The 117653-nt window shown below is 34.0% G+C and overlaps 17 protein-coding genes, 1 long non-coding RNA gene and 1 other non-coding gene across 33 annotated transcripts; 9 read left to right on the top strand and 10 right to left on the bottom strand.

The window, feature by feature from the left end:
• The first annotated feature begins 738 nt into the window (after positions 1-738).
• LOC101219790 (transcription factor PRE3-like) lies at positions 739-1642 on the top strand. The gene is made up of 2 exons (XM_004138110.3): positions 739-1182; positions 1275-1642. Exons 1-2 carry the CDS (start codon positions 1054-1056, stop codon positions 1422-1424), a joined length of 279 nt encoding a protein of 92 aa, XP_004138158.1. The 5' UTR covers positions 739-1053; the 3' UTR covers positions 1425-1642.
• Positions 1643-3408: 1766 nt separating this feature from the next.
• Positions 3409-6371, top strand: LOC101219548 (vacuolar protein sorting-associated protein 29). The gene is made up of 4 exons (XM_004138109.3): positions 3409-3700; positions 3861-4018; positions 5246-5383; positions 5806-6371. Exons 2-4 carry the CDS (start codon positions 3887-3889, stop codon positions 6100-6102), a joined length of 567 nt encoding a protein of 188 aa, XP_004138157.1. The 5' UTR covers positions 3409-3700; positions 3861-3886; the 3' UTR covers positions 6103-6371.
• Positions 6372-6623: 252 nt separating this feature from the next.
• On the bottom strand, positions 6624-8487 carry LOC101213425 (aldose 1-epimerase). The gene is made up of 5 exons (XM_004138251.3): positions 8297-8487; positions 8168-8217; positions 7959-8082; positions 7655-7753; positions 6624-7556 (listed from the first exon to the last, which is right to left on the bottom strand). The coding sequence occupies exons 1-5, from the start codon at positions 8460-8462 to the stop codon at positions 6931-6933; spliced, it is 1065 nt and encodes a 354-aa protein (XP_004138299.1). The 5' UTR covers positions 8463-8487; the 3' UTR covers positions 6624-6930.
• Positions 8488-11287: 2800 nt separating this feature from the next.
• LOC101219309 (ABC transporter A family member 7) lies at positions 11288-16909 on the bottom strand. Its single transcript, XM_004138108.3, has 18 exons — positions 16621-16909; positions 16037-16418; positions 15857-15936; positions 15603-15747; positions 15191-15310; positions 14984-15108; positions 14599-14757; positions 14268-14430; positions 14058-14183; positions 13868-13951; positions 13387-13748; positions 13002-13202; positions 12811-12920; positions 12641-12725; positions 12408-12536; positions 12211-12316; positions 11990-12078; positions 11288-11827 (listed from the first exon to the last, which is right to left on the bottom strand). Exons 1-18 carry the CDS (start codon positions 16696-16698, stop codon positions 11528-11530), a joined length of 2844 nt encoding a protein of 947 aa, XP_004138156.1. The 5' UTR covers positions 16699-16909; the 3' UTR covers positions 11288-11527.
• A 2928-nt stretch (positions 16910-19837) lies between these two features.
• Positions 19838-25336, top strand: LOC101219071 (ABC transporter A family member 2). Its single transcript, XM_004138107.3, has 16 exons — positions 19838-20308; positions 20938-21169; positions 21278-21447; positions 21539-21724; positions 21851-21946; positions 22030-22230; positions 22337-22496; positions 22585-22820; positions 23075-23192; positions 23282-23358; positions 23450-23539; positions 23659-23802; positions 23887-24195; positions 24288-24368; positions 24499-24678; positions 24846-25336. Exons 1-16 carry the CDS (start codon positions 19940-19942, stop codon positions 25125-25127), a joined length of 2931 nt encoding a protein of 976 aa, XP_004138155.1. The 5' UTR covers positions 19838-19939; the 3' UTR covers positions 25128-25336.
• A 1199-nt stretch (positions 25337-26535) lies between these two features.
• Positions 26536-29316, top strand: LOC101218840 (hypothetical protein). Its single transcript, XM_004138106.3, has 6 exons — positions 26536-26700; positions 26798-26915; positions 27776-28121; positions 28248-28707; positions 28788-28843; positions 28965-29316. Exons 1-6 carry the CDS (start codon positions 26658-26660, stop codon positions 29010-29012), a joined length of 1071 nt encoding a protein of 356 aa, XP_004138154.1. The 5' UTR covers positions 26536-26657; the 3' UTR covers positions 29013-29316.
• A 1658-nt stretch (positions 29317-30974) lies between these two features.
• Positions 30975-34973, bottom strand: LOC101213180 (WRKY transcription factor 72A). 2 transcript variants are annotated; one of them, XM_011661693.2, is made up of 5 exons: positions 34715-34973; positions 33819-33905; positions 32743-33342; positions 32352-32465; positions 30975-32027 (listed from the first exon to the last, which is right to left on the bottom strand). In XM_011661693.2, exons 1-5 carry the CDS (start codon positions 34823-34825, stop codon positions 31167-31169), a joined length of 1773 nt encoding a protein of 590 aa, XP_011659995.1. In that variant the 5' UTR covers positions 34826-34973; the 3' UTR covers positions 30975-31166. The 2 variants fall into 2 exon arrangements, with proteins under 2 accessions (XP_011659995.1, XP_011660002.1); XM_011661700.2 differs by lacking the exon at positions 33819-33905 and having other exon boundaries at positions 34715-34972.
• A 4970-nt stretch (positions 34974-39943) lies between these two features.
• LOC101218602 (isochorismate synthase 2, chloroplastic) lies at positions 39944-46343 on the top strand. Of its 11 annotated transcripts, none has more exons than XR_004216345.1 (16): positions 39945-40362; positions 41861-42099; positions 42191-42308; positions 42421-42537; positions 42829-42975; positions 43088-43162; positions 43252-43320; positions 43603-43721; positions 43834-43891; positions 44177-44287; positions 44376-44460; positions 44757-44854; positions 44993-45085; positions 45166-45256; positions 45981-46036; positions 46141-46343. XR_004216345.1 is itself a non-coding variant. In XM_011661668.2 (15 exons), exons 1-14 carry the CDS (start codon positions 40045-40047, stop codon positions 45208-45210), a joined length of 1692 nt encoding a protein of 563 aa, XP_011659970.2. In that variant the 5' UTR covers positions 39945-40044; the 3' UTR covers positions 45211-45256; positions 45981-46095. The 11 variants fall into 11 exon arrangements, 4 of the variants coding, with proteins under 4 accessions (XP_011659970.2, XP_031740682.1, XP_031740681.1 ...); XR_004216343.1 differs by lacking the exon at positions 46141-46343 and adding an exon at positions 45555-45689 and having other exon boundaries at positions 45981-46095; XR_004216349.1 differs by lacking the exons at positions 45981-46036; positions 46141-46343 and adding an exon at positions 45555-45906 and having other exon boundaries at positions 39944-40362; positions 44431-44460; positions 44784-44854.
• LOC101218205 (hypersensitive-induced response protein-like protein 1) lies at positions 46010-48916 on the bottom strand. Of its 2 annotated transcripts, none has more exons than XM_004138103.2 (6): positions 48578-48916; positions 47775-47972; positions 47168-47288; positions 46933-47024; positions 46756-46852; positions 46010-46509 (listed from the first exon to the last, which is right to left on the bottom strand). In XM_004138103.2, exons 2-6 carry the CDS (start codon positions 47961-47963, stop codon positions 46148-46150), a joined length of 861 nt encoding a protein of 286 aa, XP_004138151.1. In that variant the 5' UTR covers positions 47964-47972; positions 48578-48916; the 3' UTR covers positions 46010-46147. The 2 variants fall into 2 exon arrangements, with proteins under 2 accessions (XP_004138151.1, XP_031740690.1); XM_031884830.1 differs by having other exon boundaries at positions 47775-47965; positions 48578-48858.
• Positions 48917-50122: 1206 nt separating this feature from the next.
• TRNAA-AGC lies at positions 50123-50195 on the bottom strand. Its single transcript has one exon. It is a non-coding gene; the product is annotated as a tRNA-Ala (tRNA).
• Positions 50196-51444: 1249 nt separating this feature from the next.
• LOC101217968 (nitrate transporter 1.2-like) lies at positions 51445-56937 on the bottom strand. Of its 3 annotated transcripts, XM_031880460.1 has the most exons (6): positions 56593-56937; positions 56108-56291; positions 55296-55401; positions 54920-55137; positions 53481-53927; positions 51445-52678 (listed from the first exon to the last, which is right to left on the bottom strand). In XM_031880460.1, the coding sequence occupies exons 3-6, from the start codon at positions 55318-55320 to the stop codon at positions 51638-51640; spliced, it is 1731 nt and encodes a 576-aa protein (XP_031736320.1). In that variant the 5' UTR covers positions 55321-55401; positions 56108-56291; positions 56593-56937; the 3' UTR covers positions 51445-51637. The 3 variants fall into 3 exon arrangements, with proteins under 3 accessions (XP_031736320.1, XP_031736344.1, NP_001267691.1); XM_031880484.1 differs by lacking the exons at positions 56108-56291; positions 56593-56937 and adding an exon at positions 55505-55741 and having other exon boundaries at positions 55296-55397; NM_001280762.1 differs by lacking the exons at positions 56108-56291; positions 56593-56937 and adding an exon at positions 55505-55549 and having other exon boundaries at positions 51638-52678.
• Positions 56938-58543: 1606 nt separating this feature from the next.
• Positions 58544-62441, bottom strand: LOC101217728 (LRR receptor-like serine/threonine-protein kinase FEI 2). Its single transcript, XM_004138101.3, has 13 exons — positions 62146-62441; positions 61933-62068; positions 61778-61849; positions 61615-61686; positions 61438-61509; positions 61145-61216; positions 60963-61034; positions 60451-60557; positions 60142-60315; positions 59704-60036; positions 59296-59547; positions 59066-59199; positions 58544-58977 (listed from the first exon to the last, which is right to left on the bottom strand). Exons 1-13 carry the CDS (start codon positions 62225-62227, stop codon positions 58753-58755), a joined length of 1803 nt encoding a protein of 600 aa, XP_004138149.1. The 5' UTR covers positions 62228-62441; the 3' UTR covers positions 58544-58752.
• A 3655-nt stretch (positions 62442-66096) lies between these two features.
• Positions 66097-69029, bottom strand: LOC116402078. The gene is made up of 3 exons (XR_004214442.1): positions 68888-69029; positions 68554-68795; positions 66097-66479 (listed from the first exon to the last, which is right to left on the bottom strand). It is a non-coding gene; the product is annotated as an uncharacterized LOC116402078 (long non-coding RNA).
• On the top strand, positions 67090-69485 carry LOC101212941 (protein NRT1/ PTR FAMILY 2.10). The gene is made up of 4 exons (XM_004138249.3): positions 67090-67206; positions 67312-67529; positions 67785-68347; positions 68426-69485. Exons 1-4 carry the CDS (start codon positions 67122-67124, stop codon positions 69327-69329), a joined length of 1770 nt encoding a protein of 589 aa, XP_004138297.1. The 5' UTR covers positions 67090-67121; the 3' UTR covers positions 69330-69485.
• Positions 69486-72250: 2765 nt separating this feature from the next.
• LOC101217494 (protein NRT1/ PTR FAMILY 2.11) lies at positions 72251-75237 on the top strand. The gene is made up of 4 exons (XM_004138100.3): positions 72251-72417; positions 72495-72712; positions 72802-73352; positions 73915-75237. Exons 1-4 carry the CDS (start codon positions 72324-72326, stop codon positions 74807-74809), a joined length of 1758 nt encoding a protein of 585 aa, XP_004138148.1. The 5' UTR covers positions 72251-72323; the 3' UTR covers positions 74810-75237.
• A 1453-nt stretch (positions 75238-76690) lies between these two features.
• LOC101217264 (plasma membrane ATPase 3) lies at positions 76691-85077 on the bottom strand. The gene is made up of 22 exons (XM_031881344.1): positions 84717-85077; positions 83096-83209; positions 82887-83006; positions 82694-82792; positions 82456-82593; positions 82172-82306; positions 81892-82071; positions 81100-81306; positions 80895-81014; positions 80672-80791; positions 80448-80570; positions 80234-80338; positions 79999-80143; positions 79451-79615; positions 79089-79327; positions 78758-78790; positions 78542-78623; positions 78085-78245; positions 77749-77934; positions 77482-77664; positions 77221-77399; positions 76691-77063 (listed from the first exon to the last, which is right to left on the bottom strand). Exons 2-22 carry the CDS (start codon positions 83156-83158, stop codon positions 76967-76969), a joined length of 2880 nt encoding a protein of 959 aa, XP_031737204.1. The 5' UTR covers positions 83159-83209; positions 84717-85077; the 3' UTR covers positions 76691-76966.
• Positions 85078-92277: 7200 nt separating this feature from the next.
• LOC101217022 (pentatricopeptide repeat-containing protein At1g18900) lies at positions 92278-95984 on the top strand. The gene is made up of 2 exons (XM_004138098.3): positions 92278-92432; positions 93037-95984. Exon 2 carries the CDS (start codon positions 93040-93042, stop codon positions 95662-95664), a length of 2625 nt encoding a protein of 874 aa, XP_004138146.1. The 5' UTR covers positions 92278-92432; positions 93037-93039; the 3' UTR covers positions 95665-95984.
• An 827-nt stretch (positions 95985-96811) lies between these two features.
• Positions 96812-108303, top strand: LOC101212702 (hypothetical protein). Its single transcript, XM_011661636.2, has 16 exons — positions 96812-97013; positions 97103-99739; positions 99819-99947; positions 100037-100228; positions 100331-100383; positions 100525-100843; positions 100973-101033; positions 101136-101333; positions 102052-102162; positions 102694-102881; positions 102985-103200; positions 103328-103603; positions 103700-103847; positions 103941-104074; positions 107382-107468; positions 107575-108303. Exons 2-16 carry the CDS (start codon positions 97112-97114, stop codon positions 107659-107661), a joined length of 4827 nt encoding a protein of 1608 aa, XP_011659938.1. The 5' UTR covers positions 96812-97013; positions 97103-97111; the 3' UTR covers positions 107662-108303.
• A 188-nt stretch (positions 108304-108491) lies between these two features.
• LOC101212459 (zinc finger protein BRUTUS-like At1g74770) lies at positions 108492-116043 on the bottom strand. The gene is made up of 12 exons (XM_004138247.3): positions 115506-116043; positions 113306-113524; positions 112865-113059; positions 112523-112782; positions 112202-112433; positions 110366-112086; positions 110033-110248; positions 109798-109935; positions 109361-109595; positions 109217-109276; positions 109059-109130; positions 108492-108978 (listed from the first exon to the last, which is right to left on the bottom strand). Exons 1-12 carry the CDS (start codon positions 115812-115814, stop codon positions 108877-108879), a joined length of 3759 nt encoding a protein of 1252 aa, XP_004138295.1. The 5' UTR covers positions 115815-116043; the 3' UTR covers positions 108492-108876.
• Between the last annotated feature and the right edge of the window lie 1610 nt (positions 116044-117653).

The raw sequence follows: 117653 nt of genomic DNA, 5'->3' as shown, positions 1-117653 counted from the left end.
TTTAATATTACATTAAATTTATATCAGTTATATCCCATTGGAAAAATCATGGAGAGGAAGGTTGTGTGTAAAGATGAAAGATGACACTGTTTTGTAAAATATTAACTGTGAGATATTTAATGTGATAAGATCTAGATGCTAATGATTTATTAAACATGAATAGGGTTAGGCTCTAGGTCTTGTATATCTCTTTCAATTGAATATAATATGATTGTATATCACATATTTACATTTATAAAGTACACTATATTACTTTATATTTAGTTGACTGGTCAACTAATTAATAATCAATTCACTCATATACATAATAGATATAATAGAGAAGAGAGAGAGTAGCCACTATGAACTCAATCAACTTTCAATTTTCATTATTTTGAAAAATTCATATCCACTCATATGCATTCGATTTTTCCCTATCAAACAATCTAATTTTCTTACTTTGTTGTTGAAGAAAATGCATGCATGAACATGAATGCAACAAAAGTTGCATCCAAAACGCTTCAATGAAGAGTTGAACTCAAACAAATAAAGAAATATTTGTATATCTTTTTTTGTGTATCTCATTTAAGTGATTATTTTTTAATATAACTTTAATTTTTTATATAAAGATGAGTATACCATGAATTGCACTTAAATATGGCTCATGAAAATTAAATTTGGTTGAGAGTTGGACGACTCTATACGATCATATCTAATATAATATATATTCTTAAAGGAAAAGAGAAAAAAGAAAAGTGAGTTTGATTCTCTTGTCTCTCTCTCTCTCACTGTGGAGAAGCCTATTTAAAAAGAGGTGAAGGGGAAGTGTTTCTTCCCATGCAATTTGTTTTTTGCAGTCTTCAAAAAGAAAAACCCCATTATCATTCTACTTCAGTAATTTACACACTTTTGTCTCATCCCTTTCCTTCTCCATCTTCAAAATCTAAAAAACCCCATTATCATTCATATATATACTAATTATACTTCTCATTATTTCAGTAACACATTACATATATTTATCAAATCTTCCACTTACTTATATACATACCTTTACAACGACGACAAGAAGAAGATATGTCAAGCAGAAGATCTAGATCTAGACAGTCAGGTAGTTCAAGATCAATCACTGATGACCAAATTAATGATCTTGTTTCTAAGCTGCAACAACTTCTTCCCGAGATTCGTCACAGGCAATCCGATAAGGTGAGACACAACAACAACAACACACAGAATGATCATCATTTAATACTACTTTTCTAAATCATTATCGAATAATATGTTTTGTAATTCTATAGGTTTCAGCATCAAAAGTGTTGCAGGAGACGTGTAACTACATACGAAACCTACACAGAGAAGTGGATGATTTGAGTGAGAGACTTTCGGAGTTGTTGGCAACATCTGATACTGCTCAAGCTGCCATTATTAGGAGTTTACTGATGCAATAGAGAGAGATCAAAATTAAAAGTAGCTAATTAATTTTGAGTTTTTCTTTCTTTCTTTCTTTCTCTCTTTTCCTTTTTTTTGCTATGTTTGGTTTCTGACATAGTTGCTGTTTTCAATGCCCTTTCAGAGACACTTCCATCATAATGTTGTTTTGTAAAAGATCTTCTCAATCCAAGTCCTTATTATTATCATTCATCAATAAATTTTCTTCTTCCTTTTCTTCCTTTTCCCAACTCTTTTATTTGCAAACTTAAATGTGAATCTCTCTCCATTGTTTTTGGAGAAGTTATAAGAGATTAGATGACACATTTTCAAATATACCAAAAAAAAAAAAAAAAACAGTTTAAAACTATTTTACAAAATCTATGGTAAAAACTTAGGTTATCTATAAGAATTTTTCATTTTTGGTTCCAAAAAGTCATGAGTATTTATTTATTTTCTTATTTGGAAGTTGAAACCTACCAATCCCTACATACTCATTTGATGGGTGTAATAATTGAACATTTAGTTTCTTTTATATTTGGAAGCAATGGTAATAATATCTTATATAATAATTTGGAGTGAGGAAATTCGAACATTTGACCACTTAGTCAAAAATAAGTCTAAGAATGTATATTTTATGTTAATTGAGTTATGGTCTAGTTTTTATTATTAATTTTATTAATTGAGTTGGGTTAATTTGAATTTACTTTCCTAATATGCATTTTCAAGGGGACGTATAATAATTTTCTTCAAATAAGTTGAAAAGAGATGGAAAATTTTTAGTATCAAAGGACGTCTAACTTTTTTGTCGGTGACATATGTTTAACCTATTGAATTATTTTAGGTTCAAGTCGCGGAAATGTAGGACTTTATAGAGAGACTAGTTATGTGAAAAATCCTATTAAAAACCACAATAATGGACTATTACCTTCATACTGATTTAAACCAGGATCAATTTAATCTAGTTGGTTTATTGTTTTTTAAGAAACAAAATTTAGTTGATTTATAAATCAATCAATCATACTATTGATTAGACTATTCTTCAATTCTAAGGTATAGATTGATTAAAGATGCAATCTTTTCATTAAAGAAAAAAAACCATGAAATTGAAAAGGAAAATAAGAATGAAAAGGGCCAAGCCTATCTATTTCAGCCCAATCTATAGCCCATTAGTCTATTTCAAACTTCTCAAAATTAGCCCTTTGTTTTCCAAGGATAAAAGGGGAATTTAGGTAAAATGATAGTTGAAAGCTTAGTGCTAAATAGTAACCAACTCTCAAAATTGGATTCAAAACTTTAGGTTTAAAGTTCAATCTCTATATTTATGTGTCTCTCGTTTTTTATCACTATAAACAACATAGTTCAACGATTAAAGTGAGCTTAGTTCAACGGTAATTGACAGAATCTTTCATTCTAGAGATGAGAGATGAGAGATGAGAAGTTCAATCTCTCATATCTATAATTGTTGTACTAAAAAACAAACGTATGGAATTGTGTTTAGACGTCGACAATGATACTTTATATCATCTCATCTACTTAATAAAACAACTTCAAACTCTCGTTCATGTAATATAATGTCATTAGGTTAAAGTGTAGAGGATGTGAATTAACTAAAAGAAAAGTTGGGCATTTAAGACATTTTTTTTCAAAGATAAACAACCCAAAAGGCAAAAGCTCAAATACTATATACGATTGCATCTTGAAGTATAACTGAGACAAATCGCACTTAGGATAATAAGTCAAAAGTACTTTAGATTTCAGATCATTCAAAGCTCTACCACGAACCAACTGACCTCCAAACGATTAGAATCAACCAAAATATTTATTTATATATAAAGATTAAAAAAAAAAAGGAGTATATTCCATTTGTAAAAAGATGATATCAAATGAGTCTCTTTTAGCAATTACCTATAAAAGAAAGTCTAATATTGAGAATAATATACTTTCCAGGGTAATATTCAAAACAACACTATCTTAGTGTTAGTAAGATTATGAAGGTCACTTTCCAAAATTTCTTTAACCATTTGCCCAAAATCCTAAATTTGACCTTCTTGATGCCCTCTCCGATTCCGATTTTCACCCCCCGATTCAACCTTTTCCTACCCAGTTCCCTTCTTCGTTTTCGTCTCCACATCGTTCCGATTGCTGACTGAAACTCTTGTCCACCCACCAGAAGGGAAGAATCAGCTACAAAAAGGAGAAGGGTCATACCTTCGAAGCCAATCGAGAAACGACATTCAAGAGTTACGGAAACGTATTTTCATGCCAGCTTCCGCCAATTAATCAAACCCCTCTGGTATTAACGATCCTCAAGTTCTTTATGATTCCGATGCACAAATTTCCTTATAGTTTCGCACATTCAGTTCTATTCAATTTCGTTGTCAATTACTTTGGTGATCAGCTTCTGGGTATGTCTCCTTTCGCTGAAATTTTTGTTTTTGTTTTTTTTTTGGCAGAATTGTAAAGTGGGTTTGGAGTGAGGATGGTGTTGGTGTTGGCTTTGGGGGACTTACATATACCACATAGAGCTCCTGACCTTCCCGAGAAGTTCAAGTCTATGCTTGTTCCTGGCAAGATCCAGCATATCATTTGCACCGGAAATCTTTGTATCAAAGTATGTTCAAATCATTTTTCCAGCTACTTCTGTTGTCGTACTTGGTGTCATAAATTGTTATGCTTTTTGATATCTATGGTTGTGCATCTTGAAGAGAATTTAGAGTCTGAATTAGTAATCTCTACTACAGCTGCCAAAGTTCAAAATATTAGAATGGAAATGGTATCAAATGTCCATGGAAGTCTCCAGTCCTCCTTCCCTGTCATCTAATTGTAGTTGAGATTGATTGATATATTTAGATCATCTTCTTTCACTATAAACTTATGAGTAAGATATAAAAGTACTCCAATCTAAAAGAACAATACCAAGTACATAGTAAGACATAAATGTTCTTGCAGTCTTGTCTTTTAGCCATTTTGATTGATGATCTTCGTATCCAACTTTCAAACACTTGTAATCAATGGAAACATCATTAGGCTATGTCCTGAATTAGTAAATATACTATTGATTTGCATGAGTTGTTGAGTTACATTGTGAATTATGAACCTGGGAAACATGCATGCTTCTTATAGGGTAACATGTTCGATCCGTGGTTGTTGAACTCAAACTTCGTATGTCATCTGTCATATCCTAACATTGAATTTTCCTCATAGCATTAGTCTTACTGATCTTTTTCTTAGCTTGTGCTGTATATTTTTCTTAGATTGATATATAATTCATCCAAGAGATTCTGCTGGTAACATCTTTGTACCATTGAATTTTTTCAAGAAGTGAGATGCAGTGAACTGCGCAAGTATCTTAGTATTCTGTTGTGCCAAATGTAACAACATTTTGAACTTGAACGGCAATAAACTAAATATCTCCATTGTGTGACTGGACCTTTGGTTATTTTCGTTTTAAATGGAAATTTTATAACATTCAACAATGTACTTTGTTAATACTTCCTTGTGCTTCAACTTCAAATGTTAAGCTTAGTGATAACTGACGGAAGAACTTAGATGTTATTAAAAAGAAAACTATAGATTCAAAATTCTTTTCAAGGAAAACTTGCTTGCATATGATATATCAGGACTTAATCAATCACGTTGGACTGTGCATTCACTTCTATTTGGATCTCTGTTCATCATATATGCTTTTGGGGCTTTGAACATTATGTTAAGCACCAACTTGCATGTAATGTTGTCTAATTGGTCGTACAAGTGGTTGAGTTTTTTTGTTCAATTGGTTCATATCTCCTTGGTATAAATATTGGTGTGATGGTTCAAAGTTTACTGGTAATGTTTCCAGGAAGTTCATGACTACTTGAAAACTATTTGTCCGGATTTGCACATTACACGAGGTGAATATGATGAAGAGACTCGCTATCCCGAGACAAAAACTCTGACTATTGGACAATTTAAATTGGGACTGTGCCATGGGCATCAGGTATTGTTTGTTGCACTTTTTTCATCTTGATCACATTTGTTTTTCAAGTTGTCCAATTCTCCCAGATTATTCCTTATCAAGTGTACAACGTGTCATAGTTTTCATCATTGTGAGGGATCATTAGAAATGGTTTCAGATACACAATGCTCTACTATTAAGGGGTTGACTAAAGTTTCCTGTTTTTTTCCTTCCGTATCTTGAATCATGAACTTAAGTTCCTGAATGTCATACCTTCTGATTTTTCGTCTGTAGTAACCATGAACAGAAAATTGTACTTCAAGTTTTCAACTAAGCTAACAAAACTTCTGTGCTACCAAAAGTTAACATTAGCAAATAAGTTGTGTAAACATTGTATAATTTTGCCAACTTTCTGTGGGAGCAAACTTCGTGTCCATGAATTTTGTTTGTTGTTGTCTGGCTAGGTTATTCCTTGGGGAGACCTAGACTCACTCGCCATGATGCAGAGGCAGCTAGATGTAGACATCCTTGTCACTGGTCACACCCATCAATTTACAGCTTACAAACACGAGGGAGGTGTGGTGATTAACCCCGGATCTGCAACAGGTGCATATAGCAGCATCACCTATGATGTCAACCCAAGCTTTGTCCTTATGGACATCGATGGCCTTCGTGTTGTGGTCTACGTTTACGAACTCATTGATGGAGAGGTTAAGGTAGACAAGATTGATTTCAAGAAAACAACCACAACTGCTCATTGACTCGAACAAATTGGCCTTTTTACGAACATAATGAAGTTAATTTCTTTTATGGAGTTGTTGTTGTGATGCATGTTAAACAATGCTTAATCTTGCTGAAAAAGATGCTGTTGTTTCTGTGGTGATTGATCCCAGAGAAGAGTTCTTGTGACTTTGTTTATTCGATATTTGATGAGGTTGTGCACAGAAACCCTTGGTTGTTCTTGTTGGCACCTTGCCTCAATTTCTTTAGTATCCAAATACCCATCTATCGAAATTGAAGATTATGACAAGTACTAGAGTTATAACACGTTCCAAAAATCCCCATTAATGGATAAATGTTAATAATGGTCATTTAGATGATGCTCTTGTCATTCCCCTCCCCTGAATGTACCGTGGATTAACCATATTTGAATCTGTGGTTGCATTTCTAGCAATGTAATTACCCACCAAGACACTAATATACTAATATTTTCAAATGTAAGTTCCATTTATTTAATTCTATAGAATTATTTTATCTCCCAACAAGAGGTGGAGGAGAAAAGTTGACATTAATAACATCCAAATTCCAACCATGAAAACATAATTCCCATCACCTTACAAGAGCTTCTGAATTGACTGCTACATAGTGAACTGCCATGGTAGCAATAAGAGGAGACATTTTCCAATCTTCGAACTAAAATACTGTATGGAAACCATTCCATTCATATTTTGAGTAAAATTAAAAAAGATAAAATGTTTACATTAGTTCAACCCTAACATAAACAAAAGAAAGAAAGAAAACTAAAATATAAGAACATCAACCCAATCCCAAATTCCCATATTCATTCCAAATCAAAGCATATAGACAATTCAATCAGAATGATGAGCAGTGAACCTATAAACCATGACATGTTCATAACTCTCCCCAGGATTCACAATCTGCGATGGAAAATTTGGATGATTCACCGAATCTGGAAATCCTTGAGTTTCCAAGCACAGTCCTGCATATTGCTTATACACAGCTCCATCTTTTCCCTTCACTTCCTTCAACTGATTCCCCGTGTAAAATTGAACTCCCGGTTGATTACTCCACAACTCCATCTTCCTCCCCGATTTCTTCCCTGTAACCTCCGCCACTTTCTTCAAATGCCCGCTCCCGGTATCGTCCACCACGTAATTGATGTCGTATCCGCCGGCACTCTTGATCTGTGACCCGATCTCTCGTGGGGTTGTGAAATCAAAAGGGGTTCTGGCCACTGGGGTGATTTTGCCGGTGGGGATGAGCTCGCTGTCGACGGGGGTTATGCTTGAGGCGAAGAGTTTGATTTTGTGAGATAAAATGTTGCCACTTGAATGTCCATCAAGATTCCAGTAAGAGTGTTGCGCGAGGTTTACTGGGGTTGGTTTGTTTAGGGATTCTGCTTGCATTTTTACTCCTAATTTGTTTGTCTCTAGGAACATGTAGGTTACTGAAACTTGAAGATCGCCGGGAAAGCCTGTTTACACAATCAAAACAAAACCCACCATTTGTTTTGTTCGTTGTAATCCTTAATTTAGAGTTTAGTATTTAGGGGTTTAGGGTCTAATGACGAACCTTGTTCGCCATCGAAACTGTCGTAGGTGAATATAATGTGGTTGCCCTTCACATAACTCTCCACCTTCCATATCACATCTCCAAATCCTTTCTTCCCACCTTCACAGTTAAATAACAGAAAAAACTACTTTAAATCACTTCGCTTAGCATTTTGATTACTTTCAAATGTTCATTCATTCAACAGGTGACAGTAAATGTTTAACTATGTTTATTATGATCATATAAATCAAAATTTAGCTTCATCAGCTATGAAAAAGATGAATCCATTTCTGGAGAATAAGATTATAATTTGGATCAAACATACCATGGAGGAGGTTCCTTCCATCATTAGGAATGAGTTTATAGAAAACACCATTAATACCAAACTTAGCTCCTCCAATTCTATTTGCTACACGTCCAACAATGTTACCAAAGTAAGTGGTATCATTCTGCCAAAACAAACAAACAAAATCATACGCTTCATTCATTTTAGTTTCGACTGTTGTACAAACAAAATCACAACAATTATCTCACTCGAAAGTCATCAATTGATGGAAAAGAAAGAACAACATCGTCCAACTTCCCTAAAACACAAACGGATCAGAAGAATTATTAGAACTATATCATCATGTGTTTACTGCAAAAAACAAAAACAGAACGAACCATTTTTATCAGGGAGGATAACAGAGAGAATGGTAGCACCATAATTGGTTAACTTAATAGAAACATTTCCTCTTCTCAATTCGTAAATCCCCACATCATTTCCATTACTAAATCCAATGGCTGCAACAACTAAGAGAAAGATCAATGGAAGAAGAACTTTGGCCATTTTGAAGAACTGAATAGATCAATGTGTTGATTGATGAGTTAAGTTAAACGTTCGAGGATATTTATAAAAGCTAGTTAGAGATGTGCATCCAATTTTGAGAGAAGGATAAGAGATGAAGTTTGTTGATTTTCTTAGCTATTTTGTAGATTTGGAATTAGAAACTAAATCAAGTTTGAGTTTTTTTCTTCTCAAATGGTTTTTCTTTTTGAAATTTTGAAATTTGAATTTTGACCAATTCTTTCTCTCTTTTTTTTTTTTGTTCAATATGGATTTGCCATTTTATGTTTTAAGGGAATGTCATATAAGATAATAATATTGCCATATATGTCGATTTTGGATTAATATCCTTAGTTTATTTAAACTTTATTTACGTGTGTATATGTGTATGTATATTTTGAGAAATAGTAATTTTACGTGTGTATATGTGTATGTATATTTTGAGAAATAGTAATAGAAGAAAGAACTAAGCAAATTTCAACACTAAACCGAAGAACGTTATCAAAAGTACACTTTAACTCATTCTAGTAATTATAAATTTATGAGCATTTTTGACAACATTATAGGTTGCCATGATAAAACCAAAATTTCACTTTGACGCTTGTTTAAACGAACATGCTTTTAACAATATTCAACAACAAATTTCTCCTAAGAGTTTCTAGAAATCTAATACCCAAGCATCAACTTAATCAAATCCAGTAAAACTTGTTAAAACTAAATATCAAACTTAGCAATGTAAATCACTACTATTTATGTAGAGTATCGAAGAGGACTCCTTATGCCTAACAACATTAAGTATGACAATGTGCAATGAACTTTACGACCATATCAGAGGTATTGCTAGCTTAGTCAAAGTCTATGACAGCCTCTAAAACAAATCCAACTTAAAACTAACTTGAATCTAAAATAAAATTACAATTTCAACTTTTATCTAAATTCGTCTAAGGATTCAAGCTTCCTTCTTAGCATCACCAAAGTCACAAAATTGATCAACACATACAATACTAAGTGGCTCACGCCTAAAGAGCCATCAAACAATATACAAGACTAGAATCATCCCATTCACATCATATACACAAGTTTTTTTGTTTAAGAAAAGAGTGTTCATAAACCATATCAACATTAGTACATTTAAACCTAATCGTTAGGATCTCAAACCTTTGACCACTTTTATTTAAGACAATAACAATTCCCTTAACTATGCGTAGTGATCGTCTCTTACTATATTCAATTCATCACGTTAACCTTTGTTCATTTTTTCCAAGATATCGTGAGGTATTGTCCTCAATCTTTTTGTATTCAAAGTGATGATATCTACCAAAGCTAATCATGTTTAAGCACATCAAGTTAGTTTAACTCCTCACACAATCATTCTATAAATAGTCTATCAAGTCAATAGGTGCCAAATAATCAAATGTAATCCATGCATACTATAGAAGTTAATTGAGTCTATGAACAAGCACACATGAAAATTAAGATCCACACCAAACCATTAAAAAAATCTTTGAAAGCATAAAGCATGACATACTACACCTGAATGCTTTGAAAATATTTCAACTATTCATCAATCAATTATAATACAACTATTCATTGCACAATAATGGTACCCATAACTCAAATCCAAACACAAACGAGATACAATTGGATTAATGTTCAACGTCGAGCCACTTTGAGATAAACATGAGCTAAGAGACACAATTGGATTAATCTTCAACGTCGAGCCACTTTGAGATAAACATGAGCTCCTCGAGTTTGTGGAAAACACCATTGATACCAAATTGAGCTCCTCCAATTCTATTTGCTACACGTCCAACAATGTTACCAAAATAGGTAGTATATCATTCTGCCAAAACAAATATATACAAACAAACAAACAAAAATCATAAAGATCATCTCACTCGAAAGTCGTCAACTGAAGGGAAAGAAAGAATAACATCATCCAATTTCCCTAAAACAAACAACTAAGAGAATTGTTAGAACACTGGATCATAATGTTTTGTTTAACGCAAAAACAAAAACAGAAACGAACCATTTTTATCCGAGAGGATCAGAGAGAGAATGGTAGCACCATAATTAGTTAGCTGAATAGAAAAATCCCCTCTTTTCAATTCGTAAATCCCCACTTCATGTCCATTACTAAACCCAATGGTTGCAACAACTAAGAGAAAGATCAATGGAAGAATTTTGGCCATTTTGAAGAACAGATAATTAACACTTTTGAGGATATACATACATAAACACATATTCAAATTTTGTGAGAAGAAGGAGAGGTAAAGTTTGTTGATTTTCTTAACTATTTTGTAGATTTGGGATAAAAACTTGATTTTTCAAATGGGTTTTTTTTTTTTTTTTGTTGAAATTTGAATATTTCTTGACCTATTCTTTCTCGTATTTTTGTTCAAAAATTGTATTATTTGTCATTTTATTTATTAACTGAAAGCCAGAAAAGATAATTAACACTTACTATACACGTTGATTTTGCCATTAATGAAAATGTAGTGTATATGATTTTGGATTAATATCTTTATTTTAAGTTATTTATATACATAAATTGTTGTTATAAGAACTTGAGATATGATTTTTTTTTAAAGTGGCTTCAATGTTCCAATATGATATTTAAGAATTGAATATAATATCTAAGATTCTATTGAAGTTTTGTTTAATTGATTAAAATGCAGGAGGAGAATCAAAATTTTGGAATCTTTTGAAAAATAATCAAAATATTGAAAATGATAAAGAGTTGAACTACCTTTTCTCCAATACTTTTCTATGAAGAAAAACATCTAATTAGGTCAATGAAATCTTTGATTAAAAGAAAAGATAAATGATACATCAATAGAACTAAACTGATATTTTATTGCATCCATGATGTAACCAACAATATTTCTACAAACAATCGAAGTTTACAAAAATGTAAATAATTATGAATGTGTATCATAATCATATGAAATATATATCTATATATATATACATGTAAATGATCAGAGAAAGTGACATTAGATTCAAACATATAGAGATCAAATGGCAAGAAAAGTAACAGTGGAATGAAAACTTGTAAGAACTAAGGATCATGAAAGAGTATTGAATGATTGGGCTCCTCGAGCAACCTTAATAAACACATCCTCCAATGTTGTGTCAGCAAGCCCCCAAGCAAAGACTGTGAACCTACTCTTTGCATTCTCCACTGCTTGAAACACGTCGCCTATTCGGACCTCCTGTTTTGGAAGTTCAAACTTTTGTGTTCCCGAGATGTGGTAGATCTTGCTAGCATTGGGAGACAGATTCTTCACCATGTTCTCGACGTCGACTTCGTGATTTGCTGATGTAGTCATTGTGAATACATAAGATCCTCCATATCTACCTTTGAGCTGTACAAGAACAATTCAAGTTATTATTGTCAAGAAAGTGACTATGTAAACCGTGAAGATGACACATAGTTACATAGCTCAGTAACAATGTTGTATTGGTTGGTTATCAAGAGAAATGTGAAGAGTTGTGTTCAGATGATGAAAAGCTAATAATTCAAGTACCTCTTTGGGATTTCCTATGCACTGTAAGCCACCATCAACAAAGATTCCTAATCGGTCGCATAGGACTTCGGCTTCCTCCATGGAATGTGCTGATAATAGAGGAAAATGAGCTTTAGTCAATATCATCGTTTAAAGGAAGATTGACAAGAAAAATCTCATTCTTTAAACAATATCTACTGATGATAGATTGAGTTTCATTGATGGAGAGAGAAGAAAGGTACTGGTAAGAATTATAGCTCGATCTTGCTTAGCATGCTTCACAACGTTCCATAAACTGTTTCTTGAAGCTGGATCAAGTCCAGTGCTCGGCTCATCCATGTAAACGACCTTAATAAAACAGCAATATTAGGACTAACAAATGAACAAAAAAAAGTTTTCAGAAGATTAGACAGCTCAAATTACAAGAACATGAACTTACTTTGGGGTCTCCGATTAGTGAAATAGCAACACTAAGCCTTCTTTTCATACCCCCGCTGTACTTCCCAGCTTGTTTATCTGCAATTCCTCCATGATATAGATTTACACCCTTTAAAGACTCTTCCACTGCCTGGAGCAATACAATAAAGTTAAGAACAATCATCAACAAGCTATTCAAGATCCTCTTGATCTTTTAACTGAGGATCACTGTGAAATAAGAGTGTAGTCTCTTACTTCAGTTAGTGCGGAACCCCGTAGTTTCTTCAGTCTTCCATAGAAGAGTAGATGCTCTCTTCCTGTGAGTTGTTCCCATAGCAGGCTGCATAATTGAACAAAAAAGAATGAGAACTTTTAAGGTTGAATCTTAAGATGAAAATGCAGACCACAAGAGACTTCGTTCTTACTCGTGCTGTGGACATACTCCCATGCTGGTATATATCCTATCCATATCGCGCCGGATATCCATACCTTGGACGTAAGCTGCGCCAGCACTTGGCTTTGTGAGGCCAATCATCTACATTAAACCAAGCTATAATGAGTACAGAGAAATCTGTGATATGAAGTGTTTTGTGATCACTTGAAGATTTAATCTTACCATACTGATAAATGAGGTCTTTCCTGCACCATTTGGACCAAGCATGCCGAAGCATTCCCCTCGAGGAACAGCAAGAGATAACCCTTTTACAGCAAACTTCTCAGGATTTCCATCTCTTCCTGGATAGACCTTTTTGAGGTTGTCACACACAATGGCATGACTCGCATCTGGATCAAGTAGTAACTGCTCGACCTTCTCCCTCTATGGAAACAAAACAGATTTTTTGTTAATGCTATCAACCAACTACTATTCTTCAAAACCAAAATCACGTACAATATAAGATTTAAGCAATTGATCAATAAGAGCAACTAGAACAATAGTTAGTTCTTGACTAATTTGAATCTGAATTAGTTTATCAATTCATGACCAAGGATTCTTGTTTTACCTCTTGAATGACATCAGACTGTTCCATCTGAACAAAAACTTTAGATCCTTGCTTCCTCAAACTTGGCAACCGAAAAGATGCGGCAGCCTTTTTTCGAAACCTTCTCAAGAAAAACAGAGGACTTTTCCCACCACCAGAGGATGAAATTTGATCTAAATAATATGCAACCAAAATTACCAACAACCACTCCACAACCATGATAATGAAGACATCTCGCATCCCGTTAGATTTGTCACTCAAGTTCCCCCAACGCATTCCATCAGTCCCCATAAAGTTCCCAGTGAAGGAATACTGTGCAAACTCGTATAATCCACGATACAAAGCAAAACCAGGGAATAACTCCAATACAATAATCCAGGCATCTACATAGCAGAAAATGAGTTTATGGATAAGTTTATCAAACTGGCAGACAGAAAGCAAGCGTTTTAACAAGATATTCAATCAAAATAGTGATCATAAACCATGACAAAAATCAGCTTACTTGGAAATGATGGGTCTTCAAGGAAAAACTGAAAAAGGAAGCCGCCTAAAAGCCCCGTTCCGAATACGAGTATGTAAGCAATAACTATGATATTTAACACAGAAAAGAAAATAGAGGTAAGTATAGCTTCCTTGTAAATTATACGGATAAAGTAAATATGTATTAACCATTATAGGATTGAAGTGTATACCTGCAGCAGTCTTGACATTTGAAAACCATGCTGCAGTTAGAAAAGCCAAAGAAATTTGCAAATTTATGTAGAGGAAATAAAACACGAATTGAATGCTGTAGTCGTTCAATCTGAAAAATTTCAACCCTGCAACAATATCAAGATACTGAGCAGATAGAAAATCAGCAACAAAATAATACTCAAAGAGTAGAAAAAGAACAAAGATGTTACCAATAACTGAGCCAAATATCACAAAACATAGGATGTAGATGGCGGATATTGTAAGGAAATATGCATAAGAAATCAACCAATAAGGCCCATCACCAAGGCCATGCATTTTCATCATGATTCTCAGCTTCTGTTGTTTCTCATAAACCAGTGATTGCAATACAACCTAAATCAAACAAGCATAGTCATCTTGAAGAATTGAAAGAGAGAACATAACATAAAGAAACATATTTCACACATTTATAAAATCTTAAGATTAAAGGGTGATGGTTAAAGCAAATCTATTAAGGATATGCATCATAAGTCATCTCAACCAGAATACAAATGATCTTACAGGGAAAAGCTGCAGAACGACCCAAGTAAAGAAAAGAGTGCCCAGCAAAGAAGATAGATCAAGCCTGAGCTTTGATGCCGCCTTTGGCATTTCTTTGACGAACTCAAAAGGAATTTCTGTACTTGGTCCTTGCAAAAGTTTGAGGTAGGCATTGGTTGCCTGTGAAACAATCACAAGAATTTGTTTTAGGAAACAGAAATTGACAAGTATATCTGGAAGACATGGATGAAATGACAAGAAATATCGATTAATGTCAGCTGAACAATCATGGTAAAAACCCCAAATTTAGTAACTCAAAATTCTAGGCTCTAATCTCTAAGACAAAACCAAAAGAATGTCTATAAACAAGATACACACAAGTAAAAGCAATTATAGACTAGCCTACCAAATTCACCGAGCGTGGAATACGCAATAATGCCGGAGGACGACTTCCAGAGTCATTTTTAAAACTTGAATTGTACCAAACGGTCACATTAAAGTTATTTGCATTTGAGTTCAAGAAATTAAAACCTGTAAAATGAACAAAACTGTGATTTCCAACATAACACCCAAGCTAGTATATCAAATGTTCCAATAGGTAACAGTAAACAACCTGCAAGGATTTCGTTAACCTTCCCCTCTGAATTTCCTTTATGAAATCCCTTGTACAACTCATCATTGACCTCAGAAGCAGTGTTGCGCCACAAATGTAACCCTTGAACACATCTAATCTCTACGCTCAAAAAAGAAAAAAAGACAAAGAATATTGAATACATAGGATCATATCAATAGCACTTCCTTTTCTTCTTAATTTATTTTTTGTATGTCTGCAAATGTCTGTTTGAATTTCTCCATTATTAAAAGTGATTGTATGGAGCGATAAGGGTGTCAAGTTAAGTGGTTATGAGTATTATCCACCGGCTTTGAATTCAGTTTTCTTTAAGTTCAGTTTTTTCCTACAACCTGACCAAACCATGCAAGGATAATTGAGAAATAATTCTAAAATAATGAGAAAAAGCTCTTACCTTGAGCCTTTTCAACTGATAATACAGGAAAAGGAACAGTCAGAGAAGAGTTTCTTGTGCACTGAAGTTGCACATTGTACAACGGAAGGTTTGAAGCAAAAGCAGGCTCCAGAAAATTGTTATTTTCAGTCATCGAGCTCGAGCCCTGGGAATTTGAAATACCTAAATGGTTGAGCTTGACCAGTTCAAGATATAAAATACAGACTACACAAACTACTATCCTACGAAGAGAAGGAAAATAATTAACTACTTACCACCGCATTAAAAGCTATACCATCAGAAACATTATTGGAATTCAGATTGAATGAATTTGTGAACAAGCTTCCAGCCAGAGCTAGCCAAATAAAGAGACTAAATTTGAGCATCCACGAAGAAATGAATAAAATCAACAACGAAATCAATTGTATACACAAAAGAGAGATACATGAACATACTTTCTCCAAGAGTTCTATTAGTTCCAGTGAATAGTACAGTTGCAGGACATGTCCCAGTCTGCCTACACGATTCGTCTGGTAAGTCGTTAAATGGATTGAAATTATTTCTTACAGCACGAAACTCAGGAGCTGGCATTTGCAACAAAGGAGGCCATTCAGGCGGGTTTTCAATTGGACAACTTGAAGCTTGATCCAAAGTTGAAAATTGAACTCCACAAACTTCCTCGCACCGACCATCTCCATTAGTATCAATACAAGCACAACCACATCTGAATTTGGGCTTGTCCAATTCATTGTCAACCAATGATTGGATGAGTACAAGCAACAAACACAAGAGGAATGGGAACAAAATGAGCCGAACATTCGCATTCATGTTGCGTTTCTAAAGAGCACGAGTAAAAAAAAAAAAAAGAGTTACTTTGCTGAACACCCATCATATAAAAAATGAAGCTTGAGAATCATCAAACAGATTCAAACTGGGATTAAAGCGCATAAAAACGGAACCCCACATCACAGAATCTTAGCTCAATGGATTTCATAAAGAAATCAAGAACATAAATGAAATAAAGAGATTTAAAAAAGACCTGATAAGTCAAATTCTTTCTGAGTAGAGCATTAGCTTGAGTCCAGAAACTGGCTGGACCAACAGAATGATCCGCCATTATTAACCAAAAAAGCAAGGAACTCAGCAACCAAAATACAAAAAGCTCTTTGTCTTCCTAACAATTTAACCCAATTTCAAATTTCCCAAATGAACAAAACTGAAAACCAAAAACCACAGCTTTTACTGTTTCTTTTTTCTTTATACGTCAGACACCATTCTTCTTGAAATTCGTTTTTCTAGTTCTCTCTTTCAGACAACGATTAAACGATCTTCATTTATATATTTCCTTTATAGTCAAAGTCAGATACATCTCAAATTACTATACCATCCCCACTCTTCCTAAGATTCTCCAAAATGGTATCATTCCGACGGCCTACCTTTTGTACGCTCTACCGAAACTACCCTTTAGCGGGTTTACCAAAATATCCCCCACGCGTCTTTGAAAACCTTCGTCCTTTCCCCATAGGGAAGAAATGGATTTTTAAAAAACCACTTTTCCTATTTTCAATTATAACAATTTAGCTTTTATACTTTAAAACTTATAACAATTTGATTTTTGTATAAATAAACAATATAAAGTCGGTCTTGATGAATCTTTTCACCTTGGAAACTAAATTATACAAATCTAAAACTTTTTACGACAAGAGTTTACCCAAGACATTAGAAACTACACTTATTTTTTAAGTTTTCATTTTTCTTCTTTTATTTGAGAAGAAAATGATAGTTAATCGATTATATTTTATTTTTGTCAAATGTATACGTATGTATAAACTTTTCTCCGTAGACTATTCTAAAAAGTTTGTTCGAAAAAGTAAATACGTGGACTGTAGGGATTATTTTACTTATTTTAAAATAATTAGTTTATTAAAATTCTTTGGTCATATGCAAAATATTAAATTGAAAATGGAGGACTATGATGGTTTATATAATGCGAATAAGAAGAAGCTAAATTTTCAAATCTCATTCTAATATCAAACTAATGAACGTAATCATCTTCACATATACTACTTCATAATGTTTGAATTAAATGCATATTAGTGATAAAATAATATTAAAATATATTTTAGAGTCGATGTTATTTAGAAATCGTAAGAATGATTCAAACTGTACGATGAAATAGTGAAATAAATTAAATTAAATTAACGGTGCGAGCGCATGAGGTTGAAAAGCATGACTTATTAGCTAATAATAAGTTAATAATCAAAGGAATTAATTAGTAGATGAAAGAAATGGTTGGATTTAGTCATAATATAACACGATGGCCCAATTACTTCATTATATAGTTTAATTTAATCATTGAAACAATAACAAATATATCATTGTAAGTCATGGCTACTTAATTAATTAATTATGGTCAATGTCTTTTACAAAGTCCAATTGTTATTTATTATATTCAATATAAAGTTTCATCATTTTTATTTGTCTTTTTTGAAGAATTTTATAAATAAAAAGGATTTACTAAATCAATTAGTAGTAAGTAAATAATAAAACATTAAACAATATTGGATCCACCAACTTTGTTATTTTATATTAAACAATATTAGAAAATAGATTTTATGTACTTATTTCATAAACTATATTGATAAAGATAAAAAGGATTCGAGCATTATGTATTGTTTAATTGCTTCATTAATACCTCCATCATATATTACTTAGATGTAATTAATTTGTTTAGTTGACTTTTGTTATTGTAATTAACTATATTGTTTACTTTAATTAGCCATGGTTATTGTTGGTTAGCACTTTAAGAACTCTAGGTGGATGGTCTTTTCATGAAAATTAATATTTTACTCTATCGTAAAATGTATTACAATTTTCACCAACATTAATATAGTATAAGTTAATGAAGAACACTGTTAACGTTTGCATATTTATTGAAGAAAAAACTCTATATTGATAAAACTTTGCATTCTAAACATAATCAACTTTTTAACTCAAAACTTTAATAACCGATCTCAACTCGGATTATTCAATCACAGGTTCATAAGTAATACACACATAAACTAAAATGTTAAATTAAGTTCATAATTATAACACATAAACTAAAACGTTAAAAACTATTCCCTATATTTTCGATCTAATTTTTTGCATTTGGTCATTAGGTTTCAAATTGTTGTCTATTAGTGTCCTTAGGTTCTAAAATTGGTTTTAACTTTCAAAATGTTATCATCTTAAGGTCAAGATTTGAGTTTTGCTTCAATTTGGTTCACAGATTTTACGATCTTACCCTTTTAACTTTTTTTTTGAATAAATCAATAAAAATAACCTCGTGAAGTAAATTTTTAATTCAATTTTAATAGTGAAAAAGAACGACAAAAATTTTATTTTAAATTAATTATCAAATGTAAATAGAAATCAAACTCAAACCTCGTAAGCTAGAGCTGATAGTCTAATGGGAAATATTTTAAAACTTTAGGACCAAATACCGTTAAATTCAACATTTAACAGCTTCATTCCATCATATGATATATGATATATATTATATATATATATATTTCTTGTTTCACAAGCAACTGTATTACCCGCCGGAGCTTCGTTGATTGACATTTAATTTAATGTAAATGCGAAAGCCAAAGAGAAAGTAGGACGCGCGAAATCTTAAGTACCCAATCGCAAAACGGAATTACGAAATTACTTAACTGCCCTTCCCCATTTCCCCACCTCACCATTTCTTTTCCCATCTTAACCCCTACCAACAATTTCAATTTTGAGTTAACCTTTCACGTTGTTTATAATTTAAATAAAATTCCATCCATACATCCCTTTTCATCCTTTTATTTAGGTTCAATCTCTCTTTCCTACGACCTTTTAAATCAAAAAAGAGAATAGAAAAGTTTGATACTATCTTTAGACAATAAAAAAATTTCTTTGAAATTAGATATCACTAATACAATCATACGAAAAATGTAATCAATTCAATCTTACATTATTTAAATACGTCATTGTCTAATGCAAATATTAATTTAGACACGTAAGGGTCAAAACAAATAGAAGTTTCGTCGTAATTTTGCTATTTATTTCTTTCGAGGAAGATTCCTTCTTTGGTCAAATTTTGAAGTATCCACAAATGTGTGAAACCACAAAGGGAAGAACCCAATGGCAAATTTCGTAAATGTAATGAATTCCAGCCCCATTTTTGAAACCTGATTCATCTTCTTCGTCAACCTCTTTTATATATGATTTAAAACGAGAATGGATTTCAATTTATAACTGAATTTCATCAACTTCCTTGATTCCATACTTGGTAAATTTTACAAATCCAAAAGCAAAAGCTTAAACAAAACTATTCAAGAACAACCATGGAATTAAGAAGCGGATTTCCGCTTCTTCTTCAACAATACCGAGCATTATTAAAGAAGAATCTCTTACTTTCATTGCGGAACAAGAGAGCTACATTTCTTCATCTATTTTCCTCTCTCTTTTTCATTTTCCTCATTTTCTGTATTCAGAAAGCCACAGAATCTCGCTTTGGCTCCTCCAGTTCTATGAATGATGTTCGCAATCCTGAACTTCACTCTAACCCTTCCATTCCACCTTGTGAGGACAAGTATTACATAAAGCTTCCTTGTTATGATTTTGTGTATAGTGGTGACTCCAGCCCCAAGGTCCGCAGCATTGTCAGCGCTATTATGGCTAAAAATCCCGGCCGGTCCATTCCTGCGAATAAGGTTTGTGTTTGAAATTTCGAGTTCTTTTGACTGTTATCGTTGATCGATTGGATTTTTTTTTTCATTGCTTTGGGATCTTCGCTTGATTGCTTTACGTAGTTTGGACGCAAGGGATCAATGAAAATTGAAGGTTTCGGGAATATCCTGAATATAATCCTTATAAAATGCGAAGGAGACGTACAGTTTATCTCGTGATGGCCCGCTTCCTTCTTGGGAGTAGAATTGTCTTAATACAATAATCATACAAATAAACTCTCATGATGATTCGATTATAACTGAAATTGGCGCTGGGATTATGAATGAGAGACGATCTTTTAACTTATTTTCGAAAATAATTTTTTTAATTTATAGTACAGAATCAACGAGAAATGAACTGCCTAACTCAGTGTCTTATGGTTTTTTCCGGCATCTGAAAATAGTTATACCATCTGCAGTAAATGGGAATTCCAACCAAATGAATAAGTGCATGTTTGGGAGTGATTTTGAACTTTGCCATGTTACTTGGAAACATGCCTTTAATGACTTGAAAAGGCATTAATGTTTAATTTTACAATTTTAAATGCAATTTTTGTGGCGAAGTGATAGGTTCTACCTTTTGATTGACTTTTTTCTACATGGCCAAATGATAGGTTCTATCTTTTGGTACACCTGCTGAAGTTGATAAATGGCTTTTTAACAACCCTATGACTTGTCCTGGGGCCTTGCATTTCACTGAAAGAAATGGGACTGTGATTAGTTATGGTTTACAAACTAATTCTACTGCTGTGGCAAGGAGAGGACAGTACGAAGACCCCATATTTAAATTTCAAATTCCACTTCAGATAGCCGCAGAGCGCGAAATAGCTCGATTTTTTATTGGGGGTAATAAACTTAAGTTACGAAATCTATGTATTTCTGTACTTTTGACACTTCTTACAATAATAGTCTGAGAGAGAGACTAACATTTCTCTATATTTTCTTTCTATTCAGATCCCAACTTTAGCTGGGTTGTGAACTTCATGGAATTTGCACACCCTGCAGTGAACAAATTCTCTGCAGTGAATACTATTGGGCCAACATTCTTCCTAGCCATTGCTATGTTTGGCTTTGTGCTTCAAATTAGTTCCTTGATCACAGAAAAAGAGCTTAAACTTCGCCAGGTCTGTGTTTTGGAATGTTTATCATTATTTAACATAGCCTTCATTTTCTCTTAGAATCTAACAGCACCTTTCCCTCTCAACTTATGTTCAGGCAATGACGATGATGGGTTTGTATGATACTGCATATTGGCTATCATGGCTCACATGGGAAGGAATTACGACACTCATTGCATCAATTTTCACAGTTCTATTTGGAATGATGTTTCAGTTTGATTTTTTCTCTAAAAACAATTTTGCGGTCGTGTTTCTTGTCTTCTTTCTCTTCCAACTCAATATGGTATGTTTTTGAAGTGGCTCCTTGTCCTTGAATTCATTCTTGTTCTTTCTAATCTTACATCTTCTTGCAACACCAATTACCACAAAATTAATGATTTATGATCTCTCCCATTAATTTTTATGTTAGGTTGGATTTGCTTTTATGTTATCAGCCTTTATAAGCAAGTCGTCTTCATCTACTACTGTGGGCTTCTCCATATTTATTGTTGGATTTCTCACTCAGGTAATGATGCGTTTGCACAAATTCTACATAAATACTAAATGGCTTCAGTATTTCACGACGGCTGATTATATTTTTCTATACAGCTTGTTACTGGATTTGGATTTCCTTATGCAGATGGCATCTCAAAAGCTTACCAAATCATCTGGTCCTTGTTCCCGCCTAATCTTCTTGCAAAAGCTCTTTCTCTCCTCTCTGATGCCACTGCCACCCCAAGTGATCCAGGAATCAGCTGGAGTAGTCGCACAGAGTGTATTCCAAAGGGTTCTGAATGTGTCATAACTATAGTATGTTATCAATTTAATGCTAAATCAATTGACTAGGCCGTGCACTAATACTAGACGAAACAAGACATCGATGACACTTTTTTTTTTGGATTTCTGATTCTGGCAGAATGAAATTTATTCATGGCTTGTGGGAACATTCTTCTTATGGTTTTTCTTGGCCATCTACTTCGACAACATCATTCCAAATGCCGCTGGTGTGAGAAAGTCAGCCTTTTACTTTTTGAGGCCAGGATATTGGACAGGGAAAGGAGGAAGTAAAGTTGAAGGTAGGGAAATTTAGCAACCACTAGTTTTCTACTCATGGCTTTCTCCTTGAGTTCAAATATGTTTAAACTAGAAAATTTGTTTCCATAGAGGGTGGAATCTTCAGTTGCTTGGGTTCACTTCCAGTATTGGAGCCTATTACTCCAGATGATGAAGATGTTCTTGAAGAGGAAAGCACAGTAAAACAACAACTTTCAAATGGAATAGTGGATCCAAATGTTGCGGTTCAAATACGTGGCCTAGCAAAAACATATCCTGGAGCTTGGAAGGTCAAGTTAGGTTGCTGCTGTAAATGCACTAAAACCTCTCCTTATCACGCTGTCAGGGTAAATAACTTACAACTTTTTGGTTGAGGGTGGGAAGACTAAACATATGAAAGAATCATCTTATAATCTGCTGCAAGATGTATATGTATTCTTTTGCTTCTGGTTCAAAGTTTTGGCTACGAATTAACCTATATGACGTGGTTACAACAACACATATAAATTTCTATTACCATATGCACCAGCATATTAACATGAAACTTATGACTGCCCCATTGGAATGTCACAAAAATATAATAACTGAAAATAAATTTCAGGGCTTGTGGGTGAACTTTGCAAAGGATCAACTATTTTGTCTTCTTGGACCAAATGGTGCTGGGAAAACCACATCAATCAGTTGTTTGACAGGGATTACACCAGTGACTGGTGGAGATGGTAATGTGATCTCAACTAAATTCTATTTTTTGGACATAATGTCTCTGGATTAAAGCGAACTATTTATTGAGCCATATATTACTTAACAGCATTAATATATGGAAATTCTGTTCGTGACTCTGTTGGCATGGCAAACATTCGGAAAATTATTGGTGTCTGTCCCCAGGTGCTTTTATCTTGCAAAATTTCTCAACTTTTTCCTACAAATTCTCTCTATGAAAAAATTTATGTTTGTTTGAATTCTGTGCATGCCACAGTTTGATATACTATGGGAAGTCTTGTCTGGGCAAGAACACCTCCATCTTTTTGCAACAATAAAAGGTCTACCACCATCTTCAATAAAGTCGGTATGTAATTATCAATAAGTACTGTATATCAGACCAGTAATATTTTACAGCTGAATACGTAAATTTAAAGATGATTTCAATATTCTCCTCTAAGGATGGTTGTGTATTTAATCAAATAGATTGCGGAGAAGTCACTGGAAGAAGTAAAACTCACTCAGTCTGCAAAGACAAGAGCAGGGAGTTACAGTGGGGGAATGAAACGTCGGTTAAGTGTTGCCATAGCTCTTATTGGTGATCCAAAGTTGGTTATCTTAGATGAACCGGTACACATATTTGAATATCGTTACCCATGGCAATAACTGTGATGATGTTTGCAGACACTGAAAGCTTTCTAAACTTAAATGCAGACAACTGGAATGGATCCGATAACAAGGAGGCACGTTTGGGATATCATAGAGGGTGCAAAGAAAGGACGTGCCATTCTTTTAACAACACATTCAATGGAAGAAGCTGACATCTTAAGTGACCGCATTGGAATCATGGCAAAGGGAAGGCTCCGTTGCATTGGAACCTCAATCAGGTTGAAGTCAAGATTTGGTGCTGGCTTTGTTGCAAATGTTAGTTTTGACAATCACAACGGCGGACAGACCCCATCTCTTAATGGGGTACCGAATACCTCTGCCGGCTATGAAGAAATTAAGCAGTTTTTCAAATCTGTATGTGCAGTAAACTAAAATGGTCTTAAATCTCTCTATAGTATATATATGTTTAATTTTTAACTGAAATCCTCCCATTTCCATGATGATAGCGCTTGGATATTCTACCCAAGGAAGAGCATAAATCTTTTCTAACTTACATCATCCCTCATGACAGAGAAAAGCTTCTGACGGTAATCACTTTGACTTCTACTCTGAAAATATTGTTTAATTTGTTATGAGAATTTTGTGAGTTAGCCTATTGGTTGTTGACTTGTTGCAATCGCATTTGCTTAGTACTTACAAGTTATGATGGTGGATCAGAAATTCTTTGATGAACTTGAGGAGAGAAAGGGAGAGCTTGGAATATCGGATGTCCAACTCAGTCTTACTACCCTTGAAGAAGTTTTCTTGAACATTGCAAAACAGGCAGAGTTGGAAAGTGCTGCAGCTGATGGAACCATGATGTCACTGACTCTAATGGCATCCGGTGATACTCTTGAGGTAAAACTAAAGTCTACCAGGGAAAAAAAAAATTGGCTTGTTTTGGTTGGTTTTGTCAATGTCTTTGCCTTTTAAGAACATTATTTTGAGCTGTCTTCCCAAATAAATGGTTCTATGAAAGCTGCCTGTTTTGTCCCCTGATGGCATTCAAAACTATGACACTACAGATACCAGTAGGAGCAAGATTTGTGGGAATTCCAGGAACAGAGACCGCTGAGAATCCAAGCGGAGTAATGGTAGAAGTTTACTGGGAACAAGATGATTCAGGTTCTCTATGCATATCTGGTCACTCCGACGAAATGCCGGTGCCGCCTAACGTGCACCCACTGCCTTCTCTGAGAACCCTCTCTTTGAGATCAGCTTCACAAAGAAGCCGTTTTGGACAGACAGGTCCAGTTTATGGTATTGTGTATGAACCTGGACAAGTTACTGCTTACAATTCTGGTTGAATCCACTGCTCTCTCCTACTTCCTCCTTTTGCATTGTATATTTTCAAAATCTAGGTATCATCATTATTGATGCAGAAATTTTTTAGCTTGATTCTTTAGAGCTGTACCATCCCCGTCTATTTTCACTAGAATTTACTATATGAATAAATATTATTCACTGGATCATTTCATAGAGATCCATAATATATTGTTTTGTTCCAATACTCTTTTATCAACTGTGCTTTTGAGCTTTGTTTCACCTATTTTGTTAAACACTCCATAAATATCAATTTTTTAGAATAATTATCATGTATTTACCATTATTTTAAAAAAATTACAAATATAACAAAGTCTATCCGTGATAAACCTCTATTGTTAATAGATTTGTAGGTTTCAATATTTGCGACATCGCCTATCCGTGATAGACTCTTATTATTAATAGCTTTTGACAAATTTGATTATATTGGTAATATTTTTAAAATGTTGCTACATACTTAATTATTTTGAATCTAATTACTACAATGGCAAGTATCCCCTAGTACAAATTCAATAGGATAATTGTAATAGATGACCATTTGAGGAATAATAATTAAGGATATAGCAATATTTTTAAAAAATTGCAAATATAGCAAAATTATCGCTGATAAACTTGTATGACTGATAGACTCGAATGATGTATCGGTGATAAATCAATTTTTATAACATGGTCTATCAATGATAGACTCTATCATTGATAGAATTTGACAAATTTTGCTATTTTTAAAAATGTTGCACTATATACCTAATTATTTTGAATTTAATTGCTAAATTTGCAACTATACCAATTCAATAAAACGATTGAGAGGAAAAGTACACTATTTATAGAAAGATGGTGTCGAATGAGTTGGAGGTGTCATGGTCCAATAGAAGCTAAAACCTGGGCCACCAACTGAGGACCAATCGGCCCATGATGTCAGTCCAGCCCAGAGAAGGAGGCCCATTAGACAAACGGAATCTTCTTCACATCAACTGCAAAAGCACGGTTGTTCCTTTCCTAATCTCAACGGCTTACAAATTTAAATTTGAAATTCGAAATTGTGAGCGTATTTCTTTTGGACCTTTTTCTCTTTAAGCCATCACGACAAGTCATGGTGGGGCAGGCATCAGGTAGCCGTTCAAAAACTTTCCCTTCTTTCATCACCACCGTCCATTCTCTTTTAGTTAGAAATTTTAAATCCCTCGAAATCCTCCACGTGTCATCATTAACGTTTGATAAACCAGCGCTTATTCACACCAAATCAGATAATTTACACCTTTCTTTATCCACGTGTCGTTCATACAGCGCGAGTAAATGATTTTGACAGTTTCCATACTTTCCCGCCTAATTCCTTTTTCTTCTTTTTTTAATATTTCTTCCATTTTCTTCCATTTTGAGTATAAAATCCCGCCATTGGAAGAGCTCCACTGAGCGCAACAAATTTGTGTATTAAAAATTCTTTTGTCGTTTTCAATCGGAGCGGGGGAGAGAGATTGGAGATTTCTACTTTTGAGGAATTCTAGAGAACAAGAGCTATGGAAGAATCCATCAAGGACCAGCAATCTACTCCATTTCCTGGTTTGATTTCTTTGTTCAGTTCCCTTTCTAAATATTTCTAGTTTTCATTTTTGTTGCCTGATTTTTGGTGGTTTGGTTTGGATTTTGGATGAGTAAGGTAACGCAGCCAGACCCAAGCTTCAGCGCTATGCTTTGCGTTCGGGGAATAATAAATCTAAAGATGACAAGCTTCCTGCTCCTGAATTGTCGAATCCTCCTTCTTCTGCCTCAAAGAGGTACTGGCTCCTTGTCTTGATGCTATTTATCTTTTATATGATATTTTATTGGGGGGGTTTTGGTGGATATCAGTTTTTAAATGAATTTACTTTGTTTACTCTAATTTTGGTCGGTCGTGTTTGGTTAATATTATCATTAGCAATGGAGGAAGTTTAGGGTTCCTAATAGTAATACTTAATCGTTTTTTTAGAGGGAAACGATGGAAGAGATTGAGAGAGAGAGAAGTGTAAGGTTCTAATGAGTTGAAACAACGTGTAACTTTTTCGAAGATTTAGGAATGTAACTTTACGGTAATCTGCTAAACCTGAATTAAGATATGATCTGATTGACGAAACATGATTTTTCTAGCAAACTATCATTATTATTGTCTTGTTTTCTTTCCTTGTGTGATTAATGGTTAAGTCATAATTTCCATCCCCTCTTGGTTGGATTAATAGAAAAAAATTGTTCTTGCTCATATTCCTTAGTGTTGATGATGTTAGGAACAACCAAGTATCAATCTCCTAGATACTCCACTTATCTCCATAATAGTATGATGTTGTCCATAGGCATAAACCTCTTGGTTTTGTTTTTGATAAATGTCTTATACCATTGTTCATAGCTGTCCTCTTCTTGTAAACCCTTGATCACGCAGTCATTTAGTCAATGTGAGACTATTCTAAATAATTCTATTTGCTTTACCTTTTGAATAATTGTTGCTGTGGTATGTTCACTAGTATGAGATTGCTTCAATTTGAATGCTCGTTTTCCCAGTACTGGTTTCATTTCTTCTTGGATCTACCCAAGTTATTTTATCGGAGATGTACATTGGAAATTGCATAGAACTTGAAATTGATTGACATCTGGTTGAAAAATTCAGGGGAAGATCTGTGTCCAGTGTGAGCAAAAGTGTTGGAGTCCTTGAACTATCTGCCAAGGACAAGTCCGCTAAACCACCAAGAAGGCTCTCTATACCAACTAAAAATCTAAGCCCGACTCGAAAATTAGTTGGCAACATTACACCAATATCAGAGGTCCGGAGAACTGCTAGGAGCCAGGGGAAAAGTGACACACCTGTTTCTGACTTTTCGCGGTCAAGCAAGAAAACATTCCACCTTTTATCTTCTACATCATATTGGCTATCGCAGATCAAGCTCTCTGAAGCTGCTTCTAAGCATTCAGTGTCGCTTGGATTCTTTAAGCTTGCATTGGAGGCAGGGTGCAAGGTAATAATACTCTTTTCTTAAATTTTTCTTGGTCTGTTTGTGTCTTACAATTTTTCAGATTAATGCAGTTGGATAGTGTTTAATTATGAAAAGTGTTTCTGACGTTAATCCTTTTACTAAAACCAGCCTCTTCATCGGATGCGTGATGAACTCAAATCCTATATTAATCGTTGCAACCTTGATGAAAGTGAACAAACGGTGAAAGATTTGCTAGAAAACTACAATTCCGCACAAGAAACAGAGCAACTACAGGTCTCTGAATCCATTTCCCAGGGACCTGAAGTGGGAACAAGGTCTTCAGATGATGAAGTTCATAGCTCTTCATCCTCAGTAGAGCCTCGGAAGCTTAAACCAAAATCCTTAAACGCCGATGTCTCCAAAACTACCCCAGTCACTGAGGTCAATCAGAGAAATCTTACTACAACACCAAGAAACAGAGGAACTTGGAATAAAAATGTTGCCCCAAATTCAACTTCAGAGACAACGAAAAAATCTTTGAAGAAACCCCATAAGTCAAACAAGCAAGAACCCATTCAAGGAAAGGAAAAGACCAAGAAGCAAGGAAAGAAACAGCCCAGCGAGAAGGGTGAGTAAAAGAAAATGATTTCAATTACCAAAAAAGTTTGCAACAATTAAACATAACTGCAATTCTATATTTATCTGCAGCTCCAGCTACCACAAGTCCTGAAGAAGATTCTGTGCAATCAAACAAAGAAAATTTGGTATAGCGATTCGTTTTCTTTTAACCTTAAAAGACCTCAGCATCTCCAATTTGTTTCTACATCATTTTAAATTATGATGATGTGAACTCTTGCCTTTTCTTTCTCTCTCATGTTCTTACAGGAGGCTCCCCAAATTGAAGTGATTTCAACAGAACAATTAGTGATGTGAAGATAATAATAATATAACTGATGGGGAATTTTATTGTTTCGTTCCTATTTTGGTTATTGTAATATTTGTGTGGGGTTTTGAAGTGGGTGATCTCTTTCGAGTACAGGAGTGAGTTTAAGTAATGAATTGAAAGTGTGTCAACCTGTCTTGTGGTGTGTGCTTTCTTCTTTGTCATAAAACATAATAGTTTGTAAGTCAATTCCTCCTCTGTTGCTAAATACATTATACAGGGGGAGGAGATATTACTATATCTCAAATTGTATTGAAATTTATGATAGTTGATTCAGATTCATTGTTTTTAAAAGTGTTTCAGCTTGGAATTTATAAATCAACGTCCTCTTACAACATAAACATACTTGTGCTTTTTTTATCATTTCAGTAACTTATCCTAGGAAAATGTGACATTGAACTTATTCTTATATCTAACTTATAAACCCTTCCATTATATTTCACTGACAACTTTATTAAATTTGATATTTGTTGTGAAATTGGAAATCTAACATACATATTTAACGTGTTCTACTAGTATGCACCTCCTAAACACGGTAAATATGTATGGATTACAAAGTAGGATTTAGGGTCAAGGGACATTTCTAATAATTCAACTCATATCTCTGGGTTGGTTGGGTTGGCAACCTGCATAACTCAATGGTATTTCTAACCCAACATGTGGTGCGAGAGGTAGATTGAGAGAACACCAATGAAGACGGTGAAAAGAGAAGTCGACGACGACGGACATTGAGAAGGAGAGATGTGAGATGAGAAGCTGAGACGAGAGGAAGGTAACGCAAAGGGATGTGAGGCATGACGTGAAGTGGTGTTAATGAAATGAAGTTGTATGACCTAAATTTACTTTTACTAAATTAATAATGAAATATAGTACCAAGTATATAAATATATATATATATCATTAATTCAAGTTGGATTGGGTTTTTTCAACCCTCACCTCAAAAAAACAAAAAAAAATTAACCCAACCTAACCTAAATTTTAAACTAACACAACCCTTCTTACAAGGTTATTTGGGTTGGGATGATTCTTACACCCATAGCTCTTGGACTTTGACTTGTCGAGTGATAATCATGAACTTGGTGCTTGGTTATTCAAAGCATTAGATAATATATATAGAAGTGAATCTATATCTATTTTTGATGTCACAAATTATCTTGAAATCTAACAAAACATCAAATACAGTACAGTTGTTAATGAAGGAAAATTCAATACAATCTCTAACAGACCATCAAATAAATGTTGTTGAAATTAGAAAATAAAGATGAAGTTGATGTCAATGCTAAGTGTGAATTGGGTGAAAATAATGATTGTTATAATTACACCGAAATTGAAGTGGTGGACATCATCCAATTTATTTTTCAACTAATATTTTCATGTTTTTTTCTTCTCATTCTTATGTTTAAAATTTATTTTTTATTTGTTAAAATACAGTTTTTTATTTAATGAATTTTCGAATACAGTCTAAATTTTGGTTACCAATATTTGCTATAAAGGATTGATTTGTGAATTTTTCTTTTGAAAAAGTTGATTTATTACAGGAAAAGGGGCTGGAAATGCTTAAAGATAATTGGATTTTTAAAAAATTCCAACCTTTTTTTGTTTGTTTAAATGAAATTTCTCGTTTGAAGTTGAATGCTTGTGTTCTGAACTCTTGGAACCTATAGTATAAGGAGTCAATATGGTATCAAAGTAATATATCGTTCAGTCTTGAGACCGATCATGAATTCTTACGCCAAACAAGGAGCAGGAAATTCAGAACTTAAGCACTTTTTCTAAGAACGATTCATCCGTATAATGGAAAGTAGAAGATGCAGCCAGTCCAAACAACAAACTTAAGCACTTTTTCAACGAATATGTCAGTAAGATCATATGTGAAGCCTGAAATTAAAAAGTTGAACAAGTACGAAAAAGATTATAGAAAAACTAGTCTTTAAAAGAAAAGAAACAACAAATTCTTACCAATTTTCCTAAGAAGAATGAAAATCAATTGATCAATTCACATGACAAAATTTGTTCTATATATGAACATTTCTTGACAAGATCAATAATGGTCGAAAGATCAAAGAACCCTTAATTTTTTGATGGGTTATTTACAAAAATCTCAAGTTGTTCTAAATATAAAATTCATCATCCACACAAACTCTTCACTTCCCATTATCTCTACTATCCCCAGGAGATGAAGAAGGAGTACTCTTAGAAGTAGAGCATGTTAACGACTTAGCTGCCTCAAACCCCATACTTCCTTGTCCTCCTCCTCCTCCTCCTCCAACAACTAAGCTAGAAACACTCGGACCCGTCTCCCCGCCTCCGATAATCGAACTCAACGCAGCCGCCAATGCCGATTGGAAACTCGGGTCTGATGTAATTGCCTTAGTTGCCGCTGCTATCGTATCTGGTAGAGCTGGTGGCTGGGGAGTCGTTGAAGGTTTAGAAAGTTGTTGAAGACAAGCTTGGTAGATGTTAGTATGAAGAGGAAGTTGTTTAGCAAAATCCGATCCCATTCCTATTATTGCATTGTTTTTGGTAATATTACTATAAGCATTATTGTTATTATTCCAAGACATGAAATTGGGCTGTGAAGAGGCAAAGTCAAGATTTGTGAAGGGATATTTTGGGGGATAATTATTGTTATTAATTAAAGGGATTTTATGGAAAGGAGAAGAGGAGGAAGTTGAAGGAGGATTTGAAGTGAGATCTAGAGTGATTGTGGGATGGTTTAGAGAGGAAGATAGCATTGAAGAGTTTGGCAAATAGAATTGCTTTGAATTGGTGTTGTTAGAGAGATACATGTTCATTCCATGAAGATTCGCAGCAGTCGCAGGAGCGGTAAATGAATGGTTTAGGCCAGGTTGGGAGGAGGTGGAGGAGGAAGGGCCCGAGAGTAGCATGGAAGCGGCAGCGGAGGTGGTGGAAGCCATGGCCATGGCTGAAACAGGTAGAGGATGGTTGTGAGTTCCTTCATAGGTTGTTATTAGTATGGAAATATCATCAACACTCCTTTGTACCTGCAGAATGTATGTATACATGATGTATGAAATAATATCAATTAATAAACAGTTTAACTTGATTTGAACTTTATTGATTTTTCAAATACTTTGGGTTTCAACTTTCAAGTTACTATGAATAGTTTGTTCTGTTTCAATGAACTATTATGTATATGTACACACATGTGGTCAAAACATTAGGTAACGTTTCAAAGCAAGTTAATATATTAATGTGCATGCAAAACATGATCAAATTAAATTAAGATGACTAATATTCCACAAAACCCAATTAGCTGGGGTAAAAGAAAATTAAAAATTAACAATGATAATTAAAAAAATACGTACTTGTTTTCTAACGGGACAAGTGGGTGCACCCGTGCATCGATAATAAGCTCTAGGGCATGGATTTCCTTTTGCTATCTTTTGTCCATATTTTCTCCATTGACATCCATCGTTCATCTGTCATCATTTTATATTATCAATTGCCGTTGTTCGATCTAAAACTATCATTGAATTTTATATCATCATATCATCATTTCGTTCTCATTTGTTTCATTTCATTTTATTTTTTTGAAGTATTTTGTTCAATTTTTTTAAAAAAAAATCTTCAAACTCATTCTTATCATCCAACGGTAGCATTGTTTTTTTTTCTTGATCAACATTAGCAAATAAAGTTATATACATACAGTAACTCGAAGCAAATTAAAATTTATATGAATACATATAGTAAACTAACCGTTGGAGTATCACATCGAGCTCTAACACAAACCCTAGCTTTCTTAGGAGGATTCTGTTGAGAAACTTCATCTTCTCCGGTAGCAGGTGAGGGCAAACCGCCAGGCTTCGGCATTTTACTCGGCGGCCAAGTCGTCTGTCCGGCTTCTTCCTGATCTTTAGGTTCGCTGTGGGTTGGACTATGAATACTGTGATCAATAGTTGATGGGGTTTGAATAACATAATCTTGTTTGAGATCTAAGATCTTATTAGTTAGAGATAAGGAAGAAGAAGAAGTGTTCTTGTTTTGATGATGGGTTGAGAATCTTGATCCTAATCTGAGTGAAACCATGTCATCAACTTCAGCTTCAACTTGATGATCGTCATCATTATCATTATTATTATTATTTATTGTACTTCCACTTGTTTGTGTTGATTTTTTGCCTTCTTCTCTAATTTGATCATCATGATTATTCTTAATCTCATGGAATTTCCTTTTCAATGTCTCATAATCTTTCATTATTTCATCCAAATATTTCTTTAACCTCTCGTTTTCTTCCTTTACTTCCCTCATTTCAACTTTCGTCCTTTTCATTCTTTCTTCATGACGTTGCTCATCATCCTGTATACACATTTACATCATCAAAATCATTTTTACTCCAAATGTGTCATATCATTTTAACACAGTTTAATTTCTATGCAATCCCTTTAAGGTATTAACCCAAATCCATGACCATCCAAACAAAAATTTAATTCTTTGAAAGTAATTGAGAGAAAACTGCACGTTTATGAAATCAATTCCCTATTTGATAACCATTTGATTTCTTCGAAATATTTACTTAACCGATCCTTTTTCTTCGAGGTTGGAAATATAATTCACATTTCGTGTAATATGCTTAAAAAAATCAAATCAACAAATTAAAGCTTCAACTATACTATATTAGTATTAACTTAATTATACAAAATAAACTACAAATAATACAACCCCCATGATTTATATACTTTAATTTTCCACATTGGTACAATTATGACATGCATGAGATTAGTTTATAGTTAGCCAAAAAGCTAAAAATTAATTAACTTAGTTTTTAATTATACCTCTTCCTTCCAAGTTATTGAATTAGAAGCTGATGGGACTGAAAGATTTTCCATGGAAGGCTTTTCCAAGTCACCCATAGAAGGGACCTATATATATATATATATCCAATTCATTAACCCCAATTTCCCATTAACTAAGTACACAAAAGATGAAAATTCAAATAATATGACAATACACACAGTATAATTAAAGGAGAAAGACAAATCCAGCTAGCTAGGGTTTATCGTGCTCTCAGTCAACCCGAAAGTCTTTAATCGAGATGTAAACTCGAACTTACCTCAACTTAGTCAAGACAGTAAATTTATGATAGAATTGTATATATACTTGATACATCTTGTTCAACTAAACTAAGTTTCAATAACTATAATTAAAGAGCTAGGACAATTTGGTATTGAAATTAAATATAAGTGTTTAATTTTATGGAATAATATCACTTGAAAGTTGAGGTTAATTAACAACAAAATTGAACCCAATTATTGTAATACAGACAAATTGATCATCTATATGAATACATTTTTAATAGGTCCACATATTTATTTATTTATTTTGTTGTCAGAATATTGGTTCGATTTTAACGTTTGGAAAAAAAAAAGTGAGAACAGCTAAACTACATGTAAATTGATCTTCACAAAGTAGAATATGTCATTTCATAACACAAAAAAATTCCTAATTAACATGAAGAGACTTTGATTGGAAAAGAGAAAATTGGTAAAATCATCACCAAGAAAGTTCAGAAAACAGCAGCAGAACCACACAAAGTTTCTTGAATTTTTTTCTTCAATTCCAAAAACAAAGACTAATAATTCAACCGTAATTAACATCATTAAGAAAGTGAGAGGTTGGATCTGATCGTACTCATATACACGAAAAGAAACCCTAGCAAATATAAATTTACCTTAAGATGAATATGTTGTTTAGGATTAGGAGAAGCTTGTTTATCATCTCCTTCTCCAGTTGATTGAACTCTGTCATCATCAATGGTTGCCAAAGCTTGTTGAGCCTCCATGAAAACTACCCTCTTTCTTCCTCTCTCTCTCTCTCTCTCTTCAAAAACTTCTCTTCAATAATTATAATCAAATTTATAGATCAAAAGAGATAGAGATATAGAATTAAGCAGCAGCGTTTGACCACTCTTTCCCCTCTCTCTCTCCTTTGTTTCTAAGAAAAGTATTAAATATATTTATATATATATATAACATTTATTTAAAATAAAATTTTAAAAAAAAAGACTATCAGATTCAACTCTTAAATTAAAATTAATTTTCTCTCTTATAACCAAAAACACAAATCCAAACTCTCACAAACTTCTGCATAACTTAACATTATGAATTCTTTCTCAATTTTCACTTCATTTATTTTCATTACAGAGTGGGTTATGGCGCAATGGCCGGAGGAAGAGAGATATATCTATATCTATATATATATATATATAGATATATATATATATATATGATATATATATGTGATATATATATATATATATATGATATATATATGTGATATATATATATATATATATAGAAGGTGTTGGTAATTAATTAAAGGGTTTTTTGATGTTAATTTAATAAATGTCACATGGGGATTGGTTGAAAGGTCAAAGTTTAAGGCACTGCCGTGTGCTACCATGGGTCACATTAAATTAATTTTATTACTTTGGGTTATTTTTTAAAGGTCAAAACATTTGATTCTTTGCAAAAAAAAGAACTTCTCATCGTTGGTCTATGATTTTGACCTTATTCTAATAAAAAACCTTCGTATATTCCAATTGTATTCATCACTTTAGTTAACTTACAATTCAAATCATAATCCATTGTGAGAAATTAAAGTCTACACCACTCACAATCATATATAAATATCTCAATCAACTTTCTTCTTCTACTTAGCTACCTTTATATATCTCTCCTCTTTTCATTATAATTTCTTTTTGGTATTATATATATACATGAAAGATTTTTTTCAAGTGTAGTCTTTAAAAAAAAATGATAAAAGAGTAGTAGTTCGTGCTTAACTCCAAACACTATGAAAATATTTGGATGTGTTTGAAAAGTTGGAATGTAGTTAGGGTTTTTGAAAATTAAGGAGCGTTGAAAAACGTGAGTAATAAAAAGCAAAATAAAAATTAGATCGTAAAATATGAAAACCTTCAAAAATTAGAGTTAGATGTAAAACCATTCTATCAAAACACTTGATCCAAATATAGATTATTTTAGATAATTACATTACCATATAAATACATTTCATTACAAACTCACATCAAATAGTTTATATGTATTAATTCTAACTTTCTTCTAATGTAATGTAATTGAAATTGAAAACTCTACACGAATTATGATTATAATAGTTAATTTTTCTACATAAATCTTGTATTTTTCCCTTAATTTAATTTTCTCATTTGTTTGTGTTTTTTCTAATGGAAAGATGTACAGTACAGGGGAGCTTCTAAGAAAATTCAGAAAGTTAAAAGATAATAAGAATAAGAAAAGGTGATGGTTGAAATTGAATAACAATATATATATATATATATATATAGTAATTATATTTATATAGATAGTAATAATAATAATTTAGTAGAGGAATGGGAGATGAACCGACCCGACCCGGTCCAGTAGGGCAACCAAGTTTGCTGGCTAACCTCGGGATCAAGGCCGTTGACTCCATATTATTAAGGATATAATTTCAATATTAAAATCAATTTCATATTTAATATAAATCAACTTCCCTTTATTAGAGAATAATTTAATGAATATCCTTTAACCAAAGCCATGAAGATATCAACTTTATATCATTATGTGTTTTGTTATTCTTAATTAAACAATATTATTACAATATATATGAATAAACTTTAGAAAAATTATTGCTTCAATTTTTCACTTTTAATGTTAATTAAAGATGAAAATTAAACACACAAACTTGAAGATTCAATTTAAAAAGAAAATGGTTTTCTCTAATAATTATTTCATTTTTTTTCTCCCTTTTACGTCAACATTGGATATAATCAAGATTAACAAAATTGAATCACAAGAATATATCTTAATTTTGGCTCTCTCTTGACATCATTCCATCCAACTTCTGGTCAAATATAACTCATAATTTGTCAACGTTTAACACAATAATTCAAGTTAAAAATATAAATACACAGAGTTTATCTTTTCAATTAGTTAGTTGCTTGACTAATTCTATGCTAAAAATGAGTTTGGTTTTTCTTTTTCTTATCTCCCTTTTAATTTCCTTATAAGAGTAATGAGTGTTTAGATAAAACTAATTAACAGAAGAATTGACGATATTTACAACGATTACGAGAATAAAAGTAATAATAACTTCAAGCTAAATACTTGACTTTAAAGTAGTGTTGGATTCAAAATTTGTTTGTGACCGAATATTCAAAATTTTTCTTATGAAGATAAGAATAATATTCTAATATTTCGAGATTAAGAGAGTTGAAGTGGTCGAGATTGGTAAGTTTAATTATGGTAATATGTTATCCTCATGATGTGTGTTTGTTAACGTAGTAAACTATATAAATTGTTAAATAACAACATGGCTTTTATCATTGCGTATTTGACTTAGAAATATATGGGGGCTTATGTTTGAAGTGTTATTGGACACTATAATTGACCACATCAATTACGTACAGGGAAGGGTTTGGTATAATATATATGCTACCATATATAATTTATATATGAACAATTTTTTCTTTAATTTTAACATTATTATTATTTAAATTGCTCAATTTATTTTTTCATTTTAACTCATTAAAAAGTTAAATCAAATGCACATTAAGACTTTTAACAAGTTTTTAATTTTCTGTCCATCGTTGATCTCTTGCAACCAAACTCAAAAAACCCTAAATCAAAATTTGTGAACAAATAATATGTAACTTATTTTAATCTCTACTTTTAATAATTATTTATTTAAAAATAACTCTATCCTTCCATAGAATATGAAATTTTATTTCATTTTTTTTCGTAAATATTTATAACGGATTTTCCTTTTGTTATTTACTATATAAATCCTCATTCAAAGTCTATATATATATATATATAAAAGTAAAGAAAAAAAGAGGTAATGGATTTGAGGAGTAGACTTTGATGGTGTGAAGACGTTTTTCAACGTTGTGTTTGTGTGCTTAATGAGGGAAGAACCACTTGTTGAATAATAAAAAAGACTGCAGCTTTAGACCCCTTTTTCTTAACAAAAAAAAATACATATTTATTTTATTTGTTTTATATTTCACAAAATGAACTGTATTTTCCTTTAAAATAATTCCTAAATTTTAATAACAATTCTAGCCCATATCAAAAATATCGAAAATATTCAATAATTTTTTTTATCTTTTATAATTCGAGTTGTAAAGAGACTCGTTTCAATAACTTCTCCATTGTTATATGCTTATAGTTTTGTTTATAACAAGTCAATTAAAAATATTTCAAATCTAACTTTATAAATTATTTCAAACTTATGACTTTAATCTATTAGTACAGAGATTTTTTTGTTTAATTTTTTTTGCTCTTTCCCTAATCTCGAGGGAGAATTTATATATAAATTGACGACCAAATTTTGTAAATTTTAAATCATTTTCTATACTTTGATGATCATTTTATATATACAATAATTTCCACTGTACTTAAATTAATTATTGCCATTTTATTTCTTTAATAAAAAAGATTCGTTGAATTTGTGTACACAAACAAGTGTTCTAACATTAACTTTTGTTTTCAATGCCAATTTAGTCAAATTTCATCATGTAATTGAGTTGAGTTGACTATATAATAACATTTTTTCTCTTCTTAGTCTAAATTTATCAATTAGGGTTTCAATTTTTTTCTAAAATATTTATATATACTATTCTATTAAGAACAAAAAGAAAATAACACATTCTTATAATTGAGATCGAAGTGATTTACGTAGTGAAAATTTGTTTGGTGAATCATTGGTGTTTAGGGTTTTTTTTACTTGTTTCATTCTAATTTTTTCTTTATTTTTTACTTATTCATAGATAGTGGGAGAGATATTTTTCCAACCTCTCGAGTTGGGAAGAAATATGGAGGAGAAGAAAGAAGAAATAATAGTAAAGTAAAGTCGTCGTTGTCATACATTGAAGAGCTAAACGTGACACAACTTTTAATAGGATAATATCCATAAGAGCATGTAATAATAATCCACAAAATGAATGGTTTTGCTTTTGCATGTGGGATTTTGTCATCTAACTTTGGACTTTAGATTTGGGTTTTCTATATGGGCATGGCCCAAGGCTATGAAGCCCAGCCCACCTGTCTAACCTGTAATAATCGGCAGTAAAATTATCGAAGTCTATCGACAATAGAAATCTATTAATAATAAATCATGTTGTAAATATTGTTTTATCATTGATAAATCATAAAAGTCTATCAGAGCTATAAGTTTATCATCAATTGACTTTGCTATATTTATAACTTTTTAAAAATATTGCTATATATTTAATTACTATATTCGTAAAAGATAAATTTTATAAAATATTTATAAATTATAACAAATTTTATCAGATAGTAATTGATATGCTATAATGATAGAAAACTATGCTATAATAGAAAACTATAATTAATGTAATATAAAATTTTGTTATAGTTTATAAATATTTTAATTTATTTTGCTATTTTAAAAGATGTTCCTTCTTAAAATCACTGTTTATTAAAATTATTCAATCAAGTATTGGACTCTTAACTCTTTTTTTTTCTATTTTTTTTAATTATTAACACATGTAACTAAAACAATAATAAAATGAATAAATTTCAAGAAAATTATTTTAAATGACAAAACTCATGAACAATAGCTATAGTGATAAATGTTGATAGACACCAATATTTATGGATATCACTTCTATCGATATTAATGATAGTAACATTAATATATATTTATAGTTCATGTTATTTTCATCCATAGTACAATAAACTAAAATAGAATCATTATAAATACGTATAATAGTTTAGGGTAAAGAAAAATGTTGCAAGTACTCATTCCAAAATTTAACTGCTCAATTAGTTAAAGCACTCATGTTAATTTATGACGTCACAACTTATCATTAATTTGAATATGAATAGAATTTTTTTTATATATATATAGATATAGATTTGATAATTTGAATGTTGAGTATTTGAGAATGGGGGATTTTGGATTTTACTTGGGGAGAAAAAAAAAAAGGTAATGGAAAGGACAGAGTTGAGAGTGACTTAAAAAAGAAAGAAGGAAATGAGCATTGCCAATAATTCAGCCACGGGACGACATTGTCTTGGGTTTCACCAGCGTCTGAGTCGCTGCCGCCGTATTTCAGCCGCCGTAGCTTGGAGGGAGCGAGGGCGGAGGTGGGGTGGGGAGGTTTGTGATTCCGCGGCGATGGATGGGTGCGTCGGAGGAAGTCAAGAACCTGGAGGCACCGTGGGAATTATTGAGACACGAAACTTTCCGGCGGTTCAGACGGCGGCTTTGGCGACGGAGAGACTGAGGAGAGGAGTGGCGGAGTTGAAATCGGAGGCTCCGGCATTCACCTCCGGGATTATTCGGCTCCAAGTAAGCTTCGTCTTTCAAATAGTTAACGTTTCATCATTTTTCTTATCTCTTCTCTATCCCATCGATTGGGATGTTGCCACGTCATCACATGGCACCTTTTTTTTCTTTTTTAATATTTTCTTCCATTTCCACCATTTGTTTTTTTAAATTAAGTTGAAATTATATATATATATATATATATGTATATAGTTTTTTTTAAAAAAAAGATAAGGGTAGGAATTCAAGCCATTACAAAAAAAAAAAAAAAAAAGAGAGTGGAAATGTTGTTAATTTTCAAAAATGAAAAACTAGAAAGTAAAAATATTTTCACTAAATCGGGTCTAAACTTCTCTATACTCATATTTTGTTTAATTATTATTTTTAATATAATAGGGATGGAAAGATTTGAAATACAGATTCTTTTAACTTATAAAATATATTGTATGTCAATTGAGTTATGCTCACTTTTTAACTTTTATGTAGAAATTAAATGGATGAACTATTCTTCTCCTTCCTAACTAATTTTGATATGAGATATTATGCTTATCTAATACAAAAAAGAGGGGCATAACTAGTGATGTAAAAACTTTTGATTTTAAGGATGATAATACATGCTAATTTTTGCTAAATCGTGATCGTTTTGATGATTATGTTTGGTTCTTATTGAGACATTGTTATTCTTAAAGATCATAAGATTCAATTAAGTATTATTTAATGAAGTTGTTATAATGTGACTGTCTCATAATAACAGTTAAATTGGATGTGTATTATAACATTTTTTTAATCTTTTAATAATCAATTAAATATAAGTACAAAGTAACATCTAACTGTCAAGCTACATTGTGGCAACTTCATCCAACTTTGATTTAATAGAAACCCTCGGTGCATTGATAAATCACATTCTCTCTTCCTTTTATCTTTTTTTGTTGTTTTCTTCTTCTCCATTTCATTTCATCGATGATCTATTGAAGAAACCATGCTAAACCTCGAAAATTAAATGTGTACTTTACCCCAAACTTAACTCACATCACTCACTCTAGTGTTAAAGTGAGGCTAAATATATATTTTAGCATATCGTGTAAAGATATTATTGATGAAAGGAAAGAGTGTAGTTGAAAAAGGTAAAAAAAAGAAACATTCAAAATTTGATCATATTTAACTTACGTTTGTTCTTAGAGTTTAAATTTTATTCCACTTTAATTTATTTATTTTCAAATACCAAATTTTGAAAATAGAAAATTCTAAACTACGAATCTTTTAATCGTGGGTTCGTATAATACCCGTGAGAAAAAGAAGAACAAAGTTTAGAAACAAAAAAATTATAATCTACCTAAAAAAAATATTTTTTTAGAATAATTAAAATGAATTTTTTATCGTATATAAATAGTTTGTTTTTTTTATTATTATTTTGGAAAAACCGTTATTGAAATCATAATTTAAAATATAAAGAAAGATAATGGTGTTTTCTTTCCCGCGAAAGAGAACTTCTTTGTGAGATTGAAGGAGACTCATTTTGCAGGTTCCAATCCAACAACGAATTCAAGCAATTGATTGGCTTTCTTCTCAGCCCCATCTTCTTCCTCGCACCTTCTTCTCCGGCAGAAGCAGACCCACTCATTCTTCTGCCCACAACATTTCCAATGGTAGCCATTCCTTCAACCACCACCACCACCTGCTCAGCGTCGCCGGTGTGGGCTCTGCCGTCGTCTTCCGCCGCCTTCATTGCTTTTCCTATAACGATTGGGCGTCTATCAAGAGGTAAACTTAATTTCTTTACTTTCACTCATTCAAGCCATTTGTTCGATGAAATGTCACAATGGGTAATATTCTGTATATTTTAAAACTATAGGTTCCTGTCGAAAAAATGTCCACTGATTCGTGCTTATGGAGTTATTCGCTTTGATTCACGGGCAAACATATCGCCTGAATGGGAGCCCTTTGGATCGTTTTACTTTATGGTCCCTCAGGTAAAGATGTATTTTTTGTATCTTGTTTATCGCTATTGGATAATGTGGTTGGAGGGTTTTGTTTGCTTTAGATAGTAATTTAATTGTACACAATTTGATGCCAAACTTACAGGTCGAGTTTGATGAGTTCGAAGAAAACTCAATGCTTGCTGCTACTGTTGCTTGGGATCATGCCTGTTCTTGGACTTGGGAAAATGCTATTGAATCTCTTCAATCAACAATCGAACAGGTTTACTATGTTATACCGGAGAAATATATGATCGATATTAGCATATTTTTATTAGTTTAGCTGTTAATTTTAGATGAATTAGTTCTTAACTAGCATTTTGGATTTAGTGAGTTATTTGTTTTAGGATTGTATTGGGAGCCTTTTGAATCATTTGAATATAGAACTTTGTTTTAGAGTGTCTTCAATCAGCTCTAAATTAAAGAATCTGGTTGAAAGTAAGAATATTTTTCCATAAATAATCACTCCTTTCTTAATGTATAATCACTCGTTTGTTAATGTTTTATCATTCAGGTTTCTTCTAATAATGTAAATCTACAAAAAGATCTTCCACAGATACCCATACTAAGCTACACTCACGTTCCCAGCAAAACATTTTGGGAACGTGCAGTTGACAGGGCGTTGCAAGTGATTGACGGAAGCAACTCAGAACTCACGAAGGCAATCACCCATTTTGGAATTATATCTTCCCTCTTACTCTCCCCCTTCTAACATTCTTCACTTTTACCACAAATTTACTTGTTCTTTGATTTTGATATCTTATTAAATTTAGGTCGTACTTGCACGTAGTACCCAAATAGTGACAGGTGTCGATATCGATCCTGTTACATGGGTCGCATGTTTACAGGTAGCTCTTTATGCTGCTACTTCAGTCTATGTATAACACTTTTTATGCAGTAATTTTTTTCTTTCTAAATCTAGTTTTGATCGTTTCAGAAAGAGGGAAACAACTCTTATCAGTTTTGTGTCCAGCCATCCAATGCTCCTGCCTTCATCGGAAATACGGTATGTACGATATGTTATCTTGTGATAATAGTGCGTGTACTTCATTGTATCAGTCTACCTTTTCATTTTGTTAACCAAGTCCAAAAACCTTCTTTGACAAAATGGAGCTTTGTTTTTCCTTTTTTTTCTTAAGATGGGGAATGTCAGTGATACGGTGCTGAAGATTGGATATTCATGTCAAAGATGTTTTTAATTAGCGTTCCACCCATTTGGCTTGTATATTCCCTCCTTTATTCATTTATTTTCTTACTTTTTTGGGGGGACTTTGAAATTTTGTAATAGCCCGAGCGCCTGTTCCATAGAGAAGGACTTGGCATTAAAAGTGACGCCTTAGCTGCAACCCGTGCAAGAGGCAGAACAGCTATTGAAGATATTAAAATAGAACATGATTTATTTTCCAAGTTAGTTTCATCTTTAACTTCTTATTTTGTCTACTCAATGATGCTGTTACTCTGTTGCTTTAAATAAATCGATTAACTATGACTGAAGTTTCACTTTACTTTTTATTCCCAGCCCCAAGGAGGACCTTGAGTTTTCCATTGTGAGGGAAACCATAAAAAAGAAATTAGAGGCAAGTTTGATCCATATTCTTGTTATTTTGCTTTCTGTTGTTGACATCAAATGAAACTTATACGGTCGCATGTTATGGTTATCCCTGTTAACCACCTACCCTAATGTGCTATGAAAGTGATCTTTGTAGTGCTTCCAAACTGTGAATTTGTTCTGGCTTCGGTCATCGTATTTCAAGTACTAAAAAACATTTACGTTGGTTTCTCCATAAATTTATAGGAAATAATGATGAGGACAACATTTTGTGAATATTGCAAATTCTTAGCCAGCTTAATCCTGTTTGTAGGCTGTATGTGACGCAGTAGTCGTTGAACCATATAAATCAGTGAGAAAACTTCCCAGAATTCAACATCTGTATGCTCAGCTGACTGGCAGATTGCGAAGCGAAGAAGATGAGGTAAAAATCTCAAAATATTTCATGTTCCTGTAAACCAAACTTACCTTAGAGAATATACAGTTCTAACCCCACTTTATTGCTTAAAAAGTTTGAAATTTTATCTACGCTTCATCCAACTCCCGCGGTCTGTGGATTGCCAACAGAGGAGGCTCGAGATTTCATTGCAGAAACTGGTACGTGAACTTTGACTGAAAGATCCATGGGGGAGTGATCCTAGATTTTTTCACTTGTGAAAAAAAAATGAAAGGTTTGTCTCTGGTTCATAACTGAAGTTAAGTTACAGTTAGGTAAGGTAAAAGGTTAGCTGTTCTCTCTTCTAAATTCTAGAGGTTCTTTATATTCTCTCTCCCAGCCCATCCAAGTTATTACGGGTCTTGTAATTTTATCGTTGGCCATATCTGGGATTGAAAGACAAGGCATCTTCGCCGGTCTGTATACATGTAACAACTTGGGAAAGTTTTTGATGCAGAAGTATTTGATAGAGGGATGTACGCAGGGCCTGTTGGTTGGTTTGGAGGAGGTGAGAGTGAGTTTGCCGTGGGCATCAGATCAGCATTAGTGAAGAGAGTAAGATGGCGTCTACCATATGAGCTGAACAAACTTAAGCACTTGCATCGAATCTTCACTCGAGTTTAAAATTTCTAGAGCTTAGACATCAGTGCTTGCCATAACAATTATCTGAGTTTTTGTGGTCTCTGATTTCAGGGTCTTGGTGCCTTGATCTATGCGGGAACAGGGATAGTGAAAGGAAGCAATCCGTCTTCGGAGTGGGATGAATTGGAGCTCAAGATATCTCAGGTACTTTGGAACCTATATCTTTTGCCTTGAAAATGCGGCTCAATTTTTCTTCCTGATAACTTTGATATGCATGTTTGCAGATCTCTAGGTCGCTTGAACTAGAAGTGGTTCATGCACCCAATTGATTACTGAAACAGCCATCTGTGGAATTAAGGTTTAGGAAGCCATAAGGTGAGTTGCGTTTAACTCCTCCAAATTTAAATTTAATTGAAGAACCAATAAACTTGAATAGCAACTTACGTCTTAGATAACCAGACATAAAGAAAAAGTACCTATACAATGTTTCTCTGAATTCAATCTTCATAAATATGAATCTCAAACACCCAATTTTTTTTCACTCCAATTAAACTTTAGGCTTACTAATTTCAGGCGTAAGATATTAAACTAGTGACCCCATACGTCCCGTGATTTTGAGATTTGATTATATAGCTTTAGGCTTACTATTTATTTGAATATATGCATTTTCCAGTGACAGGGACTGGTTAGCCTCAACTTATAAGCTCTGTTTAGGTCCCTTCTGTAGTGGCTCGAGTTGGCAAATGGTTTGTTCATTCTTCGTCCTGCTTTCCTTTGGCTGTTTTGATCACCAGGCCACGTTCCTAATGTATATTGTTCAGTTGCTGATCTCTCTCTCTCTCTGCTTATTTTTTTAATAAAAAAAAGTGTAACCAAATGTAGATTCCGTAACTTACATGAATAGTAATGAAAAGGAATAAGCTTTGCAACCTTTCATCCTATAAGACAATCATGTAAGTAAATCATTTAAACTAAAACAGACATTGTGATATATAGATTTTAGAGTGAAACCAGTCATTTAACCAGATTCTTCTTGTTTCTTTTTCTGGGTTGCAAGATAAGAAGAACGGGATTTAATTCCATTATCTTTGAGCCTCAGGTTGCCAATGGACCAATGGAGATTGGAGATGTCATGGAAGCATTCATTAGTATAAAGTATTAAGAACAATTTCCATAGCTCAAATACACAATATATATCATTTAAGAAGAGAAAATTACAACACACTGAATACCACCTTACAAACATCATTTTAACACAGAGTTGGACTAGTGAGAAGTAGCGGCACCCTGAAGAAGTCCATCACGAATCTGTGATGCGACATCTCGAACAGCTCCAGGTCCATGAGGTATAAACACAGAAGTTGATTTCGAGGCAGCTCCAATTTCCTTCATGGTGTCAAAATACTGGGTCACAAGCACCATATCCATAACATCCTTTGCTGTCGTCCCAGGAACATTAACAGAGAAACCCAAAACACTGTCTCTTAAACCATCCACAATTGCTTGACGCTGCCGAGCAATACCCAAACCTGACAAATACTTGGCTTCAGCTTCACCCTCGGCTCGCTTAATCTGTAAAATTTTCTCTGCTTCTGCCTTCTCATTTGCTGCCACCCTTAATCTAGCAGCTGAACAGATATCAAATTATAAAAGGAATCAATAATCATCAAAGTGTCTGGTTACCCGCAATGAAAGAACAGTTTACCATCCATTCTTGTTCTGGTAACTAGAAGTATAGGCATGAAAATTACTTATAACTATACAAAGTTAAATAAAAACAAACTTATTGTGTTGCATAGGAAGTTAGCATCTGATCAGTTATTGGTACTGTTTTAAGAAGTTCAATTTTTTAATATGAAGGATTAGATTATTACCAGCATTAATTTCATTCATTGCTCTCTTAACATGCTCGTCTGGTTCTATATCAACAATGAGGGTTTGGACAATCTCAAAGCCATAAGCCGACATAGCCTGAAAGTAATCGTTGAGAAGTTAAAAGAAAGTTGAAATTTGCTTCATAACACTAAAATTGAAAGAGCAACAAAGATTACCTTCTCAAGTTCATCTTCTACTGCTTTAGCAATATCATTTTTCTGCTCAAAAGCATCATCCAAGTTGAGTTTTGGAACACTTGCCCTGATCACTACAGATATGCAAGAAGGTTCTCAAATTTAAAGAAGCGTGCTTACACAAACGACAAAAAGAAAAGAGAAGAAATTGAATACCCTTTACGAGTACATGAACGCATTTAACTAACAAGTTTAACAAGGAAAAAAAGGAGTATACCATCAAAAACATAAGCCTGGATCTGGGACCTTGTATTGCTGAGCTTGTAGAATGCATCATTTGCTTTATCCGCCAGTGCTCGATATTGAATAGAGGCAACCACATTAACGAACACATTATCCTGAAGAAAAAATCACTTCTGATTTTAGGAACAAAGCACACGGAATAATTCATTCCAAAGACTTAGCAATTAAAAGAGCAGGTTCTTGTAGTATCCCATCTTCTAAACTCTCTCTATAGAAATTACAGCAAAGAAATAAGAGCATCACGGTGTATTCATTATCAGCTAAGCATGAACACAGAGAAGCAGTTAAGTAACTTTATTACAAGCCACTTTGATATGTTCTTGCCTCAGCAAATCACATGGAGAGAACAAGGAGCTTTTTAGAAGTAGGAGTTTGGAAACCTTCTCTTATAGTTCTGCTTCCTTACTTAATTTTCATATCTATATTCCCTTTTAGGACAGACGAATTTGTTCTTCTTTCAGTGTGCTAATGAGCAGTGATTCCAGTGCATCAAAATATTAATGTTTTAGAGGATTATTTTGTAGAAACTGAAAGATGAGACAGAAATGGTACCATCAAAATATAGAGAAAGAGTGCCAAACCTTTGTCTTGGTCTCGCATCGCACATCCAATTGTTGCAACCGGAGAGACAGAGTGCCGGCGATCTGGGCTCCAAGAAACCAAGGCAAGCAATGGCATCCTGGCTCAACAACTTCATCAAATTTGCCAAACGTCTCCCTGATAGCTACAGTGGACTGGTCCACTTTCACACAACAAAAAAGATTACCCATATCTTGAACCTTCACAAAAAAGCAAAAAAGAATAAAAAATTTTGGATTCACAAAGAAATTCCAGTCACAAAACCTTTGTGAAGTTTTTTACGTGGGCAGCAGCCAAGAGAAGCAGAAATTTGTCAACTTATGAAGATTAGTAATAGAGCAGCAAACAATGACTTCGAATCAATACATTAATATACTCATTGCCTTCGGTCTTAGTCAAACTTTCCAAAGAATTAAACCTTAAACCATATCCCTTCCCCAATTAATGCAGATAAGAAATATAAAGTAAATACATTACAATTCAACGGTTTCAGCTTCAACGTGCAAAGCTGGAAAACCAATAAGAAACTCGAGGTACATCTTTTTCCCTTCTGGAAAGAATGAAATGCATAGTGAACCATCCTTAAACAATACGTAAACCCCTCAATACAAAGCTCTAATACTAGAAAGAAAAACCTAAAGAATGCCACCATAAACACTTCAGATGATCCAAAAAAGAAAAAGGATCAGGGAGGGCATGCCACAAACAGAACCAAATGCACCAAACAATCAAAGAAAGAGAGAAAAAGAAACAAACCCAGAAAGAAATGTCACCCAAAGAAAGGGAGAAAGAAAGAAGTTTGTACCTTTCAGTTTGTGTTAACCTTCACAAACCCCACTGCGATTGGAATTCAAGGGCTGTTTGAGAACAAGGATCAAGTTTATAGAAGTGGGTCGCCGTTGGAATTTGGAACAAACCCCAGGAATTATGAAAGAGACGGGCACTCTTGACCTTAATATCTTCAATGGAAATATCTTTATCGTTGTGAGTGTGTTTCTATTAGGTTAATAATGAACAGAGAGAAACAAGAATTTCTGAGAAAGAGACCATTTTTACAAATTTCTTTTAGTTCACATCTATGAGTTTTTTCTACAAAGAAAATTAAGAATTTGACAGGGTATACATTCATACATACATACAAGGTGAAGATGACAAAGCAATCAAGCTTATCCACATCCCTTCCTAATTCAAGTAAATGAAGAAAACAGACCCAAACAACTATTTGTTTTCTCCTCTTTCAACCTATTAGAAAAAGAACCATCATCCAAAGGCTTGAAACTTCAATCTCAAATCTCTAACAATCTCTAACAAGTGTGAACTACAGAAACAATAAGTCTTAACATTTGTTTTGCTTGTATTTTCCATAATTTTAAGTTGGATAATATGTTTGAATTTTCATCTCATATTGAATAGTTATACTTAATCTATTCAATATAAAATGTAAATATTTCTTTCTAATCATCCATCACCTCGATCGAATCGTTGAATAGTAATACACGAAATTGCATAGTAAATTAGACGATATTTGTTAATATTTTAATTGGGATTAGGATGAATAGTTAAAGTATAACAAAATAAAGAGATTATAAAATTACAAACAATTAAAATGGCCAATAAGATTCTGTCTATATGCTCATCCGAAGATAGACAAAAGTGACAGCCACAATAATAATAATAATAACAATTTATGACTTTTTTTCAGTAACGAAAGAGACAAGAAAATAAATATCTTAACCTTACAAGTTACGATCATTCTTAGGAATGTTAATAATTTCATAGGGATCATTGCTAGGAATGTTCAACACAATTTCAACAACTAATTAGAAAAAGGTTTTTAACATAATGAACATCATACAATATTTATATATTTATATCTACCTATGATATTTTTATGCAAAAAAAAATTGAACCTCCAACTTTGAGAGAAAAAGTTATGTAGTTTACTATGTCGTACAACTTCATAATTAAAAAGAAATTATAAATTAAAAGATTATATCTTTTTAATTTTTAAACTTAAAAGAAGATTATATTGAAATTAAGATTGTTATGTTTTGTAATATGTACACCAAATTAGGTAGGTTGATGTAATATGTGATCTCACATTCTGAGTTTTGCATACACCAAAAAAATATTGTTAGGTGAGGAATTTGGAAGAAAAGAAAACTATATATGTTAGTAACATTCATTCCATTGAATTTTATAGAGACGTGGTGTATTGGTAAAACATATACATAGGAACAAAAAATAGCTTTCATTGGTGTCAAATTGTAGTAAGATATTAAGAGGACGTTGACATGTTCGAAAACAATAACCATGGAAAATATAGATGATTTATTTTAAAAGAATAAATTGGAGATGCGGGGTATCGATCCCCGTACCTCTCACATGCTAAGCGAGCGCTCTACCATCTGAGCTACATCCCCATTGATGTCAACCCACCTAGACAACTTACTAAAAGGCTAACTGTTATAGATAGCACAAAGAAAAATGAAACTATTTACAAAATTTAATTAAAAAAAAATTAAAATGAGCTATAAAGAGTCTGGAGTTTGATAAATTTTGTTATATTTGGTAAATAGTTTCAATGTTATGATATTTTAAAAAATGTTCAAGTTCACAAACCGTTTTGAAAATAGCTTTTGGAATTTAGAACAATATTTATAAAATAAATTGTATAAATTAAATTAATAATCTTTGTTTATTCAACCTAAAGTTTAGTGAATAACTATATCAAACATATTTAAAACAATTATTTTATTCCAAAGATAGATTTGAAAATACAAAATATTGCTTTGTTTTATTGAAATCCTGATTTTCGAATCCCTAATTTTTATGTACATTTAGGTGAGAGTCGAGATATTAGGTAGTGAAAGGAGTCAGGAATAACTCCCACTCTTGAAGTTGAATTAAACTAGTATTTATTGAACATTTCACACTTGAAAAATCAAAAGTTTTAACAGTCTGCAAAATAGACAAACTACTTTGCTATTTGTCAATTGATTATAATATGAAATCTTGTGCTATCTAATAATACTAATCCGAGTTGATTGATTACAAACAAATGGTCATGGACTTCTGTTTTTATCAAGATTTGTCAATGTCAACCTCTTGCTTCTTAGCCACCCAGCTCTTTCTACCTTGGTTGAATGAGTCCTTTGATCATTATCTAAAAGGATTAATTGATATTTGTACTATTCTCATTATGGGTCTGAATCATATATGATTGACATTTCAAATATTTGAATAATTTAATAATGTCTGACCAAGTTATCTCTCAAGGTTGATAGAATAATATAATCACAACACGATAACTAAAAGATGCCTAAATTATTAGTGACTTTAAACAAGAAGTTGCTTCCCTAGATGTTAACGAACATCATATTCAATTAGTACCTTCCATCCAGTCGTTACCTGTTAATAAACAAAATGTCAAAATAAATAAACAAACAAACAAGTACAAAATTTTCTTTTAATAGAACAAAATATTTTTTCACATCTAAACCAATAGATTAATAATCACTTAGATATGATATGATGTATATTTCATAATTAAACATTTTAGAAAAGTATAGGAAGACTGTTCAATTAGAAGTTGTTAAGTGACAAACTTTACTTTCTTCTAAAAGATATTTATTCATTTATTCTTTTTTTTCCTTTTGTTATAGATGAGAATGCATGAAAACGTGTAGTTCAAAGTACATCTAAATATTGCTCAAGATCGATTATTTTTTAAATACAATAAAGTGTATCGAAGATACCAACTTGACCAACCATTACCACATAATAAAATCAATAGGATGTCTTACTCTCTAACCATTTCAAACAATGTGTGTATGTATATATAATAACACAATGTTTATCTGATCTACACCTCTCTTTCCTCAACTAAATCAGATTTATATGGCTGTTCCTTCAAAGACTGCTCTCCTCCATTAATGGATCTATAAGTATAGCGACTAGCCCAAAACAGATACTGCAAGAAATTAAGCCCACTCAAGATACACATAACCCAATAGAATCTCTCCAAATGATAATGATTCAAGCTTTTCCCAGACAGCCATGGCCTGAGCCCACAAGCCTTAGTAACACCATTGACAAGAGCCACCAAAACAGAGCTAAAGTAATACCCCATGGCCAAGGAAGCCCATGACAGAGCAGTGGCTAAAGATCTCATACTCAAAGGGGCTTCTGTGAAGAAAAACTCCATCATTCCAGCCAAGGAGAACAAATCAGCCGACCCTAAAAACAAGTACTGCAAAGCCACCCAAAGGAAAGTGATGGGCAAAGGGTCAGGAGAATCTAATTTGTGGGTTTTGATAGCTAGGTTCTTTCTCTTGGTTTCAACTAATGCTGCTACTGCCATTGCCACCGTGGATAGAACTAGGCCTGTTCCAATTCTCTGTAAATGGGTTATTCCCATTTCGGATTTGGTGAGTTTTCTTGCAACTGGGAGAACGAGATGGTTGTAAGATGGGGCGAGGATCATGATGAAGAGGACAGGGAACACAGGGAGAGAAGCAGGGGGGACTTTGAGAGAGCCGAGTTTGGTGTTCATGGTAGCGGCTTGTTGGACTGAGAATGTGGAGAGCTGTGCGAGACAGCAGTTGAGCATTATGGTAGAAGTGAAAATGGGGAGGATTTTTAGTACTATTTTGGCTTCTTCTACTTGCTTGACTGTGCAATTTAGTTGTGGATGGCTGGGGTTATCAATTGTAGCTTTATTCAGGAACTCCATGGCTTGTGTTTGAATTGGACTTGGGTCGCTTTCCTTTTCCATAGTCTGTCTTTGCTCATCAGCTATAATATCTGTGGTAGTATCTGAAGATACTGAACTCGTGGATATATTCATCACAACGTTATTACGAGTCTTTTTCTTCCTATTGTTGAAAGCAGCTGAGACTAGAACCTGTCCCAAAAGTAATTAAAATGAATGTTCAGTGACATATTAGTAACAAATTGATTAGAGGATCTTCACTAAGTTTGGTTATCATAGCTTGTTGGTTGTCATAGTCTCAAACAAACTATTTTTACAAATGAGTAGAGAACATAGTTAAAAAGTACTAAACAGTAGACAACGAGGGGTTTCAAATAGTTTTATTGTAGCTAAGTGTGATTTACAATCATTAAAAGTTTCAACAATTACAACATGAGATCTGGCTATTAATAACGTACTCTACACAAGATAAGTCAGGGGTCAAACTAATATTTTTCAAGGAAATAAACACAAATTTAAAAATTCAGAACTAAATTTATGGCCTCACATTCTTGTATTTTGGAATAATTTGGCAGACAGATATCTAATGGGCTCAAAATTGATTGAATATCATATAGACAAGAATGTAGGTAGGTAGCATAGCTCGGTGAGAAAATTGTAAGAAGTGGAAGAATTCAGTCCACATACTTGTTGGTATAAACACATTTTATGTAACTGAACTAAATTTACCTGGACGTTGCCAACAATTTGGTGGAAACAAAAACTTAAAAATCTTCCGCAGAAAGTAACAATTTTTTTAATCCTCCGCTTCTCAAATATTAATTTTTGTATAAAAAAACCATACAGAAAATATGTAAACATTTGTCCAATGTCCATTGTTAAATTCTTTTTTTTTTCATAAAAGAAACTATAAACAATGACAGGTTGAGACGAAGGTCCTGAAAGGTGAACAATTAGGTAGAGGAGTTGGTTTGTGATGGAGAGTTTGAAGTACCTTAAAAATGGTTGTGATGGGGCTTCCGGCTGGCGTTTTAATTCTGTAAGTAGGCGATCCAAGGAGGAAAATAGGAATAGAGATGAGTATTGTAAGAGTGGATATCCCAAAACCCCATTGCCAGCCTTTGTTATCTTCCATCCACACCACCAGAGTTACAGCAATCAAAGCTCCACAGGAAAGACAGAAGATGAAGTAGTTGAAAAATACAGATCTTTTCTTCCTTCCTTCAAAGCTGGTTTCATCAAACTGCTCAGCCCCATGGGGAGGAAGCGCCCCTTTTATCCCCCCAACTCCAAGTGCCACCATGTAAAGCCCTGCAAATAGCATGGCCGCTTCTCCACCTTCAACTTTATGGCATGGATTTCCATTCCCCACTGCATTTGAAACGCACCTTGAAGGCTTCAGATATGGTACATCAGCTTGAAGCGTCAGAATTACCAGACCCTGCACCCCACGACATGTTTGTTTATGATAAAATAATGATATAACTCAATTTACGGTAATCCATAAATTTAAGCTTTTGGGTTGATGGAATAGTTATGAGCCTTCAAACTTGATTAGAACACCTTATACACATTTTTTTTTCCCAAAATGGAAACCCCATCAAAAACACAAAATACTGTACACTAACAGATGTGGGACCAAAAGCATTTAAATGAGTCACAAGCTTCGTATCAAATGTCAACTGTTCCCGATGGAAAATGCTCCACTAAAAGATCTAGAAATTACCATTAGGGTCCATTACTCTTAATTTGGTAAGCACTTCAATATGATATTCCTATGATATCATCCAATCAAAGAAAACATACAAAATTGACACATATTAACTCTCATATGGCAGAGAGAGTAGTTTATTATTAGAGAGAATAAAAGGTATAGTTCAAAGGCACGAGTAAAGTTCAAGAGTAATTTATATATAGTGGATCCCTCTTAGGTCTTAGATCTATAATAAAATCATAACGTAAATAACATAAATATAAGTATAACCAAAGTTTCAAAGTGTCAAATAACAAATTTGAGTAATTTCAACGTATATTATAATAGTTTGAACATAAAACCTTCGGTTCAATTCTTGTATATTAAATATGTACTCATCTAGGTTGGTGAAATATATTTAAATTTATCTTCAACTACTAGCCTAAACTTTTGAGTGAATTAGTGGTTTAATATGGTATCAGAGCAGGTGGTTTCCTCTCCAATTAAAATTGATTTCTACTTATTGGACCTTTCAAATATTTCAAGCCCACAAGTGAGAAGATTGTTCGTGATATATATTTAAATTTATCTTCAACAACTATCTTACACTTTTGGATGAATTGATCTCTTGAATATATTCTTTCATTATCATGAAAGACCATACATTGAACATAACCGAGCAACCCACGTGCAAATCATATTATATAAGGAAAGAACAACTTTGGTGGAAACTAACTCACCAAGGATTCTATTGCAGCACTTATCAAGAAGATAGAGTAAGTGGTGAAGAAAGCATCTGATAGAAAGCCACCAAGAAGCGCAAGAAGAAAAGCTGTGCCCATAAAATTGGTGACGATGTTGGCAGACTCGGATGGAGAATAATGCATGAACTTGGAAAGATACAGAACAAGATTGCTTGCATTGGCCAGGAATGCTAGATTCTCCAATACTTCAACAACTGATATTATACAGTTCATAAGATCAGCTCATACACCAGTTATCACGAGAATAATAAGAACAAAAAAAATTGTTTTTAACCACGTTTATAGGAAGTGCAGAAGTACTTTAAATCTCACAAGGACCAAAATTCAATCTTTTGTTCTTATATATACTGACCCAATACAAAGGAGGCAGCCAGCATGCCTCCATGGCGTCCTTTTACTGCAGGTCTCTTCCTCCAGTCCACATAGTCTTCCCAGAGGTTCAGCCGTTGAGCTTCTTCCTAAAGAATGAAGCATAAAAGCAATTGAGTTATAGTTAGAAGAAATTAGTAAAATACACAAACTTGAAGGAATAAGCGAGGAAATTAAGCTGTGATATCCCACCACATGTTTTTCAGTTTCTAATGGAGTCGCAGTGGTAGAAGACATTCTTTTTTCTTCAGTTGGAGGGGTACGGAAATTGGACAACTAGGACTTCCAAATTTTAATGCAGAATTGATCCAGAATTCTCTATTCAAATTGGTCGTGAAGTAAAATGGAGTGGTTGTATTTATAGACTCACAAAATGCTGGTCCAACCAAAAAAGAAAACTCTAGACTCTTTCGAAAATGACAACTCCTTTCTTTCCCTTGGTTTCACCCCAAATCTACAGTGTTGCCAATAGTCATTCATCTCATGCACAAGCAGAAATATTCATCCACATTGGATTCTCTCTGGAGTTTGTTGATTCAACTTTTACCGTAGATAATAAATATATATACGACCATCATCAATGCTGTTGAAATCGAAAAGCTATATTTAAAGGGTCCTCACATATCTTTATAATAAAATGATACTATTATATTCATTTTAGACATTAACGTTCTTCCACATTCGAATCATAATAATATGGTTACATCCATTTTGAACATAAGTTCATGACATTGTCTTTGGAATCACTAAAAGTGGTTTCATGCCAACAAAGATATTTGTCATTCACTTGTATACCTATGATATTTTTCTTATCTAGTCAATGTGTGATTTAAACTTTGGCAGTAGCCAACAAGCCTCCATGCTTTTACTTTTGGTTTTACCCAAAATGTCTCGCACCAATAAAAATGATTGCACAAGCCTCTTCTTATTGAGCCAACGTGTGACTTCGGTTGCATTCCAGACAAGATCGCCATCACAACTGAAAGGGAAGTAACAATTCAGGAGACTACAAACTTCTATGCCAGACAATATATATATTATAATTTATAATGCTGAAAACAAAATATAAGAAAACAACCCACATGAAGATGAAAAGTACGTGAATGGTATAGAAGATATTAGAACAAAAGAATAGTGAATTAGTTGACAAGTTGGAATAGAAAAATGATAAGTAAAGGAAGGAATGGAAATGGATAATATCTGGGATGGGATTGAGATGAAAATGAGGGAAGAGTGGGGTTTGATTAAATTAGATATGAAAATTAAATTGAAGGACCTACCTTTTTTTCATTTTTTTCAAAGTGTCTTGAGGACTCAGCACCGCATCCTGGAGGTGGGGTAGTGAAAAAAGCCAAAAACCCACTGAGGAATTTCATCAAACGTGAAAAGGGCAATGACCCATCATCTTGCCGTCTTGTATAATGTGAGTGGGCATCAATCCTTATCGATGGCAACTTTTCCAAAATGGCTGGGTCGTGTTCTTCAGATGGGGGCTGAAATGTTCAAGTGTAAATTGTAAGGATCCTCGTTTGCTGGTGATTGCCGGATGGAGTAAGTCATCTTTCTGAAGGCAAACAATCAAATGAGTGGACATTGTTGGTTCTCATCAACGTGCAATTTAATGTCTTCCAGTGAACTCCAAATTCAATGGCTAAAAACCCTTTAAACCCCATATGGTAATGGACCCTACTCCAAATTTTGGTACCTTTGATTTTGTATGTGGAGATTAACACCAAGCAAATAAATGGTCGGTGCACTTCCCATTCCCATGCAATGCAGCTTGTTTATGCTTTCTTAACCCATCTAGCTCCTAGGCCAATGGCCCATCAGTGGTTTTAAGTATAGTTTAGTTGATAAGGTAACTTCCAATCTGTACTCTATTTGTTTAACTAAGAGTTAGATTTTTTTCTATATTGTCACATGCAGTTTACATTTATTACATTCCAAAGATAAAAGGTGTGTTGTGTAGTTTTTAATATTTGAGGTAACCCAGTTGGAAGGGATAGAAATGTGTGGATGGAAGTCTTTAGAGTTGGTCTAGACCAAGTACATGTCCTCCCACATTTCAAAATATCTCATCAAACCCCAATGACTTCATTTGCATGAAAGTTTTGTTGTGATTGTTTTGTAAGCCATCAGTACAGTATAAATCTAAAGTTTCATTTCAAAATCAATCTTATATATTTTATTAAAATTACGAGACCTCTCTGTTTGATTGTTATGGAATTCTAAATATGAAAAATATGTTCTTTGTTTGTTTCAAACTTTAAGGCAAGATAATAATCGTTATTTTAAAAGTAGTGCATAAATTTAGAAAATCTATCGTCCAAAACTTTATAATTCAGTAAAAGTAACTTGAGAAAATATAAAAAGGAAGCTTAAACCTGATCTAAAGGAGATTGAATAACTTGTTACCACTAGACTTGCTACTCTATTATAATTATTTCAATTTTTTCTATATATATTACATAAAGTGCATAGATTGGGAAAGACTCGAGCCCTCTTGTCCTATACTTTATCCGTCGATACTCAAAGATTGTTGTAACACAATGTGGTTAATATTCCCTATTCCGATAGGAGAAAGAAGGATTTTCTCAACGAAAATAAAGATGCAATCAATGGTACCACATTCTAGAAGTAGATATCCCACTTTGAATTACATGAGGGGGAAACTGCACAACATTATTCTAAGCATCATTCAAATAAGATAATGTTTTCATATTTCAAATTATAAAGGCTTCTTTTAAAGGGGAACATCAACTACTTGTGCATTATTTTATAACCAAGTGAGAAAATACATTCATATATTATGTGTAGGTTTTGTTACAGAATGTGATCTTTATGTTACTATTGCTCTTGTGATCAAGCTAGTTTAGTAAAACATATACTCTATTGAAACACACACTTTAGAAATACATAGCCCAACACTGAAGTCGAACTGCTTGGCGAATGGTAATCTTTTGACTAGTGGTTCAATGAAGCTTGCAAAAGTTTCCTTTTTCATCCTTGAGGTTAAATCTTTATGCACACAAAACCTAGCATTGTGTCCTATAACCATGTTCGTCGTTGGAGTAACATTTTTCCTATTCGTTGACTCCCAAGGTGTTGATGTAGTTCTATAGATTGCTTTTTTTTAAAATAAATAAATCTTACATCACACTCGTAATAGACTTGTATTAACTAGTTTTGTTTTTTCTAATTTTTTGGTCATCATGATCAATCTCAAATATATTTCTAGGAAGAACGAGAAAAGAACTTGTTACTTCAAACAAGGAAAAAAAAGAACCCAAATTCGTAGAGAAGTGTCATGAATGTCAAACTTACATGGTACTCAAGCCCTCCCAACAAGAACGTGGGTTGAAAAACGATTCCACAAGTGAATACATTATGCAAATGTTTCTTTCTTAACATGTTGCACAAAACCTCAAATTTGTTTACATTCACGAATAATCCGAGTGAGACTCAGAGTAATCGCTTGGATACGGCGACATCACCTCTTGCTCTAGCTGCTGCAATACTTGGTTCATTGTAGGCCGCACAGTTGGATTGCCATTGGTGCACCTCGCTGCTATTTCGAGAATCGCTTCTACCGTTTCGACATCTGCATTCTGGCACCTATTATCGACTATGTTCTCCAATTGGTCTTCTCCCCGCAGTGTGTTCAACTGTTAGACATGATCATGCACAATTTAATGCATAGTTGTTTAGAGATAGAAAAAAGATGCAACTTGCACTGTGCAGAGATTGGCTTACCCAACCAACGATATTTACACCCCTCTTTGAGAAAAATGGATCACTTGGTCTCTTCCCTGTTACAAGCTCCAGCAAGAGAACTCCAAAGCTATAAACATCAGACTTCTCAGTTCCTATCCCACTTTCTAAGTATTCTGCTCAAGAAAAAGTAGGTCCAAAGAAGATTTTATTTGAGATTATAGTTTTATAAATTTCTGAATTGAAGTTGAACCATTATTAGGGAATAGCACCTGGAGCCAAATAACCAAATGTGCCAGCAACAACAGTTGTGACATGGGAATCCCCATCAACCGAAAGCTTTGCAAGACCAAAGTCAGATACGTGCGGCTCTAAGTTCCCGTCAAGAAGGATGTTGCTGGATTTTATGTTGCAATGCACAATCTTTGGACAGCAATCATGGTGCAAGTATGCCAGTCCTCGAGCAGAGCCTAGGGCTATGTTTAACCGAGCACTCCAATCCAATAACTTTTCTGGTCCACGTTCTGCGAATAGTGAAAAGATAAGTCTACAAAGAGTTGAAAAGAAGAATAAAACTTCCAGTCCTACAGTTCCATACTCATCATATTACATCTTCCTATCTATGTTACTTCTCAATATTTTGCATTTTGGAATTCAATAATGGAACAGAAAAATGATACCATGCAAGAAATTATCCAAGCTACCAGCCGGCAGATAGTCATATATAAGAAGCTTTGAAGAAGGAAGCCTGCAATAGCCACGCAATTTCACTAAATTTATGTGTTTAATGCTACCCAGTATCTCCAGTTCTCTTTCAACTACTTGATCTGGACCGTCTTGAGTCCTATCAATTTTCTTCACAGCAAAAGTTCCGGAGTCATTCATGACCATTCGATACACGGTTCCAAGACCTCCTGAGCCAACAACATTTGTTTCACTCAGGGCCTCCAGCTTTTCTATGATCTCACATGTTGGATATAGTAGATCCCCATGGAATGTAATAAGCTTTGCACCTACATTGGTTTGTGAGGGTTGTCAATTGCGATATGTATTATTTTGAGGGAAAATGTACAAATTAGATAAAAGAAAAAGAACCAAAACTGAAATGAATTGCTCACTTGTATCACGATTTTTTTGCTTCTTAACTTCCATGTAACTCTTTGCAGTTCTTTCTTTCTTTGACACCAAACGAGTCCACATGAATACAACAAGTATGACCAACACAAACCCTGCTGTTGATATTGCACCAATCAACAGTCCTTTGGTGTAATGAGAGGATCGCTTAGGAGGAACTGTAAAATAGAAAATAGAATAAGTATACATGATTCTCTGGCAAATTTAATCATTCTGTCACAAACTCATCTAATTGGAATATGATTAAGTGATTAAGTGGTAAATAACTTCATTGAAGTGTAAAGAGAAATTGCCTGCTGCTTCATCACTTTCAGCATGTGGTAAAACGACAGGAAAACCCAGTGAGGTTCGGCACGGCTTGTTAACTTGTCGACCACAAAGACCTTGATTACCAAAGAATCTGTCACATCAAGGGATCATCTTAAGATGCAGAATGTGTTGAAGAACCAAGTCAAAACAAGCAGGATAAATTGGGGAGGAAAAGATGGTAAGAATTTTGAAGTCAAGACAAACAAGCAAGCGACATGTTTCTCTTCTCTTGAATTTGTCATCAACATTAAACCATCCACTTACCTTGGTACCAGGTGAATAGTATTCTCAATTTCTCTTTGGAATACCATGAACATGCCTATATGGCTACTTCATTAATCAATTGCATACTTCTAAACCATGCTTGTATAAATCATAGAACTAAATCCTACCCAAGAACCTAACATAATGATTCAAAGCATGTTACTCTGAGGGTATGGCATAGACAAAGGATTTCAACATGTATAAAAGGACTGTATCTTGATAGTGTACTTACGAGTTGTTACCAAAGGTGCTTAGAACTCCAATATCTGGGATTTCTCCAAAGAAGAAGTTGGTAGATAAATTCCTGAAATGAGTACCAAGTACGTAAGAAACGCAACAAGGACAATAGTTTTAGTAATATGAATCGCAGGCATGGACAGCGATGTAAATATAGCTAAAGTGGTGAATACTTACAGATTCCGCAAGTGTGTGAGACGACCAATCGATGATGGTATACTACCCTTAAAGGAATTGCATGATAAATCACTACAATTAAATACCAGTAATCAAAATTAGGTAGCAAGGGTGAAGAACAAAACAACAACAGATACAAAAACCCAGAAAACAAACAAAATAATGGTATTCTAATTGCAAAATTTACGATATAAATGCCTCTTTTAATTGACTTCATAAATAGATATTAGCTAAGATATCAAGAAGTCTTAATCATCCAAAAATGAAGAGGGGAAAAAGACTGAGACTCTCACAGTATGGTAAGGTATGAAAGGTTTCCAATATTTGATGGAATGCCTCCTTGAAGATAATTAGCCCTCAAGTACCTGAATCAAAAAAATGCACAATCTCATGAATATAAATAAAGCACTTGGAAGCACGTCCACAAGAATGGTGGAGGGAGGGCTGTAAAAATGGTAATGGTTACTTACAGGGCTCTAAGTTCAGAACAATTGGCAAGTTCATTGGGGATATATCCATGTAAGCCGTTCTGGTGGAGAGCCCTGTTTACACATAAGAAAAAACATACTTAACTAAAGTCTATCACTCCATAATATCATAATAGAGAAGTAAGATGCTTGTAGAGATGCTTACAGTCTCTGCAATCTACTAAGTTTACCAATGCTGGGAGATATAATCCCTCCTAGTTGCATGAACGGAAGATTACTGGAAAACCCACAAACAAAAATACCCTAAGATTTAGAAATGGGTGCTCAAAAGTTAGTTGAAAAGAGAATGAAGTGACATACACTGAGCTGACACGAGAGTCCTCAGGATGGCAAGAGATACCAGTCCATTTACAGGGAGTTTCATCTGCAGGGCTCCAATTACTGAGCACGTTCTTAGTGTCATTTAAAGTACTTTTGATTTCCAACAATGTTAAACCTGAGACATAAGACAAAGCAAAACATAAACCCTAAAGAAATCTTCAGCAGAAAGGGCATAATAGAGGTAGGGTTTACCATCTTCAGTGAGAGAAAAAGAGCATTTGCTTAAAAGGGTAGCTACTAAAATGAAGGATGAGACCCAAATGAAAAGACCCATTTCAAATGAACTTCAAAAAAACGAATCTACAGCTAAAGATTAATCTCTCGCTTGCAGCAGCCAGTCACCGGAGCTCAGGCAAAGAACCCCATTTCAAAAATAATCGAGAAAAATTAAAAGAAGGGAGACTTTAGTGGTGGAAGAACTAATCAAAATGAATGGGGAGGGAGGATTTATTTTCTGACATGTACAGATGAAGAAGGAGGGAGGACAGGTTTTTGAATGGACATGGGAAATCGTGCAAAATGCAGTAGCCGTTTGTCGTAAGCTGAAATTCAAAAAAATAGAAAAAGTCAGATTCAAAATTCATATTTTTTTAATGATGATAATCTCTATTGCTCCATGATCTTTGCTTTTTATTCTCAAGAACACAACCTTTTTTAGCATTTACATTACAACAGGCAGCAATGTTCACTTTTGAAGTGGGATTAATGTATGTAAAGCTATAATTAGAATATTGGATTTGGGTATGTTTGTATCAAAATCATCAAGAAATGATCATAAAATTGAAACAAAACTGAGAAACTTTGAACTTTTTTTTTTCTTTTGTTGCTTAACTCAACAGCCCAGATATAGTGCACAGCCCAACTTCAAGTCTCCAGCCCAATTCTCCATACAAACACTAAACAAACCATTTTAAGAAAAAAAAGTTAAGAAATAGTAAACATTATGATAAAAATAGATTTGAAATAAATAAGTCACACTTATTTCTAAAATTTTTTAATCTCAAACTTAATTATAGGTTATAATAATTAAGTGTATACGTTTATTTGCTACCAGATTATAAACTTAAACTTGTTGAAATTGTGATGTTTTAAAACTTTCAACAAAATTTAGTTTGTAAAAACGTGTCGACAAGTATAATTAAATTATAATCTATCGATTTATTTTATTATGTTGTTAGAGTTATTTATTACATCTCTATTTCATCTACTTCATGAACAGTATCAGTGGAATGTGTAAGAAATGAAGTTGTTGTTAAGTTAGGTTAATGTGCTTAAGAATTAGATAAGTTTTGATAAGTTCAAATCAAAGTTCAATCATAGATGTTAACAACAATGACAAAATAGTACCTTAATCTCAAAATAAATCTAAAGCAAACTTTCATGATTTTGATAAGCCAGAGAGGACTAAGAAGTTTATGGAATTTTGTACAATTGGGAATTATTTCAGACCTACCTAAATTTAATTTACCAATATATGGTTTGTGAGTTTTTAATTTAAAGAGGTTAATATTATTGTTGTCGGATAACGGGCTATAATTACACTTGGAGAAATAACAAAAAAAAAATTATGATAATAGAGTTCACGTCATTATACTTTTTAAATTGCAAAAATAGCAAATTTAAAAGTCGATAACCTTTTTATATCACTGAATATTTGTTGTAATCGCAATATGTTAAAAAGATGTGTTGTATGATGTAATTTTCCTATTTTAAAACTATCTTATTGAAAATTGCAAAAAAATCTCGAGCTAACTCTCACGTCATCAAACCTACTTTAACATCATCTACTCAATCTTGAGTATGCTTCACATATCGTAAAAAGAAACAAATGAAAATAGGTATGAACTAATTTATTAGGATGAAGTTTTGATAAATAAATCGAAGCTAAAATTGTAGGAACAACTTGATTAGGATGGAATGATGGCTATTGTCAAGTAAAGAATTAGAAAGCTTTTGTTCATACCCAAAAGTTTCTTCTCTTTTTGGGATTGAACAAACCAAAAGGTTAATCAAACATTTGATATAGTTTTGACGTGTGACGTCTCAAAGCTTTGGACTATTCAATCATCTCACTGCTCATAACTCCAACTTGTTTTGACCACTTTTTGTCTTGGATTCACACAATTGCTTTGATGTTCAAACACGTCTCTCTTTGAAAACTTTTCTTCTATAACAACCAAAATTACGTTCATTATAATTTCTGATCGTCCTATTACATTGTGTTCAATCTTTTTATACGACAAAATACGAGTTATCCATAAAATCTAATTTGAAATATATATAAGATTTCTAACTCTATTAACGTCTATGCAATCTATATTAATTAACATTCTGTTAAAAAAAACGGATGTCTTCTTATACTTGTAGACATAACTAACACACTATTAGTGAACCGAATAAACTTCTTGTCAACTTTTTTCTTCTGTTTGTGTTATTCTCACTTCCTTGATTTTCTACTGATATTTCATAATACTCCAATTAGTCTTTGGAAATTATCCTTAGAAACTAAAGTTATTCAGACCAATATGATCTCTTCATAGCATTTTAGTAACAAAGGACATCTTTTCATGGGAATTAAACACAAAAGTAAGACTTGTGTGCATCTCGAACATTACCCGTTTTTATGGATACTTTTTCACCACTCACATAAAAAAATTATTAAAATATTTCAACGAAAAGAAAAAAGTAGAATTTTCCTCATGACGAGTTATAATTGAACAATTTGGTGGGATGCACAAAGATAAGTGATGTTCGAAGATACATCTAATTATTTTTCTAAAAACAAAAAGAGCCGATCATCCAAGTGGTATGTATTAGTGTCAAATTTTGAACTTTGACCATGTCAATAAAATTAAAAGAAAGAAGTTATGAACCAATGTAATGAGAGTAATATGTTGTTGTGTTGTAATATTCATAGTAAATAAGGTAGGACCAACGTATGTGGATGCCATCGTCCATAATTCTTGAGAAGTCTATTTTTCAGTTCAAGTGTTCATATTGATTGGCTAAAATAAACATCTTCTCTAATATAATTCAAATCAAATACATGATAGAGATAGAAATCTAGTTGGATTTAGATGCTTTTACTTTTCTTTATACTGATTAAAATGGATATTTTTGTGACATTCAAGTTGAATAGTATTTTCCACTCCTTTGAAAAAAAAACAATCTATCAATTAATGAGCATAATCCAATAATATTGATTGGTTTAAGTGATGTTTTCACATCATTCCATTATATCCCCTTCTTCCTAAAAGTTCAATCTCTAAAAATCCTCCACTATGACTTTATCATATGAAACTAACTATAGATTCCATACAAGACCCCATCTCTAAGCATGGTATACTAGCTTTTTCCCTTTCTTCTTCTTTACTAGAGTTGTCCCATCTCTAAGCATGGTATACTAGCTTTTTTCCTTTCTTCTTCTTTACTAGAGTTGGGTGCAGTTGACTTGAGGGGAAGAAAAGACACTAGAGGTGTTTTGAGCCATTTACTCGAGTTTAGTAACTCGAGTTATGTATTAAATAACTCAACTTTATTAGTAGGAAGGAACTTCATCTTCTCTTCTTTGCTCTCTCTTTTTTTCCTAATGATTCCATCCCCTAGCTACTGACGAAAATCATCATTGACAACATGCTTCAACAACCACCTTTGATGGCCAACTCCATCCGACTGCCTTCAACAGTCCACCTCTACGACTACCTCCAATGTCAAACCTCTTGCAACAATGACTGTTAGTAATTACTGTTGTCTCACTTGTGCGGCATGCTTTGTGACCACTTATGCCCACTAAACTTTAACAACCGCCTCTGACAACTACCTCTCGCGAAAATTAACTTCGACAATCATCTCTAACTAACATTTCTGACATCCAACTCCACGCGACTACTACAGTTAGTGGTCAATTTTGAAACTCAACTTGGTGACCAACTCCAACTATCAACTATCTCTAACAGTACAAACTTGCTAACTCAGACTAAACAACTTATGCACCTCAAACACAAACCTTTTAACTTTACGAATGTATTCACTTCGTAGACGAATTAACTCCAGGCTTTTAAAATTTGACTCACCAAGTCACCATCCCAAAATATACATCATAAATGATCATTATTGAAATGTGAATATGAACACAGGTAATCATACAACAAGAGACAATTTATTGGATCAATTTCTCTGTTTGGGACCATCAACCTCTTGGAAATATGGCACTTTATGTGCTTCACAAAACTCAGGCAGGCATTTATGAAGTCTCTCAAATTCAAATTCTGATGTACACATCATTAATCTAAAGCAGTTCTATGAGCTGATTGAATGCTACATGCAACTGTTTCAAAATTAAAAAATATACAGATAAAATAAAAAGAACGGTGCTTTTTTGTACTAAACCAAAGCTGTCTAATCAATTCAGCACTTTTGAAACGTTGAGAGGCAATGAATTGCTGTATCTTCAGGCCAGGAATAGCATTTTCACAGCCTGCTGTACCTTCCATCACAGTGAAGGGCTTTGCCATTAACTGGCTTCCCTGCAAAACAGCATCTTCGATAAGGACAATCAACATGCTTTGTCCCATTGGTTGGTACGCTGACATCACATTGCAAAAAGTTTGCAAAAAGATGGCTCAAATTGAAATATGCTAATGTTTATGTTCATGGAGTCACGTAAATGAGTTTCAAATACCGAATATAATGTTTAGTATTTGGAAAACAAGAGAGCTAATAATATCTAGAGGAAACTCAATTCCATAAACCTATGCTTCAATGAACTTAAACTAATTAACAACTTAGTTAAACCCGAATGAAGGGGATCAGAATAATTCTTTTTGAGAATTAATGTGTGAGATTTCATATGATATCAATTTGAGCTACATTAATTTAAACATTTTGATCATACTGCACATATTTCACTTTCTCATTACATCTTTGTCCTTATTACTACTATTCAGGGAAAGACACATCACAAATCTTTGAAAGCTAACAAAAAGTAGTTATCTCGATCTAACACTTCATATGCTGATACAGCACACTCAAAGTTGACAACCTGTTGAACCAAAAAAGCAAATGCAATATTGAAAGTATAAGTAAGCTCAGTTGTTGGATTAGAGTATAAAAGGACTCGTGTAGAAAAGGATAATAAGAAGATCAGAGAGTAGTTTCAAGGAAGAACCATGGAAAGAAATAATGAAGATGTTAACAATCTTGATGAGCCTAACGTCAATTATAGAGGAGTCAAGGCCATGCCATTTGTAGTAGGTTCGTAAGATACGTGAACATGAGGGTCAAACTGAAATCAAACTTCCATTTTTGTTTTGTTTTGATAACTGTAATGTTAATTAATATGTGGGTTTGTTGATTTAGGGAATGAAACTTTTGAGAAGCTAGGGACTACAGGCACTTCTTCAAACCTTTTGGTGTATCTGACAGACGTATTTCACATGAAAAATATCACTGCCACAACTCTAATGAACATTTTCCATGGAAGCACCAACTTTTCCACTTTATTTGGAGCATTTCTTTGTGACACTTATTTTGGACGTTACAAAACCTTAGGATATGCCTCCATTGCTTCATTAATGGTACGGCTGCTTCTATTGTTTGAGGCTCTGATCTTATAAAACACACCATGTGTGAAATATATCAGCTTAATCTGACATCGCATGCAAACACATGCATATTGTATAAGTTAAATTAAGGTCCCTTTAAATTATATTTTAAATGTTCTTAAACTTTTGAAAAGTTATTCCTGCGCTTCCTTATGACATTTAAACACGCGCGCACACATATATATACAAATTTGTTAATTTGGTTTTCATGTCACTGATCACTCGCAGGGGATGGTTGTGCTAACACTGACAGCAACAATTGAGAAATTGCACCCACCAGATTGTGGAAAGGGCAGTGCAGGTGGGGCTTGCCTAGAGCCAACGTCATGGCAGATAGCATTTCTGTTATTTGGATTAGGATTGCTTGTAATTGGAGCTGGTGGAATCAGACCATGCAACTTAGCTTTTGGAGCAGACCAATTCAATCCAAACACAGCCTCCGGGAAGTTAGGAATAAACAGCTTCTTCAACTGGTACTACTTCACCTTCACATTTGCCATGATGATATCTTTAACCATCATTGTATATGTCCAAACTGAAGTAAGCTGGGCTTGGGGATTAGCCATTCCTGCATTCCTCATGTTCCTATCCTGTGCACTTTTCTTCATGGGTTCCTGGATTTACGTCAAATTAGAACCTGATGGGAGTCCCTTCACTAGTGTGATGCGAGTTCTAATGGCTGCTCTCAAGAAAAGACAACTGCCATTGCCAGACCAGCAATGGCCATCTCTTTTTAACCACATTCCATCAAACTCCATCAATTCCAAGCTTCCTTACACTAATCAATTCAGGTAGACTTCCACTTTCAAAGCTTTTAAGTTTTAAACAAACCTTAAAAGCTAAAACAAAAACCCCTTTATTGCATGCAGCTTCTTCGACAAGGCAGCAATCATAACCTCAGAAGACAAATTCAAATCAGATGGATCAGCAGCTGATCCGTGGACACTCTGCAGCACACAACAAGTAGAAGAAGTAAAATGCTTAGTGAGAGTAATACCAATATGGGGTGCAGCCATAATCTACCATGTCGCTACCACACAGCAACAAACATACGCTGTATTTCAAGCCCTCCAATCCGATAGGCGTTTATTCTTTGGAAACACCCATTATTTCAAAATCCCAGCCGCTTCTTACACAATATTCACCATGATTGGCCTCACCATCTGGATCCCTTTCTACGATCGTATCTTAGTCCCTTCTCTCCGCCGAATCACAGCCAGAGAAGGCGGCATTACGCTCCTACAAAAAATGGGGTTCGGAATGGGAATCGCCATTATAACAATGTTCATCTCAGCATTAGTAGAACAAAAGAGAAGAAATTTAGCTCTCACACAGCCATTGTGCGAAGAAACAGGGAGAAGGGGTTCAATTTCTTCCATGTCAGCACTCTGGTTGGTCCCTCAATTGACGCTGATCGGGTTGTCAGAGGCGTTCACCGTCATTGCGCAAGTCGAATTTTACTACAAGGAGTTCCCTGAAAACATGAGAAGCATTGGGGGGTCGTTATCTTTTGTGGGTCTTGCACTGTCGAATTATTTAAGTGGGTTTATGGTGACGGTGGTGCACCGTCTCACCGCCGGAAAGTGGCTGCCGGAAGATTTGAACAAGGGTCGATTGGATTACTTCTATTTCTTGGTATCGGGATTGGAAGCTGTGAATTTGGGGTATTTTTTGTTGTGTTCAAAATGGTATAAGTACAAAGGGAGTGGAAGCCATGGCGTTGATGAGATGGATTTTGGGAAGACGGAATTTGAAAAAACTGTCGTTTATTGATTGTGTAATCTGTCATTGTTTCCAGCTTCCTTTGTCTTCTTTATATTTATGAATGAATGTGTACTGTAATGTCAAATGGGGCTTTGCCCCTAACATTTCAACTTCTTACCATTGATCTACATGAATCAATCTATATGCCCTTAAACCATTCAAACATGTTTTTTGCATGGATATATTCATTCCTCCCAATCGATAACCTCATTCTTCTAGTTAGAGTCAACATGGGCATTATTTGACATGTGCAACAAAGTGGAATGGGTCACGAGATTAAACCTACCACCTAGAGGGACAAAAGTAATATCTATTCCTCTAAATCAAAATGCTTTATGTCAATACAAATAGTATATATTCTATCATTACAACAACTTCATTGATCATCTTAAATGTTCATAATTATAGTTGTATTTTTCCTATTCTTCACCAATAAGGAAGACCATTTAATCAACCTAATACTAAAACATTACAATCAATTATCGTTTCTAGATTTCAACAACACCTTAAAACAAACATTAAATAGAATTTTTGGTGACGATGTTCAATCGTCATTCATGCATTATAAAAATGTTCAAAATCCGTCAAAACTTTCACCATTCCTAAAAACTATCACCTAAAGACCCTCTACCACTCTTTACAAGACTTTAAACTAATATTTAAAGTCTAAGCTGTTGTAGTGTCATATTTTTAGTATTACAATTCAAACGTTAATTTCAAGCATAGATAAGAAAAACCTAAAATGTAAGAGTGTGATTAGTAATGCAATGAGAATTGAGATGGAAAAGTTCTAAATACCTCATAGTATATATTTCTTCCATTTAACATTTGACACGTAACCTCATATCCTTAAATACTGCTTTTATAATAAACAGTGAATTGCTGATGTAGGTAAACATTTTCGTGGTGCATTAATATAGTAAAGTTTTGTATGAAATAAAATATACCATATTGACTACTCATCACATTTTGCTTTGAATAAATATAGAGTGCAAATGAAAGAATATGCAAAAAGTAGTAACATTTATAGCAAAAGATGGATTAAAAGTGAAACAAATTTGGAAATTAGATTAGGTGAAGAGAAAGCAAAAAGAGGAAAATATGTCAAAATTAAGAAATCAATCATTTATAGAAACTCCAACCTGTCTCTAAATCTCAACTAATATGTAATTAATCAATTACTTAAATATAACACACTTCAATTCAAAGTATAATATCATTAGTAATTTCTATTAATAACATCTCTAGACTTTTTCTCAATTAACGTAAAAAAACAAATTACTAAATGTCGATTTTCATAGGTAAATAAGTAAAAATTCAATAAGATAATATCTTTACTTTCTATCTTTCAAAGAAAAATAACTCAATTAAAATTTGAAGACATTGTCGTATTTTTTAAAATTTCATATTCGACAATCGTGTAAAAGTTTTCTATTGTAATACCCCATGGTCACGATCAAAAAATATGATGGGATCGACTTGTTGGTATGTGGGGCCTAATTGGGTGAGAGGTCGTTTTCGTCATTTTACTTTTTCAACCCTTAAATGATGCATTCTTTCACAGTATATACATCAATTATTGATCATGTTCTTAGAAATATGTAAATAGATGAATTTGACACTTCTTGTAATATGTTTTGTTCAACTTTTCATATATATAATGCATATAATATGTACCTCAACTTTATATATTTTTTTTTTATAGTACTTAAAATATAATATAAGTTTGGTTTCTAAATTTAATTTGTTTTTCTACTTTAACAAATAAGTGGTGTGCGTAACAAAATATGTATCGATACTTTTTTGTCTTTAAAATTTTCAACTTTGTTTCTAGTAAATCTATGACTTGAAATACTTTATAAGAAAATATAAATTTACTTTTGTACCATGTTGAAAATCTGCCATGAAATTAACTCGTTATCCAAAACTCAATAATGTAAATTACAATTTTAATTTTAGTTTCAACTTTCAATTTTATGTTTATGTCTAATATAACATTAACCTTTTAATTTTGTATTATGTAAACTTATAAAAATATAAAAATATCAAATTAACGATATATAATTTATCGACCGATTTCTTTACAACATTTACATCTATCTTGATTAGGTATTTAACTTTTCACTACCTCTATACCATACATTTATTAGTCCAATTAAATTAGTGTATCTTAAATGTCCAAACAACTAATGCTATCCAAAGCAGTGTTTTCCTACTATACATTAAACAATATTAATTACTTACCAAAATGTTGCACTTACATAGTGTAATCGGATGAAAAACCAATAACAAAATCTTTTACTAACGTGAATCGAATACAAATTTCTAACCTCCAACGAAAGAACAAGAGCTTTGGTTAGATAAAATCAAAACAAAAAGTTTCTTTAAAAAAAAACCAAGTGTAAAAGTGAATAGAGTGGTTTGAATTAGGTTGGTTTGTTGAAATGCATGAGTAGAAGCATGACCCTTTCAACAACCAATATTTACAATTTTGATCGTTTAAGGGAGTGTGTTGTATAAACTCTTTAACTCTACTTGCTTCTCTAAGTAGAGATGGTTAACTATCTATGTTCATTAGCGTAGCTAATAATACTGTTCAATCTTTGTCTTTGACTCTTTATTGTATAGGAATTTTTTTGTTCGTTTATCTTTAATTGATATCAGCAAGCATACAAAATTGTGTACCGCCATAACATGTGAAAGATATATTTAGAGTGTCGTGACCAAATTTTTGTGCAAATCATCGGACTGGTTGTGAGGACGGTGGTAGCCAGTGGCGTGGTCCAAGCTAAGCCAGCCGCATGCTCTTGTTTTAGAAAAAGCAAATTGAAATTCCATTACCTAAACGACAACATCACATTTGCAGTAAAACTGAAAAAAAGACCCCAATTTTGTACTCTAATGGACAATTTTCTTACTTAAGCTTCCATCCACAAAAATGGGATAAATACACCAAACTGAGGCACTTGTTAAACACATACAGAGAGAAAGAGATTAAAAAACATGGAGAAGAACAATGAAGAAACACCTCCAAAAAATGATGATGGAGAGACTCAAATACATTACAGAGGCTGGAAAGCCATGCCTTTTGTCATAGGTAATGTTTCATTTCTGTTCTGTTTCATGTATTTTTGTTGTTGTTGTTGTTGTTGTTTATGCTGTTTTTTCATTCAGGTAATGAGACTTTTGAGAAGTTGGGAGCTATTGGAACATTAGCAAATCTCTTGATTTATCTGACTTCAGTTTTCAATATGAAGAGTATAACAGCAGCGACTATACTTAATATCTTCAATGGCAGCACTAATTTAGTCACTTTAGTTGGAGCTTTTCTTTGTGATACTTATTTTGGTCGCTATAAAACCTTGGGATTTGCTATCATAGCCTCTTTCTTGGTAGTTGTTCTCACTTATATTGTTTAAAAATTTGAACTTTTCTCATTTCCCATCATTTGAATGATTAATGTTTGTTTTTTCCATTCAAGGGGTTGCTTGTAATTCATCTCACAGCAGCAGTCAAGACCTTGCATCCACCACACTGTATAGCAGATTTGTGTAAAGGGCCAACAGCAGGGCAGATGACTTTCCTACTGTTTGGATTTGGCCTTATGATAATTGGAGCTGGTGGCATTAGACCATGTAATTTGGCATTTGGAGCTGATCAGTTTAATCCAAATACAGAAGCTGGGAAGAAAGGAATTAATAGTTTCTTCAATTGGTATGTTTTCACTTACACTTTTGCAATGATGGTATCAATTACAGTCATTGTGTATGTGCAAACAAATGTCAGCTGGGCTCTGGGATTGGGAATTCCAGCAATCCTTATGTTGATTGCTTGTATACTCTTCTTTGTGGGTTCTAAAATCTATGTGAAAGTGAAAGCTACTGGCAGTCCAATGACCAGTGTTGCACAAGTTCTTGTGGTTGCTATTAAGAAAAGAAAACTCAAGCAACCAGATCAACCATGGCTTTCTCTCTTTGAATACACACCTCCAGGCTCCATTAACTCCAAACTTTCCTATTCAGATCAGTTCAGGTATAAAACCGCCCAACCCCTTTTTTCTCTCGCTCCATAGTGTTATGATATTTTCCAAGATTTTTGTACGAATTACTAAATCCCAGTGGCGTTAACATAGAATGACCTAATCCTAGAAAACTAACATTCTACTTGCGTCATAGAGCACTTCATCGCCTGAAAAGCATTACTGTCCCACGTCTCACTCATTGCAAAATAGTCCGGTTTCTAACACAATTTTCATTTTTAATCACCGGTTGGCCAACTATTGATTAAAAAAATCTCGATTGAAGTGAGTATCATGTTAAGGCTTCAAATATTGCTTGACAGGAGGGACATCCCTAACAAAGTAGTGCTCTATGATACCTTTAGAAGGTTAGTTTTCATTTGTTTTTTAGGATTGGGGTCCTTCCGTTTTAATGCCTCCTGAAATGGATCATTCATACAAAAACCTCATATTATTCGCGACTTAGAATCTGTTTGAAATGACTACATAAGAAAGTAGTCATTCCAAACGACCCTATACCTTACTATGCTCACAAACAGGAACTAATTTGAGCCACAAATCAATGTTGGTGAACAGATTTCTGGACAAAGCAGCAATCATAACAGCAGAAGACCAAATAAAGGAAGATGGATCGGCAGCAGATCCATGGAAACTTTGCAGTATGCAACAAGTGGAAGAAGTGAAGTGTTTAGTGAGAGTGCTACCAGTTTGGTTGGCAGGAGTTTTGTTCTTTGCTACTCAAGCCCAACAGAATACTTATGCAATATTTCAAGCCCTTCAATCAAACCGGCGGATAGGAAACTTCACAATCCCAGCTGCATCCTACACAATCTTTGCAATGCTAAGCCTCAGCATTTGGCTTCCCATTTACGATCGAATCGTAGTCCCTTTCCTTCTAAAATTTACGAAAAAAGAAGGTGGAATCACCATTCTACAAAGGCTAGGGATTGGGATATTTCTTACCACAATGGCAGTGCTTTTGTCTGGATTAGTTGAAGATAGAAGAAGAATCATTGCTCTTACAAAGCCATCTCTCGGAATTGAGCCACGAAAAGGGGCTATTTCAGCGATGTCGGCCTCATGGTTGATTCCTCAGCTGACATTATATGGATTGGCTGATGGGTTTGGAGCTGTGAGTCAGTTGGAATTTTATTACAAGCAATTCCCAGAGAATATGAGGAGCATTGGAGGGTCAATGTTCTTTTGTGCCATTGCAGGTGGGAGCTATTTGAATGGACTGTTGATAATAGTAGTTCATAGAATGAGTGAAGGATCTAAGTCAGGAGATTGGTTACCTGAGGATCTCAACAAGGGGAGATTGGATTACTTTTATTACTTCCTTACTGGTATTGGATTAGTCAATTTGTGCTACTTTCTAATTTGTTCAAAGTGGTATAAGTACAAAGGGGCACCTCAAAATGCCTCTGAAATTCACTTGATATCAAAACAACCAGAGAAAAATAGTGTTTGATATCTATACATATATCAGCAGTGCTTAAATAATTAGTTAATTAACCCTGTTTTCAGATGGATTAGATTATGAACTTGGGGTCATTTAAGCAAAAAAAGTTCTCTGTGTAGAACTTATAATGCATAAATTAAGGGATGGCAGGGTAGGGTAGATTTTACAAAACTAGGTTCTGTGGTTGTGGAGAGCATTCATTGTTTGAATTTGATCCATACAAAGCAAGAAGAAATAAAAATTAAGAGAGGAAAATTCTGAGCGAATCTTACGTGTGGTTTAAGGTTGCCTTCTGAGGCTTCAAGATCACAAACTTTGATGGGGGAATCTTTCAGAATATTGCTATGCTTGGATAATAATTGCCATGATATTTATATGTGTATATATGATTTCCTCCTTACTCAATGAATGTGAGACTTTGGTCATATTTTCTAGCATGATAATTCTATTATTTTAATGTCAACTCACTCAATAGTTTATATGTAACTCTAGTATATGTTCATACATGGTGTTTTAATAATACATATATTTGAAGTCGGTCATTAATTAATGAGAATGGTATATTAAGTACTGGAAAGAACACCTATTTATTATGGATACAAAGTGTTAATAGCCAAGATGGACGGCACATGTCTAAGTGAACTTAGTTTAACGACGATTATTATGACTTTTCTCTTAAAAGATTGAAGGTTCTATTCTTCACCTCGTAGTTATTGTACTCAAACAAAAAAAATGATTGCACACCCTAATCAATGCCAACCACGTAAGGTTCAAACGTCGCACGTATTAGAATCAAATTAGGATGAGAATGGCTGAAAATAGAAGAGTTTTAAGAAGTTAAGAATTCTGCATGTTCTAATTTGATGGCCAATCAGGTTGTGCTGTGCTGTGCTGTGTTGTCTTTTTCGATATTTGATAGCCTTTTGTTGAAAATTAATTAAGGTGGGTTCTATTCTGGATATTCTGTGGCTATGCATTTATTTATGGACCCCATTCTAAAATGGTCAAAACTTAGATATGCTAAAGCAATAATTTTAAGCCAGATTGTTGTGTGTTTTTCTATCTTTGCTTCTTGATATAGAAATGGTGTCATTATCAATATGATCAAACCGAGCCAACATACATGTTTTACATCTTAACAAATTTACACCCTATTAAATAAAATAGGTTTATGAAACAGATTTGTGACCCCAACAAAGGAAGAAAGAAAAATAGGTGATTTCTCTCAAAGAAACCTATAGTTTGATGTTTAGTTTCAATAGTGAAAAAGACAATGGAAGAAGAGAATCAAAAATAAAACTTTTAAGAGTAATGTACAAAAGGAGATACTGAGAGAATACCGTCGCGAAGAAGATAATGAAAATTTAAAGTTAATTCTATTATCATATCTGCAATTTTAAAAAAGTGTGTGATGCACTCTTTTTATGATTCTTACTTTGCCATCTATCATAATTTTCCTAAAAAAATAATGCTCCAAGTTTGTTGATGAATAATCCATTAACAATAAGAGGTTCAAGATGGATCCTAAGATTGCACTATCCTTCACATCTCTCTTCAAGGTAACAGGTTAGATTAACAAATGAAATCTTGAAAGAGAATAATGTGACCCACCAAATACTTTTTAAGTTAGGGTTGGCCACAATAATTCCACACAATTTGTAATCTACAGTTACGTTTTTGACATTAGGCATCAAGCATCAAGCCTCAAACCTCAAGCTAATTCATCCTCTCTAATCCTTCTTTGGAATATAGTATTTAACCATCACTTTCTTCTTAATGTTAAAAACTCCCACAGTTCATTAGACATTGGAAAGGGGTGGGATTCAACCATTTGGGGAGAGCAGAGGAGAAAAAAATTGATTTCTTTTTCCTTAAAAATTTGTAAATGTAACATTAACAACAATAACAAAGTATATAATAAATTAATCTTTGTAAGCTACAAAAAAGTTGGTCGTAATGACCTACTGAAGCTTTTCAGAGAATGCAGAATGTTGCTAAGGTTGGTGGGTGGAGACAAGTGATTAAGAAATTCATTAAAATAGACATTAGGACCCATTTAGAATATTAAACAAAACATTATGGTTTTGCAACAGTTTTTCTTCACTTTCAGAACTGACAAAGTTGCCATGATTTACAATGAGAGTGATCTCAAACAGTGTTTCTTCTTCATACCGTGTAAGCTTGCTGAATTGTGTCAATGTCAAGTCCTTTCAGCCTCACCACTGATTCAACATGGCCTTTCAAGGTGTGTAGTTCCCTCAACCTGAAGCAAATATAGCCCAAGAACAAAACTAAGAAAGGAAGCATATTGAAACACTACCATCCTAAGAGGATTAGGAAATAACCATCTTGATGTTGTGTCATGCAACGGAAAAAAGATGCATATGTGAAACAGATGGTTCTTCAGGTTCGGTGCATACCTTGCAATTTCAGCTCTCCTTTTGGCTTCTTCAGCCATCTGATTGAGCTCGGTGAAATGAGTTCGGTCGTGGAACATTTTGGCATCGGGTGCTTGCAATCCGTGTAATGTTCTTTGCGCATGAGCCCATTGTAGCTCCCGTTGTTCCTTCCCAAAGTCCTTTTGTCTCGTGAAGGCAATCTACATGCCAAGAAATGGCTCGATCAGTGATACAACAAATGGCAAAATCATATTAAGTAACTCAGCAGGAAGAGAGAGATACCCTCTGTTCAATAACAAGATCCCAAGCCCTCCCACTCAAAGCATATCGTATAAAGAACTTAATGAGATCAAGTGGGATGTAAAAGATAATGTTGTAAAGCCAGATAACACCGGCCCAACCCCATCCAATTCCTTCAATGGCAGCAAAGCCCCAGTTTGCATAAACCGCAATTAAAGTAGCAATCTGTTCAAGAGGGAGAAATACCAGCTCAGTTCTAATCATACCTATACAAAAATCTATACTGAAGTTTAATGAAAGCCCACTCACCAGCTGTGCAACCAGAAAAGCTGCAACCAGTAATAACCCAGGACGTTCCACGAAAGACCAACTTCGAGAGCGAGTAACAAATATGAGAGCCTGACTTATAGTGCTTACTTGAAGATACACTGCTGAGGCCAATTTCCTTATGTCATCATGAGCAGTTTTCTCGAGAGTTGCTACCCCAAAGATTCGCTGGAAAACAAGCAAGTAAATCGGCTAAACAATCTAATAGAAGATCACTAGTTGTAAGAATAATTGACAAGATAAAACAATTGTTGACCGTCAACACTAATCAGATAGTTCTAAATGCAATCATTCAAAGTACAGATGCAGCTATCTTACTGGAAAAAAGTTTGTCTTATAGGCCACCCAAAAGAAGATAACAGTCATCATTGCCAAGTAACCGCCAAGTATAATGCCAGTTGTGAAAATTTCAGCCAGTTTCCAGCTATCAGGCAAAGGAGACGGTTTTACTCTATCCTTTGATATCGTCATTATTGTACCTATTATCATAAAGTTTCACCAATTAAAAGTGAGAAAAAAACTTGAAAAACATTTTCCCATTTGCTCCTGCAAGAAGTCAATTATCTTTCAAGAAACTCATATTCTAACCAGAAGCTGCAGAAATGAGTATTTATAGCTTTGAATGATATTTGCTAATTTCACACATCACAAAGAGATATAGTTGGTTGGCAACTTGCAAGGTCTATGGGCTAAATCTAAGAGTAGACTCACTCGGTGGCAAGTATATGATGCTGATGATAATGAATTTTAAGGAAAAGAAAATATAAGTACGAACCATCATTGAGAATGGCAATGATAAGCACCATAAATGGTGGGAAGTCAAATTTCCATATGAGAGCCAGCAACATGAAACCAAGCTGTTCAAAAGAAACATACAAAATGAATACATTTCTAGATCATGATAGCAAATGATCCTTGAATGAATGGATTAACAAAAAAAACATTGAGATGCCCAGGAATTGGAATCTGAAAAGAATCACCATTAACTTACCACTATACGAATAGTGATTGAAACTGCATATATCTGCCACATAAAGAAATTTAGCAAGTTATCATCACAAACCTCTTCCATAATAATAAGAAGAAAAACAGAAGAAGAATAATAATTGAAACTGCACATATCAGCCATCCAATTCAGCAAGCATCATCACATACCTCCTCCATGCTTTGTTTTAAAAATAAAAAATGAAAATGAAAAATATTGAGAAGACGACGAAGATCGCTATTCTATACAACAATACATACTTTAAAATTTTGTGGAAGTGCAGTTGAGGCGATGTGGAGAATAATTTTCAAGCGAGAAATGGAGCAAACTTGCTTACAGTGTAATTTTTCATCCTCTGAAAGATAGCACGGCTGGTCAAAACAGCACTAATGATAACACTCAAACCAGGCTCTGTAAGGACTATGTCTGAAGCACTGCGAGCAGCATCAGTAGCATCAGCAACAGCTATCCCTATGTCAGCTTTTTTAAGGGCAGGAGCATCATTTACTCCATCGCCAGTCATTCCACAGATATGTTTCCTTGCCTGCAGGCGCTTTACAATCTCATATTTGTGCTCTGGATTGAAACAATATCAATGAATCAATATGAGCATATAATGTAGTAGTGCATGAATGTCATGACTTCAAGAACGCAAGATCTCAGAAAAGAAGAAAAATCTACGGGAGATTGAATATATACCAGGAAAAACGCCAGCAAAGCCATCAGCTTTTTCTATCAGTTCATCTACAGGTAAAGCAGCAATAGACTCGTCCTTGTCCTGTCCTAACAAAGCAGATGAGGGATACATGTTGGTTCCCATCCCCAAGCGACGTCCTGTTTCCTTTCCAATGGCCAGCTGGTCACCTAAAAAAGCAAAAAGGGTCAGAATAACCTAAACTGGCAGTCACTACTCCCAGGTTCATGACGCCAAACAGAAAAAATAGCCAAAACATGTTTTTAGAAATTCTTTCATATGGAGAAATCAGAATATTCATCACCTAATATATCAGGTTTCCTTTTTAGCATTCATTTATGGCTTTACTCTTTAATCCAATCAAACAAAGAGTAACAGCTAGAAGCTCCATCCAAAGTAAATCAAAGGCATACAAAAAACAGGGGATATTGGCATCCACGGTAAATCCAAGCCTTTAGATAAAAACTGTATGCATGCGCATGTTTAACCCCGGTTCAGCACTAATGATGTTAAATTTCTATACAGTAACAGATTGGCTACGAAAAATAGGTACCAGTAATCATCTTCACATTCACTCCAAGATTTAATGCCCTCCTTATTGTCTCTGCACTGTCATGCCTTGGTGGGTCGAACAGTGGCAGGAGGCCAACAAACTGCCATGGACCTCCAGCACTCTCCTTTCGACCATCTGGAACTTCCTGTGTGTATAGTGAGAACAAAACCAGTAAAAATACATGATAAAATAATATTAATTACAAGGGACGGTCATCAATTGAGACGCTACGTACCTGGTATGCCACAGCAAGAGAGCGTAAACCTCGTTCTGCAAACTTGTCTATCACAGCATGAACTTTACGCTCGATCTCTGACTTATTGTGCGCAAGGTTCAGAATCTAGGATCATAATCAACAGACAAACAATATAGTGAGTCGAGACAAATCGGTTTCTCATTTCAGTTGGAAAAAAGAAATATCAATGCAACCTAAAATGGCAAATATGTACCTGCTCAGGTGCCCCTTTACTGACTCTATGCATTTTACCTTCATGGTCTATGTAAGTCAATGCAGTCCGCTTATCAGTAGGGTTAAATGGAAGGAAGTGTACTTCTTGAATACCAGCACGAGCCTTTCAAAAAAAAAAAAAAGGAAATAGATGAACATACTATACTCGGGGTAGTTACATATAATATGAATCCTTGCAACAAAGCATGTACAAGTCAGTGAAACCTCTTTTGGGTCAGCAAGCATCCCAACAATGGCAGTATCAATAGCATCTTGATTCTCTGTTCTTGATGCCCGGGCTGCCATAAGAACCACTGTATCGACATCCACTCCTTTAGCAAAAACCTAAAATGTTCAAGTCAGAAATTCCATTCAGAATTACTTACCATTAGTAGGTTGAATGATATGTATGTAAGTAAGTTGAACATGGCTACATTTCCTAGCTAACCTCAACAAGATTTTTGTCGACAGTTAGCTTGTTTAGTGTCAGTGTTCCTGTCTTGTCACTGCAAAGCACATCCATTCCTGCCATTTCTTCAATTGCAGTCATCCTCTTTGTGATAGCACCCTACAAGTAATTATCACACTATCTCACTCATTCATTTCTCATAGTTGAATCATACTTGACAGGAAATCTTGAAATCCTAGCAAACCTGCTGAGATAACCTATGAGAGCCGATAGCCATTGTCACAGAGAGAACTGTGGGCATGGCAATTGGAATTCCTCCGATCAAAAGCACAAGAAGATTGTCAATTCCAGGACGATAGTCACGATCTTGGATGGGGTACATGACAATAATTTCTGTAATCATGCCCAAAGCAATGGAACATATGCAGAAGTTCCCAATTGCAGTCAAGACCTACAAGACAAGAAAGGGGGAAAATTATGGTGAGGCACTTGCAAAAATAGCAAAAAAAAAATGATAATAGGGCCTACGTCACTACATTTTCTAAATTGCAAAATAGCAAATTTAAAAGCCAATAACCCTGTTATAGCCCTTTGATAACACTCTGATAGCCCTCTCATACCCGTCTGATAGCCGTATGATATCACTAATTACTTGTCATATTTGTCATATTTGCTATATGCAAAAAAGAGGTGTCGTTGGCTGTTTCTTTAAATGTTTTTGTCAGGCAATTTCCCCAATTTTTTAAATGTAATTTTGTCAGGCAATTTCCCAATTAGAATTGGATTCGGTGTATTTCTAAAAATTCTCAAAATGGATTCTAAATTAAAATATAAATCATGTTATACTTCATAACAAAAATGCAGTTTTGTTTCCTGCTGCTTTTGTTATGAAAGACTGCCCTACCAAATAAGCTTCAGCATAAAAAAAGAATAAACGAACTGTTTTCAACTTTTATCTGTAAAGATGACTTCTAAACATAATTCTCATTCACCACTAAAAAATTTCACAGTATAGTTTAGCAAAAAACTTCTTTACCTTTTGGAAGTGTCCCACTTGGTTAGTGGTGTCAACAAGGTGGGCAGCCTTACCAAAGAAAGTATGAACACCAGTGGCAATGACCACCGCTTCAATCTCTCCTTGTTTACAAGTAGAACCAGAGTATATGCCATCGCCGGGACCTTTAGTAACAGGAAGAGACTCGCCTGTAAGTGCAGACTGCAAAAATCAAAGCAGGATTCAGAGAACTCAGTTTTTCAGGAAAATAGCATCATAATTTAAAAATATATATGGATGAAGTCAGCAAATACGATCTCACCTGGTCAATTTTCAACGGATCCCCATCCAGAAGACGTGCATCAGCTGGAATAATATCCCCAAGTTTGATACTTATAATATCACCAGGAACTAAAACCGACGCATCTTGTACACTCCACCTTCCATCTCGAAGAATCTTATATAAACATACATAAAAAAGAACAAAATTAAATAGGCCATATAACAACTTTTCTAAAGAGGAGGAGAAGGAGAAGAGAAGCCACTGCTTGGACTAATAGTTACACTGTCACTCGAAATAATGAAGTAATTAGAAACGAGCAGTACCTTGGCTTGGGGAGCTAAACTGGCCATTAGCGCAGCTGCAGCGTTTCCGGCATTATTTTCCTCAATGAAACTAATTGTTGAGTTGATAAGCAACAGGGCGATAATACCAACAAAATCCTGCCAGTCAGGAGGCTTTCCCTGCACAAGAATGTATTAGTAATCTTTGTACAACGACATCAGGTATGGATGAGATATACTGAGATATATGACAATACGAACCAAAGAGTTGAGCACTTACTCCACCATTTGCGAGTGCAATGGCCATAATAGCAGCAGCCTCCATTACCCATGATAAGGGGTTCCACATAAAACCCAAAAACTTCAGTACTTTACTTTCCTGGAAAAATATTTAGGATGAGAACCAAGACATGATTAGCACTTTAATTTCCAGACAACAAGATCACTAACGTTAGAGGTGAGACATTGATTACCTTCTTCTCCTCAAGCTTGTTGTGACCAAAAATTACAAGCCGTTCCTCAGCAGCTGCTGTAGTAAGACCCTCTTTGCTACATCTCAGATTATCAAAAACCTCCTCGATGGGTATGTTTTCCTGCATTCACATGGTTCTGAAAGTGAGTGCTAGGGAATTACTCCCACATGAAAACAAGCAAAGACAAATAAATTGTATAGATCCGTTACCAAGTCCACAGTTTCCTTCAATACAGCCTCCAAAACCTCAGGCTTCTCTCCCTTTTCTTCCATTTTCTTTTGACCCTATAACGTCAGCTCAAAATCTCCAATGGTCACCAAACACTACAAACCAAACCACCAAATACAAGGCAAGAAAGTGTTTCCTCAGATTACCGAAATAACAAAAGGATATCAAACCAAGCGAGAAATCAACGGTGAAAATTCTGGAGCAGAAAATGAGAAGCCCATCAGCTTCCAAAAATTAAAAAAAAAAAATGCAGAAACAGAGAGCAACTGCATGTAGCGTTTAGAGCAGCAGTAGAGTTGGTTAGTTAAAATAATAATCCCCCATTAAATAATCTTTATGAAAAGTGCAAAACTTCAAACCTTGCTACCACTCTAAAGAAGGGGGGAAAAATGTCATTAATCTATCCATTTAATGTGGTCATTTTGATGAATTCAACTTCTATTTTCCCTTTTACACTCAAGTGGAATTTAAATTTAGGGAATTATTATAACTGAGAAACTATACATGAGTTTAATAGACTACGTAATCAGAAAAAACAGTAAGAACTTAAGTCAAAATTAGTCAAAATAAACAACAATTCAATTTGGTGGAATCAGTTTTCCACAAAATCATACCAACCTTATTCAACTAATTAAGACAAATATATTCCCAACGATTCTAATTCATATATTTAAATCAAAAACAGGTTAATTCTAAATTTGGTACCATTTAAAAAATAATTTAATCTCATTTTAAATATATGATTTAAATTGGAAAGTAAGCCTTTGTAAATAAAAAAATAAAATTTATGATAATAGAAGGTATTACATTATTTAAATTACAAAAATAACAAATTAAAAAATTAATAATCCTCTAATTACTAGTCCAAAATAAAAAAAAAATTATACGCTATTTTTTATAAATGTTTTTACTATTTGGATACAAATTTTTTAAAAAAATATATGACTAGTCCCTAAAATAGAATATCTAAAATGGTGTCATAGTCTTAATAATTTACTCCTTCCTAAAAAAAATCTTAAAAATTGTCGCAAACTAAACTCTAAATTCAACTTTTTTATAGGAAGGAAATTTACGAATTAAGCATTAAAATTAAGAAGAAAAAAAAATTCCGAGGGATAATTTTACGGTCAAATGAAAATTCATCATTGTGTTTCAAAAGAAGATAATTAAATATAAAACAACATAAAAATATTTAAAATTTTAATTTATCTTTTTAATGTGGAGTAAATTTTCAATTCCTCTTCGAAATTCGAAAAGACATGTTACTCATTATCAATAAACCCTAAACTATTTTAACCTATTCGATTTAACATTGTCTTTGTTTTTTTAAAAAAATCACTTTACTCGACAACAGGTTTCGCGCACTTCTAAACCGGTCAAGCCCTACTCAAATAAACAAATAAAAAGTAACCCAAACTCATTTCTTCATTGAAAATTCTAAACTAAAAACAAAAATTGATAAGTAGTAGCTCTAAACAAGAATCATAATGATAATAACAAAAACACGAAGAAAAAAAACGGAATTGAACTCAAGATTAGTAACACTTTCAGAGTTGAAGCCCACGATAATTAAATAGAGAAGTATGAAAGGAAGAAAAATACCTATGATAGACTCAAATCCCAATGCTAGATAACGATTCGCAGTAGCGCTGGTGAGAAAGATTGAGATGTCTCCGGTTGAACGCTCTGTTACAGGTTTTTGAAGTTGAATGACGAGAACTCGACCTAATCTCTCGCCGGACAAAGATGAGCAGTCGATTCAGGCACCCATTTGAGCATGTTTCCGGACAAATTACACTGAGTAAAGTATGGCAGAGAGGGAAAAAACTGAAAAGGCAGAGAGAGGAAGTGAGAACGGAAGAAGATGGAGAACGTGAGGAGAGAGATGATATGAGAAGTAAGAAAGAGGGAGAGTTAAGGAGGGAAGAGAAAGATGTGAGACTTGAGAGTGAGGGAGAAAGAGAATGAAGGAAAGAATGAAAAAAAATATAGCCAGTCGTGGGCGGAGTGAGAGAGAGAGATAGTGACACCGGTAATGGACTCCACACACAAAATTAACCAATACATACACACATATTTATGTATATTTAATGTCGAATTTAGCTCGACTATAACACCTATGGTCATTCTTTCTTTACAAGTTGGTCGATTTTCGTTTTTGCAATTTATTATTAAAGTAAACATAGTTCAACGATCATTATCTATAGATATTAATTTGTTACATTTATCAACTTCATTTTGATGTTTATATCTTTAAACATCTCATCATTTTATTCTTGTTTGTAAAATTCTTACAAATCCAAGAATGTTATCGTTTTTTTTGTATATATAAGGTTGGGATTAAAATTTAAAAGAAAATACAATAAAAATAAATATAAGGAAGTTTATTTATATATATACTTTTTCTTTTTCTTTTTTCTTTTTTTTTCTGTTCTTGAGGAAATGATATTTATACATTTAATATAGAAAAAGAAAAAGATTGTAAACTTGTGGGAAATGGTAATGGAGAGAGGTAGAGCTAAAAATAATGAACTGCACATGCTTGCATTTACACCTTATCCTCATCCAATAACTTTATCCCCTTCCAATTCTACAAATGCCTAACAAATTCAAACTTTGGTTAATTTTTGCAAATTTCATCAAATCAACTTTGTCACAATATCACATATTTCTCTACCACCCAGCAATTAGTTAGGAACTAATTAGGTATGACAATTCATAACCACGGTTCATTCTTAATTTGTACGGCTATGTCTACATAATAGGAAAATACACGTGTAATACATTCTATGTTATTTGTTATTGTTTTTTAACTCGGTAAAATCGAAGTGTAAAAGTATAATGAAAATAAATGTTTAGAAGCACGTGAGATGAAAGAGTGTTGAAATAACTTTCGATACTATTGAGTTTAGCCTTGTAAATTTAGATAAATTAAGTAGAGGAAATCTATCACATTCATGTAGTTGGAAAATGGGTGCACAGGAGATCGAGATTTTAATATATCGACACGTGTTGAGAAAAATGTATAATAATATCTATTTATAGTGAATGGTCGTGTTAGTAGGTTTAAATACTATTATAGTCCTTCAACTTCTAGTTTTTGTTAATTTTGGTCGTCAATGTACTTTCTGACATTGGTTTATTTTAGTTTTTGTACTTCCAAACGTACACACTTATTCTCATACTTTCTACTTGATTTGGCCCCGAAACTTTTCAAAAGCAACCATTTTGATGTCTTCATGAAAGTTATTGCCACGTTTTAAAAGTATAAAAACCAACGTAGATATTTTAAAAGTACAGTGACATATGAAATGAACCAAAACTTAAGTCATACGTAAAACAAGAATAGTATTTAAAATGATATCGGGTTATACTCTAAATAATGTTAGATTAAGATAGTTAGGAAAAATGGTGGAGAAATCATGCCTATTAGATGTTTGGTAATCCATATCATACATATTTGTGGTTGTACCTAACCTTCAAACTCAACCACTATATTACAAATGGATCACACCATCTTTGATGTATGTCATTGGCTCACAATAACCCAACAATATAAATAAAATCTATTGCACCATCAACTTTTATGTCCACTAATTCATTCATTGGTTTATAAAAAAGAAAAAATCAATATCATTCAGCTTCTAAATTTGGTGCACCCACTTGTAAATTAATTAAAACTAAAGTAAAAGGAGTTGTTTAGATTAAATGTCCAACTATAATTATTCAAATTTAATTTTCTCAATTTGGTTAAGAAATTATATTTTAGTAAAAGTCTAAATTTAAAAATTATATATAGTTTAGTTTTAAAAACATTATTTAAAAGTGTATGATATAAACTAAGTAGGGCTTATAAGCTTATTTCTAAAAAAAATAATTAAGATTCGTTTTAGAAGAATTTTTAAAAGTAAAATATGAAATTTTTGAAAAAAATAGAATTCAAAATCTTCCTATAACTCATAAATATTTCGATTTATTTATCATTGTTTTCTGAACAATTTTTTACCCATTCTTTTCAATTTTGTTAACCTTACTTTGTAACATATCCAATTTGAAGTTATTAAAATCTATCTTAATTTAATAAAAGCCATCACAAGGAACAAAAAGAAAATTTATTTATTTATTTATTTATAAAATAAATATCTTAAAACAAAGTGAGAAAATTATATAAAGTTTTTCTTAAAAGGCAATGCACAACTTTTGATTCCATAAAGGTTCTCCAATTTCCAAGACAAAGTTCTTTTAAAGGCAATTTGAGTGCTTTTAAAAGGCCACCTATCCTTTGCTTGCTTACATTATTGCTTCTCTCTTTTTCATTCCTTTTTCTTTTCAATAATTGAAAACAAATTTTATCGTCTATAAACTCATATTACAATATAATAGACACTTATAATAATAGACTTTTGTTTTAAAAAGTTGTTTTTTTTATCATTTAAGTATAAATATAAATAAATAACTTTTAATATTTTAAAAATAGTTGGTATAAAATAAAGATGTTTATTACTTCGATAAAGCAATGTTGGTTTGAAAAAATGGTCAATAATCGAGGACGTGTAAGACTGCATGTGACGACAAAGTCAGACAAGGTTTGAGAAATTTATGAGGATGAGAAGTCCAATTTCAATTTCTATATAGTTGTACTTGCTATTGACAATTTAAATTATATTATCATATAGTAAAATGTTGAGTATAGACGAAATATGAATATGTACAATCCAACCACTACTTTTCTAGAATTGGGTTACTGTATATTCCTTACGTTCTTACTTTATCATGTCATTAGTTGATATATTATTTTGTATAATTTTTTAACACTTGTCTGTGTCTTAGTCTATGCTATAGTGATATAAAACTATCATTGATATAATTCAAAATTTTGTCATAGCTCGTAAATATTTTAATTTATTTTGATATTTTTTAAAATACCCCTAACAAAAAAAAAAAAAAAAAAACAGTCATACTATCAACTAAGAAAAAGTAAAATGTTCAATAGTTCGACACCATGTAGTGTAAAATTGCAAAAATCATCCTTAAATTTTCAAATTAAAAAAACTGGGCATGTCAAATTTATTCAAACTTTGAAATTAAACTTTTGAGCTTACATAATTGTATAAATTGTATTGATTATATAAGTTTGATATCCAATTTTTATAATTATGGTAAATTATAAAATTTCAACAACTTTAGAAAATTTTAACATCTTTAGGGGTCGTTTCACGTTATGTTTGTTTATGAAGGAGTTAGCCCACTGTATGTTTGTTTCAAAGATTATCATAATAACATAATTATAACTATTCTATTTTTTTTCCATTATTTCTTATATTTCTTCCTCCATCCTTTCACTATTCCTCACCTCCCGTCTCTCCAATACATCACAAATCTTCACTCTCCCATTTCACTATTATTTATTTTTTTCAAATATAGATTATAATAATTCAAACTATAATAATCTACCCCTTATAAACTATTATAATTCAAAGACTTCAATATAACCACATATTCTAATAACTCACTCTACGTCACAAAAGCCTCTAACTATCTAGGTAGAAAGTTCGAGAGGCCGATAAAAAAAAAAAAAAAAAAGATGAAAAGTGAGGTGCATGGATATGATTTGGCATGGGAAGGTGTGGGATTGGAAAAGCATAGTGGAAAATGAAGGGACAAGAGAGGAATTTTCACGTGATAGTGTGTTTTGGGTGTCCCTATAAGAAAGAACACGTAGATTCCGTACACCAACCGTGGTACTCTGCTTTGGTAGCACCAAACGACCGCACCACCACGCGCCGCTCCTGCCTTTGCCGTACCCAATCACGAGCCATGCTTTGGTTTCCACTTGCCATTTCCAATTCTCCCTTATTTGTCTTTTCTAAATTCCATTCAAAATCATTCATTTTTTTTATTACATTCAAAGTTTAATTCAGGTATAAAATAATAAGAGACGAATTTAGCCTTGGTCGAGGAGGGATTCGAGCTTTCCTTAACCACAAATATTATTTATATAATGAGATTTTTCAAAAGTAACAAGTTTAAAAGTTATAATAGTTCTATAATTATCGTCTAATATCACTATATTTCAATTTTGTAATTTTCTTTTGTACAAGGTAGGTAATAAAAACTGAATTAATATCAATACTAACAACTATCTGAGTGATAAAATTGTTTTCTAATTATTTTTATATTGATAGTCTCTTACCAAACAGAATTTTAGATTCACCACGTTAGACTAATATTTGATTAAAAAATCACAAATAATTCATTTTCTTTAACCTAATTATAATTAACTATTAATTATAAATTTCACTAACCTTTTAAATTTATTTTCGATCTTTCTCTTATTTTGAAACACGGTTAAGTTGAAAATAATACTTCAGAGTAATAATGTTCGATAATATAAAAACATTTTCAATTTATTTTGATATATTGCTTGCCTATTACTATCAATTTTTTCCAACTATCAAACTAAGAAACTAAATAGAAAAAAAAAAAGTAACTTATAAGAAATTGCAGCCTTTGTACTTATGTCAATTTAATTATTTGAAACGAACTTCCTAATTAACATAAAGTATCCATTAAAAATGACAAAATTGAAAATTTGCCCTAGCCTTAATCAATGGAGTAGGTGTATCATAGGTTATAGGCAAAAGGCAAATTAAGACTCATGAAAAGTTACTTTGTCCTAAAGTGGCTTTTGATACAAACACACACACACCTAATCCTTTCACTTCCTTCAAACATTTTAAAATGTAAAAGACAATGTTCCTTTCCTATAACTTAAAAACATATTTGTAGGCATCATCCTCAACTACCGATAATATTTAGGCTACCTAAATTAAGATGGTGAATTTACCTATTTAATAATATGTTTGTATTGTTTCTATACGTTTGAAGATTTAAAAAAACGTACTAAAAGCTTCAACTTACTTTGAGTGGAGTGAGCTAATGTTAGATTTCATATATTTATGAAAAACTAGTCACCAATCATAAAACGACTAGAAAAAAGTAGGGCCTCTAACAAAATATCTTTTTGGCCGTTATACCTTTGATTATCAGGCTTTATTTTATAAAATTTACTTCTAAATTTGTCTGAAGATCTCAATATTTTTTCATGTAGGATTTAAATTTGGTTATGTATTTTTTAACATGTGATTTATATAATTTTAAACGTAAAATACTTATAACTTAGATGAATGGAAATAACGAACCTCCCCCAAGTTGGGCAATCCCTCGGCCATTTATTTTAAGTGGGCCTATTGACCCAAGCCCAACACTTATCCTTCTCACATGAGCCATCCAACGCCACGTCTATCGTGATAATTCCACATATCAAATACTTTTTTTTTTTCTCTCTAGCATTTTTTATTTGGTTAATTTAATACTTAATTGTTTAATTCATAAAAAGAATGTAAATGTCTATATAATTCTCATATAAAATAATTCTTTTTTTTCTCTCTCCATGATAAAACCACGTCTCAAGAAATTACACAATATGATCTTATTTATTTGTTTATAAAGTTAATATAAAACCTTTCATTTATATGTATTTTCATTTAATTAATGTATAACTTTTATTGTTGTTATTAGTGTATTAGTTTATTGATAGGGAAAAACACTCATTCGAGTTATAAGCACGAGAATATAGATACTCATGGTTCAGTTCAGTTTAATGTTTCAAATCGGTTCTAAAATCGAATCGAACCACTTCATTTTAAAAAAATTAAATAAGTTTAAAGAAATATTCATAAAAGTTTTGTTTCTACATCTTAGTTAAATATCTTGACATGAGATCTATTAAAATCTAAAATCTAAAAGAGAATTTTATAGAACTTGGAGCTTTGGTGGCTCAAAATTGTTTGGAGTTTAAAATAAAATGGTAAGTTTTTATCAAACTCAATGCTTTGGTACCTTGAGCTTCTTCGAAATTTAAACCGAACCGTATATATGATTCGGTTTGACACAAATGTGCCGTTTGATTCGATTTTGTATGAGATTTTTTATTCATTTTGCGGTTTAGTGTGGTTTTAAACCGAACCAAACTAAATCGTGAACACCTCTACTCATGGTAATTTAGATTCAAAATCTTAACTATACAACCCATCTAACCCTACAAACATTTGGGTGTCAAGAAAACTTGTTGGATATTGAGAATACGTCTCCCTTTTTACCATAAGCCAACCCACGATGATTTACTTCAAATTAAGATGCATGGAATTAAGGGTGAGTATAAGCACTTGAAAAATCGATCCGAACGACTGAAAGGGACTGAACCGATGAACGAAACTCAATTTTTTTTAACGAATCGGTCGGGTCAAAATTTGAAAAACCGATCAACACCAACCAATTTGTAATAATGATTTTTTTATTATATTGAAGTTAAATACAATATTAAACTTTTAAAATTGTTACCTAGGCCCAATATATTTTGATAGCCCAAGCCCAACGACCAATCCAACCCCAAACAAATTTACAAAATAAAATTATAAATTTGAAAATGGATAATTATAAAAAGTAAAACATTTTGAGAAAATATTTCCATTTCCATTTTTTTCACCCCAATAAAAGGTTTGTTTTATGAAAATCAAATTAAAATAGAAAAGAAAGAAAAACCAAAATCAAATTAATGAAGAGAAAAAAAAAAACACTCACAATTTCTCCAACATGTACACATACATTCACGTACATCAACATGCACGTACATCTATGTACAAATACGTACATTCACGTAGACAAATAATTAATTTAATTTAATTATTCAAGAGATATCCTTAAAATACTTTTAATAATTTACACCAAAACCCAATAGAGACTAAATGTTTTATTTTTAAAAAAGAGAAATAAGGAACCAACTAGAGAGACTAATTTAAATATTTACTTAAAATGCATAAGACTGACTTGCGGCTCAAGTTTATAAAAAAAGAAAACGTTGACTAGTCCGACCTGGGCTCACAGTAACTACGTGGGGGAGCAGGTACCAAATAGAACCCTTGGCGAAGGAAAAATCCCCTTTCCCTTTAATTTAATTGGGAATCCGCCATATAAAGTTAAACAGAGTTTTAATTCAGTAACCCTGCTCGTCACAAGAGAGCCGTGAACCTACTGACACGTGTCCACATGATGGATATTGTATGATCAAACGCGTACCACATCAGGGCTTACCTCACGGTCTAACGTGCCCCCTATTTTCCGTCCAACTTAGTAGGAAAAAAGCTTGACGCGCAGGGTAGAGGTGAAAAATGGCAGAGAAATAGATGAACCTTCAGCCGCCTCCTCTTTCACTTCCTTCTTCAGCTCTAGTCTTTAGTTACTCCTTACAAGTTTTAGGTTTCTCTTTCTCTCTTACCATTCTCTTCTTTTGTTCTGCATAATGAGCTTATTTTGTTTGCACTTTTTTCGTTCATTCATGGCCGGTCATAATTTTGTTGTTGTTATTGTTGTGTTTTTGGAATTGATTATATGGGTTTGTTTCTGCTTTGAATTTGGTTATATGGGTGTGTTTCTGCTTTGTGATTCGTGGTTGGAAGAGTTTGATTGGTGTTTCGATTCTCAGAATGAGTTTTGACCCCTTCTCTGTTCATTTTTGTTTCCAATGAAGTTGAATTTTGACATTTGTATATTGGTTTTTTCAATGTTTTTGATAGGGTAATTGGGGTTTCATGTGTATGTTTGTGTAATTTTTAGTTTTGTGATCGTTTTTGTGTAAGACCTTTGGGTGGCTGAGAATGATAATTGTTTTTTTTTTTTTTTTTTTTTTTTGTGTTGCTATGTCACTATTCTCACTTGGTGTTAACATGTCAGGAAAAACCTGGTGTAGGGGTAGGAAATGGGAATAGTATGTGGTTTGCATTATTGGAAGTTGGATTGTTTTATGGTAGCAACTGGCTAATTTTGCAACCCTTTTATGGTAGTGATTTGCTTGTTATTACAGATTATGTTGCGAGCAAAGCAGATTGGCAGTCTTTCAAACAGTGCCAGATCATTTTTTCTTAGTGGATCACGATGTAATGCAGACGGGGCTTCGTGCACATGCCCTGAAGATGAAACTTGTGTTTCCGAGAGACAAAATGCTAGAAATGAAACCCTGCCCTCACAAAAGCCATCTACCTTGGTAGCCAATAGTTCACCTAGAGTAGGACCTTTAATTGCCGAAGAAGCAGCAAAAGTAATTGTATCTCACAAAACTGACAATGTTGATCTCTCAGTTTCTATTCGACAAGTTGCGAACACTGGCCCCAATCACCAGAGGGGAGCAGAATGTGTAAGATACGCCAGTGGCCTTAACACTGTTTTGGATGGTGAGTGCACTTCACCAAGGATAGCAGATCAGGTTGTTAAGGCAGGTATTATGGCTGTAAACTTATTCTCTGACTTTGTGAATTTTAAAATCCCCTCATCTGACTATGGTGGAACATTTAGCTCATCCAAGAATTGTATGGTTGATCCTGCCCGGTCCATTACTTCTGTCAAACCTTCAAAAATTAAGCATCTGAGAAGAGAGAATATTTCTAGAGTTCATTCTAGACCATCTGTTGAAATCCCTGTAGATTCTAAGCCCCAAAGTAGTAGTAACCATGGTTCAAATTGCAAGCCCGCACAATCCAGTTATGTCAAAGGCTCAAGGCAAGAAGTTTCCGAGGCCAGAACACAAAAGTTGGTGGTATTTCAAAATATTTCCTCAGACAAGTGTGATAAAAGGAATTTACCACAGAGAACAAGGGTTCATTCAAACAGCTTTACTTCACATTTTCATTCCATTGCACAGACCACAGGGTCAGACTTCACAAATTCTTCTAAGAATTTTAAAAAGTTTCCAGATAATTTAAAAAGCCCCACAGGAATGGCACCAATCACTTCATCGTTTCTGAATGCCCCAAATGTTGTGGAAAGTGTTTCTTGCATATTGCAACAACTTAAATGGGGCCCTGCTGCAGAAGAGGCTATTGGGAAATTGAACTGTTCGATAGATGCTTACCAGGCAAACCAAATTCTGAAGCGGGTAGATGACCATGCTGTTGCTCTTGGGTTCTTTTATTGGTTAAAGCGTCTACCTAGGTTTAGACATGATGGGCACACTTATACTACTATGATTGGCCTCCTTGGTCGTGCCAAACAGTTTGCTGCTATAAATAAATTGCTTGATCAGATGATCAAGGATGGGTGCCAGCCCAATGTTGTAACATATAATCGTATAATTCATAGTTATGGTCGTGCAAACTATTTGCAAGACGCTGTTAATGTATTCAAACAAATGCAGGAAGCAGGATGTGAGCCTGATAGAGTCACCTACTGCACACTCATTGACATTCATGCAAAATCTGGCTTTCTCGATGTTGCCATGGGAATGTATGAGAAGATGCAAGATGCTGGCCTCACTCCCGACACATTTACTTACAGTGTTATGATCAACTGCTTGGGGAAAGCTGGCCATTTAAATGCTGCTCATAGGCTATTCTGCAGGATGGTTGATGAAGGCTGTGTTCCAAATTTGGTAACCTACAATATCATGATTGCTCTTCAAGCAAAAGCAAGGAATTACGAGATTGCATTGAAGCTGTACCGTGATATGCAACAATCAGGTTTTGAGCCAGATAAAGTGACTTACTGCATAGTTATGGAAGTATTAGGTCATTGTGGTTTCCTTGAGGAGGCTGAAGGTATATTTATTGAAATGCAAAAGAAGAACTGGGTGCCTGATGAACCTGTTTATGGTCTATTAGTGGACTTGTGGGGAAAATCTGGTAATGTTCAAAAGGCATGGGAATGGTATCATGCTATGCTTAAGGCGGGTTTAAAGCCGAATGTTCCTACTTGCAATTCCTTGCTTAGTGCCTTTCTTAGGGTACACCAACTATCCGATGCCTATCAGCTGTTGCAATCTATGCTGACTTTTGGTTTAAAACCTTCTCTACAAACTTATACTTTGCTGCTCAGTTGTTGCACTGATGCGCAAACGAATGACATGGGGTTTTGTTGTGAACTCATGCAAGTCACTGGTCACCCAGCACACACATTCCTGGTGTCATTGCCATCGGCTGGACCTAATGGTCAAAATGTGCGGGATCACATGAGCAAATTTTTGGACCTCATGCACAGTGAAGACAGAGAGAGCAAGAGGGGGCTCGTAGATGCAGTTGTAGATTTTCTTCATAAATCAGGACTTAAGGAGGAGGCAGGCTGTGTCTGGGAGGCTGCCATGCAAAAGAATGTCTATCCAGATGCTGTAAAGGAGAAAAGCTCCTGTTATTGGCTCATTAACTTGCACGTCATGTCTGATGGCACCGCCGTAACAGCTTTGTCTAGGACTCTTGCTTGGTTTCGCCAACAACTACTTCTTTCAGGTGTCGGTCCCAGCCGAATTGATATTGTGACTGGATGGGGTCGGCGAAGTAAGGTCACTGGATCTTCCCTAGTGAGACAGGCAGTTCAGGACCTGCTTAGCATTTTTAGCTTCCCTTTCTTCACTGAAAATGGTAATTCTGGATGTTTTGTGGGGTGTGGGGAGCCTCTAAGTAGATGGTTGCACCAATCTTATGTGGAGAGGATGCATTTGTTGTAGTAGTGCACCTCTTCTTAACTCTCTCTTCATAACCAAAATTCAATTTTGTATGGATTGTATTTAGATTACTTCTTGGATCCAGGTATTTGTAGAAATCTCTCCATATTCAAGTTGAAAGCTCAGCATTTAATTTAAAAGCTGCTTCACAACTTTCTGGAATGGAGTTTGGCTGTATGTTAGTAATTATAAGAACCTTTTACTTTTTAAAGGGATCTATTATTGGTTTGTAGCAAACAGGTTTTTGTCTTTCTATAGTAGGGAACTTTTGCAAAAGATGAATGTAAATTTATTATCTATATGGCCTATGCAAGAATTACATACCTTGATCTAGTTCTAAATACAAACTGCTCTCATGGAATTTGATACCCTCAAACCCAGATGTATTAAATATAGTGATTAAGATTTGATGTTTTTCTTTTATCTACCTTGTAATTACCGTATTTTTCGAGAATAATAATAAAAAACAAAAATTCACTTAACTTTCTACTATTTATTTCAACCAGAATCTAATCTGATAAATATTTTAATATTTTTTATAATTTGGGGTTCATTTTCTACTTGATAATGTTAATCGAATGGTTGAATCGCAAAGACATTTCTCTTCGATTCAAATACTTCTAAACTACCTAGTATTTAAAGTTTTTTTTTCTCCATGATTTGATGTGGTAAATTCTAAATTTTTTAAATGGATTTATTAACATGTAAAACTACAATATAAGTAAGAAGAGTTGAAATCAAAATTCATTAGAAATGAAAAATCTAAAGTCAAAATATGAGTTTAAAACAAAACATCATATAAATTTTAATTCTATGAATTAACGTCTCCGGTGTCACAATATAGAAATGAAACATTATATGATAAGAGTCCCATCATTACACATGAAAATCAAAGTATTATATTATTATAAACGTTTTTTTCTCCTCGTAAACACATTTAGATTAAATAAATAAATAAATAAAGGATTTGTAATTATTTTGACAAAATAAAATAATAATAATAATAATAATAATAATAATAATAATAATAAATAATAATAATAATAAATCAGTTGTGGCTTAAGAATAATTAACTCTTAATCAAGGGGTTTAATCTTAATCACAATCCCCAAAGAGTAGAAAAGACGTATTTCTGCTTAATCCCCCGTTCATTACAATTGCTTTTTTTGCTCTCTCTCTCTCTCTCCGATATCTCTCGTTCTTCCCATCTCGAGGAGAGAGACCACTCTACTTCTCCATTCCCCGCCCAATTCATCTTCTTCTCCGGCGACGGCAATCTTTCCGCATTAACCGCCACCGGAATCTTTGCTGTCTAAGACTGTAACTTCTTCCTATATCATTTCAATCCACGAGTAAGTTTCTTTTACTCATTCTTGTTATTCTTGATATGAGGGCCATATATAGTCTTTTTCGATAATGCATGTAAATTCGATTCGTATAGAGTTTCTGGATGGCGCGGAAGAAGAAGAACACTGATCCGCGTCAAGGAGTCGCTGGTGAGGGTCCAAGTGAAGCGACCGCTGCCGGAAAGAGTTCAGTATCTGATAAGCCGAGCAGTCAAAATCAAAGTAGGATCGACAGGGTGGTTGTCAAGGAATCGGATGAAGGTCTGTCGTATTCCGCAATTAAACTCGAATGTGAGAAGGCTCTTACTGCACTTCGGCGCGGAAACCACACTAAGGCACTCAGGCTTATGAAGGAGTTGAGTTCAAGAGATGAGAACTCTGTTCACTCGGCACTGATTCATCGCGTTCAGGGTACTCTTCTTGTAAAAGTTGCGTCGATTATTGATGACCCGAGTACAAAGCAGCGGCATTTGAAAAATGCGATTGAGTCGGCTCGGAAAGCTGTCCAGCTCTCACCAGACTCAATTGAATTTTCACATTTCTACGCAAATTTGCTTTATGAGGCCGCAAATGATGCAAAGGAGTACGAAGAGGTTGTGCAAGAGTGTGAGCGGGCCTTGGTAATTGAAAATCCTATCGATCCTGCCAAAGAAAGTTTGCAAGACGAACAGAATCAGAAAATACCTACTGCCGAAGGCCGAATTACACACGTTCAGACGGAATTGAGGCAGTTAATTCAAAAATCGAGTATATACTCTATATCATCTTGGATGAAGAATTTAGGTAACGGGGAAGAGAAGTTCAGATTGATTCCCATTAGAAGAGTGACAGAGGACCCAATGGAGGTGGGGATGGTTCAGGCTAGAAGGGCAAACGAAATCAAGAAAGCAACCAAAACGCCTGAAGAGCGAAGGAAGCAAATTGAAGTCCGTGTTGCTGCTGCAAGGCTGATGCAACAACAGTCTGAGTCACCTCCAATGCAGGATGAAGGAAGTAAAGCTGATCGGACCACCCCGGATTCATCTTCAGGGTCTGTTCGGACTCAGGATACATCTTCAGGGTCTGTTCGGACCCAGGATACACCACCAGGGCCTGTTACAAGGGTTGTTGAGCGGCGGAAACATGGTGGTAGTGTGCGGAAACTTGGCTCTTCAGCTGAAAGAAAGAATTGGGTTTATTCTTTGTGGAATTCTATGAGTTCAGAATCAAAGAAAGATGTGCTTAAGATCAAGACTAACGATCTTGAGACTCACTTTAGTTCTTTAAAGGATACCTCGGCAAATGAATTTATTTCAGAAGCCTTGTCTTTTTATGACGCCAATAAAACATGGAAATTTTGGGTTTGCTGCAAATGTGATAAGAAATTTGTCAATTCAGAATCCCATATGCACCACGTGGCTCAAGAGCACTTGGGCAACCTTTTGCCGAAAATGCAATCTATGTTGCCACACAATGTCGATAATGATTGGAGTGAAATGCTTCTCAATTGCCCTTGGAAACCATTGGATGTTTCAGCTGCAACCAAAATGTTCACAGATCAAACTAAATGCAAAGATTCTGAGTTCGTTGAAGATATGTGCCCACAACGTCATTCAGAATGTGATGAGTGTATCAAAGATGCATGGGATTTTTCTCCAGAGAAGCAGGATCATGAGAATAGTTTAAATGAATCCAAACTTTATGAAAAAATTAACAACAGCGGATATCCAATACCTGATAGTTTTCCAGTATCTGATGACTCTGAGCGTGCAAAGCTTCTTGAAAAAATTCATGCGGTATTTGAGTTACTTATTAAACATAAATATCTTGCTGCAAGCCAGCTAAACAAGATTATACAATTTACCATGGATGAGCTACAGGGTATTGTTTCTGGATCTCATCTTCTAAAGCAGGGTCTAGATCAAACACCACAATGTATTTGCTTTCTAGGTGCTTCCCAGCTTAGGAAAATCCTTAAGTTTTTGCAAGAATTATCTCAGTCTTGTGGTGTAGGTAGATACTCTGATAGAAGTACCGATCAAATTGAAGATTCAAAGAGTGACAAACAATCTGTTGATGTCGAAGAGAGAATTGTTTTTAATGGAGATGCATCACTTCTACTCCTTAACGAGTGTTTGTTATCTTCTAAAATCTCTCATGTCAGTGATCAGATGCCTGCTGCAAGTGAGGTTAGTTCTGACGTTGATCCTTTCCTAGCATGGATATATGCAAGTCCCTCTAGTGGTGACCAATTAGCATCATGGGCAAAAACAAAAGAGGAAAAGAAACAAGGGCAAACAGAAAACTTTCAATCGCTTGAGAAGGAATTTTACCAACTGCAGAACCTTTGTGAGAGAAAATGTGAGCATTTGAACTATGAGGAAGCATTGCAGTCAGTGGAGGATCTTTGCCTTGAAGAGGGCAAGAAGAGAGAAGTTATAACTGAATTTATCCCCAAAAGTTATGAGTCAATCCTGAGGAAGCGAAGAGAGGAGCTTATTGAGTCTGAAAATGATGCGATGTACATAGGCAGTAGGTTTGAGTTGGATGCTTTAACTAATGTTTTGAAAGAAGCTGAAGCTCTGAATGCTAATCAACTTGGATATGGGGAAAATTTTGCCAGTGTGCCTTCTCAGTTATATGATTTGGAATCTGGTGAAGATGAAGGTTGGAGGGCTAAGGATTATTTGCATCAAGTTGATACTTGTATTGAAATTGCAATAAAGAGACAGAAGGAACAACTATCTATTGAGGTTTGTTTATTAAATTATGGATGCTTGACTAATGATATTTAGAGAAATTAGCTGTTTGCTCATTTTATTAATCATGCAGATTAGCAAAATTGACGGACGCATCATGCGAAATGTTACTGGAATGCAAGAGTTGGAACTTAAGCTGGAGCCTGTTTCGGCACATGATTATCAATCAATATTGTTGCCTCTTGTGAACTCATACTTGAGGGTATGTATCAATAGTTTAATATTGACCAATATTTCTTAAGCCTTTTGAGACTAAAATGACCGATTCAAGTACCAAACTATAATATGCAGGCACATTTAGAAGAATTGGCTGAAATAGATGTCACGAAGAAGTCTGATGCTGCGAGAGAAGCATTTTTAGCTGAACTGGAACGAGATTCAAAAAAGGATAGCAAAGGTGGAAGTGATAATCCTAAACATGCACGTGAAAAGTCGAAGGAAAAGAAAAAGAGCAAAGAGTTTAGGAAAGCCAAGGACTCTAAGGTTTGTCATTTTACAAGTAGAAGTTTAGGTTCATGATTTTGTTGTTTTTGCAACTTGGTTGTTCTTGGTGACTTGTGATATTTTAAAATTTTATTTCTGCAGTTGGTCAGTGTTCGTGAGCAAAATGTGCCTCATGATGAGGTTGTCGATAGAGAGTAAGTGTTACTGTTGGCTTCTCCCCTTTCTGGGACCTCTCAATCACTTTTGGGCATTTGTTTTGTAATAAAATCATGAAGGTCCGTAGTCTTCTAGCTAATTTCCTTATTGGTGGCTGTTTGGTCAATAACTTGTTGCAGTACCTTTCAAGTTCCATCTGATGGTGATGTTGCAGAGGTGGATATTGCTGTTAGTGAGAACTCTGATGCTTTAAGACTAGAAGAGGAAGAGATAAGACGCAAAATCGAGCTAGAAGCAGATGAAAGAAAGCTAGAAGAGACTTTGGAGTATCAAAGACGAATTGAGAAGGAGGCTAAACAAAAGCATTTGGCTGAACTACAAAAGAAATCTGCACAGACAAATCTAAAGAAGACAGTTGATCCGGCAGTACCTGAAAATCCCATTGGACTCACCCCCAGTGTTGAGGGTGTTCATGAGCGTTTTAAGCCTTCTGTGGTGGTAAATGTTCTTTTGACATTCTTCTCCTTTTGGTTATTTAAACGAATTATGGAACTTCCTAGTTCTACATGTATCATGTACAAAGTTTGAAATAAATACTTAAAATGATCTTATAAATTGCTATTTTAGGATCAAGTGGCAGAAAATGAATTGGTTCCTGACTCTTCTAGTACGGCAAGTGCTTCTTCAGGTGATGATCAGATTAGTGATACACATTGATGGAAAGTTGCTTGGAGGCAAGATGCTGCGATGTTCTTAGTGTTAGATTCATCATTCTCTTTTTCTTTTGCAGGTGCATCCAATGTAGAAAATTCAGATACTAGCCTGCGATCGTCTGATAGGAGGAAGGGTAGGAGAGGTAGACGACAGAAGGGTGTAACCAAACCAGTTGATGGAAATCAATCTTCACATTCTGACAAGGATAATGTAGCCTTTGATAGCCAATTGATTGAGCAAGTTAGATATCATGACAGTCTCCCAGTAGATAGTGGTGAGTGCACATTCTATTTTGAAAATCACTATTTATTTTCAACTCGTTGATAAATGAGAATTGTGAATGATGGATGCCTTGTGTTTTATTCCTTTTAGATGATTGATGAATAATATGGGCGTGGAAGTAGAAACCCATCTCTTTTTCTACAAATTCTCTCTACCTAACATTTTACACAATCCTTCCATCTCTCAAATAATATCTGTCCCTTATTCTTAAACATTTTTCCCTTTTTGGGCCAATCTCATTATCCCTCCACAACCGAACTAACCCCATCTCCTTTTATAACCCTAACGATTTTGTCCATCTAGTCATAGTCGAGTCAAATTTTTGTTTCATGGACCGAAGGTCCCAAGTTATAGTGTTTTGTTATCTCCTGTATTTTGGAACGGAAGGTATAGGTTATTTTAAGGAATAGTTTGGAAAGGAACTATAGGTTATTTTCCTGAAGGTTCAATTTGTAATGGAAGATATAGGATTCTAATTGGACCCAAAACAAATTTCATCGATTAAATAAAAATTTCTTTCATTCAGGTCTAGTTCTCCTTGCATGATATATTTGTGTAAGTTGTATTCTTTTCCTCACTTGTGGAAGATATTCAAAGTATTAAATATTTAATTTCGCCATTCATAACTCGATCAATAGTATGCCTATGCAAATCAAATCACTGTTCATCTTAGACTTGACTAACATAATCGTGTGCTCTGATCCAATCAGTTAATCCCCGTTCTGAAGATAATAGTGCGAAGACTTTAAGACAACAACATGCAGAGGATGATGAGAAACAATTTCAAGCTGACCTTAAGAAGGCTGTGCTCGAGAGCCTTGGTTAGGTTTCTCATATGTCTTTTTTCTTTCCTTTTTTAGTTGCACTCATTATGGTCGTAATTTGGTTTATCTGTATTTGGCAAGAAAAACTGCTAAAAAAGAGATGCATTTTCTTTTACAGGATACCTTCCCTTTTTTTTGACAATTTTTGCCCATAGATTTGCTGCTTTGTTTTTGTGTATATAATAGAGCTCCATTGTCTCTCTTAAAGTATGCTTGATGGATGAACCGTGTTTTTCTCCTTGTGTTTCTTGCATATTGTTTTTAGCAAGCGTTTAGTTTTCGTCTCATGGTTCTATATAGTTTGGTTTCAGGATATGATTGTCTCAAAATGTCGCATTATAAATTTTTAATAACTAAATAAATCCATATAAAGGATTGTAACTTTTTTTTATGTCAATCTTTAATCTGCTTTGAACTCAAATAATGATTAGATTTCTAGAGATTCCTCCATTTATGAGCGTTTGTTTCTGTTTCCTTTTCTGTATATTAACTCCTTAATATTCAACTGTATTTTTAATGTTTTCTCAGATGCATTTCAAGAAAAGCAGAACTTTCCAAGTTCTAGTACACCATCGACCAGTCGTGGTGAAGTAGATAGTACCGATCTTCCATCAAATGAACACAATGCAGGCAATGTGCAGGGAGCAGATATTTGTGGTACAGGACTTAAGAATGAAATTGGTGAATACAATTGCTTTCTGAATGTCATTATTCAGGTGAGTGCATGACAGAAGAAGGTTTCATTTGCAGTTTGCTAGTTCTTTGTTTCTCTTTCTGCATATGGAGTCTTAAATGTTGTCTTGTTCTACATGAGCTCAGTCCTTATGGCATTTACGACGGTTTCGAGTAGAGTTCCTGAGAAGATCTAAGATCGAGCATGTTCATGTTGGGGATCCCTGTGTTGTTTGTGCATTATATGATATCTTCACTGCCTTGAGCATGGCATCTGCAGATGCTAGAAGAGAAGCAGTTGCCCCCACTTCTTTGAGAATAGCTCTGAGTACTCTTTGTCCTGATAATAAATTTTTCCAAGAGGTAGTTCTGCATACCCCTATTTTCTTATGCCTTTAACTTAAAAAGAAGAAAGAAAGTGAATTCTACTCTTCTTAACTTCTTGTTATAATTATGAAAAATCTACAACTAATTTTTGGTGCTTATTTAGGGCCAAATGAACGACGCCTCTGAAGTGCTGGCAGTCATATTTGATTGCCTACACCAGTCATTGACTACTAGTTTGAGCATTTCTGATACAGAATCAGTAGAAAGCAATTGCATGGGCTCGTGGGACTGTGCAAGTGACACTTGTTTGGTACATTCCATCTTTGGCATGGACATTTTTGAACGAATGAATTGCTATAGTTGTGGCCTGGAATCTAGACATCTAAAGTACACTACCTTCTTTCACAATATAAATGCTAGTGCCCTTCGAACAATGAAGGTAAGAGAAGCTGCCTTTCCCTGGCGTTGAAGACAATTGTTTTAAGGACACTATACTTTATACTGTTTTTCTTATTCAATTTTCTTTCCTATCCAGGTTATGTGTACAGAAAGCTCCTTCGATGAACTTCTGAATGTTGTTGAAATGAATCATCAGCTAGCTTGTGATTTGGATGTTGGTGGTTGCGGAAAGCTCAATTACATTCATCACTTTCTCGCTGCACCACCACATGTGTTCACAACAGGTGTTCTAAATAATTTTTGTCTCTTCCCTCCCTCCCATTACCCTGCATCTATTATTGATGATGTTTTACCTGCATGTAATTTTGTTGTTGTAGTCTTGGGCTGGCAGAACACTTGTGAGAGTGCTGATGACATAACAGCAACATTAGCTGCTCTGAATACTGAGATAGATATCAGTGTTCTTTATCGGGGTCTAGATCCAAAGAGTACACATAACTTGGTATCAGTGGTATGTACTCGTCAGCCGTCTCTCTTAATTTGTATGTGCATGTACTCTTAGGGCGGAGCTTATTTTAACATGCCAAAAATGTTTTACTGGGAGGCTTCTTTGAGTGGTTCGGCGAATGTTCATGGGTATGGAATCTAATTTATTATTCATCATGGTTGTGGATTTTGAGGCTACCTAATAGTCATTGATGTTTAAAATCACATCAACCATGGGTTTCAAATATCATAGGCATTCATAGACATTTAAGACACTTGTGCTTGTATTTTATTTTATTTTAAATGAGGATATTCACGTTGATTTTTGTTACTAAAATTTTCCCCGTCTCTTTACTACTTTTCTGTTGAGATGAGCATGGGTTCTGCTCAAATAAGATGCATTTTAATTTTATTATTATTCTTTCTGTTGATTTATGCCTAGTTATAATGTAACAATTTTTGTAGGATTCTTTCCTTTTATGTGATTATGTTTGGAATCTATTTAAGTTAGGGTTTTTGTCTTGGTAAAATAAGAAAGTGAGGAATTATTCAATAATATTCCAACTTTCCCACACTTTCTTAATTTTGTAAACTGGTAATATTGTTAGGTAATCGTTTGTCTACATTTTTTGTTTCATCAAGCATATTTTACCGTCGCAAATTCGAATCCTGTAAGCTAAGGCCTCTCCAATTAAGACCGTCGCAAATAAACGGCGAGGAGACCCTTGTGCCATATAACATTGAAAAGAAGCTAAGGATCTCATCCACAATCTCCTTCTTTGTGACAAGAGTCTTCCCATCAATACTAACCAAGGAGGAAATAATACTCTTACTTTTGCGAGCCGAAACCCATCTGTGAAAGAAGCTTGAGTTTTCCTCCCCCTCCCTAAGCCAATGAAGCTTCGACTTCTGAATCCACAACTTCTGCTCTTTCGCAATCAAATCAAGCAGAGCCCCTCTACAGTTTTCTCTTTCCTTCACATTTGCCTCGTTGAGACAGCTTGACTCTTCAAGTGAGTCAAAAGAGTTAATCTTATCAATCAGCACCTGTTTTTGGGAGAAAATATTACCAAAAGTCTCAATGGGAGGCCTAGAGGAAAAATTATTGCTAAAAGGGGCATTCGTCAAGGTGATCCTCTTGCTCCTTTTCTTTTTACGATTGTGGGAGATGCTCTTAGTTGCCTTATCCACTACTGTAATGAGAAAAGGAGTTTAAGAGGCTTTCATTTTGAGAACCTGACAAAAGATTTAACCCATCTTCAGTACGCAGACGACACGCTTCTTTTCTCTTCCTGGGAGGATGGAAATCTAGAGAACTGGTGGAAGGTGGTTAATATCTTCCTTATGGGAGCCGGTCTTTCCCTTAACAAAGCTAAAACATCCCTGATTGGCATTAACCTTAGCAATGATGACTTAGCTCCTTTTAGTGAATCTACGGGATGCTCGGTTGATAATCTTCCCTTTAAATATTTGGGCTTCTCTATTGGAAGGGGTCATAATAGAAAAGAGATGTGGAACAATCTTGAAGAGAGATTCAGACACAAATTTGATAGGTGGAGGAATGTATCCCTCTCCAAAGGGGGTAGACTAACTCTGGTGCAATCAGTTCTCAACAGCCTCCCTTGTTATCTCTTCTCCCTTGCTCAAGCTCCAGTTGGCATTATTAATAGATTGGAACAGATGATCAGGAAGTTTGTTTGGACAGGTGGATCTACGAATCCAATTGCTCATCTCGTCAACTGGGAATGCACTTCCGCCCCAACTTGTTACGGTGGTCTTGGGATTGGCTCTTTTAGGCAAAAGAATATTGCTCTTCTCACTAAGTGGTTTTGGAGGTTTAGCAAGGAAGAAACCTCTTTATGGAGGCGATTAATTGTGGCCATCTATGGTTTAGATGAGAATGGGTGGTCTACCAAAAATCCAAACAGGGGAAAATCTCATAGATTATGGGCTGGTATTTTAAAGCATAAGGAGATATTCTTCAATTTTTCTGCTTTTGTTTTGGGAGAAGGAACAAAAATCAAATTTTGGAAGGATAAATGGTGTGTCGCGGAAACACTTGCAGAAAAATTCCCTAACTTATTCTCTTTGGCGCTGAATAAGGAAGCTTATGTGGCTGATTGCTGGTGTACTGCTACTCATTCTTGGAATTTGGGCCTTAGAAGAAATATGCTCGACAACGAGATTGCCAATGCAGCCTCAGCTTTAGAAATTCTTCACTCGTGGGCCCCCACTGAAAGGAATGATAGTCTTAAATGGATTCCTAACATAAATGGCAACTTCACTACAAAATCTACTTTTCTTAACTTAACTAAGAGATCTCCCAACATTGCCGTTCCCTTGATTCGTCAGATTTGGAAGAATAAAATCCCGAAGAAGGTGAAGTTTTTCTTATGGTCGCTTGCTTACAGAAGCCTCAACACCCATGAGAAATTACAAAAAAAAATTCAGAACACTTTGCTTAGGCCCTCGATGTGTTGCCTATGCGCTAAAGATGAGGAAACGTTGGATCATTTATTTCTACATTGTCCCTTCACAAGAAAAGCTTGGTACACTCTGTTTGGTATTTTCGATTTGGAGCTTTGCCTTCCTAGCAAGATTGATAGATGGATGATTGAAGGTCTTAACTTTAGAGGTTACAGCCCTAAAGGAAACATCTTATGGAAATGCGCGACGCGTTCCCTTTTGTGGAGCATTTGGAAAGAAAGGAATAGCAGAATCTTTGACGATAGATTTAATTCTTTTGATTCTTTTTGGACTGTGGTTCAACACACAGCCTCTTGGTGGAGTACGAATTACACCAAACACTTTTGTAATTATAGCCTTTCTATGATTTTCAACAATTGGAAGGCCATTATGTCTTAGTTCCTTAGCTTCTTCCGGGGAGGGCCCTCTCATCCCTCGCCCTTAGGTTGTTCTGTTTTGTTATATGAATATACTTGTCTCTTATAAAAAAAAAAGCATATTTTACCCATAGAAAACAATAATCTAGCATCTCCAGATATCCTAAATACACCAAACACAGTTATCTAACAGTCAACACTTAATACTTAAATCAGATGACCTTTTGGGGTTTTAACATGAGCAGGTTAGGTTTGCATGCTAATTTTGGTGTAAGGCCTTAAATTAAGCATCTATAAGTGTGTGTAGCCATTGCCCATTGGCTTGCTAAAAAATCAACACTGTCTTCTTAATTAACGTCGGTGCTTCTAGAGTAGATTTTGTCCGTATGGCATCTTTAAACTTATTGTGTTCATTGTGGATTTTCCAAAAGATGAAGTATCCAGTTGACTGAATACTCAGTTCTCTGATATGTGCGCTCAATTTTGTAGGTTTGCTATTATGGTCAACACTATCATTGTTTTGCCTACAGTCACGACAAGAAATGCTGGATAAAGTATGATGATAGAACTGTTAAGGTAAGTTCTTACTTTCCCCTGCCTCTTTTGTCTTTTTGGTGTGTGTATGGTTTTTTTTTCTCTCTTCTTCCTCTCATGTAACATAAACCCTGCTCATCATGACTAGGTAATTGGTGGCTGGCTTGATGTCCTTACCATGTGCGAAAAAGGACATTTACAACCTCAGGTTCTTTTCTTTGAAGCTGTAAATTAGCGACATTTTGGAACTGTCTTCATTAGCCATACTAGTGGAACGGGAGTTACATTTGATTTCTGCCTCGGGAAGGAGTTGTTTATAGGGAAGACTTGCCATGTACATCCACAGAATTCAGACAGTACGTGTAACATTGGTTTTGAAAGAAAAATTTTGACCGGGTCATATCATAAATCTCTGAGTTTTCTGATACAATCAACGAATTTTTGGAGATCTGGTCCTCAAGGAGAATATTGTAAGTAAGATAAGCTTTCTTCTAAATTGAGGGAGCCAGATGATTGGAAAGCCAAAAGTTAGATAGGCCACCCAGGTTTCTGCCTCTTGAATTCCTTCTTGGTTTTGATCCTTTAAATATTTGCTAGAGAAGGTAAGGAACATAGGGTGATTTTTTGTGATATCATACTTAGGATGTTATAGCTGTATCATAAGAGTAATGATGTCTGGTTGTTGAGAAGACCAACATAGCGAACAGTTAAGACACAGTCTAGTTAGAGACAATGCTAGATTCATCTTCATTTACTTTTCTGCAGTTTTAGGTGCTGTATAGTTCCAATCAAAATTCACTTAGGATGTTATACACTCAATATTTTGTCATCCAGATTTGAATGAATCAATATGAATCAGTCTTCAAGTTCCCTATTCTGCATTTTGGTGCTATCTGGATTTATTCAAAATCTTGTATCCTCTCTTTACTTACTGATTCAATAAGTCGTGCCAAGCATTTAGAGTTGTCAATGCATACCTCTGTAGTGGATGAGAACAAATCGTAGCAAAACTTGGAAATTTTATTTAATAACGTGAAAGCAATTTCATTGACATCTGTTGACTGCTTATGAGCGTAAGCTTGGGGGGATTTGCAATGTTTTTATTTAATGTTCAATACCATGCAAAAATGTATGCCTCAATAAGTTTTTACTTACAGATTTATGTATCAAAATCCAATTATTGTAGATTCATTTGAACTTCAGCCTTCATAATTCTTGTATTTTGTCATATCACTGACTGAATATTATTGCACTATACATTGAGAAAAAAGCTTTAGGTTTGTGCTTCAAAAATTTGCAACTCCACTCCATCTCCATGGATGGATTGCACATGACAAGCAGGCCATGCTTTATTTCCATTCATTTTGTTTTTATATTTCACTCTGCACAAGCTCATCCTTCTACAGATGTGCTTGGAAAGAATCAACCGATTATTCAAAATCCAGTGGAATTACAAAACCCTAGTATTATATGAACCACAATAGGAACATTTATGGTACAACCAGTGGAACGGTGCCGTTCCACGCTTCTCACAGTCATTACACAATATGACCTGCAATTTCATCCATCTATTAGTACACATTTTAGAGCTGATTTTTAGGTCAATTTCTTATTGATCAATTAGAGACGAACCTGAGTTTTTCCAGAATACTCTTCTGGAATTTTCTCTTCAGCCAAAAATGCATCCAACATCTTAAAGTAAACCTGCATGACAAATTATCATTAAGCTAACACAACCAAACAGTTTACCATTTATTACAATAGTTCCTAAGCCGTAGCTTATAACCAACCTGCATGTCTCCTAGCGACTTGCTACAGATAGGGCAGGTATAATGAGTGTAGGTGTATTCCTAAGGGCAGGAGAATGTCGTTAGCAAGTTCATTAAACGTTTAATCGTGCAGCATTTACTGTTGGAACAAGAAAACTAGGGTACCTGAAAACATGCTGAATGCATCAAATGGCCACATGGAAGGGACTTGACTGGAAGGGTGGAAGTGAAGATGTATTCGTGGCAAATAGGGCAGTTGTCTTCTAGGCATTTCTCTCTGCATATATGAACTGAGAGTGCACGAGACATACAGGCGTTGCAGTTCATGCAATGGAAGTAATCAATGCCCAATCCCTTCCCGACTCGACATAGGTTGCAGTATGGACAGTGGTAGATATCTCTATTCAACAAAAACTCAAAGCTTTAGTGAATCTAGCCCGAAATGTAGATTGTAGCGTAATTACAGTGGGTAGCACTTTTAGGACTAATAATTAAGTGTATAGCAAAAATTGCAAATGTAGCAAAATCTATTGATGATAAACTCTATCGTTGATAAACTTTTACCAGAAATTCCGTGAATTGCATTGTAAATATAAACTTACCTTGAATCATCAAATAGTTTGCAGATCTTGCAGAAGTATTTTCCCATGGATAAATTACCACAAGAGAGAGTTGAACATGTCTTTCTTATGGGCTGAACTACTAAGCAGTTCATGCACATCATCTTTGTGATGGTTTTTCTGTACGTGAATGCCAAAATAAGAGAATTTAACGGTCTATGTCTACTTACTTGAAGATATAAGAAGCAAACCAAAATTATACAGGTTGTGTTATTACCTATCCAATGAGTGATCGGTAGCCTCGTCATGACAATGTATGCATGTATATAGTTGGTTGCAACATGGAGCTAGAAGCTTGCAGTTTCTTTTGTAATGTTTGCAACCAAATTCTTTCTTCAAGGAATCCCTATAAGATGGATACTGACCTGCATATCCTTGGTTTTCTGATGTAATGTTTATCTCTACTTGGGAATGGTGCTTTGCAATCCAACGGCTGAGACAAAATGAAATAAAAATGTGAACTTTGAGTCAAATCTCATCAGCAGTTAAAAATCATAAAAGCTTGGTGGATTTAGTTATACTAATGATTGAATAAATACTTTTTACCAACCTCATTAGCAAATTCTGTATCAAGTGGGATTTACTTTTGGAGTCTAAGGATGAGTCTCTTGATACCCTTCTTATTACAGCCTCTAGTTCTTCTTGACTAATTGTAAGAAGGTGATCATTTTGACTTGATTTCTTACCTTCGTCAGGTTGTTCTTTTTCGGTCTCATGTTCTGTGATACCATCAGCATCCCTATCACCAACCCCATGAGAAACAAGTTTTGTGGATTCTTCAAATGTTTCATCATGTTGGTCGCCATCAAAATCTTTTGCTTCATCATTCAAAATGAACATTTCTGTCTTGTCAGCATTGGTAACATGAAATTGGTGTTCCTTCTGTGTTGAGCTGATGGTTTTTCCAAAAAGATTTCCTTCACATACATCTGTTACTTCCTTGGATAAATATTTTGAGATGATTTCCAAAGGATCTGAAGTCAGTAAGGGAGTAATAGTTTTCACCTCAGCGGCCACATTCTCATGGTCATAACCTTCCCACCACTCTCTTAACCATTCATTGAACATGGTATTTCTTGTTACCTTGTGGAACATAGACATCATGTCATGTTGATCAGATGGTGTTAAATATGACATTTGCCAAGGTATCATATCTTGCAATATTTCAGCTTTTGTTCTGCCAAATATTGCTCCAATAAGTGTTTCTTGTTCGTCGATCGTGAAGAATTCTCTGAACAAGGGCCAAAGCTCAATTTCTTCACGATCAACGTGATCAGAAAGAGACTTGTGCAAAGATTTGCACATATCATGAAGTTCCAAACAGAGCTGCCGGTGACTAAATATTTTCCTATCAGCATTGACATAAAAATTTGAAGAGTGCAATTCAGACATTTCACTAAGAACGAATGATATTTTACTGAATTGGTGTACTTCCAGTTTATGATCAATAGTGTAGGAGTAGCTAATGTTTTGGAACTTTCCCTTCTTCTCCAAAGCTGGAAAAGCAATCTGGTCCTCAGCATCCGTATGGATCTGATATAAAAATTTCACCAATTGGAATCGCCTTCTAAACTCTGTCAAGATTCCAACATGTTCAACCAGTTTAGCTGAACCAAGAACAAAGTAATCCAATTCTTTCTTGAGAGCTTTGTGGAAGAAAAAAATGAGGTCTATTGGTTTTGGCTGATTAAAAGCAGAATGTGGGCGTCCTTCGTAAAGATGTTTAGTATACGGACACGGTACCTTCACTGTTCCTGGAAAATGTATTTGCAGATTGATTCCACTAGAATAAGATGTTCCATAAGCGGGAGCAGTGCAAGAAACAGTTGGTGAAGAATTTGACATGAAGCTCTTATCCTTGTTGGTAGAAAGTAATCCCATTTCCTCGGAGTTTTCCCCCTTATAAAATTGAGCATTTGAGCTCAACGATGAAGTTCCAGCAACTTCTTTCATTTGTTCCACCTGTTTATCCAAAATATAGCTTCTGGTCTTGAAAATTTGTTGCAAATCTTGTCCAAATTGTTCGACCGAGGTTTTTCCTGAGTAGCCAATTCGAAACCAGTCATGCAAGAGGGCGACAAGTGCATTGTTAACCTGAAAATTTCCCTCTGATTTGGCCTGAAGTACAGATCTCAATTCTTCCTCAGATAAGTGAGCTGAAAACCAAGTAATTATACACTTCAAGAGTCCAAGTGGTAAGGTTCGGAGGCTCAGATACAGGAGTTGTTGCTGTGTTTTATGGCTGCAGCTCTTTCTAATCACTGGAAGCACCTGACAAATAGCTTTTAAGGGTCAAAAGGCAATTAAAAGGCTTGCAGTTATTTAATTAATTTTGGAAGTAGAAATCGTATGGGCAATTTTAACTGCAAAAATGAAAAGTTCATACCTTTGTTTCTTGAAAAGTGAACTGTTTGCTGACTCGTATGACAAACGACTCCATGTCCCAGCACAATTTTTCCAAAAAAATACTCAAAGGTATAGTATCTTGAGCACCATGCTGTAGCAACTGCTGTAAGCCTTCAATATGACCATCACTAAGAAAAGATTGGTCAGAGGTGGTTAAGCAGACGTCGGATCGTTGATTGAACACAGGACAAAAGAATTTCTCTGATGCCTTTCTGTGAATCAAGAAGCCTCATTAGCAACATACAAAACTAGTTCGACTCTGATTGAGTATGAAGTGCTTGAAGAACAAAATTTTAGCTACCTGTAAAATAGAATTACATCAGCCAAGAACTTTATTTGGACAAGTAAGGTATCAAGGTTAGAAAGTGCTGTTGAAGTGCAACTCTTGACTTGAAATAGGCATTTCAATACTTCCTTTAGATCCTTCATAATGGCACCATGCCAAATATGAAGGCTATCAACAGGGCTCTGTCCATTTTCTTGAGATGATTGTAACTTTATATCTTCTACTTCTACATCTCTCCAAGGTTTCTCAGTGCTGCCAAGCCAAGACATTATCACCTTCACAAAGAAACATTAGCTTTGTTATTTATTACTGATCCTTTCCGTAGCAGCAACATCGAAAACTCAGTTCACAGGCTACCTCTTGCAGAAGTTTCTCGTTCGGCACTACATCTCTTAGACAGTTTACAACTTCTGATTGCTGATCTGCTGGAAGAAAAGACATCATCCATGGCAAAAGCTCCTCCAATAGTATCATTGGTACACTACAAATGAATTGCCACACAAGCGACGCCTGTTCTCTTGCAGAGAATTCCTTCATCAGCAATGGAAAAACCTGCAAACGGTGGTATATATATCTCAATGAATACCAACTACATTAGAAATCAAGTAGGAGTTCCTCCGTATCAATGCAGACCTTAGTTTTTCAAGTTCAACAACACGTGGAGTGTACATATATGTCATAACTAGTTGAACTATGTTTAGTTTGACTTCTAAACCTTGTTTTCTGTTTTTCCAGGTTTACTGTTTTTCCTTTTTAGCCGTAAAGTTTGGAACATACAAGAGAAAGGAATGGATTTACCTGTTGTTCTTCTTTGATCATATGCTGGCAAATGGTGGTTTGAATGGTGCCTAAACAGAAAATAAGTTCTTGAAATGGCTTGGAGATATCTTTGTTTTCTCCATTGATGTCTTCACAGAGTTTAGAAATGGAGGTGAAGAGGCCATCCAAGCTCTCATGCTCCAAAGAATATGTGGAGATGACATTTTTTGTATGTAGATCAAGTGCTGGGAATACAACCTACCATTTAATCATCAAATCATTGGTTGTAAGTTAGATAGACCACAACTTCCCCTTTTTTTGGAAAATCTTAGCCAAAATTTGAAAGCAAAAAAAGGTGATTTGAGAACTACTTTTTTTTTATATATAAAGTTTCAAGAATTTGATAAGAGTTTTAAAAAGGTATTTTGGAAAAAGGTAAAGTGTAAAATAAAGAAATGATTAGTGAATAAATTATTTTGAAAAATAGAGTTATTAAACATGTCATAAAAATTAAATGTTTAGGGCTAAAAAGACTTGGGCTAAACTATTTCAATCTATTAAATTTTGTCAATGAAATAGGTCTATTCTGTTATTTAGTTCATCAAAATTTGAATATCTTCAACTTTAAGCTATTGGAATAATTAATTATGGTTGAATAATTTATAATACTTCAAAAAGAAGAATGTTCTATTTCTTTGTTCCTTTCTATATTATTCTCCCGTGGCAATCAAATTAGTTTTAATAAACCATATTGGATCAAATACTATTCATTATAATTAGCCTTTCAACTTTTTGTTGGTATGAAAATTTGAGCCTAATTGTTCATGAGCTATGTTGGAATAAATGTTAGTAATATAGTTTGGTAATGCATATTCCTTCCATTCATATTCAACATTTTTACTTGTCTCAATACGATATATTATATTGTTTTATTTCATGATGCCAATACAATTTTTAAACAATTTTTTCATGTTAGCAATTACAGTCTCTATTATTGGACATACCCCAAGTTTGTTTCTTGAAATCTATTTTTACACTTAAAAATTTAAAACTTTAAGAGTTGTATCGAATAAAACTGATAATTCATATCAATTCAAACCGTAAATTTTTATAATTGTATCAATTTAGAACAACCATGAATGATTTTTATAACTATTTTCATTTGATCCCTTTTCAAATAAACTAAATATTATCCTTGATTAAAACAGATGAAGTTCAAAAGATAAAAGATCACTACTATGCTATTAGTCTTTTGACTTGAAAGTATCAATTCATGCGTTAAAAAAAGTTTTATATTGTTTTAATTTTAGGATAGAGTATGGTTTAATCGAATTAGGACATGTTTGAATGATATAATTTGAAATTTTCTTTATTCATTTGTCTAAGTTTTTTGGCTAATCGATTATTAAATTGACTACAACCATATTGGTCCCGTCATAATTTTATTATTAATCGTGAAATTTATTCCATATAAAGAAAATTACACCATTTTATAATTTTGACAAAATTTCACAATGTCCCAAAATGTAGAGAGTGTTTTGATAATTATTTTATATCATTTTCTAAAAAAACTAAAGAGTTAGTTTAGATGATTATAGCTCTTAGGATTACCATGTCCCAAAATGTAGAGAGTGTTTTGATAATTATTTTATATCATTTTCTAAAAAAACTAAAGAGTTAGTTTAGATGATTATAGCTCTTAGGATTACCAATTATTATAGATTTTAACTTTCAACTAAAATTTTAAAATGACTAATCTTAATTAATATCATAAGTTGCTATGTGGCAACTATTACCTTCTTTAATATATATATATATAAATGGATGCAATTATCTCCTAATATTTTATCACTTAATCTTCCTCAACTCATTACATTATTCCATCATGGCTCCATTTCATGCTCACATTAACATATGAACTCACATTAATTAATGTGTTAATTTGCTCACTACACATTTCAACAATTTGCTTAAAAATTAGAATAATTTTTATATTTTACCCAAAAAAAGAAAAAAAAGAATAATTCAACGTTCCATTATAAAAAAAAAAATCAACTAACGAAATCACAAATATAGCCAAAATGAATTTAGCTAACAAAATAATTTAAATACATTTCATATTTTCTTTATCAAAGTTTAAAACAAAAAAAAAATGACATAATTTTTTGATAGCATTTATTAATTTCTTTAAAAACGACGTCATTTCATAGAATGAATCGGAATCGGAATCGGCCGTTACCTCATCCTCCGCAGCGCAATGATACTTATAAGCAAGTTTCAGAAACTCAACTCTCCGAATCAATCCCGACACAAACTCGCCGCCGTAACCCCCACTCTCCGCCGCCGCCAACGTCACGCGCCGTAAATCCGCAACCTCCAATCGCAGTGCTTGGTGAAATTTAATAAGCAGGAGAATTGGAGCCTCCGTCAAGGAAACACGAAACAGTTCTGAATCGGAATAGTAATTATCCTCCGCCGCTTCCGGCGGCGTGAAAGGCAAGTCATGATGAAGAGAAGAATCAGAAGAATCGGCGGCGGCGCCTTCCATGTAAGGAAGAGGAGAGGGCGAATGGGACGCCCATGTAAGAAGAGGAAGAGAGATTTGGCATTGGGAAGGAAGGAATTGAGAAGGAGGGGAAGGGTTTTTGAAGGGAGAAATTTGGTGAAATAAAGTCTTCTTCTTCTTCTCCTTCTTCTTCTTCTCTCTCTGATCTGTGCAAGTGAAATTTAAAAGTATATTTTTATTTTCATAAATAAAAATTAGGGGTTTTTTTGGTTTTGGTTTTTGGAAGTTTATTATTTTAATAAGAAGGTTTGATCTCTTCGAAAATGGATTGGTTGCTTATGGAAAGTGAGTGATGGAGACGTTGTACCTAAAATCTTCCAACGGTGAACTAACCCTTTCTCTTCTTACATCAATCTCACGTTTCTTTTATCTAATTTGTATTATAAAACTCATTATCTTTGCACTCGTCTCTCATTATTAATCATTTTAATTATGATTGAATAATTTGGTAGAATGTAGAGAATGGTGTTATAAAAAATGCATTTAAGTATTTTTCATAAATATAACAAGTTGTTGTTTAAGAAGTCTCCACCAATAACTGAGTTTAAATCTACATACAAATGTACTAATGAACTTTATCACATTTGTTTTAAATATTGTTTCTTTGGAAAAATTCTTAAAGAGATGGACAAAGTTACCCATAACATAGTATTTTTTTTGTCTTCCTCTAGTAGGTTTGTGTGATTTGGAAAAGAGGTATTTCATGTGAACTTTGGTATTTATGTATTTTGAACTTTAAAAACTCAATAGTGTTTAATAGGTTCTAAACTTTTAAATTTATATCCAGTACAATCCTAAAATCTTAGAAATAATTGGTTAAAATAGCATTACTTTTTTTTATTTGTGTACTATTGACTAAAGTTATGTTTTATATTAAGTTTGAATCTAAAGTTATGCTATTTAATTTTGTAAGATATTTAAACTTATTTTGAAAACAAATATTTATATATTATATTATCTATAATAAGATGTAAATAGCTAAACATGAAGTAAAGCATTTGATTTTTCATCAATTTTGACGTGTTTATTATTTGAATACTTTAAAACATTTGGTTATGTACATTTTTTCATACAAAATTTATTGGGTGAATTACGTTTATATTCTTTAAAATTTGACCTTTCTATTTAATTTGGCTTTCTAAATTTCCTTTATCAAACCTAAAATACTAAACCTTATAGACGTCAGATTAAAAAGTAAGCTTTTGAATCTTTTTTAACGTGTGTGTTTTTTTTTTAAATATCTAACTTATATTGCTCCACCAAAATAAAAAATAAAAACAACTTATATATAATTCATAATTTAACCCATCTATTTTTAAATTAAAATTCATAGGTTTCATAGTTTATTAGTGACTTATCATGATAGACAATAATCTACGTCGTCTAACAACATGTATTACTAGTATTTACAAATATTTTAATTCATTTTGCTATATTTAAAAAGTTACGTATTAAAACACTAAAAACCATATCATTCACGATCCCTTTTCAACATCATCAATATATAGAGGGTTACATTTCAAAATTTGAATGTTAGTTATAAATTAGGTCTAAGAATTTTACTATATATTATAAATATTTTGTCATTCTTACTATTTTTTTTTTTACAATTTCAGGTAGATATTACGTACAATGTTTAATCTTTTTATCTCCTAACAAATATTTTCCTTCCAAACCATTACTTGACCATAGTTTAATTAACCATGAAATTATAAAAAACAGATTTTCTAATATATATATAGAACCGACCGAACCTACCCCAACCAACACGTTATTGTATCTCTGTAGTTAAGCTAATTAATTAGCTTTGAGATTCAATAA

The sequence above is a fragment of the Cucumis sativus genome, chromosome 1, assembly GCF_000004075.3.
Source record: "Cucumis sativus cultivar 9930 chromosome 1, Cucumber_9930_V3, whole genome shotgun sequence".
In the NCBI taxonomy this organism is placed as follows: Eukaryota; Viridiplantae; Streptophyta; class Magnoliopsida; order Cucurbitales; family Cucurbitaceae; genus Cucumis; species Cucumis sativus.
Note: the sequence above shows the minus strand (reverse complement) of the source record. Positions and strands in the feature narration are given on the sequence as shown.

What these genes read in the sequence shown, in the direction of transcription:
- LOC101219790 (XM_004138110.3), top strand. Translation starts at nt 1,054, where the DNA reads ATGTCAAGCAGAAGATCTAGATCTAGACAGTCAGGTAGTTCAAGATCA. An exon ending in GTCACAGGCAATCCGATAAG is followed by an intron (nt 1,183 to 1,274) that starts GTGAGACACAAC and finishes GTAATTCTATAG; the next exon opens with GTTTCAGCATCAAAAGTGTT.
- LOC101219548 (XM_004138109.3), top strand. Translation starts at nt 3,887, where the DNA reads ATGGTGTTGGTGTTGGCTTTGGGGGACTTACATATACCACATAGAGCT. An exon ending in CCGGAAATCTTTGTATCAAA is followed by an intron (nt 4,019 to 5,245) that starts GTATGTTCAAAT and finishes TAATGTTTCCAG; the next exon opens with GAAGTTCATGACTACTTGAA. An exon ending in GACTGTGCCATGGGCATCAG is followed by an intron (nt 5,384 to 5,805) that starts GTATTGTTTGTT and finishes TTGTCTGGCTAG; the next exon opens with GTTATTCCTTGGGGAGACCT.
- LOC101213425 (XM_004138251.3), bottom strand. Translation starts at nt 8,462, where the DNA reads ATGGCCAAAGTTCTTCTTCCATTGATCTTTCTCTTAGTTGTTGCAGCC. An exon ending in TATCCTCCCTGATAAAAATG is followed by an intron (nt 8,218 to 8,296) that starts GTTCGTTCTGTT and finishes TTTGTGTTTTAG; the next exon opens with GGAAGTTGGACGATGTTGTT. An exon ending in CATCAATTGATGACTTTCGA is followed by an intron (nt 8,083 to 8,167) that starts GTGAGATAATTG and finishes TTGTTTTGGCAG; the next exon opens with AATGATACCACTTACTTTGG.
- LOC101219309 (XM_004138108.3), bottom strand. Translation starts at nt 16,698, where the DNA reads ATGGCGGATCATTCTGTTGGTCCAGCCAGTTTCTGGACTCAAGCTAAT. An exon ending in TTCCACGCTCGGTGAATTTG is followed by an intron (nt 14,758 to 14,983) that starts GTAGGCTAGTCT and finishes ATTGTTTCACAG; the next exon opens with GCAACCAATGCCTACCTCAA. An exon ending in AAATGTCAAGACTGCTGCAG is followed by an intron (nt 13,952 to 14,057) that starts GTATACACTTCA and finishes TAAATATCATAG; the next exon opens with TTATTGCTTACATACTCGTA.
- LOC101219071 (XM_004138107.3), top strand. Translation starts at nt 19,940, where the DNA reads ATGGAATTAAGAAGCGGATTTCCGCTTCTTCTTCAACAATACCGAGCA. An exon ending in AGGAGGAAGTAAAGTTGAAG is followed by an intron (nt 22,497 to 22,584) that starts GTAGGGAAATTT and finishes TTGTTTCCATAG; the next exon opens with AGGGTGGAATCTTCAGTTGC. An exon ending in TGGTTATCTTAGATGAACCG is followed by an intron (nt 23,803 to 23,886) that starts GTACACATATTT and finishes ACTTAAATGCAG; the next exon opens with ACAACTGGAATGGATCCGAT.
- LOC101218840 (XM_004138106.3), top strand. Translation starts at nt 26,658, where the DNA reads ATGGAAGAATCCATCAAGGACCAGCAATCTACTCCATTTCCTG. An exon ending in CATTGGAGGCAGGGTGCAAG is followed by an intron (nt 28,122 to 28,247) that starts GTAATAATACTC and finishes TACTAAAACCAG; the next exon opens with CCTCTTCATCGGATGCGTGA. An exon ending in AATCAAACAAAGAAAATTTG is followed by an intron (nt 28,844 to 28,964) that starts GTATAGCGATTC and finishes ATGTTCTTACAG; the next exon opens with GAGGCTCCCCAAATTGAAGT.
- LOC101213180 (XM_011661693.2), bottom strand. Translation starts at nt 34,825, where the DNA reads ATGGAGGCTCAACAAGCTTTGGCAACCATTGATGATGACAGAGTTCAA. An exon ending in CAATAACTTGGAAGGAAGAG is followed by an intron (nt 33,343 to 33,818) that starts GTATAATTAAAA and finishes ATGTGTATACAG; the next exon opens with GATGATGAGCAACGTCATGA. An exon ending in CTTGTCCCGTTAGAAAACAA is followed by an intron (nt 32,028 to 32,351) that starts GTACGTATTTTT and finishes TACATTCTGCAG; the next exon opens with GTACAAAGGAGTGTTGATGA.
- LOC101218602 (XM_011661668.2), top strand. Translation starts at nt 40,045, where the DNA reads ATGAGCATTGCCAATAATTCAGCCACGGGACGACATTGTCTTGGGTTT. An exon ending in GATTGGGCGTCTATCAAGAG is followed by an intron (nt 42,100 to 42,190) that starts GTAAACTTAATT and finishes TTAAAACTATAG; the next exon opens with GTTCCTGTCGAAAAAATGTC. An exon ending in GATCAGCATTAGTGAAGAGA is followed by an intron (nt 44,855 to 44,992) that starts GTAAGATGGCGT and finishes CTCTGATTTCAG; the next exon opens with GGTCTTGGTGCCTTGATCTA.
- LOC101218205 (XM_004138103.2), bottom strand. Translation starts at nt 47,963, where the DNA reads ATGGGTAATCTTTTTTGTTGTGTGAAAGTGGACCAGTCCACTGTAGCT. An exon ending in GATGCGAGACCAAGACAAAG is followed by an intron (nt 47,289 to 47,774) that starts GTTTGGCACTCT and finishes TTTTTTCTTCAG; the next exon opens with GATAATGTGTTCGTTAATGT. An exon ending in CCAGGCTTATGTTTTTGATG is followed by an intron (nt 47,025 to 47,167) that starts GTATACTCCTTT and finishes GCATATCTGTAG; the next exon opens with TGATCAGGGCAAGTGTTCCA.
- LOC101217968 (NM_001280762.1), bottom strand. Translation starts at nt 55,549, where the DNA reads ATGTCTTCTACCACTGCGACTCCATTAGAAACTGAAAAACATGTG. An exon ending in GTGCTGCAATAGAATCCTTG is followed by an intron (nt 53,928 to 54,919) that starts GTGAGTTAGTTT and finishes CGTGGGGTGCAG; the next exon opens with GGTCTGGTAATTCTGACGCT. An exon ending in CCATCACAACCATTTTTAAG is followed by an intron (nt 52,679 to 53,480) that starts GTACTTCAAACT and finishes CTTTTGGGACAG; the next exon opens with GTTCTAGTCTCAGCTGCTTT.
- LOC101217728 (XM_004138101.3), bottom strand. Translation starts at nt 62,227, where the DNA reads ATGGGTCTTTTCATTTGGGTCTCATCCTTCATTTTAGTAGCTACCCTT. An exon ending in GACTCTCGTGTCAGCTCAGT is followed by an intron (nt 61,850 to 61,932) that starts GTATGTCACTTC and finishes TGGGTTTTCCAG; the next exon opens with TAATCTTCCGTTCATGCAAC. An exon ending in TGAAAGTGATGAAGCAGCAG is followed by an intron (nt 60,316 to 60,450) that starts GCAATTTCTCTT and finishes TCTATTTTACAG; the next exon opens with TTCCTCCTAAGCGATCCTCT.
- LOC101212941 (XM_004138249.3), top strand. Translation starts at nt 67,122, where the DNA reads ATGGAAAGAAATAATGAAGATGTTAACAATCTTGATGAGCCTAACGTC. An exon ending in GGCCATGCCATTTGTAGTAG is followed by an intron (nt 67,207 to 67,311) that starts GTTCGTAAGATA and finishes TTGTTGATTTAG; the next exon opens with GGAATGAAACTTTTGAGAAG. An exon ending in CCTCCATTGCTTCATTAATG is followed by an intron (nt 67,530 to 67,784) that starts GTACGGCTGCTT and finishes GATCACTCGCAG; the next exon opens with GGGATGGTTGTGCTAACACT.
- LOC101217494 (XM_004138100.3), top strand. Translation starts at nt 72,324, where the DNA reads ATGGAGAAGAACAATGAAGAAACACCTCCAAAAAATGATGATGGAGAG. An exon ending in CTATCATAGCCTCTTTCTTG is followed by an intron (nt 72,713 to 72,801) that starts GTAGTTGTTCTC and finishes TTTCCATTCAAG; the next exon opens with GGGTTGCTTGTAATTCATCT. An exon ending in TCCTATTCAGATCAGTTCAG is followed by an intron (nt 73,353 to 73,914) that starts GTATAAAACCGC and finishes GTTGGTGAACAG; the next exon opens with ATTTCTGGACAAAGCAGCAA.
- LOC101217264 (XM_031881344.1), bottom strand. Translation starts at nt 83,158, where the DNA reads ATGGAAGAAAAGGGAGAGAAGCCTGAGGTTTTGGAGGCTGTATTGAAG. An exon ending in GAATGTGAAGATGATTACTG is followed by an intron (nt 79,616 to 79,998) that starts GTACCTATTTTT and finishes TTGCTTTTTTAG; the next exon opens with GTGACCAGCTGGCCATTGGA. An exon ending in AGGAGAGCTGAAATTGCAAG is followed by an intron (nt 77,064 to 77,220) that starts GTATGCACCGAA and finishes TATTTGCTTCAG; the next exon opens with GTTGAGGGAACTACACACCT.
- LOC101217022 (XM_004138098.3), top strand. Translation starts at nt 93,040, where the DNA reads ATGTTGCGAGCAAAGCAGATTGGCAGTCTTTCAAACAGTGCCAGATCA.
- LOC101212702 (XM_011661636.2), top strand. Translation starts at nt 97,112, where the DNA reads ATGGCGCGGAAGAAGAAGAACACTGATCCGCGTCAAGGAGTCGCTGGT. An exon ending in TTGTGAACTCATACTTGAGG is followed by an intron (nt 99,948 to 100,036) that starts GTATGTATCAAT and finishes TATAATATGCAG; the next exon opens with GCACATTTAGAAGAATTGGC. An exon ending in GGAAAGCCAAGGACTCTAAG is followed by an intron (nt 100,229 to 100,330) that starts GTTTGTCATTTT and finishes TTATTTCTGCAG; the next exon opens with TTGGTCAGTGTTCGTGAGCA.
- LOC101212459 (XM_004138247.3), bottom strand. Translation starts at nt 115,814, where the DNA reads ATGGAAGGCGCCGCCGCCGATTCTTCTGATTCTTCTCTTCATCATGAC. An exon ending in GATGTAATTCTATTTTACAG is followed by an intron (nt 112,434 to 112,522) that starts GTAGCTAAAATT and finishes CTTGATTCACAG; the next exon opens with AAAGGCATCAGAGAAATTCT. An exon ending in AAACTATTTGATGATTCAAG is followed by an intron (nt 109,596 to 109,797) that starts GTAAGTTTATAT and finishes TTTGTTGAATAG; the next exon opens with AGATATCTACCACTGTCCAT.